Below are 144179 nucleotides of genomic sequence, written 5' to 3'. Positions count from 1 at the left end.
ATGCCCAGCTGTGGTTCCTTCACAAACAGTAAAAATAAATAAATCAATAAATAAATGAACTCCACATGCTCACCTACATCCCCAGTAGCAGCAGGATACATGGTGCTCCCGGCCTCAGGGCCGTCTTTAATATTGATTGGACCCCGGGCAAAAATTTACTTGGGCCCCCTGGATCCTGCCTTCCCACACCTTAGCAGGCAATCACGCCCTCCACCACAACACACACACAAAAAATCCACACATCTGGTAGAGTACAGTGAATGACTGTAAATACTTCCAGTTCTGAAGACTCCAGCAGCTCAGGATCAGTGCTCTGGGCTCAGGCTGGAAGTGGGAAGGAGACCAGGGCTCGGCTCACCCTAGTGTTACAGTGCACCCCAGCACCCCACAGTATGCAGTATAGCACCCTATAGTATACAGCACCACACAGTATGCAGTTTAGCACCCCACACTATACAGTACCCCACAGTATATAGTAGAGCAGTATAGCAGCCCACAGTATACAGCACCTCACGGTATACAACACCTCACTGTATACAGCACCCCAAACTATACACGATACAGCCCCCCACACTATACAGTACAGCAGTATAGCACTACCCCCCACTATACAGGCCCCCCCACACAGTATACAGGCCCCCACACAGTATACAGGCCCCCACATAGTATACAGGCCACCCCCCCCCCCCTCCCCAGTATACAGCCCACCACACAATATACAGCCCATTACACAATATATAGCCCACCACAAAATATACAGCACCCCACTATACAGTAGTTTACAGTATATTAACATAATGTCATGGAACCATGAACCAGACGTACAACAAGAGATAAGTGGAAAATAAGAAGGTTTTATTGAAGAGCAAGCCGTAGCAAAGTCCGAACGGATGGCTAAACCGAAGCAGGGTCTTGCGGAGACAGAGGTCAGGAACCAGAAGGGTAGTCAGACGAAGCCAGGAACAGGAACCAACGGGGTAGTCAGACGAAGCCGGAATCAGGAACCAACGGGGTAGTCAGACGAAGCCGGAATCAGGAACCAACGGGGTAGTCAGACGAGGCCAGGATCAGGAACCAGAAGCAGCAGCAGTCTTGGAAGCATGTGAACACAGGAGGACCAAGCAAGGAACTGAAGCCACAGACCTCCTATATATATGAGCTAGGCATCCAGCTCCTCCCAGTGGGAAGGAGGAGCCGCAGGGTGGGAGGCTACAAGAAAACCCAGAAACCAAGATGGCCGCCAGCACATGTCAAACGAAGGGAACAGCAAGGAGGTAAGACCATGACAGTACCTCCCCCTCAAGGGCCCCTCCTCCGCGGAGTAAGGAACGGTTTCTGAGGGAAGCGTGCGTGGAAGGCTCGGAGCAAGACAGGAGCATGGACATCTGCGGAGGGAACCCAGGAACGCTCCTCTGGACCATAACCACGCCAATGGACCAAAAACTGCACCCGGCCGCGGACCAGGCGTGAGTCCAGGATATTGCTCACCTCATACTCCTCACGATTGCCCACTTGGACCGGACGAGGCCGAGGAATCGAGGAAGTGAAACGATTACACACCAGTGGCTTCAACAGGGAGACATGAAACACATTGGAGATCCGCATGCCAGGAGGAAGCGCAAGGGCATAGGCTACCGGGTTTACCCTGCGAAGCACTCGGAAGGGACCAACAAAGCGAGGCGCCAGCTTGGGAGTGGGCACTCGAAGGTTGAGGTTGCGGGTGGACAACCATACGCGGTCTCCGACCTGGTAGGAAGGAGCGGGCGCTCGTCTGCGATCAGCCTGGAGTTTCTGGCGCTGCGCAGAGACCTCAAGGGACCTCTGGATCTGTACCCAAGAAGCACGTAGGACGGAAAGGTGATCCTCCACAGCCGGAATATCCTGGGGAGAGAATACCTCCGGTAACACGGCAGGTTGGAACCCATAATTGGCCATGAAGGGAGACGTCCCAGAGGAAGAGTTCACCGCCGTGTTCCTGGCAAACTCAGCCCAAGGCAGGAGGTCAACCCAATTGTCTTGGTGATCGGAGACATAGCAACGAAGGAATTGCTCCAAGGCCTGATTGGATCGTTCTGCGGCCCCATTGGACTGAGGGTGGTAGGCCGAGGAGAAAGAGAGATGAATCCCCAACTGGGAGCAAAAGGCGCGCCAGAACCTGGACACAAACTGACTCCCCCGATCCGACACAATCTCCTTGGGCAAACCGTGCAACCGGAAGACCTCCCTGGCAAAAATCGAGGCCAACTCTTGTGCAGAGGGTAACTTCTTGAAAGGAACACAGTGGCACATTTTGGAAAACCGATCCACAATCATGAGAATGACCGTATGGCCTCGGGATGCAGGGAGGTCCACAATGAAATCCATCCCCAGGTGTGACCATGGACGCTCCCCGGTGGCTATGGGTTGCAAAAGGCCCAACGGAAGGTGCCGAGGGGACTTACTCTGGGCACAAACAGAGCATGCCGCTACATATGCGGCGATGTCGGAACGTAGAGAAGGCCACCAGAACAGACGTGAAACCGCCCAGGACAGCTGATTCTTTCCAGGGTGCCCCGCGGCCTTGGAGTTATGGTAGGTTCGCAACAACCAAGTGCGCAACTCCTCAGGCACAAAACATCTGCCGTTGGGTCTCCCAGAGGGAGCACCAGATTGAGCCGCCAAAATCTGCTCACCCAGAGGAGAAGTCAGGCTGGTGCGAATAGCGGCCAGGATCTGATTCGGGGGTATGACCGTAGTCGGAATCGACTCCTCCCCGGACAGCTCGGAGTACTGCCGTGATAAGGCATCCGCTCTGATGTTCTTGGAGCCGGGTAGGTAGGAAACCACGTAATTAAAGCGTGACAAGAACAGAGCCCATCTGGCCTGACGTGGTGTCAATCTCTTGGCCTCAGAGAGGTAGGTCAGATTCTTGTGGTCCGTCAGGATGAGAACCGGAACCACCGAGCCCTCGAGCAAGTGCCTCCATTCTTTAAGGGCCTGCACGATGGCCAATAACTCCCTGTCACCAATCTGATAGTTGCACTCCGCGGAAGACAGTTTCCGGGAGTAAAACCCACAAGGAAGCAGAGGACCCTCTGGTGTTCTACGCTGAGACAGGAGGGCGCCTACTCCCGTCTCAGACGCGTCCACCTCGAGGACAAAAGGCAACCCAGGGTTGGGATGCGACAGAATCGGAGCCGACACAAAGGCGGACTTTAGAGCCTCAAAAGCTCGGATGGCCTCGAGCGGCCAGACCTGAGGATTACTGCCCTTCCTGGTCAGATCCGTGAGAGGCTTGGCTAGCATGGAAAAGTCCCTGATGAACTTCCGATAATAATTGGCGAAGCCCAAAAAGCGCTGCAGGGCACGAAGCCCACTGGGCTGGGGCCACTGTAAGACAGCCGAAACCTTCTCAGGATCCATGGAGAACCCCTCAGCGGAAATGATGTAACCTAAGAAGGTTACCTGGGATCGGTGAAATTCGCATTTCTCAAGCTTACCGAACAGCTTGTTCTCTCGTAAGCGTTGCAACACTCGTCTGACATCCAGAATGTGGGCCTCCATGGATGCAGAATATACCAAGATGTCATCCAAATAGACCACCACACACTGCTGCAACAGGTCACGGAAAACATCGTTGATGAATTCCTGGAAGACTGCGGGCGCATTGCACAACCCAAAGGGCATAACCAAGGATTCATAATGACCGGTCCTGGTGTTAAACGCGGTCTTCCACTCATCGCCCGCCTTGATCCTTACCAGGTTATATGCCGCCCTCAGGTCGAGTTTGGTAAAGACCGTGGCCCCTTTGAGGCGATCGAACAGCTCGGAAATCAAGGGTATCGGGTAAGCGTTCTTGATCGTGATGCGATTGAGACCCCTGTAATCGATGCAAGGCCTCAACTCGCCGCCCTTCTTTTTCACAAAGAAAAATCCAGCCCCTGCCGGGGACGAGGATTTGCGAATGTGTCCGCGTGAAAGCGCCTCCCTCACGTACTCCTCCATGGCCTCATTCTCCGCTACCGACAGTGGATAGACTTTGCCACGAGGAGGAACGGCACCGGATTGTAACTCTATGGCACAATCGTATGGGCGGTGCGGAGGTAGGGCAACCGCGCGCACCTTATCGAATACATCCCGGTACTCTTCGTATTCAGGAGGCAACAGAGAGTCCGAGGAAGTACACAGCAACTTGACAGGCCCATGGATGCAACTAGCCCCACACTGCGGTGACCACGAGAGGATCTCGACCGATCTCCAATCGAAAGTCGGATTATGCTTCTGGAGCCAGGGGTACCCCAAGACCACCGAGTAGTGTGGAGACGAAATAACCTGGAGACAGACCGACTCTCTGTGAACGGCACCAATGGCCATCCCCACTGGAAGGGTCTCATGAGTCACGTGTGGCGGCAGAAGGGGTCTGCCGTCTATCGCCTCAAGAGCCAGTGGGGAACCTCGAGGCTGCAGAGGAATGGAATTGGCGGCAACGAACACTCTATCAATGAACAAACCACCAGCACCAGAGTCCACCAACGCCTGGGTCGTCACCGAGCCCCCGACCCAGGAGAGGACAACAGTGATCAGTGGTTTGTCAACACGGGAAACCGGGGACGAGGAGACTCCACCCAAGATCTGCCCCCGACAGGACCTCAGGTGCGAGCGTTCTCCCGGACGGTTCGGACATGCCAACCGAAAATGCCCACCGAGACCACAGTACATGCATCGGCCCTCGCGTCTCCGGAGTACCCTCTCCCCCTCAGACAGGCGAGCAAACCCCCGCTGCATGGGTTCACCCCCAGACAAGTCATCCCCAGGAGGCGTGGGAGGAGAGGGAGGCACGGGTGGGACAGCAAACGTAGGCGCCAATCTGTTAGGAGACCTCCGCAGGCTCTCCTTAAAGGAAGGTCTCTCCCTGAGTCTGGTGTCAATCAAAATCAGGAAAGAAATAAGAGACTCGAGCTCCACTGGTAGGTCCTTAGCTGCAACCTCATCCTTCAAGGCATCCGAGAGACCATGAGAGAAAGCAGCGACCAGAGCCTCATTATTCCAGCCCACCTCTGCTGCCAGGGTACGAAACTCAATGGCGTATTCAGCTACGGATCGTGAACCCTGTCTGATGGACATAAGGAGCTTCGCAGCAGAGGCAGCACGAGCCGGCACATCGAATACCTTCCGAAGAGAAGCAACAAAACCGGAAAACTCGGCAACCACCGGATTGTTGTTCTCCCATAAAGGGCTGGCCCAGGCCAAGGCCTTGTCCGAGAGCAGCGAGATCAAGAAGCCCACCCTTGATCTCTCAGTAGGAAAGGCATGTGGCAGCAACTCGAAGTAAATGCCCACCTGGTTAAGGAAACCTCGGCACTGAGTTGGCTCTCCCCCAAAGCGCTGTGGAAGGGGGGCAGAACCGGTCATACCCTGAAACACCACAGGCGCAGCAACAGGTGTCAGGGTAGACTCTGGCGCAACAACCGGAGCGGCAGTAGGAGCGGGCCCAGGAGCGACAACCGACCCATCGGCAACGGAAGCTAAATGAGCCGTGCGTTCAAGCAGGGTTTGCAACGCCACAGCGAACCGACCCAACAGGTGATCCTGCTGATCAAGTCTGGCAACCAGCGTAGGTAGCGAGGGTGGCCCTGTACCGTCAGAATTCATGGCTTGGTCCTAATGTCATGGAACCATGAACCAGACGTACAACAAGAGATAAGTGGAAAATAAGAAGGTTTTATTGAAGAGCAAGCCGTAGCAAAGTCCGAACGGATGGCTAAACCGAAGCAGGGTCTTGCGGAGACAGAGGTCAGGAACCAGAAGGGTAGTCAGACGAAGCCAGGAACAGGAACCAACGGGGTAGTCAGACGAAGCCGGAATCAGGAACCAACGGGGTAGTCAGACGAAGCCGGAATCAGGAACCAACGGGGTAGTCAGACGAGGCCAGGATCAGGAACCAGAAGCAGCAGCAGTCTTGGAAGCATGTGAACACAGGAGGACCAAGCAAGGAACTGAAGCCACAGACCTCCTATATATATGAGCTAGGCATCCAGCTCCTCCCAGTGGGAAGGAGGAGCCGCAGGGTGGGAGGCTACAAGAAAACCCAGAAACCAAGATGGCCGCCAGCACATGTCAAACGAAGGGAACAGCAAGGAGGTAAGACCATGACACATAACAGCCCCTGTCACCTTTTTCTGATGTAATCTTTACACAAAAAAGCTCCACAGTTAACTTCTGTAGGACCTGTGATGACCTCATAGCCATGTGACCAGTAATTGCTAGGTTACTGGTCACATGGTAATGATGTCATTAAGGTCCTAAAGCAAAACTCATTAAGGTCCTAGAATTAAGATCATTAGCACAGTACGATCATGATGCCTGTGTAGCCGACAGCCTGACACCCGGGGCAGTAGCTAGCAGGGCTCAAGAGGCAGCTGCCTTGGGCCCCCCAGGAGCAACTGGGCCCAGGGCAGCTGCCCCTTTTGCCCCTTGGTAAAGACGGCCCTGCCCGGCCTGCCCGCCCCCTGCCCAGACCTGCAGTGTGGAGAGCAGACAGGGAGAGGAATGATGGACCAGGGAGCCGACAGACAGCTCTCTGCTTCATCATTACAGGCAGCTGTCTCTCTGTCCTATGGACAACTGCCAAAAAGTGGGACATACCTCCCCCATACCGTGACCACAGGACAGCCACTGAAATCTGGGACTGTCCCGCTGGATCTGGGATGGTTGGGAGTTATGCAGTAGTTAATGCCCAGATATATGCCCCCCTCACAGTAGCGATAGCCAGATATGTGCCCCTCTCACAGTAGTTATGCCCAGATATGTGCCCCCTCACAGTAGCGATAGCCAGATATGTGCCACCCTCACAGTATTTATGCCCAGATATGTGCTCTCTCACAGTAGTTTTGCCCTGATATGTGCCCCCTCACAGTAATATTCCCAGATATATTCCCCCTCACAGTAATCCCAGTTATGTATCCCCTAACAGTATTATGCCCTGGTATATGCCCCTTCACAGGAAGTAAAAAAATAAATAAAACTGTAGATACTCATCTGGCTCCTCCGATGATCTTCCCAGCAGCAGCAGGATACACGCGGAGATGCTGGTCTGTGTAGGAGGAGGAGCACAGCTGACTCCCGGCCGCCCCTGCCCCCTGCACAGACCAGCGGTGTGGAGCGCCGACAGGGGTAGGAATGATGAAGCGGGGAGCGGACGGCTTTCTGCTTTATCATTATAGGCAACTGTCTCTGCATCCTATAGAAGCAGAGACAGCTGCCTGAGAGCGGGACATACTTCCCCCCTTCCGGGACCGCCACTGAAATCCAGGACTGTCCCACCGGATGGTTGGGAGGTATGCCTTAAAATGTGCCATTTTGATGTGTCTAAGTGGATAATATACCTTTAAAAATAAAAGACGGATGTCCCCATAGATGGCAGCCTCAAATACCCCAATAACTTCTCATATCTCCCTACTTTTTAAAAGCCCAATGGGAGACAATATCAGCTGCACTAGCTATACAGAGTCCCCCTTGTGTCCCTACACAGTAATAGCGCCCCATAGGTAGTAAGAATACCTCTATTGGGGACGTTCACACACCAAGTTTATGCCGGCGGAGGTAGCGTGATGTCTGTCTCCTATTGTCTTCAATTGGAGGCAGCGCCACAGTTTTTGGGCAGACCCTTCATGATGCGGTGTGTGAAGAGACGCAGCATTAAGCCACGGCGGGTTTCCACTCATGGTTTAGTTCCATTCAAGCGACTCAGCAGCATCCAAAGTAAATAACTGCGGCATGGCGATTTTAACAACATCTGCCATGTGAACAGTCTCTTAGTGTGCCAACACTGTAAGAATTTCCCCTTAGTGCCCCTGACACACTACTTGTGCCCCTTTGTGCCTCCTCACATGCCCCCTAAGTTGCCCCTACCACAGTAAGAATGTCAACATAGTGCTCCTGACAAAGTAAGTTCCACCACTAATGTCTCCCTACACAATATAATGCCCCTAAGTGCCCTCAACAGAAGACAATGTCCCCTTAGTGCCTCCTTACATTAGTTATGCCCCCTAAGTGCTCCCACAGTAAGAATGTCCTCTTAGTGCCCAAGACACAGTATGATGACCTTTTAGTGCCTCCGCACACAATAGAATGCCTTCTTAGTGCCACCACACAGTACATATGCCCCTTATTACCTCCTCACATTAGTTATGCCCCCTAAGCACCCCCCACACAGTAAGATAGTCCCTTTAGTGCCCCAGACACAGTATGATGCTCTCTTAGTGCCTTCGCACACACTAGAATGCCCACTTAGTGCCTCCACACAGTACATATGCCCCTTTGTGCCTCCTCACATTAGTTATGCCCAGTGTGATGTCCCGGCATTTATTTCTTCCATTTAGGATAAATTGCTGTATTTGTGTTATCACATCATTACCATGTTATGTAATGCTGCCACCCTGTGGTCATTTTTGTTATGGGTTTCCTGAATGTATCATGAAAATTCCATTGCCTTTGCTCTCTGTCCACTCCTTCCTTTCGGTGACATCATATCCTGCTGTTTGTTATGGTCCTGTGTCTTTCTTTTGTGCAGCAGACTCAGAGCTGTTGAGAGCATTTTGGTTTGACCTCTAATATCCTCTATATGTCTTTGCTCAAGGTAAACTCAATAACCTACCAAAGCATCTCCATTGTATCCTCCTCACTGGAGCTTTACATGCAACTGGTATTACGACCTAGGGATATTAGTGAGTTCAGCTGTCTACCATTGCTTGTACAGAGATTACCACTCGCAACCAGTCAGAGACTTCTCTAATGTACATCTGTGGCAGAATACCCACTAAGTGCCCCCACAGTAAGAATGACTCTTCAGTGCCCCATCACAATAGTGTTGCCCCCTTAGTTCCCTCTTGGGCCCCAGTGAAGAATATGTAACATTTAACTCAATATTGCAGGGGGGCTTTTGGGCCCCTTCAGGCTCCCAGGCCCAGGTTCAGCTTCTACCTCTGCACTCCTTATAGTTTCACCCACAGATAGTCATGCTATAACACTGCCTGCCACAGTTGCCCAACGTAGGGTCACAGCCACCTCCTGCCAAATAATACCCTGAGAATGCTGCAGTCGTGGGGCGGGCAGTGTACAATTGTGAGAGGGATGCAGATACCGGGCCAGCAATCTGAAAATAAAATCTAGCCCTGTGTAAAATGCAGGTGGTGCGTGTGCCCCTTACACATTCTTTGGATGGCACGGAATAGGCAGACAGAGGAAGATTTTGCAGCACTGTGCCATACAATATTGTGAACTTCACAGGACGGCACCACAAACATCTTCACGTGACACTCAATGTGAGGGCAGGAAATTGCATTCCACCAACGTATATACGGTCTTTTATAGCACATAGATTGGAGGTTACATTTGCAAGGAAGTTCACGTGCCTTGTGGCAGTCCCATAAAGGCAAATTATTCTTCAAAGTCCTCACTCTTGAGCACTATCTCTTTAAGGCACAATCATTTAACCATATGCAGTCCATATGTCCACCATAAGTCCCAGGGGGACTTCTCCGACCCAGGGACAATGTGATATGCTCTGACCTCTTTAGATGCAGCACATGCACCAGGATGTTGGCTCCGCATTGGCCTGCCAGCACTAACCCTACTGTCTTACCTGCAGACTAGCCACAGACCTCCCAAGTGTCCCTCCTTTAGACCTAAGTCCCTCTATCCCTCTTTGTTCCTTAAAAGTCCCTATTTTTGTTCTGAGGTTAAGATTTGCATTATTACATTTACAATATTGACCCAAAAAGTTTTTGGTTCCTCTGTCTGGGGCCCGTCTAATATATTATTTCATTATTTGATGCAGTTGGGATTTTATAAATTTCAATATTCAGATTATTTTTGCAGCATTTCGTATGAGAAAACGATTGAACTGTATAGATATGCAGTAAAAAATGGATCTTTCACATAATGAACAATAAGTGTCCCTCTTTGTTTGTCCATAAAGTTGGGAGATATGTAGCCATCTACTGCAGCCTTCTCTTCTGCTGGTCATCATCTCACGTTGCTGCAGCCATCTCATGAGCAGTCATCTCTTTTGGTGGCACACCTGTGGTGAAGGGAGACTCTCTCCTCCCATGTACACTGTAGGACACCTTTGGCAACTGCGGCTGTCTTTGGGCCGGCACCACGACTGTGGTGAACGAGACTCAATGTTCACTGAACAAATAACCGAGGTTTATGTTCCACTATTGTCCGAATTAATCACTGACTGAAGGAACGTTGTACAAAGGATAAAAACAACCTTTATTTATAATTAATCAACCTTATGGATCCTACACTTAGGTAAGATAATACCTTCACTGAAACACTCCACAATTATAATATACTTCAATATGAAATAGGAGTCAATAAAGTTCCTTAATAATGAATCATTTTTTTTGGTACATCATTAGAAAATAAAAAATTGGAAAAAGTATGCAAGAAGGGAATACAATCAATACACACATGCCACTATATTGCACTTAACAAATATATAAAATTGTTATGCAGCACCCCAATTCTGCTGTGTAGTGCCAGTATATTTGTTTTTAAATATATAACCCAGGAGCATCAATAAATTCATAGCATGGCGCCTCTGCAAACTTTGGTACAGGATGTGTTAATTTCCTAATACTCCTTCCCCCAAATCAAATAATGCCTCTCAATAGTAAAATCGGTAATGTCAAAACTGACCACACCAAAAACGCAATAAAGAGAAAGGAATATGACTGACCAATACTAAGTTGGAGTAGTTGAGTAATCCGGTATTTCTATCAAAGTACCTTTGTGCAAGTGGCAGGAGCGAGGAGATCCTCTACGCGCGTTTTACATTCCTAGCTTCATCAGGAGGAGTGGCAATTTGTAAAATCACTTCCATAAGATGGAGAATGCTTCAAATTCTTGGTCACCAAGTTTCCAGGCCTGTCGGAGGCAAAATTAAAGGAAGGTGTGTTCGTCGGACCAGACATTAGAAGGCTTATGCAAACAGTAACAGACAGTCCAGCTCAACTGCTTTATTATCCTCACTTTCTCCTGAGTGCACGGATAACAAAGGTAAGACCTCCACGAATGTAGCAAAGAAAAGAGGAATCCAGCACCAAAGCGATGTTCGTGAGTTATACTTTCCTTTATTCAGCAATAAAATTCATGCAGCATCTACAACATGGTCTTGTATTCAACCAGATCTACGCGTTTCGAACAAAACTGTTCTTACTCATGACAAACAAGAGATGCCCGAACATTTGAACTTAAAGAGTGAAATGATCAGCCTCCCTTCAGGGGGAGGGGATGAAAGTTCAGGCGCAGGCTCTAATTAGGCCAATCCGGGCATCACCCGTAAAGCTAGCCTTCTAACAAACATACAAATTAGAATAGAGACAAAATACAACATTCAATAAAAACACTGTGGTTAAGTATTCAGGGCAATTGTGAGACTAGAAAAATATATACAAATCGGGCCGTATAAGAAAAATATATAGTAGCAGTTATCAGCCTTAGAAGGGCAGAAATCCAATAAGCAGTAAAAAAAAACGCACCGTCTGCACAGTGCCCTGAAAATAGCAATAACGAAAGCATATGCAAATAGGACATAAAGTGGGTTGAACGTAACCAATAATGATAAATCAGACATAACAAATCCAGAAGATCTAATAAAAGTACATCATCTCTTTTCTCAAATTGAGGCCAGCTGGATATCTGGTTTTTAATCTGAAAATCCAGAAAGCCTCTCTTTGTGATATTAAGGCTACTTTCACACTCGCGTTTAGTGCGGATCCGTCTTGTATCTGCACAGACGGATCCGCACCAATAATGCAAACGCTTGTATCCGTTAAGAATGGATCCCTTTGCATTATTCATAAAAAAAAAAGTCTAAGGCCACTTTCACACTGCCGTTTCTGGGTCCGCTTGTGAGATCCGTTTCAGGGTTCTCACAAGCGGCCCAAAACGGATCAGTTCCGCCCCAATGCATTCTGAATGGATAAGGATCTGTGCAGAATGCATCAATTTAGCTGCGTTTGGTCTCCGTTGCGTTTTTTAGACAGTCACTAAAACACAGCTTGCAGCGTTTCGGTGACTGTCTGACGATGCGGAGCCAAACGGATCCGTCCTGTTTTACAATGTAAGTCAATGGGGACGGATCCGTTTTTCACTGACACAATATGGTGCAATTGAAAACGGATCCGTCCCCCATTGACTTTGAATGTAAGTCAAGATGGATCCGTTTTGACTTAGACTTTTTTTTGAATGAATAATGCAAACGGATCCGTTATTAACGGATACAAGCGTTTGCATTATTGATGCGGATCCGTCTGTGCAGATACAAGACGTATCCGCACCAAATGCGAGTGTGAAAGTAGCCTTAGTCAAAATGGATCCGTCTTGACTTATATTGAAAGTCAATGGGGGACGGATCCGTTTTCAATTGCACCATATTGTGTCAGTGAAAAACGGATCCGTCCCCATTGACTTACATTGTAAGTCAGGATGGATCCGTTTGGCTCCGCATCGTCAGACGGTCACTAAAACGCTTCAAGCTGTGTTTTAGTGACTGTCTAAAAAAACGCAACGGAGACCAAACGCAGCCAAATTGATGCATTCTGAACGGATCCTTATCCATTCAGAATGCATTGGGGCTGAACTGATCCGTTTTGGGCCGCTTGTGAGAGCCCTGACACGGATCTCACAAGCGGACCCAGAAACGGCAGTGTGAAAGTAGCCCAATCTCTTAAAGTCACCTCCTCTTATGGGGAAAAACACCTTTTCAATTCCATATGCACGAAAAAAAATGTAAGTTCCTATTATGCTTGTTAATAAAGTGTCGGGCTGCATTGGAAATGTTGATACATGATGCACTGGTGACATAATTAAGGTGTTCCAAGATTCTAGTTTTTAGTTTTCTCATCGTGTTGCCGAAATATAGTAAATCGCATTGTGTGCATGTTATTATATAAATAACCCCTGTAGTGTTACAGTATATGTAGGTCTTGATAGGAAAACTAGTGATATGGTTGGTACCGCAAAATTGCATGTTCTACAAGGATGACTACGGCAGCGTGTGAATCCCGTGTATTTCAACCACATGTTGCGTTTGTGGCTCTTAGGAGTGGTGGTAAATGACAAAGGGGACAGCATGTTAGCCAAGGTGGGAGAGCGTCTAGAAACGACTCTATGTCCATTTCTAAGTAGATCATATAGAATATTGTCCTCATCGAGGATCCAAATACAATTAGAAATGGCCTGCTGAATCTGTCCAAATAGTTTGCTGTACGTTAGGACCAATGTGGGAAGTTCTCTAGAGACCTTTTTGTTACTGCTGTTATTGCGATTGCGATTTTTAGTATGAGCTATTTTCTCTGCCCTTGTAATCATCCATTGTGGATACCCTCTGTTTATCAAGCGCATCGAAATTATTTTAGGTCACCGTCAGTGCAATTCCTCCTAGCTCTAACACATTCTCCAACAGGAATGGCTTTAATGGTGTGAATGGGATGGTGACTGTTTCCTCTAAATATTGTGTTACCTGCACTGGATTTGCGATATGTATGTGAACGCACAATATGATTGGGGACGCCCACCAGGGTCAAATCAAGAAAATTAATGGTGTTGGCATCATATGAACCGACAAACCTCAAGTTATAAGGATTGTCTGATGAAGGAAGGTATGGCAGGTACATCACCGCTCCATATGATGAACAAATCATCGATGTACCTGCCATACCGACGGGGAAAATTTAGCCCCCATTAAAACTCCCTGTATTTGCAAAAAGAAATAAAACCATCAAAGGAAAAATAGTTATGAGTTAAAAGAAATTTTGTGAGTTCCAAAACATAACTGATACATTCCAGAGAATGCTGGCTATATTTGTGTAGATGAAACTCCAAAGCAAGAAGAGCTATTTGATGTGGAATGGATGGATAAAAGTTTGCGGTTTTAAAATTAGAAGGCTTATAGTTGATCAAGAGTTTGTCAATACCATGACGGATCCTCAAAAAGAAGGGTGGATTGCATTTAAAGAAGTCGTACAGAAATTTTTAGGCAATAACAAAGATCCTCACTACAAAAAGATCGTCAAGCTTTAGGTTGCCTGATGAGTTTGAATGCATTTCCTCCAGTCCCACCTTGACTACTTTCCTGAAAATATGGGAGCTGTGAGTGAGGAACAAGGTGAACGATTCCACCAAGACATTAAAGAGATGGAAAGGAGATACCAGGGAAAATGGAGCATTACAATGATGGCAGACATCTGTTGGATGCTTCAGAGAGACATTCAAGATGCTACTCACAAGTGTAAATGCACCAAGAGGAGCCTCACAGGGTAGAAGAATCGAGTTTAGTGTGTGTAGGTGAGCTCATTTCAGTTTAAAAAAGGATTTTCATGAAAAAAATTGTGAAAAAAAAACTTTAATTTTTTATAAGTCTATTTCCATTTATTTTGAGGTATTGCCTTATTTAACATAGTTACCTAAATTGTCAGGAAACTTGATGTCCTATGACAAAATGGAGGTCAATTCCAGATTCAGCGCACCAAAAAACATAAAGATCACGTGGAATAACCAAAATAGCTCGTGAATTTTTTGCAGACCTTTGTTATCAGTCAGCAGCAGGTTGTGGGCAGATGTTTATCAATGACCACTTGTTTTAGAACAATTAGTCTGGCGAAAATAATATCAGCTGACAAGCTCAATTTTTATGGCGCAAAAGCCGCATGCACCATTTTGAGTCAGTGGCATACATGTAGATAGTGGTGGCGAATGTATTAATTAACCACCAAACTCCTTGCCCACTGGTCAAAAGAATTGTTTTTTGTGTTGTATCCCCTGCATCTCCCAGTTTAATACAATGCCAGAACCATCTATTGTGGTTTATTCAGCCAGGTCATGGTGGTGCATGGCTGCTTCCATTTTACTCTCTTTTGTGCCGGAGCAGTACCACCCAGCAAATAGAGGGGCAACAGACTGGCAGAGACACTCATTAAAATGGTCATGGCTCTTTCCTGGCCCTCACAGTTGTTATTCACAGATGTGCCTCCTTCACAGTGGCTATGCCCAGTTGGGCCCCTTTCATAGTGGCTATGGCCAGATATGCCCCTTCACGGTAGTTTTGGTGACATATGTGCCCCTTCACAATAGTTATGGCTAAATATGTGCCCCCTCACAGTGGTTATGCCAGATATGTGCTCCCTCTCGTTGGGTATGCCAGATATGTGCCCCTACACAGTGTTTACGCCAGATATGTGCCCTCTCTCAGTGGCTATGCCAGATATGTGCCCCCTCACAGTGGTTATGCCAGATATGTGCCCCCTCACAGTGATTACACCAGATCTATGCCCCCTCCCTGTGGTTATGCCAGATATGGGCTCCCTCACAGTGGTAACACCAGATATGTGCCCCCTCAAAGAGTTTATGCCAGATATGTGCCCCCTCACAGTGGTTATGCCAGATATGTGCGTCCTCATAGTGGTTATGCCAGATACGTGCCCACTCACAATGATTACTCCAGATATATGCCCCCTCACAGTGGTTACGCCAGATATGTGCCCCCTCACAGTGGTTATGCCAGATATGTGCCCCCGCACAGATTTTATGCCAGATATGTGTCCCCTCCAAGTGGTTATACCAGATATGTGCCACCTCCAAGTGGTTATGCCAGATATGTGCCCCCTCACAGTGGTTATGCCAGATATGTGCGTCCTCATAGTGGTTATGCCAGATACGTGCCCACTCACAATGATTACTCCAGATATGTGCCCCCTCACAGTGGTTACGCCAGATATGTGCCCCCTCACAGTGGTTACGCCAGATATGTGCCTACTTCAATGGAAGCAAAAAAAAGTAAATACTCACCTAGTTCCTCCGATGCTCACAGCTCAGATGCAGACACCCCCAGCAGCAGAACAATGTACTGTCACACATCGTGCTGCTGGTCTGTGGAGGAGGAGCACAGAGGCAGATTTCCTCCACCTACACAGACCAGCAGTGCGACGTGTGAGGGCATCGTGCTGCTGCTGGAGAATGCCGGCGACTGAGCTGCATGATGAAGCGGGTGATGACAGCTCCTTGCTTCACCATTACAATCAGCTGTCTCTGCGTCCTATGGACACAAAGACAGCTGAGAGCAGGACATAACTCAGCCAGTTTGGGACCGCAGGACAGCCACTGAAATCCGGGACTGATCACTGGTGCCACATGGCTCCAATGCTGAGGTCCATCAGGTTCCACTGAAGCATTCATTCTTTGTTCTGTACTCAGTTCAATTTTTCCTGCCAGTTTCACAACATCTGCAACGGAGGTTCCAAAACTAATGTGAACACGGCCTTTACCTGCCCCCCAAATCTAGCTAACCTACATTTTTCTTCATGGTTGGCTCAGTCTGGTTTTCTGTCGACTATTCCAGTTACATTTCATCTACGTTGTTTTTACAGTAAACACTAGATTTGCACATTGCTAAGGAAATGCTTCTAGTCACAAAACCCAATAGTGGTAGAGACAGTGCAACTTGTAGATGAAAGGTGGATATTAAGTTCATGTGCCTATGAGCCTCTTCAGCCCCTCACCCGACCTGGGGTCACTATGACATAATCATGGGCGTTTCTTAAAACCTTATGCAAACTTAAGTAACAGGAAGACCCTGGAGGAAGAAGCCAGAGTTTGATAGTCATTGTGGGGGAAGGTTAATGACAATTACAGTGCATTTGGAAAGTTTTCAGACACTTTCACTTTTTTCACATTTTGTTATGTTGCTCCTTGTGCTTAAATAACATTAAATTAAAAAAAAATCAAGCTTTCCCCATATATCTACAGTCAATACTCCACAAGGAGAAAGTAAAAAGAGAATTTTAGAAAGATTTGCAAATTTATTAAAAAGAATAAACTAAAACTTCACATGGACATATGTATTTAGACCCTGAAATTGAGCTCTGGGGTCCTCCCATTTCTTCTGATCATCTTTGAGATATTTCTTTTTTTTTAAATCAAGTTATTTTTATTTAAAAAAATTCCATTCGTACGGATAGACATACATCAAATATACATTGACATAAACAAGTAAAGACCCAACTTGGGCACATTAATACATAAAGTACAAACTTAGAAGAGTATAACCCCCCCCTCCCCAACCTGCACCACACCACAATGTCATCTCATTTTTCTCCTCCACACACCTTGGGAACCAACTACCTCTGTTTCCACTATACCCCGTTCATCCGTAACATCCCATTATCTTGTTACACTTCACCATAATCTAGGCATCCACCCCCTTTGCAAGGACAGTGTGTAGTCCTGGCGTTCTCAACCATGGTCCCCATATAGACTCAAACTTCTTACTCACACCTCTTTTAAAGTATACCCCCCCTTTCATGTCTAATTATCACATTCATACGCGCAATAAATTCCTCCTTAGTTGGTACTGTAGTGCTTATCCAGTATTTGGCTATTAATTTCCTAGCTTGATACAGTGTTCTACTAATGCCAATATTGAGATCAGTTGTGAATTTGTCTTGTAACAAGCCCAATACACATATCAAAGGATCTACTGGAATTCTGATCCTGAACACTTGAAAAATAATATCGAACACTAGATTCCAAAAGGGACCTATGGCAGTGCACTTCCAAAACATGTGCATTATATGTGCCTCTGACATATCACATTTTGGGCATTTAGATGTGTCGTGTACCCCTATCTTATGTAGGAATCTAGGTGTTCTGTAAACCCCGTGTATTAAGTATAGTTGTGACAGTCTGCGTGTCTCACACAATGATAACAAGGGGCTATTAGACAGTATTTCGGACCACTGCGCATCATTCAGGGGGCCAACCTCTCGGGACCATTTTTCCCTAACAGTCAATGGAAAGTGGTCCTGATAGAATGATAGCAACAACTTGTAGAAGCCAGAGATCACTCCTTTGGTATCACCTCCTTTTCTGATCTGTTCCGCTATCATAGATGACTGTATAGTGAGATCTGTTGTCTTTCCCTGCGCTGACAAGGCGTGGCGTAATTGTAAGTACTGATAAAAGTTTGTGTTATTAAGTTGAAACTCCTTCAGTTGTTCAAAGATTTTGAAGATTTTTTTGCATACAGTTGTGACACCCAATAAATTCCTTTTTTTTCACAGCTATCAAAGCTTTCCAACCTATTCAGTTCCGGGAGACTTGAGTTGTTCCATAAGGGAGTAAGGGCACTACACCCCGAGATTTTGGTGATATCTTTAAGTTTTTTCCATGCTTTGCATAGTAGAGTAACACACGGGATAAGTTCTGGGGGACGAATAACAGAGCCAAGCTCCAGTATATACCCTGGTGGTCTCCCTCCCATCAAGTAAGACAATAGCGCACTCAAAGACCCTGAGTTACCCAGGACACTACAGGATTTGCACTGTTGAGCTTGTGCTGCTAAAAAGTATATCCATGGTTTGGGAATCGCCAGTCCACCACTATCCTTCTCCCTCTGTAAGGTCTCTAAGCAAATTCTTGGGGATTTTTTATTCCATATAAGGGCCCTGAATAACCCCTGTATTTTGTAGAAGTGTCTCATTGGTATCCAAATTGGGCTATTGTGCAAAATGTACAGAAATTGTGGCATTAGAACCATTTTAACTAAGTTAGCTCTCTCTATAACAGATAACGGCAACTTACACCAGCTATCAACCTTTTGGGCACTATTTGTCAGTGGTGGGCTCAGATTCAGGTCTACATAATCTTGTGGCCTATATGTTACCTATATTCCCAAGTATTTAAACTGTCTGACAATTGCAAAGGAGCTATTTTGATCTGGAGTGAGCTCGGCACCGGATCCATGGGGAGCATTACCGATTTGTCCCAATTAATGGTTAGGCCCGAGTAGGCACCATATTCCTCAATGAGCTGCATGACATGGGGTATTGATTGTCCAATGTTGTATAGAAAGAGCAACATATCATCGGCGTACAGTGCAACTTTTTCCTCTACTCCTCCATATGTCAAACCCGTTACTTTGGGATCTGCACGTATTAACTGCGCCAGAGGTTTTATAGCCAAGGCAAATAGCATCGGCGATAAAGGACACCCCTGACGTGTACACCTTTCTAAAGTAAACGCCTCGGATAATACCCCATATGTACGTATTCTAGCTCTCGGTCTTCTATATAATAATTTTACCCAGGATACAAATTTGGGTCCGAACCCCATACTCCCCATCACTTTCCATAAGAACTTCCACTCGACGCTGTCGAAAGCCTTCGCAGCGTCGAGTGAAAGGATTGCACGGCTACCTGCTTGTCCCCTAGACAACTGTAGATTGAGAAATAATCGTTGAATATTGATGGCAGTAGATTTGCCCGGCATAAAACCAGTCTGGTCCCTATGTATTAAGCTAAGGATTACTTTTTCCAATCTGTTGGCCAAAACTTTGGCCAGCAGCTTGACATCTGTACACAATAAGGAGATAGGTCTGTATGATCCCGGATACATAGGGTCCTTACCCGGTTTCGGTAGAACTATTATTATGGCCTCTTCCATAGACTCGGGCAAGCCGCCTAGCACATTTGCCTGATCAAAGACCTCTAAGAGTTGTGGTAACATAAAGTCTTTATATTTTTTCAGCAGTTCCCCAGGTATCTTTGAGATATTTCTACACCTTGAGTGGAGTCCACTTGTGGTAAATTCAGTTGATTAGACATGATCTGGAAAGACATACTCCTGTCTATGTAAGTCTAGGTGTGCAAACCTTGTGGCATCATACCCAAGAAGACTGGAGGCTGTAATGACTGCCAAAGGGGCCTCAACTAAGTCCTGAGTAAAGGGTCTGAATACTTATGTCAATGCAAGATTTTAGTTTTTCCTTTTCAATAAATTAGCAAAGATTTCTAACATTCTGTTTTCACTTTGTCATAATGGGGTATTGAGTGCAGAATGAATAAATTAGCAAAGATTTCTAACATTCTGTTTTCACTTTGTCATAATGGGGTATTGAGTGCAGAATGATGGGGAAAATTAGATTATTATTATTTATTTTTATTTTAGCACAAGGCCGCAACATAAAGTAAAGTCCGAAAGCACTGTATTTTAATGGGGAAGTCCAAGGTATTTTTTTTATTTCTGTAAACTGCCAGTTTCAGGTCAAAATAATAAGCAAATGTAAACTTTCCTCTCAATCCCCGACCGATCCAACACTGCCGCTCCTTCCTCTTCCCCCGGCTGCAGCCTGTGACTAATTGTTTTTTAAATGCAGTGGCGACATCCTGTAAACCACTGTAGACAATCACCGACCTTAGTGATATATGGCACAAGATTTCTGAAGCCAGAGATTGTCTGCAGTGGCGATGTCCTGTACACCGCTGTAGACAATCACCGACCTTAGTGATGTATGTGTCACCACCAGTTCTGTGAGAAGGTCTGACAGACGTCCTTCTCTACCTCTTGTATGATGTTCTTTGTTTTGGTTTCACTTTCTCATCTCCTTTCCTTCTCCCAGGTGCCACCTATTTAGACTAATCCTCTTCCTTTATATTCCCTCCCATACTGCCTCACTTTGCGGTTTATACTTCTTCCTGGATGAAGTGTTCACTGTTGGAGGCTGCTGCTGCTGCTTGTTCAGATAAGTCCTTTCATGTATTGTGTTTCCTTGCTGGCTTGATTCTAGGTGACCCTGACTCCCTCCATATGAAGTGCAGGGAGCCGGTGGTCGTGTCCCCTCACTATTATTGGGTTTTCAGGTGTCACACAGTCTTAGGTACGTGGGCATACAATCGTCTACCTTTGAGACCCTTGTATGTGCTTAGCAGTCAGGGAGAACTCTTAGGGTTTTATAGGGGTCACCTATATGCTCCTTAGTTTGGGATCAAGCCAGTCGGATGTTTATTCATAACTTCCAGCTATCTGCAACATCATCCGTGACAGTCGGGCACAAGATTACTGAAGCCAGAGATTGTCTTCAGTGGCAGATGGCTTGCTGCTGTGTAAACACACCTACTTTTTTCTGACTGAAAATTGGTCTTGGATTTTAGAGCTATTGGCAGTGACATCAGAGGCAAGTGGGATGTCAATCAGCCAGTATTCCTCATCACCTTTATGACTCCAGGCATTACATTTGCTGTTATAAAACATACAGTATCTTTACAAACAAAGAGAAAGTAACAGGGTGTAACAATGCAGATAAAACGCAAGAAAAACTGGGCATCAGCTTTTTAAAGTCCTAACAACGGCCTCTTGGAGCACAGATATCTCCAAGACTTATGGTAGAGCTGAATTGCACAACAAACGGATAGTCACAAAAACAACATATATAAAGTGCACTGACAGACACTGGCAGAAAACAAGACTCTAAAACCAGCTAACTGCTGGATGACAGGAACCGAATGCCGAGTTTCACAGAAAGAGGAGATGATGCAGCAATGGAGTGAATGACAGATGTATGGCATACAATTAGCAGACAAATGACAGTGATCAGATCAGTACTGCACTTTCCCTATCTGTACTCAACCCAATAAATCAGCATGGACAATGCAACAGCAGAGCAACAAACAAATCCCAAACACAGCAAGACACCTTAGAACTACAGATCCCAGAATACACTGAAAACACACCAGACTAGAACAAGATACAACTGTAAAACTATAGATCCCAGAATACAGAAAAAAGTAAAACCATCTGAAAGGGAAATCACTTAACAAATGTTGTTCCCATCAACAGAATGGAGCTAGAATATTAGAATATTAACAGCATATTTATATATAAATGGCTCAACAATCAGCAACTTCACCCTAAACAACCAGGCAAAACCAAAGCCAAATTTAGATGCAAGCCACTTAAATAGCTATTGGCCAAACTAAGTTCCTTACTAGGCAAATGTAAGGGTCAGCCCCTAGAATGACCGACCAAGTTACATTGAATTGCTAGTGATGTTTTACACAGACTGTGATGACTTCTTTCAGCCACAAGAGGCAGCTGTGTCTTTGAGTAAGAGAGAAATGAAGTTGTTTGTTCCAGAGGATGTAGGAGGAGTTTGAAGTTGCCGGGCTTTGTCTGGTGTGTGTCTTCTTGGCTGACGTGAGCTAAGAGTCTGGCTGCAGTTGGACAGAGCCACAGAAACTAAAAAGTGATTCTGAGAAGAGTAATATTGTCCAATTGAGAGACTTGTGATAGGACACGGGGCCTGGCTAACGTGCTATAGGTTAGCAGGACTGTGGCAGAGGACGGGGGACTCCTGGCAGATCTGACCTGAATTGGATTCCTGTACCTGCAATCTGGAGAGAGAGAAAGAGGAAAAGACAACGCGCTGGGACAAGCAGGCGACTGTATCAGGAGCCAGACAACACCTGCTTGCACGTACCTGACCAAGACAAGCAGCTGCCTTGTAGGAGAATGTGACATGACTGATCTCTGCCCAGCTACCTACAGAACTGTGAGTGTTCACCGGTGCTAACCTACCTTTCCTGTAAATTTGTGTAAACTTGTTAACATTGTTTCTGTCATTTGTCGATAGCGCCCCTGGTGCATCGGCACAAAACTGTTAAACTGATTTTCCGGACGTTATATTTTGTCATTTAATAAAGCCGGTATCTGCTTCAGCCTCCTTGTCTGCTGTACTGTATTTGAACCCTGCCCTGCGGACTCTTCCTCCACTGACCGCTACAAGTGGCGCTGTGAACAGGATACGGTCACAGAGATGGAGGTGGCTGATGGCAATGTGCATTAAGCTAATGTAAATACCTCAGGCAATGGTGGAACCCCTAGAAGGACCCTCCCTATGGGCATGCTGTTTAACTTGCTGCCCAAATTTGATGGCCAGAACATGTCACTGTCGGACAGGTTACAGAGCGCTGCTAGGATTTACAATGTCAACTTAGAACTACAAATGGAAATCTCTTTGGCTGCACTTGAGGGTGAGGAGTAACCGGCATAGGACCTGTAAACCGGATACTACGGGAACAATTCATTCTGTGGCTCTACAGCACTCCCCAGAGACAGGCCCTGCGGGAACGAGTCAGGATGGACCCTGCTCTAACCTTTTGAATGTGTGCACCGTGCGAATCTCATATCCTCTGCCTCACATCGAGGAGTCTCTGATGGCTCTAGGACAGGTGAAATACCTCTTCACCCTGGACCTAGCAAGCGGGTACTGGCAGGTACCGATGGCAGAGAAGGACAGGGCGAAGACAGCATTCATACTCCCCATGTGACTAGTTGAATTCAACAGGATGCCATTCGGGCTGTTTAATGCCCCAGGCACCTTCCAGTGGCTGATAGAGAGATGTCTGGGAGACCTGAATTTTGAAGCCACTCTAATATACCTGGACGATATCATTGTGTACTCCGCTACTTTTCAAGAACAGCTGAATCGACTAGGGCAGGTACCCAAGCAAATGCGACTCCATGGCCTGAAGGTAAAGCCAAAAATTGTCATCTCTTCAAGAGGGAGATCGAGTACTTGTGCCATACGGTATCCCAAGATGGAGTGCTGCCATCCCAAGACAAAGTGGCTGCAATACGAGAATGGCTAGTGCCCAGAACGCTGCAGGAGTTGAAAGCCTTCCTTGACTGACTGGTTACTACCGGCAGTTCATCAAAGACTACACAAAGATAGCGGGTCCGCTGAATGAGTTGTTGAGAGGAACAGCTGGGAGACTCAAGGGGCAAAGTGTTCCCTGGGGACAGAAGCAGGAGAAGGCCTTCCAGGCCCTGAAAAAAGCCCTGACATCGGCTCCCATCTTGGCTTATGCCGACTTCGACAAACTGTTCCTCTTATCTACTGATGGCAGTCTCTACGGACTCAGGGCAGTCCTGTCGCAGGTACAAGATGGACACAAAAGAGTTATCCCCTATGCCATTAGGTCCCTGAGGGATACGGAACAAAACCCCCACAACTACAGTTCCTTTCGGCTGGAACTCCTTGCCCTGGTGTGGATGGTGTGGGCCATGATTGAGAAGTTTGCGGGATATCTGACAGGGGCTAAGATCTTTGTATGGACAGACAACAACCCCCTGGCCTATTTCGACACTGCCAAGCTGGGAGCCCTGGAGCAACGTTGGGCAGCTCGCCTTGAAAAGTATGATTTCTCGATTCGCTACCGCTCCACTACAGAGAACACTAATGCCGATGGTCTGTCGAGGGTTACTTTTGAAACTCAAGTAGGAGATCTCGATGAACAAAAAGAAGAAGATGAAACTCCAGACTTCTGCAAGTTCGCACCTCCAGCAGTCGCGGCACAGACAAGTGGGGAGGCCCATGCTATTCCCAAGACATTAGAGAGAACTAATGAGGAATGGGGTCGAATACAAGATGAAGGCGTTGGACTGCGACAGATGAAAGGCTGGGTAACCCAGCGAAGGAAACCCAACAGAGAAGAAAGGACTGACCTTGATGCCAAGATGAAGTCCATTCTACATCCATTCTACATCAATGAGACAGACTGGAAGTTAACAGAGCTGTGTTGTACCACAAGTGGCAGCAGCCTGCTGATCTAGAAGCGAGGTGGCAGGTAGTAATTCCCAGAAGCGTGGCACGGGAGATAGCCAAAGAGGCCCATGAATTTGTAAATCACTTCGGGACAGTCAAGACCTACCAGTGGCTGCAATGTTATATAAACTCACTAAAAGCATGGAACAGAGGGCCCCCCTACAGGTCATACAGACCAAAGAACTTCTGGAAGTATTAATGATAGACTATCTCCTTGTGGGAAAATCAGCTAGAGGCCTACAGTACTGGCTGGTCATGATTGACCACTTCTCCAAGTTTGCAGTGGTCACACCAACTCGGGACCAGACGGCTGAGTCCGCAGCTCGGGCTGTCTGTCAAGACTTCATCCGGGTCTATGGGTGTCCGAAGCGGATTCACTCAGATCAAGGAGCGTGTTTTCAAGGAAAAGTGATGGAGAAGCTACACCGACTGTATGGCATTGAAAACTCTAGGACAACCCCATATCATCCCCAAGGGAATGGGGCCTGCGAATGCTTTAAACGGACACTACTTCAAATGCTGAGGACGCTAGAGGAAGACAAGAAGACGTACTGGCCTGACTATCTGCCTGAAGTGGTCTGGGCTTACAATATTCGGGTTAACACCACCACCAGTTACACCCCATACATGTTACTGTTCGGAAGAGAAAAACGTTGAATTGAATCTAAAACAACCAGAGGACCTAATAGAACAATCGACCACTTCATGGACGAAAGAACACCGTCCGCGGCACCAGACGATAGTAAAGACTGGTAGACCGTTTCTAACTCTGGGGAAAGTTCCCAGGCCACAGGTGATGAAGCTCCTGCCACAGAACCAGTTGCGGCTTGCAGTTAGGAGGAACCATCGACCACATTCAAATCTCCTATTGTAGTGGATAAATCCAGGTTGGCTGCTCCCAGTGGGGAGAGTCAGGTCTTAACAGATAGTCAAGACCTCCGGAGATCTAGTATGTTCCACCAAACAGGTATGCTGCCGATCAGTTCATTTGGTCCACCTGTATGTATTGCGGACAATGTTGTACTTCTGTTTAGAAGTTTTATTAACCATTCCTTTCTCATGGACTATATAGGAGGCCAAAGACAGCCACCTTTACGTGGGGAGGCATGTAAGGGTCTGCCACTAGAATGACCAAGTTACATTGAATTGCTAGTGTTAATGTTTTACACAGACTGTGATGACTTCTTTCAGCCACAAGAGGCCGCTGTGTCTTTGAGGAAGAGAGAAATTAAGTTGTTTGTTCCAGAGGATGTAGGAGGAGTTTCAAGTTCCCGGGCTTTGTCTGGTGTGTGTCTTCCTGGCTGGTGGTGAGCTGAAAGTCCGGCTGCAGTTGGACAGAGCCAGAGAGACTAAAAAGTTATTCTGAGAAGAGGATATTGTCCAATTGAGGGATTTGTGACAGGACACGTGCTATAGGTTAGTGGGACCGTAGCAGAGGACGGAGGACTCCTGGCAGAGCTGAACTGATGTGGATTCCTGTACCTGCAATCTAGAGAGAGAGAGAGAGAGGAAAAGACAACGCGCTGGGACAAGCAAGCGACTGTATCAGGAGCCAGACAACACCTGCCCCCACATACCAGACCAAGACTAACAGCTGCCTTGTAGGAGAATGTGACATGACTGATCTCTGCCCAGCTACCTACAGAACTGTGAGTGTGCACCGGTGCTAACCTGCGATAGGACATAGAGCAGGAATCTTTAGTCAGAGCATTGTAGAAACGTGCCCTGAGCAGCAGGGATCAGACAGGAAAATATCAGAGGAGAGTAGCCTGTATTTTTATGTGTTTGCTGGTTGCACATTTAGTATATTACGGATCAGTTACCCTTCCTGTAAACTTGTGTAAACTTGTTAACATTGTTCCTGTGATTTGTCGATTGCGCCCCTGGTGCATCGGCACAAAACTGTTAAACCGATTTTCCGGCCGTTATATTTTGTTATTTAATAAAGCCGGTGTCTGCTTCAGCCTCCTCGTCTGCTGTACTATATTTGCACCCTGCCCTGCAGTCTCTTCCTCTCCTGACCGCTACACAAACACGAAACAGCAGAGATACCCCTGTTGTTTGTAATACAGGGGCGTAGGTACATTTTTCTTTAACTGTTTGATGACAGCCTTTAAGATTAAACTTATTTTTAACAATGCTACAACCTCAAATAACAATGCTAAGCAGTACCCATTTACAGAGGTGCAAATACATTCGCCCGTTACAGTTTATAGGTTATTCACTAAATTCACCAAACTCTGTTCCGAAATAGTATGTGACCCTAATCCTGTTATACTCTGCTATATCAGCACCTGATTGTCACGGATGTAGTTAGCAGATAGCTGGAACATATAAATAAACGAGCGACTGGCTTGATCCCGAACTAAGGAGCTTATAGGTGAGCCCTATAAAACCCTAAGAGCTCTCCCTGACTGCTATGCACATGCAAGGGTCTGTATGGTAGGCGATTGAATGCCCGCGTACCTAATACTGTGTGACACCTGAAAACCCTATAATAGTGAGGGGACATGACCACCGTCTCCCTGCACTTAATACGGACGGAGTCAGGGTCACCTAGCATCAAACCAGCAAGGAAACACAATAAAGTAAATGACTTATCTGAGCAAACAGCAGACGCAGCCTCCAGCAGTGAACACTTCATCCAGGAAGTAGTATAAACCGCAAAGTGAGGCAGTATGGGAGGGAATATAAAGGAAGACGATTATATCTAAATAAGTGACACCTGGCAGAAGGAAAGGAGATGAGAAAGTGAAACCAAAACAAAGAACATCATACAAGAGGTAGAGAAGAACGTCTGCCAGATCTTCTCACAGAACTGGCGGTGACACTGATGCTAGGACCCGTGCAAAGACTTCATAAGTCAAAGTAACAAACTGCACCAAAGCAAAATTTAAAATGCAGTTTTTTTTGTGTGCCAGACACATGCCCCGTACAGTCTCTAAATCTCAAATGGAGCTATATTGTAACCCAGATGGCCTTAAAGAGCCCCTATCACAGATTCTAACCCTAGTGGTGCCTACCACAAATTGAGGAGGCTGAGAGGATTCATACCAATATGTGGAAAAACTTGTTCTCTAGGCCCCAGACAGATGGTCAGGGCCCCCCTTCAAGCTTGCCTGTTGCGTAAATTTGCTGGGCATCTGATGAAGGCTGATATTCTTTCTCTCCAGCAAAGTGACCCACAGTGTTTTGAATGAAGACATATCTCCCAACATTTGCATTCCCAATTGCGGGAGACTTTGATCCTTGCCCCCATTCCCTGGTCATTAATCCTCCTCTGAACACCCACTTTCATGTCCCTTAATATAACCCTGGCCAAGTTTGTGGCCCATTTTGCAGGGCAATGCCACAAAAAAAACAGGGCTATTGAAAGAATAATGTGATCCTTATCAGCCAGTCAGGACAAAAATATACACTGAGTGGGTCTGTGAAATAAAGGGCACCATGTTGGGAAACAGCTGCCATTTGTTTTAAAGGGCATCTGTCAGCAGATTTGTACCTATGATACTGGCTGACCTGTTACATGTGTGCTTGGCAGCTGAAGGCATCTGTGTTGGTCCCATGTTCATGTGTGCCCATATTGCTGAGAAAAATTGTGTTTTATTATATGCAAATGAGCCTCTAAGAGCAAAGGGGGCGTTGCCTTTACACCTGGAGGCTTTGCATGTTCTGCAACTGCTGTGACCTCTGCATTTCGATTTACAGGGCCAGGTAGTGTAAACGTGATCTGCTCCTGTCAATCTAAATGCAGAGGGTGCGGAAGTTACAGAAAATGTGGAGCCTCTAGGTGTAACGGCATGTAACAGGTCAGCCAGTGCCACAGGTACAAATCTGAGGACAGGTGCCCTTTAAAGTATTTTCATCTTGGACATTGGATGCATTTCGTTTGATATGCCCCAGTGTCTGATAGGTGCAAGTCTCACCTCTGGGACCCCAACCTATACATAGAATGGAGCCCGGAAAGTGATGTGTGCCGCACCACGCATGTGCTGCCGCCCTTCATTCAGTTCTATGGGTCTGCCGAAAATAGCGGAGCACTTGCTTGACTATTTCCGTAAGCCCCATAGAAGTGAATCGAGTGTTGGCCATGTTCCCATTCATTTCAATGGGACTTCTGAAAATAGTCGAGCACAATGCTCAGCTATTATGGGCAATCCTGTAGGAATGAATGGAGGTCGGCTGCACATGCGCGGTGCGCCATACAGCATTTTTGCAGGCTTTGTTCTAAGTATAGGATGCTGGTCCCAGAAGTGGGACCAGCACCTGTCAGACAAAAGGAAAAGGCTATTTTCCCGGATCCAGAAGATAATATTTTTTATGAAATAACATGACCAAATATAGAGTGATTACATTATAAGCCACAATTTACTTTGGAATTTCGAGAAATTATGCATTTTTTCAACAGAACTCGTTGTTATGCGGTGCAGGTCATGCTGAGTCACAAATGATCTTGTGTACCCAAGCATAGAACAAACAGTTCAGCTTTACAGGAGGGTAATGTGGCAGTACGCCAGTTTGGTGGTGGAGATTTATCATAACTGGTGTAAAGTAGAACTGGTTTAGTTGCCCATAGCAACCGATCAGATTCCACCTTTCTTTTTCAGAACTCTTTTTAAAAATTAAAGGATCAATCTGATCTGACAGTTTTCTTTTGCACCAGTGTTGATAAATCTCCCCCATTGTCTTCTCCGAAGAGAGGCACAGTTCTTTAACTGTACAACTGTCACACAAAGGTGCTTGCGTTGGGGGTCAGACCTTACAGATACCATCTTTCTGGCCCTTGAGTGGCATGCATGGCTCCACAACTCTAGGATGGTGGAAATGCAGTGTCCCACTCCGTGATAATTGTGGGGCCCTCTATAACTTTGGGCATATGCATTATACCATGTCAATGTATTTCTGTGTGAACTGTAATTCCTTGTAACAGGCTGTTTTAGGTGCGCATGTTATTACATCCATTAACCCCCAGGTGGTGCTGGCACCACACATACATATATATATATATAGGCATCAAAAGGATGAGGCAGCACTCCAGGTAAAGTGAAAAATGGTGGATCTTTTATTCCCTCTGCAGCGTTTCAACCGTCTCAATGCGGTCTTTCTCTGAGACGGTTGAAACGCTGCAGAGGGAATAAAAGATCCACCATTTTTCACTTTACCTGGAGTGCTGCCTCATCCTTTTGATGCCTATCTATTTATAGCCGCTTGAGCCCACGGCTGAGAGGACGTGCACCTATATATTTTTGTCTTGTGCTGCTGAGACCCGCATTTTGGTTTCTATATATATATATATATATATATATATATACTAGCTGAGGGACCCAGCTTTGCTCGGGTATATTTAATCTATTTAATTTAATGTTTGTGTGTGTCGTTAAAAGATAGTATTCACTATAACAGTGACATCTACAGCACCCCGCCCCCTTAACACTGCCTCCCCCCCCCCACAGTGCCCTTTCCCTTAAAATTGGACCTCTACAGCAGCCTACCCCCTTAACTTTGCAGTGACTTTCACAGCATACCACCCTCTTGACAGTGACCTCCACAGGGGCCCATCCCCTTAACAGTGGCCTTTACAGCAATCTGCCCCTTAACACTGACCTCCATAGCAGGCCATCCCCTTAACTGTTATCTCCACAGCAGTCTGCCCCAGTTTTAGGCCGGACAGTCCGGCTTTCAGACTCCCTGTCCTCCATCTGGCGTAGGGCCTAGATGGATACAAGGATGTCCTTTTGAACAGCTCACTCTCATAAAGCAGCACTGTGCTGTCTGAGTGCGAGCTGCAGGGAGAAAGTCACCCTCCCTCCCACCCCTGCAGGTGACAGAAGTTGATTTTTAACTTAATTTTTTCAATCCCTGTCGGCTAAGGAGTGGGATCAGGGGCGTGGCTTAGTGGGACCTGGGGTCGGAGTTTTAAGTTCATCTTTTGAAGGTGGACACATTCCGGCAGGGGGCGTGTCTGGGCTCCTTCCCGCAAGAGTGACGCCCCTCTAGGCACCTTACTGGCTCATTTGCATACCAAATAAACTGGATTTTCAGAGGATAAAAACATCTATTGCTGGAACAAAGGCACATCTAGAAATAAGGTACTAAGTGCTATTAGGCCATGGCTTTACTTCAATAGTGATTATCCTGGTGACAGATTTCCTTTAAAGCTCACCTACAGCAGTGAAGATAAATGGCTGGGTTGTTATGGAAACCTGGAGTAAAACTGTATGTGGAGGCTGGAGGACCTGCGAGCTTCTATTGGCTGATAAGGGTCATGTGACCAAGCTTCTATTGGCTAATGCATTTTTTGGGAATATCTCAGGAACGATACGTCCTAGAGAGCTGAGACCTGGTCTAAAACCTTCCCGGACACCTGATGTACCTGTGTGCCAAATTTTGTGATTGTAAATGCAACGGTGCAGATTCCTTTAGCGGACATACACACACACATACACTCAGCTTTATATATATATATATATATATATATATAGTGAAGCAAAGAAGGCAGCACTCCAGATGATAATGAAAAAAGTGGACGGTTTATTCACTCATCAGCTGATGAGTGAATAAACCGTCCACTTTTTTCATTATCATCTGGAGTGCTGCCTTCTTTGCTTCACTATTCATACCTGGGACCTTGGTCGCAGGTCCCTCAGGAGGATTTTTTGCACCCGCACCTTCTTGTGTGCTGCTTCTCTCTTTTCTTTATTGTATATATATATATATATATATATATATATATATATATATATATAGATAGATAGATATAAAAATATATATCTATCTGATGGTGTGCCAAGCAGGAAGGAAGTAATCGTAGAGGAAGGGAGGAAGTTAGTGGATGTGTGAGGAGCAGAACAACACAAGTCCAAGATGTAGCTGCCACTTTAGCCCCTTGGCCCTGGCCAAGCTGAGGGAGTGAGGACAAATTCCTAAAACAGCTACCTAGCGCAGACCAGAGAGCGAATGCATGGACATAGAGCAAGTCTAGTGGAGGTAGAAGCAACATTAGCTTATGGGCTCCACAAGCACCAGTGACCGGGAGAAGCCTAAAAGCGCCTGGACACAGCCGGACGACTAGGCGCTAAGTTGTCTATTGCCACATGCCTCTATGGACATTGTGGACCAGAGTTTAGGAAAGCTTCCTGTACTAATAATGGAGCAGAGGTTGTTGCCTGCCGTTAGGGAGACCGCCCTGTGGATTGCTAATTACAAGTAAGAAGTTATTATATCCAGTACCTGGCGGCTAGAGTGTGGACATAGTGTAGACAGATATAAGAAGGTATCTCTCCTACCTGTTAGAGAGGAAACTCTGCAAGCTATTTCTACCAAGCCTGTTACTAGGATTACAGCTGAGCTAATATTCGGATTATTATTTTTTCTATATAAATGAACTGTACTGACTACTCTGAGACAACTGATCAAGTAAAAGTTCTGTTGTTCACAACCATTGACTCCTCATCCTTTCTACCACCTTCCTTTGCACCTTATGGTGCTGGCATCACGAACACCAGGGACCATGTCTCCACGGCACCTTAAACCATTCTACCAGGGGCACCTCAACCACCATCTTGGGGAAGTCCCTGGACAACAGAGTGTGTCCCGAAGGAACTGGTGCTGCCCTTCCATTCGCTGCACACCGGCCCAGGGAGCTCTACAGAACTGTGAGTAAACAACTACTACCCCCATCAGCCCACCAACACTCACATATTGCCCCTGCGGCCCCGACGCTGCAGAAACTATGCAGTCAGACACAGATAGAACTTGCAAAAAGAATATTTACTAGTCTCACGTGGGGCAACAAGCTTAGCGGTTACAATAATCTTACAAGAGGCAGCAGGCTTAGTAGTTACAATGCAACGTGGACAACGAGGACAAGCTTACAGAGTCTCTTAATGAGAGCACAGTCTTAGCCAAAGGCAATGGGCGTAGCAGTGGTCATGTATCATTATCCCCTTGAAGAACAGGTGTTTTTCTGTTTTTGATTTTTGATTTTTACTCCCAGCCTTTCCAAAGCCATAACTTTTTTATTTTTCTATTCACATAGCTGTAAGAGATTGTTTTTTTGCGGGAGAAGTTGTACTTTCTAATGGCACCATTTACGGTCACATATAATATAGTGGGAAGCGGGGGGGGGGGGGGAAATTACAAATTGGGGGGAATTATAAAGAAAAGCACGATTCCGCCACAGTTTTATGGGTTTTGCTTTTGCAGCGTTTCCTGTGAGGTAAAACTGACTTGTTACTTTCATTATCTAGGTCAGGACGATTACAATGATACCAAATATGTATAGTTTTTCTTGCGTTTTAATACTGAAACAAAAAAAAACTTTAAAAAAACTACTTTTGACTTGCATCGTCATATTCTGACCAATATACCTTTTTTATTTTTGTGTGTACAGAACTGTGTGAGAGCAAATTTTTTGGCAGGAGAACTAATACTTTCCATTGATATAATTCTGGGGTACGTATGACTTTTTTTTATCACTTTTTATTCAATTTTTTGTGGGAGGAGGAGCGACAAAAAAACGTCAAATTGGTAATTTTAGCTTCTTTTTTCCATTTCACTGTTTGCCGTATGGGATAAATGTTTTTTATATTTTAATTGTGGTCGGGGCTATGTATGAAAGAACCTACCGCCCTGAAAATCCCCTAACTAAACTGGCGGCTTGAGTTGTGGCATAACCGCTACCGACGAGAGTATACCTGAAAGAGGGTATACCCTATGGGAGAGTGAAGAGAATGGGGCGGGCTGGGAGGGGAATATCGCTGCCGTCCAGTGCTACCTGAGGAGCTGTGAGATAGATATAGGCCAGGACGCCCCTCCCACAAATACAGGCCAATAAATCGGCCTTGCCACTTGTGGTCGGGGCTATGTATGAAAGAACCTACCGCCCTGAAAATCCCCTAACTAAACTGGCGGCTTGAGTTGTGGCATAACCGCTACCGACGAGAGTATACCTGAAAGAGGCCAAAAAGTCCAGCATGAAAATACACACATGTTTATTGACACATTTACAACGCCAAATTCTGAAAGGCACCTTGAATCTCACTGACAGGATTCGGCACATACCGACTGTAACATGAGGACCGCCATCGGCCCAACTTGCGGATAATGTGAGCTGGTACTTGATTCTTGGAGGCGGCAGAGGCTGCCCCTATCCTGAATGAATGTCCTGAAACCGAGAGGGGGTCTAAACCCAAATTGGCCGCTAGCAAGCGCGCGTGTGCTACGAATTGGGACGTGGACAATGCAGCTGTCCCGAAGTGTAACAGTGGGGAGTCAGCCCCGTGACTGGCTAGTGCTTCTGACAGTTCCCGTAGAACGTGGACCGGACACCATTTGTGATAGGTGGGGAAGAATCTAATGAGGGTAGGGGGACCTGACTGGGAAGTCTTGGTGACAGGTAAGGATAGGACAAAGCCCTCTGGGCTGGGAACCAACTGTCGGCGCGATAGGAAGGGGCCGTGGAGCGACAGTGACGTAAACTCACCTGGCCTCATGAAGCCGTAAAAGGCCAAATAGATGGCGGCTTTGAGCACCAAGCTTTGCAGAACCCCGAAAGGCCTGAGGTCCAACAGATCGGACATGCCCCTGAACGTGGGGCCGGACACGGGCTGTCTACGGGGGTTGACACCTGGGGTGCAATTCTGTAGACCTTTCGACGTGGCCTTGACCACGTGACTGGAGAACAACGACATTCTTTCTGGCTGTGAGCGAGACAAATGGTGCTGGACCCCGGCCAGATAAGTTTTCACGGTGCCGGGAGAAAGGTGCATGTACTCGTGACAGTACCCGATGAATGCCAATATGAAGTCTATGTGGCCCAGGTCGCCTGGGGGGTGTTCCTGTTGGAACTTGAGGTACAACCGCCAGCCAGTGTTGTACGCCCTGGTGGTGTTGGCTGAGAGCGACCTGGCAAACAGCCCCTGGGCCGTGTTCAGGTACCGGTCTAACTGAGAAAGAGTGTGGCCGGACGAGGAGACGGGGTTCTCGATGCGTCGGCTTCGGGGCAAACCTGAGAAAATAGAAAGTAATTCATCTCAGCTAAAGCGTTAACTGCTGCCACTTGCGAACCACCTATGAGGGTACCACAAAATAAGAAGTTGTGTGACAGTGACAACTGCACCAGACGTCTCATCAATGCCATGACTAGCTGAGATCTGGATTTGCCACTGTCGAGGATGGCCAAGGAGGCAGGACTAGCAGAAGCAAAGACCACGGTGCGGCCTGTCCACAGGTTACCCCAAGCGCGAGCTGGCGCTACTATGGGATACAAGTCCCTGGCCTCCGTTGTCTGAGAGGTTCCTGCGGTCTCGCATACCTCCCCCGGCCACGCCCCGTTCAGCCAATGGGAGCCAAATATGGCAGCGAATCCAGTGCTGATCCCGCTGCTGGAGAATATGACGGGGGAGTCATGCGAGACCGCCGGGACAAACATGGGTACGCCATTCCAGTGACGCAAGAAGTGGTCCCACATGCCCAAGTCTGCTTGCGCTTGACTGTCCAGGAAAACTGGGCTGTCCTGACAGGGAGCTGCTGAGAGGAGTGGTAGTAACCTACCTACAAACGACCTGCCCTGGGGAATAACGCGCATGGCAAAGTTTAACATGCCTAATAATGACTGTAGCTCAACCTTGGTGGCGACCCTCCTGGTGACAAAACTGTGAATGACTGCCTGGACCCTAGCCAATTTGTCTTCTGGCAATCTGGCTGACATGCTTTGCGTGTCCAGCACGATGCCCAGGAAAGTGATGGTGGTAGCCGGACCATCCATCTTTTTGGGGGAAACGGGGACCCCTAGTTGGGCGAAACATGCTAACAAGCTCTGAAGATCCTTGGCCGAGCCCTGTGGAGATTCGATCAACAAAAAATCGTCCAAGTAATGTATGACGTGTTCGCAACCAAACCTGTTCTCTAGAATCCAGTGCAAGGCTTTCGCCAATTGATCGAAAATCCACGGGCTGCTGCGGGATCCGAAAGTCAACTTGACCGCAAAATAGTAAAGCGAATTCCACTTGATCCCGTGCCACCGCCAAAGTTCTGGCCTGATTGGCATTAACTTGAAGGCGTCTGATATGTCTGCTTTAGACAAGATCGCCCCCGGGCCTGTGGCAAGGATGAGTGCAATGGCTTGATCGATGGAGGCGTACACCATGCTGACCTCCTCCGCTGGAATGAGTGAATTCACGCTGGGGGTGGATAACCCGTGCGGCGCTGACAAGTCGAATATCAGCCTCTCTTTGTGGCTGAACTTCCCCGTAACTACCCCTATAGGGCTGACCCTCCAGCGTTCGAATGGGGATGACAAGAAGGGGCCGATGATATACCCCTTGTCAAGCTCTGCCTGGAGAAGTCTATCTATGGACCCGGGGCTGAGGGATGCTGACTGCAAGTTCCTACACTCATGGGTGTGTTCCGGTAATGCCACCAGACCTGTATGAAAACCATGGGTGAAACCCCTGACACCAGGAAGTCGCAGAAGGAGGCGTCCTCGTGCCCCTGTAAGTATGACTCTAACAGTTCTACATTTACCACGCTCATGCAATGTTTATCGGTTTTTAATGAGCAGGCGACTTTCGGATGGGCTCGGAAACAGTTTGCGCAAATGTGCAACAACCGACACTGACTATAATTGCAAGTTGCAAAATTGTAGTTGTTGCAAATCTGCGATCTGCCCAGATACTTAATTGGTCTGCCGAGTTTATCGACCGCCGAATTCTGCTGGGTGCCAGCCGACGGACCAGGAATAGGAGGAGAAGGATTGGACCTCGGGGCACTCGCGGCATTATGACACCACTCTCCAGTATGATAGATCGACTGGCATGAAGAGCAAGCCGGTGCCTTCAGCCCCGCGAAATGCCTGCAGAATATTTCTGTGTCAATATTAGCCCAATTGGTGGTAAACTGGAATTGACTGAGCGCAGCTGCGGCTTTGGCAGAAAAGGAGCAATGGTAGTCATAGAAGCCGAAGCCTCCGTACTTGTAGCCCAACTCCGTGACCCTGAAGAGGTACAGGTGCAATTTTTCCCTCCTATCTGGTCGTACCGAACAGATGACATCTCGAAAAAGACTGAAGGCAAGCACGAACTCCGGGATTGTCAACTTCCTACTGAGCCTAAGATCCCGTCCCTTCAGTACAACAGAAACATCGCCGCACGCAATGACCCTATTGTCCGATAAGTCACGAGTGGCAATCAGGAGGGAGGCCAGGTTCACATCTCTACCATCGAGGATGTCCTTCTTGATGTTGGCCGGAATGAAATGAGCTGGAGTGACGTTGGGTACCGTGACAAAGTTACCTGAAGTACTGGCAACGGGTGCCGCCACGACTGGCAACTGAGTGGCAGGTGAGGACAAGCCAGCGACCCTGGCTTCTACTGACTCCAACCTGGATTGTACCCGGACACGGAGGAGGTAAGGCTGTTCAGCATGACATGGAGCTGGGACAGTGAGGTCTGTACTGTATCCATGGAGACCTCTTGCTGAGACGGATCTGCGGGGTTGGACACCAATAACCTATACAGCTCTGCTTTCCGGGCCCCAGCCGGGAAAGGAACGCCCCTCTTGGCTAACTCAGACATGAGTTTAGGCACAGTCCAGCTACGCAGAGAAGGAATACTGCCGGATTCCGATGCCCTAGAACCCAGATCTTCGCCAGAGGCATCCACGATGTCTGAGCCGTGAGACATGACCGGACTGTTGAAATAATCAAAAATTGACGGACTGTCACTAACACTGTTGGGAGCCAAGACAGACTAACACCCGTGCTCAGACCACCACCGCCACTGCAAATTCAGCATGCAAGAAATTGACCCTGGTGATCACCTGAGGTAAGAAAAGAGGGAGGACGTACGACAGTGGACGAAATTAGGAGCAATCAACCTTACCAAACCAGACAAGACGCTGTTATGAGAAGAATACAAAGGATCGACCGAGGAAAAACCTGTACGTATAAATGAACAAAATAAGAGATTTTTTTTTTTTTTTTACAGATACCCAGACTGGGCGGCGAGTCACGACTGCCTGTGCTGTGGTGAACGCGAGGTTGGCCGAATGGCTGACGAGCCTGTGCCAGAACTATGCAGGAAAATGGTGAATGACCGCACCTGAAGCTACCCAGCTGTGGTGGAACCACGTATGAGATGCCACGCAATGTGCCGGGTCTGGCGTGCGCCGTTATCGAGCGCTTGTCACCGGGGTGTGTGTCCCCCAAGCACTTCTTACCACCACATTGCAAGGCATGAGCCCCCCCCCCCCCCCCTCTATGTTTTTTTTTTTTTTTTTCCCTACCTAACTGACAGCACGGCGGCCCGTGCCAGACTTTACCCTTTTTTTTTTTTTTTTTTTTTTTCATTTATAGCCTCCATATACCGGGCTCATAATGTCATGAAACCGTCCCTCGGAGATGGCTTACGTGCAGGTGAAACAGTGGTGCTGTGCGGCTCCTACCAGCCCCCATGCTCCACCTGCCCTGGCTTGTCAACACTACACATCAGCGAAACAACAGGTCAAGTAACATCACAACCATGTGCTAAACTATTTGACTGCAGACAGAAGTAATAAGCATGTCAGTGCTTTGCTAGACCCATGAGCCGGCTGCCACTTACTCCCTTACCGACTACGCCTCGCTGTGGTCACTCCCTCCCCCCTCTCCCCCGTGCCGCCGATTCCTGACACTCTGAAACCCTCACCAGACCTAAAAGGAGAAAACCTGCAAGAAATCGGAGTCTCGCTGACTCCTGCAACCTGCGTGCAAGTCACGTGGGAGCGGGGCGTGCTGCCAGACTGCCGCTCCGGTGTGGGGATATCCCTCTCTTACCTTAGAGGGACCGACCCCACCGACCGGACTGATCGAGCCGATGCTGCGCTGAGGCAGCAGTCACTTACCCGCCGCACCAGGACGCAGGACCGCCGGAGGGAGCGCGAACCGGAAGTGACGTCACGTAGTCTAGGAAACGCTGAAGCTTTGCTGGAACCAGGAATATCGCTGCCGTCCAGTGCTACCTGAGGAGCTGTGAGATAGTTATAGGCCAGGACGCCCCTCCCACAAATACAGGCCAATAAATTGGCCTTGCCACTAGTACAGGCATTTTCAAACAGGGCGATGCCCTTGATGTTTATTTTAGTATATCTACGTAATAAACCTTATCTCTAAACTATTGAGAGGTCATAAACACTTATTTAAGCCACATTCTTATCAGTTAGGCCTCTTTCACACTTGCGTTGTCCGGATCCGGCGTGTACTCCACTTGCCGGAATTACACACTGGATCAGGAAAAACGCAAGTGAACTGAAAGCATTTGAAGATGGATCCGTCTTCAAAATGCGTTCAGTGTTACTATGGCAGCCAGGACGCTATTAAAGTCCTGGTTGCCATAGTAGGAGCGGGGAGCAGGGGAGCGGTATACTTACAGTCCGTGCGGCTCCCGGGGCGCTCCAGAATGACGTCAGAGCGCCCCATGCGCATGGATGACGTGCCATGCGATCACGTGATCCATGCGCTTGGGGCGCCCTGACGTCATTCTGGAGCGCCCCGGGAGCCGCACGGACGGTAAGTATGCCGCTCCCCCGCTCCCCACTACACTTTACCATGGCTGCCAGGACTTTAGCGTCCCGGCAGCCATGGTAACCATTCAGAAAAAGCTAAACGTCGGATCCGGCAATGCGCCGAAACGACGTTTAGCTTAAGGCCGGATCCGGATCAATGCCTTTCAATGGGCATTAATTCCGGATCCGGCCTTGCGGCAAGTCTTCAGGATTTTTGGCCGGAGCAAAAAGCGCAGCATGCTGCGGTATTTTCTCCGGCCAAAAAACGTTCCGGTCCGGAACTGAAGACATCCTGATGCATCCTGAACGGATTTCTCTCCATTCAGAATGCATTAGGATAAAACTGATCAGGATTCTTCCGGCATAGAGCCCCGACGACGGAACTCTATGCCGGAAGAAAAGAACGCAAATGTGAAAGAGCCCTAAGATAAAAACTGAGCTGTAATGAGTGTTTAATATGTCAGAGAGTAGATATAAGGAGCCCGTCAGCTCCTGGTCTGATGGAAAAGAGAAAATCCAGAGCATTTCAGCCCTGTACAGAAAAAAGGACGCCATATTTTTTAATAAAGATCAATAAAATAAAATAAAAATTGCTCAAAATGAGTACAATGCAATAATTTTAAAAAATGGCCCCAAAGGTGTATATAGCCTTTTAGGCCGTGTTTTTTCAAAATCTAAATTCAATGAGTTCAAAAGCAATTTTTCAGTGATAACATAAGCTGATCTCTAAACAAATTTTTGGCGGCATTCAGCTCTCTAAACCAACATTGCTTAACAAAGTAATAATCCAGCTGATATCCTAAGAGGACAGATAAATCGTCATGATTGTCATGAATGTTAGTAAAGTAAAACCTTGGAATGTCTGTAGGTCTGAACATGCGTCTACATGCTGCAGGGTTTCAGGCATGAATATTATTAAGGGGCATTTCCACCTTGAATAAAAACAATTGCAGATATGAACAAACACTCCAGTAGTCTTCATACAGGGGTGGTCTGGCCATAGACACTACAGGAAAACTTACCGGTGGGCCGTTACCCAGTGGGCCACCTGAGCCATCCTCACGGTTGGCCAGTGGCAGTTTTTGGGAATGTATTTTGTGCTGCTGTAGGTTCTGTTAGGGCGGTATAATGTGCTGCAATATGATATTGCTGACGCTGCCTACTTGGGCCTCTCTTCTGTCAATTTGGATTTGACAAAAAAATGGGGAGATTTTTATTTATTTTTTCCAGGGCCACTTTACGTTTCCAGTCCGCCCCTGCCTTCATATACACAGATACTAAAACGTCTGCTACTTATGTCTATTTTATGGGAAAGTTAGGTGGCAACCAGGAGTGGACTTGGAACTTAAAGAGGCCCTGGAAAAAATACTAAAACTGGCCCTGTTTTGTAGCCGGGTCCATAGAAGGCAAGGCCAGCAATACCATATTGTGGCACATTATACCACCCCAACCGAGCCAAATACCACAGTCCATCACAAAATACTGCCAGCAGCACAAAATACATCCCCAAAAACTTCCAATGGCTAGCAGTGAGGAGGGCTCAGGTGGCCCCCTGGACATCGGCCCACCGGGAAATTTCCCTGTAAGGTTTATGGCCAATCCATTCCTGGTGGCAACCAATATGGAGATCTCCAATCTTCTGAATGCGTAATCGCTTGTCCCTGCATCACTGCATAACTCTAGTCCCTTTAGGACTTTAGCAAAGCACAGTGACAACCCGTGAGCGAGTTATAATAGCGGCTATTGGTTCTCATCCAGTTTCCACACAAGTTGGTATAACAGAGGTTACAACATTTTGATATGCAAGGACAATTCAAGTGTTTGCTCATACCGGCAATTGTTTTTATTTGAGGTGGAAATGCTCTGTACTAATACCGTATAGCATGCAGGAACATGTTGGGATCTAAAGATATTGCAAGGATTTTCTTAATCAGCATTCATCATGAGGACATCGGCTGAAATAGCAGAACAGTATGTGTAACTCCTTTCCATATGTCTGGTTAGGAATGGATATTCGGATGTCTAGGGGGGCTGTGCCTCCTCTATGAGCCTTGGTGGAGATCTCTGGTGGACCTAGAGCATCCATGTATCATCTGGATGGCTATTCATTTTGTTGGCAGCAGATCAAGGACACGTGAAAAATTGCATCATGCAACATGCCCCAGCACCTCCAGACTGGCCTTACCCGAAGATAAGAAGATGACTCAATAACTCATACACAGAGATGATTTTGAGGGTCAATGCTCTTACACCTTTCATATTCATATTCATATGTTGTCATTTTGTTATTTCATTTTTGGTTTTCTGAAATCTTTTATTGAATTGTATTACATAAGCTAAAAATACAAAGAGGTAAATTGTAGTTTTGTGAATGACCTGTTTTACCACTGTTTATACCTCCTTGGGTGGAAGAACAGGTTTAGCAAAATTCTAACCACAGAGCATGATATTACTCAAGATCCCAAGGAACTGTCATATACTGAATTATTTCATACCTATAATTTGAGTTGTTTAGTGTACCGAGATTTGTAGAAATGAAAGGGTTATTACAGTATCTATCTTCTATCTATCTATTATCTATCTATCTATGCTATGTTATGCCTGTAGGTACCACCCACATTAGCAGAAGACTGTAAAGTCCAATTTATGTACATGTTTGCATTGTTCCTTTGCAGAAGGGCTTCGCTGCTGAGGCGATCTGTGTCAGGCAGAGGAGTCGCCTCTGGGACTGAACCCACATAACTTGGGAAATATGACCTGTGCTATTTTACTGTACTCAGATAACAAATGCAATGTATGCAGCGTCCCGCTAGTGTATGTGGGCACTGCAAAAGCTTGTTATGTCATATGCTGCATCATGCTGTATTTCATTCTTATGTGGAATCCATGTTACCAGGCTGCCAGGTGCATTTCACACATTCCACCAGTAGATGGGGGTAGCACCACAGTATATATAGCACAGTTCAGGCCTAGTCAGAGAAGTTCGAGTTAGCTGCTCAACCACGCAGCTCGTCCCGTGGTGTTTCGACGACTCGATTGACCCCGCTGAAAATGCTGATCTCTGAAGCCCTGACGGAAGAGCCGGAATTGCGCCAAAGTGAGCGAGAGGGTCTGGTTAGTAGTGCCCAGGTACGACCGGGAAGTTTAGCCCTGCCTGCTCAGAGCTACGAGGAGGACGACAAGCTAGTTTGGGAGGCTTACCAGGAATACATGGCGCGCCACTTCTTGTATTGGCCTCGTACTTCACCCCCAATTCCAGAGGAACTTTCCTCAAACCAGAATCGTGGCGCAGAAGACCAAGTGGTACCCAGCTCAGTGGAACCATCCGGAGAAGATTCAAGGAGCCTGAACCCACTTTTACAAAGGTCTGGTCCAGGGCAAGCCCAGATTGGGTTATGGGAGTGAACAGCCTTTTCGGACCATGAGAAGAAAGAAGTCTCACTGAAAGTGAACTCTAAAGACCTGTGAGTAGGCCTGTAGGCCATTCTCCAATAACTATGCCACTAGGGAGTCCTTCTTTGTTGCCCAGCATGGACTGTTGCCAGTTTCCTAAGGCACAGTGACAGTTTCCCAAGTCACTGCTCAGCCTGCTGTCCCTTTAAGGAACTTTCCAGGACCCCTTCTGGCCTGTGTTTTTCTGTCCCAGTTGTGCCTGTTTTGCGCAAATTTTTACCCTTCCTATCCCCTCTTCAGGTTGATGGGGGTTATGCAACAGGACTATCATAATGTTTAAGGACATTCTTCTGTGCTTTTTTTTTATGCAATTCCTATGTTTACAAGTCAACAGACTTTTTGCACTTTCCTTATTGTGCTGCACTAAAAAGTTTTATATTCTAAAGATTTGGTTGGACTTTGCCATGGACTTTATATTATGTTTGTGAGATCAACGCCCATTTGTGTCACCGGCAAGTTCAGAGGATACGCTGCATTTATGATGCTTTCATAATGTGTATTTACATAATGTGTATTTCTATTAGGTGTGTTTTCATACTGTTTGTTGTATCTATATCAGTCTGCCCTGCCTGCATGCTTTCCTCTTTATATCTTTCAGGAGACTTGGTAAAGAATGTGTCGAGGCCGACACATGTTAAACAAGGGTGTATGCAGCGTCCCACTAGTGTACGTGGGCACTGCAAAAGCTTGTTATGTCATATGCTGTATCATGCTGTATTTCATTCATATGTGGTATCTATGTTACCAGGCTGTCAGGTGCATTTCACACATTCCACCACTAGATGGGGGTAGCAGCACAGTATATATAGCACAGTTCAGGCCTAGTCAGGGTAGTTGGAGTTAGGTTTTGGAGATAGAAGAAGATGGAATGAGGAGCAGGGGGGGAGGAGAGGTCCCCTCTCCTCTCAGCTAAATCTTGGGCTCCATGGTCCAGAGGAGCCAATTTACATCTCAGTGTCAAGCCAGGAAAATAGTCAAAGGTGAAGTCTGTATTCTACTGTCTACTCCTCCGGAGTGTCAAGTGGATTTTGCTAAGTTTATTTTGGAAAGACAAAGGAAGGACACTAGCCATTATTCTAGGCTCTAGGCGCCTTTGTATGAAGGTGAAGGACTTATTAGCTTCCAGCAGCCCCACCGTTATTTTAAGGACAGATCAGATATCTGTTGCATCACTTGTATGTGGAAGATAAAGACTTGAACTGCCTCAACTGAGACTGAAGCAAGGCAAAGAGCTGAATATATTATGAGTACACAACTACCTGCAATAGCCTGAGACATAACCACATGTACAGCCTGTCACTGGGATTCATCACATCCAACCTGCATGTTCATAAGAGACTGTTTTATAACTGGATGTAAACTGTTGTCAAGATCCTGGTTACAGTAAAGTTCTTAGTTGGATTCAACCCTGCCTCATTCTTCTAACTCCATACTACAACCACTCTCATCATTTTGCACCACTAAGGTGCTGGCGTCACAACATTACCTAAATCAGGGGCCCAGTCGCACAAGCACTCAGAAACCCAATCACCATCAAGGGCACCTCGATCACCACCTGGCCGATGTCCCCTGTAACTGGGTGTGCCCTGGAGAATCCAGTGCTGTTCTCCTCTTCACTGCACTGCTGGCCCAGGGAGACATCTGCTAAACCGTGAGCAACCGAGGAACTGTTGTAACCTTCGGCCCACCGTGAACCTCACTCTGTTCTCCCCTGTGGATCGGCACATAGATGCATTGACATCTTGTTCTGTTTCAGTCTCTGAATGAAGATCCTGGACACTGCAGTTTTATGGACTAACCTCAGCTGTCTATGGAAATACAGTCAAACCTATGGATAAAAGTGTTATCTGCATAAAAAGAAATAAAGGTAACGGCAGGGAAGGTATATTAGTATATATATATATATATATATATATATATATACACAGTGGATATAAAAAGTCTACACACCCCTGTTAAAATGGCAGGTTTATGTGATGTAAAAAAAATGAGACAAAGATAAATAATTTCAGAACTTTTTCCACCTTTAATGTGACCTATAAACTGTACAACTCAATTGAAAAACAAACTGAAATATTTTAGGTGGAACTACAATAATGTGGTTGCATAAGTGTGCACGCCTTCTTATAACTGGAGATGTAGCTGTGTTCAGAATTAAGCAATCACATTCAAAATCCTGTTAAATAGGAGTCAGCATACACCTGCCATCATTATTTTTTCACCCTCAATTGACCACCTACTAAGCATTCTGTTTTAAAGAATGCTATTATTTTCCCTTATAATCATGTTATAAGGGAAAATAATAACATCTACACAACACCGAACCCAAACCTGAACTTCTGTGAAGAAGTTCGGGTCTGGGTACCACAGTCAGTTTTTTATCACGCGCGTGTCAAAAGTGACTGCAATTGGGTACCTACTCGCGCAGGTTTGCCGCAACGCATCCGGACCTTATCCAGACACGCTCGTGTGAACTCAGCCTAAAGCAGCTGACCGCTGCAGCTATGAAGACAAACCCTGGCTAGAAGGAATGGAGCGGCAGCGCTGGAACGGATGCGGTTCTGAGCGTCAGTATAATTGTGTCTATTAATATTTAAATAAATAAATAACTCTGAAAACTAAAAGCAGACAGAAACAGAAGTAGGGTGAAATTACTTTAATCCATCATCCAATCATCCAGAAAGCCCAATAATCTGACACTTGTCTCCAGCACAGAACCATAATATAATGGCTTCACAACCTCAGAAGAACGAGCAGAGAGAACGCATTCGGAAATTGCTTTTGATAAAACACACTTTCATAGTACAGATTTAAAGTGCCTCTGTCACCAGGATCAACCCTATACAACCAGGCATATATCACGGTAGGGTTGATGAAGCTGATTAAAAGGATATCTCTCTTTTCTCTGTAGGAACATGCGTTCTTGAATAATTTGAACTTGTATTAATACGCAAACGAGCTATTGATATACCAGGAGGTGGTCTTATGCAGTTTGAGCGTGCGATGCCCCTGGTGCTCCATACTGACGCCCCTTTCCTTCAAAACACGCCCCTCCTCCCCCTAGATTGACAGCCCTAGACCAGAGGCGCATGCGTGATAGTACTACTGAACATTGCGATATCATCGGTGTGCCATAGCAACATCATGTTCTGCGATCCTAATGCATGATGTTGCTATTGTACTTTGGTAAAGTATGCTTAAGGCTCCCTATTATTATTGGTGGCAGTGGAGGATCAGGAGGCAGGGTGGAGAGTGAGGCGAGAATACTCGCCCTTCGATTCTCCCTGCAGCCAAGGTAATTTCTACGCAACCCCAGGGCTGGCGTACTTTTCTGTCTCTGCGTTGAGTGGTGAGTTGCGCCACAATATGCCAACTTTAATGGAGATCAGCACTAAAATTCAGCTTGCTTGTGCCACATTTTTATGTGCATACTATTTAGACCAGTTTTAGTAAATTTGAACCCGTCTTACAAGAAAACCACTGAAGGTCAGACTTAAACCAAGAAAGACAAACCAGATTTATTAAAGGGGTTATCCAATATCATAAACAGCCCCCCCCATGTGCCGGGACCCTCAGAGGTAATATACTTATGCCTCTGCTCGCGCCGCTCCTTGTCCCCGCACCGTCGCTGCTGCTTCTCCCTGTACACAGATGAAAACATCCGGTGTTGGGGATGTGGGGGGAGCAGCTAATGGCAGGTGGGGACAGGGACGAGCCTCCCTAGCGTCACCCGCGATGCTAGGGAGGCTTATCCCCGTCTGCCATTGGCTGCTCCCCCCAACATTACATGTTTTCATCCGTGTATATGGAGAACCAGCAGAGACCAGGAGTGCAGCAGGGAGCGGGGTAAGTATATTCCCTCTGAGGGGCCCAGCACATGGGGGGGGGGGGCGGTTTATGATATTGGATAACCCCTTTAATGGATAATAAATGAGTCGCAAATTGAAGATAGACTTTGAAAATACTCCTGTTTTGTTTTCTTTTTATTCCAAAAGCTTAGTAGATGTGCCCGTCTGACTGGTCTGTGCAAGCTGTGATGTCCTGTGCATTCTGACACATTTCTGACATACCCAGCAGTAGCTTTTTGGTAATCGGTGCTTTTTTCGGTAATACTGCACCATTTCTGTGAGATCAAACCAGATGAGCCCTCGCTCCCCATGAGCATCAGTATGCCTTTGGCATCCATGACACTGACGCTGTTTCACCCAGAGGCACAGCTGTAGGAGAAGAAGGGGTAGCTGCTGCTTTGGGGCCCAAACTCAGAAGGGGTCCACCCAGGAGGAGCATTAAAAGATGTTACTGTCAATAGTATTATACAATGACATTATATACAGTGACATGACATACAGTATATATGTGTAGAAAATGGACGGAGTGGCTGCCGGGCCTCGCTTAAGAGAGCAATCTTGACTAGCCACAGGAGTGAGGGTTGCATGGGAGAAGGGGGTTGCGAAGAACTTGCTGGGGTGAGGGGCCCCATCAAAAGTTTTCTAGTTCCTAGTTACTCCACTGGTTTCACCAGTCATCCTTCCACGTACCACTTTTGGGAGATACACACCACAAGACTTGCATCTTGGAGATGCTCAAATCCAGCCATCTAGACATCACAATTTGGCCCTTGTCCAAATCACTCACTGCCTATTTTTCCTGCTTCTAACATCAACTTGAAGACCTGGTTGTTCACCTGCTGCTGAATATTTCCCATCCCTGACACGGGCCACTGTAATGAGATAAAGTTATTCACTTCACCCGTCACCTGTGCTTGCAGTAATGTGTCCAGTTACCGCATGGCAAAATCACATGCTTTTGTAGTGTGGTTTATGGCCACAAAAGCTGCATTACAAAACCATGCCAAGTGCAATGACGGCACTGATCTGCGTATATGCATGCAGTTATTGCAGGGGATTTCAACTTACCCAATATACATACAGTCATGTGAAAAAATTAGGACACCCTTTGAAAGCATGTGGTTTTTTGTAACATTTTTAATAAAAGGTTATTTCATCTCCGTTTCAACAATACAGAGAGATTAAAGTAATCCAACTAAACAAAGAAAACTGAAGAAAAGTCTTTTCAAGATCTTCTGTAAATGTCATTCTACAAAAATGCCTATTCTAACTGAGGAAAAAGATAGGACACCCTCACATGTATTCCCTCTTAAATTGGCTCAGATCTCACACAGGTATATCACACCAGGTGCACATAATTAGTAGATCGTTACTCTGCATGTTGAATGAGGCTTGCCCTATTTAAACCTCAGACATTTAGTTTGGTGTGCTCCTGACTGTTGAAGTGAGAGTGAGCACCATGGTGAGAGCAAAAGAGCTGTCAGAGGACTTCAGAAAAAAGATTGTAGCAGCCTATGAGTCTGGGAAGGGATTTAAAAAGATCTCAAAAGATTTTGAAATCAGCCATTCCACTGTCCGGAAGATAGTCTACAAGTGGAGGGCTTTCAAAACAACTGCCAACATGCCCAGGACTGGTCGCCCCAGCAAGTTCACCCCAAGAGCAGACCGCAAGATGCTAAAAGAGGTCTCCAAAAACCCTAAAGTGTCATCTCGAGAACTACAGCAGGCTCTGGCTACTGTTGATGTAGAAGTACATGCCTCTACAATAAGAAAGAGACTGTACAAGTTTAACTTGCATGGGAGGTGTGCAAGGAGGAAACCTTTGCTTTCCAAGAGAAACATCGAGGCCAGACTGACATTTGCCAGAGATAAAGTTGACAAAGACCAGGACTTCTGGAATAATGTTCTTTGGACAGATGAGTCCAAAATTGAATTATTTGGACACAACAGCAGAGGACATGTTTGGCGTAAACCAAACACAGCATTCCAAGAAAAGAACCTCATACCAACTGTGAAGCATGGAGGTGGAAGTGTCATGGTTTGGGGCTGCTTTGCTGCAGCAGGACCTGGTCAGCTCACCATCATAGAATCCACGATGAATTCTACTGTGTATCAGAAGGTGCTTGAAGAACATGTGAGACCATCAGTTAGAAAATTAAAGCTGAAGCGGAACTGGACCATGCAACATGACAATGACCCAAAACATACTAGTAAATCAACCAAAGATTGGCTGAAAAAGAAGAAATGGAGAGTCCTGGAATGGCCAAGTCAAAGTCCAGATTTGAATCCCATTGAGATGCTGTGGGGTGACTTGAAAAGGGCTGTACGTGCAAGAAACCCCTCAAACATCTCACAGCTGAAAAAGTTCTGCATTGAGGAGTGGGGTAAAATTTCCTCAGACCGATGTCGAAGACTGGTAGATGGCTACAAGAACCGTCTCACTGCAGTTATTTCAGCCAAAGGAGGTAACACTCGCTATTAGGGGCAAGGGTGTCCTATCTTTTTCCTCAGTTAGAATAGGCATTTTTGTAGAATGACATTTACAGAAGATCTTGAAAAGACTTTTCTTCAGTTTTCTTTGTTTAGTTGGATTACTTTAATCTCTCTGTATTGTTGAAACGGAGATGAAATAACCTTTTATTAAAAATGTTACAAAAAACCACATGCTTTCAAAGGGTGTCCTAATTTTTTCACATGACTGTATACAGTATGAGAAAATATATTGTCTTCCGAAGAGGCTCAGGTGATATGGGATTTTTTTTAAAGTTTCCTTTGTATTTTTCTTTACTATTGGTTCTCCCTATTATTTTAGTCTGCAATAGGAATGCATCATTTTACATCATCAGTCTCTGGGGTGGATGGGGTGTAATGAAGTCTCTCAATGTTTTGGCTTGAAAGGCATCTCTTCCTTTTAAGCAGATACCATAAAGATATGGTGATCAGCATTGTTGATAACACAGCAATTGGTATAATGAAGTGTTTTCTTGCTACAAAGAAAAAACAGGATTGTTGAATAAATAAAAAAATATAATAATAATACAAACTAATTGCGTGAGTTTCATCCCACACTCTAAAGACATACTGATAGGGAACATAGAGTGTGAGCCCCATTGGGGACAGCGTGATGCTAATGGCTGTAAAGTACTGCTGAATACAGTAGTGCTATATAAGTGCACATATAAATTAATAATGCAAAGCAGGAAGGTACTGTGTCAGGATTCTGCTGTTCTTCTATTAACTGACCACTAGTGGCTGCTGTTTCACCCACTGAAGAATTTGTGTTGCACTTTCACTCATTACCACTAGAGGCTGCAGTTGTGCTCTTAGACCTGCCCGTTGGCCCCTCACACGGTCAGTATTTGGTCAGGTTTTTTTTTATCAGTATTTCATTAGTATTTGTAAGTCAAAATCAGGAGTGGGTACAAATCCCCCCAAAACACACACAAAAATTTACTAAATTGTTCTATTATAATATTTGTTTGTAGGTTCCACTCTTGGTTTGGGCTTATAAACACTACCAAATATTAACCATGTGAACAGGGCATTACCAAGATAGTCAATGTTGTGTCTTAAGGAAGCCATCTTGCTTCCTGTTTGTTTGTACTTTAGATCTCGTAAAAATTCAAAGATTGCATGAATATTGTGTTGACCTCTGATGTCTAGCTCCAGTGTCATGCCCTCTATAACAAAGATGAAACCGGTCCTCCATTATGGTGTTGGGTTTCACCACCAGTACAGAAGGGATTGGTGTTGGTTTACTCTTCAGCCCTTCTTGGAACAATAACCATGTTTGTACACATCCTTAAACCTGGGATGGAGCTATAGGGGGTCCAGAGATAGCAGTAGCACCCGGGTCCTGGTGTCTGAGAGGGATCAGAGACCCTCCGCCACATAACAAAACACCAGGAGTATAGTAAATGGCCCATGGTAGGTGGGGGCCTTGTTACGGTTTTTGGTTGGCGCACAGGAGTGTTTAAATCATGGCTACCATCAGTGGTTCCTCTTCGTAGGCAGCAATGTAAATGTAGACTCACCTGTGTAGATACCCGTGGCAAAAATGGAAACCGAATAACCTGGGGAATACACAGAAATATATTTAAAAACGCGTAGAACATAATCATTGTATGCAATAAAACTATTTATAGCCGGGTTTTCTAATCGATGGCCTATTCTGAACTTTGCGTATCCATTCCTGAAGTTTTACAAGATCTCTGCTTGCGGTCACTCTCTGGAAAGCATCCTTGTTTACTTCTTATTCTGCTAGAAGTTATGAGTGAATTGCTAGCAATTGCAGTGAAGGTCCAGATGGGTGTAACTAGCTGGGGGGGGGGTGTCCCTGCATTAACTGACATTATCCAATCAGTTTTGCAAATGTCAGTTTGTGCCCTCCACCAATGATGGCCAATTTACCGCGTTCGCCCGCAAACACATGCGGGCTGCCATCTTAACTCACAAGTCCGGCGAGGAACAGATAAGCCTTTTACCTGTGCCTGTGCCGCGAGCCGGTCTGAAACAAATTCGGTCAGCGGGAGCAGGCAGTTCTGAGAAAAGCCACCGGGGGCCTTCATCGGGCTGTTCTTGGAACTGCCTGCTCATGTTGACTGCATTTGTTTCAGACGGCTCGCAGCACAAGCACAGGTAAGGGCTTATCTGTGCATCACCGGACAGGTGAGTTAAGATGGCAGCCCGCATGTGTTCGCGGGCGAACACGGCGAACTGGCCATCACTGCCCTCCACCTCTAAGGCTAGGTCTACACGACGACATGACAGATAGGGCACAACTACACTGCAACATTTTGTCGCCCGACATTATTTATAATGATAGTCTATGGTGTCGCACTGCGACATTTCAAATGTTGCAGTGCGACACCATAGACTATCATAAATATTGTCGTGCGACAAATGTCGTCGTGTAGACCTAGCCTAAACTTGTAACAACCAGATGTATGTCTATTATAGACTGCTATCAATTCACTCATACGGTATCTTCCAGCAGGAATAATAAAGGATCAATACAACACAGTCATTAGAGTTGATGCTACTAAGGGCGAAAGTAAGGGCGAAAGTAAGCGCAAAAAAATATACTAAGGGCGAAAGTGAGGGCGTAAGTGAGGGCGAAAGTAATGGCGAAAGTAAGGGCGAAAAAACATACTAAGGGTGAAAGTAAGGGTGAAAGAAAGATACTAAGAGCAAAAGTAAGGGCGAAAAAAACAAAGTAAGGGCGAAAAAAACAAAGTAAGGGCGAAAGTGAGGGCAAAAAAACTATCTAAGGGCGAAAGTAAGGGCGAAAAAACCAAACTAAGGGCGAAAGTGAGGGCAAAAAACAAACTAAGTGCGAAAGTAAGGGCGAAAGTGAGGGCAAAAAAACTATCTGTTACAAAACTGTTAGTTACACTGTTACAAAACTGTTAATTACACTGTGTGCGGTCGGTCAGGACTTCAGGGACCCGTAACTCCCGAACCCTTGGACCGACGGAGCCGGATTTTGGATATGTTGTTCCCCTACACCAGGACTGTCTGAGGATACCGAATGTAAAGATGTACCCCCTGGTTTTGGGGTACATCCAGAACTTGGGTAACATTGTGTGTGGGTTGATTATGTTAAAGGCTTATCTGAGGGGAGGAGACGTGGGGGCTGTCCCAGACATGTAATTGTGTATTGTGGTAATCATGTAAATGTAGCCCTTCCCAGGGCAGGATGGCATAAAAGGAGGCCCCGGGTCAATAAACATCAGTCTTGCTTAACCTTCAAATCGCAGCCTCGACTCGTTTGTGGAGGGGGGAAGGATTATCCTAGCTGAAAGATCATTACCGGGATTGTTCTACATTTACAGGATCCTTCTGGATATCGCGACAAAGCGGCTCCTCTCTCTCTCCCTAAACAGAGATCCAGACTATCCAAGCGGTCCAGCTCCCAGCTAGCCGGGGAGTAACCGTAACATTTGGATGGCAGCGGTGGGATTGTCCTGGATTTCCTAGGAGAGGTACTGAACGGATGGAGAGCGCTTACGAAAAATTGAAACGTGCGACCCTGAAGGATTTACTCGAAAGCAGAGGGGGGAACGCCAGCAACCGTCCGAGAAGGGAACTGATCGCAGAACTAACCGAACTGGATCAGGGCTTCACGATGGCAGAAACCCCGACCACGAGTAGTGACGAAAAGACCAGGATTGTTCGGGAGAGGCTCTCTCTATACGGGCCGAACCCACCTACGGAACTGGTACAGCAGTTGATGGCAGAAGCGGACGAGGATATACGGGAGGCTCGAGCCCACGAACTCAGCCTAGTGACCGCACACCGCAATGCCGAAGCACCTCAGGTAATCGTTCCTGTCGGAAACGCCGGGAGGCCAAAGATACCCTATGCGGCTTTTAGACCCTTCCTAGAAAGCGAGACAGGAATCGATGAATATTTGGCGGACTTCGAGAGGCAATGTGCCCTGCACCAGATTCCCAACAGAGAGTGGCCCACGATATTGTCTGGAAAACTATCCGGGCGAGCTCTGGAAGCATTTCGGACTCTGGGCACTGAGGAAGTGACACAGTATGCGCTGGTCAAAGAGACACTGTTGCGGCGGTACGCTGTAACTCCTGACACGTATCGCCGACAATTTCGTAGCACGAGAAAGAAGCCTAACGACACACATATGGAATGGGCGCACCGAATGCGGAGAGCGGCAAATCACTGGATGAGCGGAAGTAAAGCTGTGACTGGTGAGGAAATTTTACAATTATTTCTCTTAGAACATTTTTATAACGGCATGGAGCAGCAGGGGAAGGAATGGCTGCGAGACAGACGACCCTCTACCTTAGAAGAAGCAGCCAAATTGGCCGATGAACATTACGACTCCCGTCTACACGAACCCACGAACTACCGAGCCCCAGCACGGGTCGAACACAAAGATGTTTACCGCACGCCACCACGTACTGAATTCCGAGCCTCGGTGCCCGCGGGCCCCGCACGTTACTCAGGACCACCGAATAACAACTCTGATCGTCCCAGACCGACCTGCTACCGATGCAATCAACCAGGCCACCGCATGGCTAGCTGCCCCCTTAATGCACACCAGACCCCCCGGAATTATAATTACCCCCCTGGGTCATCTCGTCCTGCCCGGGCGCTCTGTGTTAACCAAGAAGCCCCTATGGAGGAATATTTGGGACCACTTCACGAAGCAGATCCGGTATATGCTGCTTCGGATAACCGCCAGCACCATCGGCAGAAGGTATGGCTCGAGGGGCGATCTACCGAGGGGTTAAGAGACACGGGGGCTACCATTACACTAGTCCAGAGCCATTTGGTGCCGGAGCACAAGCGATCAGGGCAGACTGTGGCCGTTAGAGTGGCGGGAGGGGATGTGTACAAAATTCCGACCGCTAAAGTACATCTTGATTGGGGAGTGGGAAAGGGGTCCGTAAACGTGGGCATAATGGATAATTTACCTGCCGAAGTACTACTGGGCAACGATTTGGGCCCCATGACTTCTGCCTATGCTCCAGTGTACAACAACGAGGCAAACCCAGTGACTACCAGAGCCCAAGCCCGAACGGAGCAAGAACTATCACCGGTGCGGGAGACACAGGTAAGACCTACCCCGACCTCGACTGACCCGTTAGGTCCCATACTCTGGGACACCCCAGATGCTTTCGAGACAGAGTCTAAGACTGACCCGACATTACAAAAGTACCGGGAACGAGCAGAGACCGGAGGGAGCGGGTCAGATAACGAAACCTTTGTATGGGAAAAGGGAAAGCTGTATTGCTTGACGGAGAAAAGGGAGCAGCAGAGGCGACAGCTGGTAGTGCCCCACAAATACCGTCGAGAAATACTCAAGATAGGACATGACATTCCCTTGGCAGGCCACCTAGCTGTAACCCGCACACTACACCGCATTACTCACACATTCTTTTGGCCAGGGGTACACGCTGATGTTAGGACTTATTGTAAGACCTGCGATGTGTGCCAACGAGTAGGGAGGAGAGGCGATCACCCTAAAGCTCATTTAGTAAATATGCCCATTGTGGAGGAACCCTTCAGCAGGGTTGCTATTGACCTAGTGGGACCGCTGGCTACCCCTAGTCCCTCCGGTAAGCGCTACATTCTTACCGTAGTGGACTACGCTACCAGGTACCCGGAAGCTGTCGCCCTATCCAACATCCAAGCGGATACGGTAGCGAATGCGCTGTGCAGGTGTTTTCCCGGGTAGGATTTCCGAAAGAAATCCTGTCCGACCGAGGCACCCAATTTACGGCCGAATTGACTCAGCAACTCTGGCAGGTTTGCAAAATTAAGTCCCTCCTGAGCTCTCCATACCACCCCCAGACAAACGGACTTTGTGAGAGGTTCAACGGGACCCTCAAACAAATGCTCAAAACATTTACTCAGGAATACCGAGACTGGGAGCGTTTTCTGCCACACCTCCTATTTGCTTATCGGGAGGTGCCCCAGGAAACGACCGGGTTTTCGCCCTTCGAGTTGCTCTACGGAAGAAAAGTACGGGGACCCCTAAACCTGATCCGGGAGCACTGGGAGGGAGAGATGGAGACTGACGGTGTCCCCATTGTGCCGTACGTGCTGGAACTCAGGGACCGAATGGAGCAATTAGCTAAATCAGTGCAGGCTAACCTCCAGTCGGCCCAGAGAAGACAGAAGGTGTGGTACGATCGGGGGGCCCGAAAGAGAATCTTTACCCTAGGACAAAAGGTGTTAGTGCTTAAGCCAGTTAAGACAGACAAATTACAGGCGTCCTGGCAGGGCCCCTATCAGATAGTGGAGAAAAGGGGAGACACCACCTACGTAATAGCTAGCTGCCATGACAGCAATCTTAGAAAGACATTCCATGTGAACATGCTCAAGGAATATCTTGAGCGGCCGGAGAACGTGACGGCCATATGCTGTCCCCCTCAGGAAGACCCCGACAGTCTACCCATTCCAGATCTGTTAGAAAAAAGTCCCCACGCAGATATAGTAGTTCAGGTCAAGATAGGGGACCGACTTAGCCCCACTGAAAGGGAGCAGCTTAACCAACTCCTGCAGTCCAAAAGCCCCACTTTCTCCCAGAAGCCAGGGTACACTACCTTAACCACCCACCAGGTAGATACCCCGGGACAAGCTCCTTTACGCCAGGCTTCTTACCGAATCCCCGAGGCAGTTAGGGCAGAGATAAAGAAGGAGATCGATGAGATGCTCCAACTCAAGGTAATTGAGCCCTCCGATAGTCCCTGGGCTTCTCCAGTGGTCCTGGTGCCCAAGAAAGATGGTACAACCCGGTTTTGCGTAGACTATCGGAGGCTCAATGAAAAGACAGTGACGGACGCTTACCCTATGCCCAGGGTAGACGAGCTACTCGATCGTATAGCCAGGGGAAATTATCTGACCACCATCGACCTCTGCAAGGGTTACTGGCAGATTCCCCTGGCCCAGGAGGCTGTCCCCAAGTCAGCATTCGTCACCCCGTTCGGCTTATATCATTTTAAGGTAATGCCGTTTGGGATGAAGAATGCCCCAGCTACATTCCAGCGCTTGGTTGATAGGCTCCTGGATGGCTTCCAGAGTTTTGCTTGCGCATACCTGGACGACATAGCGATCCACAGTGAGTCCTGGGGGGACCACTTAGCTCACGTAGGAATGGTTCTGGATCAGATCCGGACTGCGGGCCTGACTCTGAAGCCAGAAAAATGCCACTTTGGGATGGCCGAGGTACAGTACCTGGGTCACCGGGTGGGGTGTGGGAAACAGCGACCAGAGCCGGCCAAGATAGAAGCTGTTGCCAATTGGCCCACCCCCACCACTAAGACTCAGGTCCTAGCATTCCTGGGCACAGCAGGGTACTACAGACGGTTTGTACCAGACTACAGCACACTTGCCAAACCCCTGACTGACCTGACCAAGAAAAACTTACCTCGACAGGTCCTGTGGTCTCCCCACTGTGAAACGGCTTTCCAAGCTCTCAAACTTGCTCTTGTCAATGCTCCCGTCTTGGCGGCCCCAGCCCTTAACAAACGTTTTATCGTCCATACAGACGCTTCCATGTTCGGGCTGGGAGCTGTCCTCAGCCAAGTAGGTGAAGACGGAGGGGAGCACCCAGTTGTCTACATCAGCCGTAAGCTCCTGCCACGCGAAGTCAGCTATGCAGCGGTAGAAAAAGAGTGTTTGGCTTTGGTGTGGGCACTAAAGAAATTGACTCCCTATTTGTATGGACAAGAGTTCACTCTGGTTACTGACCATAACCCGTTGGTGTGGCTAAACCGGGTCTCGGGGGATAACGGCAGACTTTTACGTTGGAGTCTGTCATTACAACCCTTCAACTTCACCATTACCTACAGACCTGGGAAACAGAATGGCAACGCTGACGGGTTGTCCAGACAAACAGACCTCAGCCCAGCATAACCCGCGGTCTGGACAGCCTTAGTCTGCCCCGAAAAGGGGTCAGACAGTGTCTGCCAGAGTGTTCCACAAAAAGGGAGCACTGTTACAAAACTGTTAGTTACACTGTTACAAAACTGTTAATTACACTGTGTGCGGTCGGTCAGGACTTCAGGGACCCGTAACTCCCGAACCCTTGGACCGACGGAGCCGGATTTTGGATATGTTGTTCCCCTACACCAGGACTGTCTGAGGATACCGAATGTAAAGATGTACCCCCTGGTTTTGGGGTACATCCATGTGGCGGAACCCGCCTCGCCACTGGGCATTGGAGAGGACTGGCTACCCGCCTCCTACCTGCTGACTATGGCCCCTGGTGATTTGGTACGTTTGAATGCAATTTTTGGGCATGTGCTATTTTATATTGCTGCTACTGGCCCTTTAATGGCCATCCGTGGACATGTCTGACTTTTAGGAGCAATGCCCCTTTAAGACTGTGTAGCAGATTGCATTCAGGCTGTCTTAAATACTATGCATGTTATTATGTGTTCGGTTACATTGTATATGTGTATGCCAGGGTTCAAGTTAGTCCATTACGTTTGATAATTGTATTTTGTGGATTGCGTCTGAGACAATGCTATTGTGTTGGTTAATTACATCTCAGACAATGCTCATTGTGTTTTGTTTATTGCGTTACAGACAGAGGGGAGGGGATTTTGTGTACAATTGCTGGGAAGGTTTAAATACTGTAGATACATATGATTGGCTGTTTTGCAGAGCCTGTGGGTGGTACCTTGTTGGATGATATGTATAAATCAATGCTTGTGTTAAAATAAAGGGAGTTCCTGTTTTAAACCTCAAGGTGAAGTGTCGTCTCATCCTTGGGGGGAGGATTTATTGCATGCTGTCCCAGTTTGACTGCTAGGAGTGAAAACCTATTTGTGTGGTTCCTATTCAACTGCCTACAGCATTCATTGCTGGGAGAGGATTTATATGCTGGTTCGGTGATTGTGGTGTCTGCCAGAGTGCTTGGAAGCCTCAGGAAAACGCTAGGCGCATCCGTAAACGGAGGTACTCAGTCGGGGTGCCAGGCGATCCGTTACATTGGTGGCAAGCAGTGGGATGGCGTCCTGGTGTGAGAGGAACAACACCCTGGAGACACAGGAATTATTATGGAGCGGCATAGAACCAGCGAGTCCCTGGACGACGCTCGAGGTAGAAAAGGAATGTAACCGGAGGTTACAGAACCTCTTGGCACCACTAGTCAAGCCAATAGGAGAGGCAACCAGGTTGGACTGCAGAGAGAGCGCCCGACAAGAGATGTGGGAAGAAACCCTAGAAGGTGTCCAGCGTTGGCGAGGTGAGCGTCTTCCCAGCAAGGAGCAGCGGTTACAAGCCAGAGTGGCCCTACGGATACCTTTGCTGGGAGAACAGGCCCAGGAGGAATTGGTGAGGCAACTTAATTCACTGGCATGGAGGGAACTGGGTCTCGATGATGCATACCAAGCGCTACGTTGGTACGCGGTTCAGCGGGTTCCCGGAATGGCCAAATTTGACAAACCCGAGGGCATGGATTATAATGGCCCTGGCTTATTATGGGGGGCCTTTGCAGAACCGGAATTTGGGAGTGCGGCAGAGTCACGGCTTTGGGACATTTGTGACTACAGAGAGGCCGTGCTGGATCTCCCTATGGCCGAAGACCTAAGGCCAGACCTGATTGAACTGGCTGTCCAGGAATGGGAACTGGAGCAGGATTACCAGCACCTGTTCAGCTCCAGTCAGTCACCCTATACCCAGCAAGTACCACCAGAGCAATGGGAGATCGAACGGAATTATGCGGACTTATATAATCAAGTGACACCGCCTGTCTCTAACCTGATGGGGCTTATGGACTGTACACCATTGGGAGCGGTGAGTTTCGTTCCCCCTCCCCAACAACTAAGTCCGTCATCAGGAGACCTGCATTCGGTACCTCCTACTCCCCAACCAGCCCCAGAAATGAGGGACCTTATCGACTGGTCCTGGGAAGACCCACAGATGGCAGGTGGAGATGGGACCGAGATCTCTCTACCGGCCCTACAGAGATACTGGGCAGCCGGCCCAGATCTCCAACTCCAGCAGCAGTACCAGGAGGAGGAGGTAAGCAACCCCTCCCCTCCACAGCCAACTCCAAATCAGGTACTGGGGTCAGTAGAGGAGTCGTTAGCCCCCTCTGGCCCCCTCCCAGCAGAAGAGCTGGCATCTGGGCAGAGCGCCGCTGGCCTCTGCCCTACTTGTCCCCTTACTACCCAGCAGGACTGTACTCCAGTCCCTCCAGCAGAAGAGCTGGCATCAGGGCAGAGAGCCGCTAGCCTCTGCTCCACCGACCCCCTTGTTACAGGGCTGGCTTGTACCCCCCTCGCCCCAGCAGAATTGCTGGCATCAGTGCAGAACACCGCTGGCCGCTGTTCCCCAAGTAGCCCCAGCGGTTTGCCTAGCACACCAAGGGGAGACAGCAAGCCCCACAACAGTGCAGATGGGACCGTAGTCTCTGTACCTGCACCACTGGAGATATGGACAGTCTGTCCTGGTCCACAACAACAGGACAATGTATTGGAAGGAGAGGCAGTCTGTTTTCCCCTACAACAAGGGAGGGTGTCGCAGAGAGAGGAGCCGGTTATCCCTTCCCCCCAGCAACAGCTTTGTTCAACCAGGGGAGAGGGCACCCTGGTTACCTTCCCCCCAAGTCATGGATCTACAACTGGGCACAAGTGGCAGGGGGCCATAGGGACAACTACACCCTTGGAGAAAGGCCGGCTGACTATCAGAGCCCCAGACCGCCTGGAGGTCTGGAGTCTGGATAGTCTCAATGGGAAAGGGGAGAAATGTGGCGGAACCCGCCTCGCCACTGGGCATTGGAGAGGACTGGCTACCCGCCTCCTACCTGCTGACTATGGCCCCTGGTGATTTGGTACGTTTGAATGCAATTTTTGGGCATGTGCTATTTTATATTGCTGCTACTGGCCCTTTAATGGCCATCCGTGGACATGTCTGACTTTTAGGAGCAATGCCCCTTTAAGACTGTGTAGCAGATTGCATTCAGGCTGTCTTAAATACTATGCATGTTATTATGTGTTCGGTTACATTGTATATGTGTATGCCAGGGTTCAAGTTAGTCCATTACGTTTGATAATTGTATTTTGTGGATTGCGTCTGAGACAATGCTATTGTGTTGGTTAATTACATCTCAGACAATGCTCATTGTGTTTTGTTTATTGCGTTACAGACAGAGGGGAGGGGATTTTGTGTACAATTGCTGGGAAGGTTTAAATACTGTAGATACATATGATTGGCTGTTTTGCAGAGCCTGTGGGTGGTACCTTGTTGGATGATATGTATAAATCAATGCTTGTGTTAAAATAAAGGGAGTTCCTGTTTTAAACCTCAAGGTGAAGTGTCGTCTCATCCTTGGGGGGAGGATTTATTGCATGCTGTCCCAGTTTGACTGCTAGGAGTGAAAACCTATTTGTGTGGTTCCTATTCAACTGCCTACAGCATTCATTGCTGGGAGAGGATTTATATGCTGGTTCGGTGATTGTGGTGTCTGCCAGAGTGCTTGGAAGCCTCAGGAAAACGCTAGGCGCATCCGTAAACGGAGGTACTCAGTCGGGGTGCCAGGCGATCCGTTACAATCCAGAACTTGGGTAACATTGTGTGTGGGTTGATTATGTTAAAGGCTTATCTGAGGGGAGGAGACGTGGGGGCTGTCCCAGACATGTAATTGTGTATTGTGGTAATCATGTAAATGTAGCCCTTCCCAGGGCAGGATGACATAAAAGGAGGCCCCGGGTCAATAAACATCAGTCTTGCTTAACCTTCAAATCGCAGCCTCGACTCGTTTGTGGAGGGGGGAAGGATTATCCTAGCTGAAAGATCATTACCGGGATTGTTCTACATTTACAGGATCCTTCTGGATATCGTGACAAAGCGGCTCCTCTCTCTCTCCCTAAACAGAGATCCAGACTATCCAAGCGGTCCAGCTCCCAGCTAGCCGGGGAGTAACCGTAACACTATCTAAGGGCGAAACTGAGGGCGAAAGTGAGGGTGAAAAAACAAAGGGCGAAAGTGAGGGCGATAAAACAAACTAAGGGCGAAAGTGAGGGCATAAAAACAAAGTAAGGGCGGAAGTGAGGGCAAAGTGAGGGCAAAAAAACTAACTAAGGGCGAAAGTGAGGGCAAAAGTGAGAGCGTAAAAACAAAATAAGGGCGAAAGTGAGGGCGAAAGTGAGGGCAAAAAAACAAAGTAAGGGTGAAAGTGAGGGCAAAGTGAGGGCAAAGTGAGGGCAAAAAAACAAACTAAGGGCAATAGTGAGGGCAAAAAAACAAAGTAAGGGCGAAAGTAAGGGCAAAGTGAGGGCGTAAAAACAAAGTAAGGGCAAAAGTGAGGGCAAAAGAACAAACTAAGGGCAAAAGTGAGGGCAAAAAAACAAACTTAGGGCAAAGTGAGGGCAAAAGTGAGGGCAAAAAAACAAAGTAAGGGCGAAAGTGAGGGCAAAGTGAGGGCGTAAAAACAAAGTAAGGGCAAAAGTGAGGGCAAAAAACAAACTAAGGGCAAAAGTGAGGGCAAAAGAACAAACTTAGGGCAAAAGTGAGGGCCAAAAAACTAAGTAAGGGCAAAAGTGAGGGCAAAAAAACTAAATAAGGGCAAAAAACAAACTAAGGGCAAAAGTGAGGGCAAAAGAACAAACTTAGGGCAAAAGTGAGGGCCAAAAAACTAAGTAAGGGCAAAAGTGAGGGCAAAAAAAACTAAATAAGGGCAAAAAACAAACTAAGGGCAAAAGTGAGGGCAAAAGAACAAACAGGGCAAAAGTGAGGGCCAAAAAACTAAGTAAGGGCAAAAGTGAGGGCAAAAAAACTAAATAAGGGCAAAAAACAAACTAAGGGCAAAAGTGAGGGCAAAAGAACAAACTAAGGGCAAAAGTGAGGGCAAAAAAAACTAAGGGCAAAAAGAACAAACTAAGGGCAAAAGTGAGGGCAAAAGTGAGGGCAAAAAAACAAAAGTGAGGGCAAAAGAACAAACTAAGGGCAAAAGTGAGGGCAAAAGTGAGGGCAAAAGAACAAACTAAGGGCGAAAGTGAGGGCAAAAAAACAAACTAAGGGCGAAAGTGAGGGGGAAAAATAACAAACTAAGGGCAAAAGTGAGGGCAAAAAAACAAACTAAGGGCGAAAGTGAGGGGGAAAAATAACAAACTAAGGGCAAAGTGAGGGGGAAAAATAACAAACTAAGGGCAAAGTGAGGGCAAAAAAACAAACTAAGGGCGAAAGTGAGGGCGTAAAAACAAAGTAAGGAAGAAAAATAGGGCAAAAGTGAGGGCGTAAAAACAAAGTGAAGGCAAACAAAAAAAAACTAAGGGCAAAAGTGAGGGCAAAAAACAAACTAAGGGCAAAAGTGAGGGCAAAGTGAGGGCGAAAGTGAGGGCAAAAGTGAGGGCAAAAAAACAAACTAAGGGCAAAAGTGAGGGCAAAAAAACAATCTAAGGGCGAAAGTGAGGGCAAAAAAACAAACTAAGGGCGAAAGTGAGGGCAAAAGAACAAACTAAGGGCGAAAGTGAGAGCAAAAAAACAAACTAAGGGCGAAAGTGAGGGGAAAAAAACAAACTAAGGGCAAAAGTGAGGGGAAAAAAACAAACTAAGGCCAAAAGTGAGGGGAAAAAAACTATCTAAGGGCGAAAGTGAGGGCAAAGTGAGGGCAAAAAACAAACTGAGGGCAAAAGAAGAATCTAAGGGCGAAAGTGAGGGAAAAAAACAAACTAAGGGCGAAAGTGAGGTCAAAAGTGAGGGCAAAAAAAAACACTAAGGGTGAAAGTGAGGGCAAAAGAACAAACTAAGGGCAAAAGAACAAACTAAGGGTGAAAGTGAGCGCAAAAGTGAGGGCAAAAAAAACAAACTAAGGGCGAAAGTGAGGGCTAAAGAACAAACTAAGGGCGAAAGTGAGGGCAAAAAGAACAAACTAAGGGTGAAAGTGAGGGCAAAAAAAACAAGCTAAGGGCGAAAGTGAGGGCAAAAGAACAAACTAAGGGCAAAAGAACAAACTAAGGGTGAAAGTGAGCGCAAAAGTGAGGGCAAAAAAAACAAACTAAGGGCGAAAGTGAGGGCAAAAAAAAAAAAACTAAGGGTGAAAGTGAGGGCAAAAGAACAAACTAAGGGCAAAAGAACAAACTAAGGGTGAAAGTGAGCGCAAAAGTGAGGGCAAAAAAAACAAACTAAGGGCGAAAGTGAGGGCTTAAGAACAAACTAAGGGCGAAAGTGAGGGCAAAAAGAACAAACTAAGGGTGAAAGTGAGGGCAAAAGAACAAACTAAGGGCAAAAGAACAAACTAAGGGTGAAATTGAGCGCAAAAGTGAGGGCAAAAAAAACAAACTAAGGGCGAAATTGAGGGCTAAAGAACAAACTAAGGGCGAAAGTGAGGGCAAAAAGAACAAACTAAGGGTGAAAGTGAGGGCAAAAAAAACAAACTAAGGGCGAAAGTGAGGGTAAAAGTGAGGGCAAAAAAACAAATTAAGGGCAAAAGTGAGGGCAAAAAAACAAACTAAGGGCAAAAGTGAGGGCAAAAGTGAGGGCAAAAAATAAACTAAGGGCAAAAGTGAGGGCAAAAAATAAACTAAGGCCAAAAGTGAGGGCAAAAAAACAAACTAAGGGCGAAAGTGAGGGCTAAAGAACAAACTAAGGGCGAAAGTGAGGGCAAAAAGAACAAACTAAGGGTGAAAGTGAGGGCAAAAAAAAACAAACTAAGGGTGAAAGTGAGGGCTAAAGAACAAACTAAGGGCGAAAGTGAGGGCAAAAAGAACAAACTAAGGGTGAAAGTGAGGGCAAAAAAAAACAAACTAAGGGTGAAAGTGAGGGCAAAAGAACAAACTAAGGGCAAAAGAACAAACTAAGGGTGAAAGTGAGCGCAAAAGTGAGGGCAAAAAAAACAAACTAAGGGCGAAATTGAGGGCTAAAGAACAAACTAAGGGCGAAAGTGAGGGCAAAAAGAACAAACTAAGGGTGAAAGTGAGGGCAAAAAAACCAAACTAAGGGCGAAGGTGAGGGTAAAAGTGAGGGCAAAAAAACAAATTAAGGGCAAAAGTGAGGGCAAAAAACAAACTAAGGGCAAAAGTGAGGGCAAAAGTGAAGGCAAAAAATAAACTAAGGGCAAAAGTGAGGGCAAAAAATAAACTAAGGGCAAAAGTGAGGGCAAAAAAACAAACTAAGGGCGAAAGTGAGGGCGAAAAAACAAAGGGCGAAAGTGAGGGCGAAAATAAGGGCGAAAAACAAACTAAGGGCAAAAGTGAGGGCAAAAGTGAGGGCAAAAGTGAGGGCAAAAGTGAGGGCAAAAGCAAGGGCAAAAGCAAGGGCGAAAGTGAGGGCGAAAGTGAGGGCGAAAGTAAGGGCTAAAAAACAAACTAAGGGCGAAAGTGAGGGCGAAAGTAAGGGCAGGCCAGCACCTCCAAGGCATAAAAGGCTAGCTCTGGCCACGTGGACAATTTAGAGACCCCAGAAGTTGAATGTGGCCGAACCATCAGTCAGTACGTGGATGGGTGTGCACACGTACTGTTCCACCATGTTAGTGAAATGTTGCCTCCTGCTAACACGTTGCGTATCAGGTGATGGTGCAGTTAGCTGTGGTGTGTTGACAAAACTTTTCCACATCTCTGCCATGCTAACCCTGCCCTCAGAGGAGCTGGCCGTGACACAGCTGCCTTGGCGACCTCTTGCTCCTCCTCTGCCTTGGCCTTGGGCTACCACTTGTTCCCCTGTGACATTTGGGAATGCTCTCAGTAGCGAGTCTACCAACGTGCGCTTGTACTCGCGCATCTTCCTATCACGCTCCAGTGCAGGAAGTAAGGTGGGCACATTGTCTTTGTAGCGTGGATCCAGCAGGGTGGCAACCCAGTAGTCCGCACACGTTAAAATGTGGGCAACTCTGCTGTCGTTGCGCAGGCACTGTAGCATGTAGTCGCTCATGAGTGCCAGGCTCCCCTGGGGTAAGGACAAGCTGTCCTCTGTGGAAGGCGTATCGTTTTTCCACACGCTTCTTGCGACCCTGTTGACTATTTTGAATGAAACGCTTGATTGTTCGATGATCACGCTTCAGAAGCTTTGCAATTTTAAGAGTGCTGCATCCCTCTGCAAGATATCTCACTATTTTTGACTTTTCTGAGCCTGTCAAGTCCTTCTTTTGACCCATTTTGCCAAAGGAAAGGAAGTTGCCTAATAATTATGCACACCTGATATAGGGTGTTGATGTCATTAGACCACACCCCTTCTCATTACAGAGATGCACATCACCTAATATGCTTAATTGGTAGTAGGCTTTCGAGCCTATACAGCTTGGAGTAAGACAACATGCATAAAGAGGATGATGTGGTCAAAATACTCATTTGCCTAATAATTCTGCACGTAGTGTATACCTTGAATACTACAGTCCAATATAGTATATCTTCCATGTACTTTATCATTTAGCTATAACAGCCTGCCTACATTCAGTGCGCTGTCTGTGCTGTTCATGGTGCACCCTGCGCTAATGATTGTCAGGAGAAGTCTAAGTCATATTGGTACAACATAGCTGTTTTCCAGGGTGTGGGTGCCCACAGAGAGGGCTCTGAGTGCCGCCTCTGGCACCCGTGCCATAGGTTCTCCATCACTGGGCTAGGTGGATGCCCTTGGGAAACCCTTTTGGCCTCAGTTTGTTTTTTTGCCCTCACTTTGCCCTCACTTTTGCCCTCACTTTTGCCCACAGTTTGTTATTTTGCCCTCACTTTTGCCCTCAGTTTTTACGCCCTCACTTTGCCCTCACTTTTGCCCTTAGTTTGTTTTTTGCCCTTACTTTTGCCCTCACTTTTGCCCTCAGTTTGTTTTTTTGCCCTCACTTTGCCCTCACTTTTGCCCTTAGTTTGTTTTTTTACTCTCACTTTGCCCTCACTTTTCCCTCACTTTGCCCTCACTTTTCCCTCACTTTTGCCCTCACTTTTCCCTCATTTTTGCCCTTAGTTTGTTTTTTTGCCCTCACTTTTGCCCTCAGTTTTTACGCCCTCACTTTGCCCTCACTTTTGCCCTTAGTTTGTTTTGTTGCCCTTACTTTTGCCCTCACTTTTGCCCTTAGTTTGTTTTTTTGCTCTCACTTTTGCCCTCACTTTTGCCCTCATTTTTGCCCTCACTCTTGCCCTCACCTTTGCCCTCTATTTTGCCCTCACTTTTGCCCTCACTTTTGCCCTCAGTTTGTTTTTTTGCCCTCACTTTTGCCCTTACTTTGCCCTCACTTTGCCCTCACTTTTGCACTCAGTTTGTTTTTTAGCCCTCACTTTGTTTTTTTGCCCTCACTTTTGCCCTCAGTTTTTAGGCCCTCACTTTGCCCTCACTTTTGCCCTTAGTTTGTTTTGTTGCCCTTACTTTTGTTTTTTTGCCCTCATTTTTGCCCTTAGTTTGTTTTTTTGCCCTCACTTTTGCCCTCACTCTTGCCCTCACCTTTGCCCTCCATTTTGCCCTTAGTTTGTTTTTTTGCCCTCACTTTTGCCCTCACTTTTGCCCTTACTTTGCCCTCACTTTTGCCCTCAGTTTGTTTTTTAGCCCTCACTTTGCCCTTACTTTTGCCCTTACTTTTGCCCTTAGTTTGTTTTTTGCCCTCTCTTTTGCCCTCACTTTTGCCCTTAGTTTGTTTTTTTGCCCTCACTTTTGCCCTCAGTTTGTTTTTTAGCCCTCACTTTGCCCTCAGTTTGTTTTTTTGCCCTCACTTTGCCCTCAGTTTGTTTTTTAGCCCTGACTTTGCCCTCACTTTTGCCCTCACTTTTCCCCATAGTTTGTTTTTTTGCCCTCACTTTGCCCTCACTTTTGCCCTCAGTTTGTTTTTTAGCCCTCACTTTGCCCTCACTTTTGCCCTCAGTTTGTTTTTTTTAGCCATTACTTTTGCCCTCACTTTTGCCCTTACTTTTGCCCTCAGTTTGTTTTTTAGCCCTCACTTTGCCCTCACTTTGCCCTTAGTTTATTTTTTTGCCCTCACTTTTGCCCTTAGTTTGTTTTTTGCCCTCACTTTGCCCTCATTTTTGCCCCTTAGTTTGTTTTTTGCCCTCAGTTTGTTTTTCTTGCCCTCACTTTGCCCTTAGTTTGTTTTTTTGCCCTCAGTTAGTTTTTTGCCCTCACTTTGCCCTTAGTTTGTTTTTTTGGCCTCACTTTGCCCTTAGTTTGTTTTTTGCTCTCAGTTTGTTTTTTGCTCTCAGTTTGTTTTTTGCCCTCAGTTTGTTTTTTTTGCCCTCACTTTTGCCCTCAGTTTGTTTTTTAGCCCTCACTTTTGCCCTCAGTTTGTTTTTTTAGCCCTCACTTTGCCCTTAGTTTGTTTTTTGCCCTTAGTTTGTTTTTTGCCCTCAGTTTGTTTTTCTTGCCCTCGCTTTGCCCTCAGTTTGTTTTTTTGCCCTCACTTTTGCCCTTAGTTTGTTTTTTGCCCTCACTTTGCCCTCAGTTTGTTTTTTTTGCCCTCACTTTGCCCTTAGTTTGTTTTTTAGCCCTCACTTTGCCCTTAGTTTGTTTTTTGCCCTTAGTTTGTTTTTTGCCCTCAGTTTGTTTTTTGCCCTCACTTTTGCCCTTAGTTTGTTTTTTGCCCTCACTTTGCCCTCACTTTTGCCCTCAGTTTGGTTTTTTTGCCCTCTCTTTTGCCCTCAGTTTGTTTTTTAGCCCTGACTTTGCCCTCACTTTTGCCCTCACTTTTCCCCATAGTTTGTTTTTTTGCCCTCACTTTGCCCTCACTTTTGCCCTTAGTTTGTTTTTTGCCCTTAGTTTGTTTTTTGCCCTCAGTTTGTTTTTTGCCCTCAGTTTGTTTTTTTGCCCTCACTTTTGCCCTTAGTTTGTTTTTTGCCCTCACTTTGCCCTCACTTTTGCCCTCAGTTTGTTTTTTTGCCCTCACTTTTGCCCTCACTTTGCCCTCATTTTTGCCCTTAGTTTGTTTTTCTTGCCCTCACTTTTGCCCTCAGTTTGTTTTTTTGCCCTCGCTTTTGCCCTTAGTTTGTTTTTTGCCCTCACTTTTGCCCTCAGTTTGTTTTCTAGCCCTCACTTTGCCCTCACTTTTGCCCTCAGTTTGTTTTTTAGCCCTCACTTTTGCCCTTACTTTTGCCCTCAGTTTGTTTTTTGCCCTCACTTTGCCCTCAGTTTGTTTTTTTAGCCCTCACTTTGCTTTCACTTTTGCCCTCACTTTTGCCCTCAGTTTATTTTTTTAGCCCTTACTTTGCCCTCACTTTTGCCCTCACTTTTGCCATCAGTTTGTTTTTTAGCCCTCACTTTGCCCTTACTTTTGCCCTCAGTTTGTTTTTTCGCCCTCACTTTTGCCCTCACTTTGATTTTTTTGCCCTCACTTTTGCCCTCAGTTTGTTTTTTTCCCTCACTTTAGCCCTTAGTTTGTTTTTTTCCCTCACTTTTCCCTTCACTTTTGCCCTTAGTTTGTTTTTTTGCCCTCACTTTTGCCCTCACTTTGCCCTCATTTTTGCCCTTAGTTTGTTTTTCTTGCCCTCACTTTTGCCCTCACTTTAGCCCTCACTTTTGCCCTTAGTTTGTTTTTGCCCTTAGTTTGTTTTTTGCCCTCACTTTTGCCCTCAGTTTGTTTTTTTGCCCTCACTTTTGCCCTCAGTTTGTTTTTTTGCCCTCACTTTGCCCTCACTTTAGCCCTCAGTTTGTTTTTTTTGCCCTCAGTTTGTTTTTTTTGCCCTCACTTTGCCCTTAGTTTGTTTTTTGCCCTCACTTTGCCCTTAGTTTGTTTTTTGCCCTCACTTTGCCCTTAGTTTGTTTTTTGCCCTCACTTTGCCCTCAGTTTGTTTTTTTGCCCTCAGTTTGTTTTTTTGCCCTCACTTTTCCCTCACTTTTGCCCTCAGTTTATTTTTTAGCCCTTACTTTTGCCCTTACTTTTGCCCTTACTTTTGCCCTCAGTTTGTTTTTTTAGCCCTTACTTTGCCCTCACTTTTGCCCTCAGTTTGTTTTTTTTAGCCCTTACTTTGCCCTCACTTTTGCCCTCACTTTTGCCCTCAGTTTGCCCTCAGTTTGTTTTTTTTGCCCTCACTTTGCCCTTAGTGTTTTTTTGCCCTTACTTTTGCCCTTAGTTTGTTTTTTTTTCCCCTCACTTTTGCCCTCAGTTTGTTTTTTTGCCCTCTCTTTTGCCCTCAGTTTGTTTTTTAGCCCTGACTTTGCCCTCACTTTTGCCCTCACTTTTCCCCTTAGTTTGTTTTTTGCCCTCACTTTGCCCTCACTTTTGCCCTCAGTTTGTTTTTTAGCCCTCACTTTGCCCTCACTTTTGCCCTTACTTTTGCCCTCAGTTTGTTTTTTTAGCCATTACTTTTGCCCTCACTTTTGCCCTTACTTTTGTCCTCAGTTTGTTTTTTTAGCCCTCACTTTGCCCTCACTTTTGCCCTCAGTTTGTTTTTTTGCCCTCTCTTTTGCCCTCAGTTTGATTTTTTGCCCTCTCTTTTGCCCTCAGTTTGTTTTTTTGCCCTCACTTTTGCCCTTAGTTTGTTTTTTGCCCTCACTTTGCCCTCACTTTTGCCCTCAGTTTGTTTTTTTGCCCTCTCTTTTGCCCTCAGTTTGTTTTTTTGCCCTCTCTTTTGCCCTCAGTTTGTTTTTTTTGCCCTCACTTTTGCCCTTAGTTTGTTTTTTGCCCTCACTTTTGCCCTCAGTTTGTTTTTTTTGCCCTCTCTTTTGCCCTCAGTTTGATTTTTTGCCCTCTCTTTTGCCCTCAGTTTGTTTTTTTTGCCCTCACTTTGCCCTCACTTTTGCCCTCAGTTTGCCCTCAGTTTGTTTTTTTGCCCTCACTTTGCCCTTAGTGTTTTTTTTGCCCTTACTTTTGCCCTCAGTTTGTTTTTTTAGCCATTACTTTTGCCCTCACTTTTGCCCTTACTTTTGCCCTCAGTTTGTTTTTTAGCCCTCACTTTGCCCTCACTTTTGCCCTTACTTTTGCCCTCAGTTTGTTTTTTTAGCCATTACTTTTGCCCTCACTTTTGCCCTTACTTTTGTCCTCAGTTTGTTTTTTAGCCCTCACTTTGCCCTCACTTTTGCCATCAGTTTGTTTTTTAGCCCTCACTTTTGCCCTCAGTTTGTTTTTTTGCCCTCACTTTTGCCCTCACTTTTGCCCTTAGTTTGTTTATTGCCCTCACTTTGCCCTCACTTTTGCCCTCAGTTTGTTTTTTTGCCCTCTCTTTTGCCCTCAGTTTTATTTTTTGCCCTCTCTTTTGCCCTCAGTTTGTTTTTTAGCCCTGACTTTGCCCTCACTTTTGCCCTCACTTTTCCCCATAGTTTGTTTTTTTGCCCTCACTTTGCCCTCACTTTTGCCCTCAGTTTGTTTTTTTGCCCTCTCTTTTGCCCTCAGTTTGTTTTTTTGCCTCTCTTTTGCCCTCAGTTTGTTTTTTTGCCCTCTCTTTTGCCCTCAGTTTGTTTTTTAGCCCTGACTTTGCCCTCACTTTTCCCCATAGTTTGTTTTTTGCCCTCACTTTGCCCTCACTTTTGCCCTCAGTTTGTTTTTTAGCCCTCACTTTTGCCCTTACTTTTGCCCTCAGTTTGTTTTTTTAGCCATTACTTTTGCCCTCACTTTTGCCCTTACTTTTGTCCTCAGTTTGTTTTTTTGCCCTCACTTTTGCCATCAGTTTGTTTTTTAGCCCTCACTTTTGCCCTCACTTTTGCCCTCAGTTTGTTTTTTTGCCCTCACTTTTGCCCTTAGTTTGTTTTTTGCCCTCACTTTGCCCTCACTTTTGCCCTCAGTTTGTTTTTTTGCCCTCTCTTTTGCCCTCAGTTTGTTTTTTTGCCCTCTCTTTTGCCCTCAGTTTGTTTTTTAGCCCTGACTTTGCCCTCACTTTTGCCCTCACTTTTCCCCATAGTTTGTTTTTTTGCCCTCACTTTGCCCTCACTTTTGCCCTCAGTTTGTTTTTTTGCCCTCTCTTTTGCCCTCAGTTTGTTTTTTAGCCCTCACTTTGTCCTCACTTTTGCCATCAGTTTGTTTTTTAGCCCTCACTTTTGCCCTCACCTTTGCCCTCAGTTTGTTTTTTTGCCCTCACTTTTGCCCTCACCTTTGCCCTCAGTTTGTTTTTTTGCCCTCACTTTTGCCCTTAGTTTGTTTTTTGCCCTTACTTTGCCCTCACTTTTGCCCTCAGTTTGTTTTTTTGCCCTCTCTTTTGCCCTCAGTTTGTTTTTTTTGCCCTCTCTTTTGCCCTCAGTTTGTTTTTTAGCCCTCACTCTGTCCTCACTTTTGCCATCAGTTTGTTTTTTAGCCCTCACTTTTGCCCTCACCTTTGCCCTCAGTTTGTTTTTTTGCCCTCACTTTTGCCCTTAGTTTGTTTTTTTGCCCTTACTTTGCCCTCACTTTTGCCCTCAGTTTGTTTTTTTGCCCTCTCTTTTGCCCTCAGTTTGTTTTTTTGCCCTCTCTTTTGCCCTCAGTTTGTTTTTTAGCCCTGACTTTGCCCTCACTTTTGCCCTCACTTTTCCCATAGTTTGTTTTTTTCCCTCACTTTGCCCTCACTTTTGCCCTCAGTTTGTTTTTTAGCCCTCACTTTGCCCTCACTTTTGCCCTTACTTTTGCCCTCAGTTTGTTTTTTTAGCCATTACTTTTGCCCTCACTTTTGCCCTTACTTTTGTCCTCAGTTTGTTTTTTAGCCCTCACTTTGCCCTCACTTTTGCCATCAGTTTGTTTTTTTAGCCCTCACTTTTGCCCTCAGTTTGTTTTTGCCCTCACTTTTCCCCATAGTTTGTTTTTTTGCCCTCACTTTGCCCTCACTTTTGCCCTCAGTTTGTTTTTTTGCCCTCTCTTTTGCCCTCAGTTTGTTTTTTGCCCTCTCTTTAGCCCTCAGTTTGTTTTTTAGCCCTGACTTTGCCCTCACTTTTGCCCTCACTTTTCCCCATAGTTTGTTTTTTTTGCCCTCACTTTTGCCCTTAGTTTGTTTTTTGCCCTCACTTTGCCCTCACTTTTGCCCTCAGTTTGTTTTTTTGCCCTCTTTTGCCCTCAGTTTGATTTTTTGCCCTCTCTTTTGCCCTCAGTTTGTTTTTTAGCCCTGACTTTGCCCTCACTTTTGCCCTCACTTTTCCCCATAGTTTGTTTTTTTGCCCTCACTTTGCCCTCACTTTTGCCCTCAGTTTGTTTTTTAGCCCTGACTTTGCCCTCACTTTTCCCCATAGTTTGTTTTTTGCCCTCACTTTGCCCTCAGTTTGTTTTTTAGCCCTCACTTTTGCCCTTACTTTTGCCCTCAGTTAGTTTTTTTTAGCCCTTACTTTGCCCTCACTTTTGCCCTTACTTTTGCCCTCAGTTTGTTTTTTAGCCCTCACTTTTGCCCTTACTTTTGCCCTCAGTTTATTTTGTTAGCCCTTACTTTGCCCTCACTTTTGCCCTCACTTTTCCCCATAGTTTGTTTTTTTGCCCTCACTTTGCCCTTAGTTTTTTGCCCTCACTTTGCCCTTATTTTGTTTTTTTGCCCTCACTTTTGCCCTTAGTTTGTTTTTTTTCCCTCACTTTTGCCCTCAGTTTGTTTTTTGCCCTCACTTTTGCCCTCAGTTAGTTTTTTTGCCCTCAGTTTGCCCTCACTTTTGCCCTCAGTTTGTTTTTTTGCCCTCACTTTTGCCCTCACTTTTGCCCTTAGTTTGTTTATTGCCCTCACTTTGCCCTCACTTTTGCCCTCAGTTTGTTTTTTTGCCCTCTCTTTTGCCCTCAGTTTTATTTTTTGCCCTCTCTTTTGCCCTCAGTTTGTTTTTTAGCCCTGACTTTGCCCTCACTTTTGCCCTCACTTTTCCCCATAGTTTGTTTTTTTGCCCTCACTTTGCCCTCACTTTTGCCCTCAGTTTGTTTTTTTTGCCCTCTCTTTTGCCCTCAGTTTGTTTTTTTGCCTCTCTTTTGCCCTCAGTTTGTTTTTTTGCCCTCTCTTTTGCCCTCAGTTTGTTTTTTTGCCCTGATTTTGCCCTCACTTTTCCCCATAGTTTGTTTTTTTGCCCTCACTTTGCCCTCACTTTTGCCCTCAGTTTGTTTTTTAGCCCTCACTTTTGCCCTTACTTTTGCCCTCAGTTTGTTTTTTTAGCCATTACTTTTGCCCTCACTTTTGCCCTTACTTTTGTCCTCAGTTTGTTTTTTTGCCCTCACTTTTGCCATCAGTTTGTTTTTTAGCCCTCACTTTTGCCCTCACTTTTGCCCTCAGTTTGTTTTTTTTGCCCTCACTTTTGCCCTTAGTTTGTTTTTTGCCCTCACTTTGCCCTCACTTTTGCCCTCAGTTTGTTTTTTTGCCCTCTCTTTTGCCCTCAGTTTGTTTTTTTGCCCTCTCTTTTGCCCTCAGTTTGTTTTTTAGCCCTGACTTTGCCCTCACTTTTGCCCTCACTTTTCCCCATAGTTTGTTTTTTTGCCCTCACTTTGCCCTCACTTTTGCCCTCAGTTTGTTTTTTTTGCCCTCTCTTTTGCCCTCAGTTTGTTTTTTAGCCCTCACTTTGTCCTCACTTTTGCCATCAGTTTGTTTTTTAGCCCTCACTTTTGCCCTCACCTTTGCCCTCAGTTTGTTTTTTTGCCCTCACTTTTGCCCTCACCTTTGCCCTCAGTTTGTTTTTTTTGCCCTCACTTTTGCCCTTAGTTTGTTTTTTGCCCTTACTTTGCCCTCACTTTTGCCCTCAGTTTGTTTTTTTGCCCTCTCTTTTGCCCTCAGTTTGTTTTTTTGCCCTCTCTTTTGCCCTCAGTTTGTTTTTTAGCCCTCACTCTGTCCTCACTTTTGCCATCAGTTTGTTTTTTAGCCCTCACTTTTGCCCTCACCTTTGCCCTCAGTTTGTTTTTTTGCCCTCACTTTTGCCCTTAGTTTGTTTTTTTGCCCTTACTTTGCCCTCACTTTTGCCCTCAGTTTGTTTTTTTTGCCCTCTCTTTTGCCCTCAGTTTGTTTTTTTGCCCTCTCTTTTGCCCTCAGTTTGTTTTTTAGCCCTGACTTTGCCCTCACTTTTGCCCTCACTTTTCCCCATAGTTTGTTTTTTTCCCTCACTTTGCCCTCACTTTTGCCCTCAGTTTGTTTTTTAGCCCTCACTTTGCCCTCACTTTTGCCCTTACTTTTGCCCTCAGTTTGTTTTTTTAGCCATTACTTTTGCCCTCACTTTTGCCCTTACTTTTGTCCTCAGTTTGTTTTTTAGCCCTCACTTTGCCCTCACTTTTGCCATCAGTTTGTTTTTTAGCCCTCACTTTTGCCCTCAGTTTGTTTTTTGCCCTCACTTTTCCCCATAGTTTGTTTTTTTGCCCTCACTTTGCCCTCACTTTTGCCCTCAGTTTGTTTTTTTGCCCTCTCTTTTTGCCCTCAGTTTGTTTTTTTGCCCTCTCTTTAGCCCTCAGTTTGTTTTTTAGCCCTGACTTTGCCCTCACTTTTGCCCTCACTTTTCCCCATAGTTTGTTTTTTTGCCCTCACTTTTGCCCTTAGTTTGTTTTTTGCCCTCACTTTGCCCTCACTTTTGCCCTCAGTTTGTTTTTTTGCCCTCTTTTGCCCTCAGTTTGATTTTTTGCCCTCTCTTTTGCCCTCAGTTTGTTTTTTAGCCCTGACTTTGCCCTCACTTTTGCCCTCACTTTTCCCCATAGTTTGTTTTTTTGCCCTCACTTTGCCCTCACTTTTGCCCTCAGTTTGTTTTTTAGCCCTGACTTTGCCCTCACTTTTCCCCATAGTTTGTTTTTTTGCCCTCACTTTGCCCTCAGTTTGTTTTTTAGCCCTCACTTTTGCCCTTACTTTTGCCCTCAGTTAGTTTTTTTTAGCCCTTACTTTGCCCTCACTTTTGCCCTTACTTTTGCCCTCAGTTTGTTTTTTAGCCCTCACTTTTGCCCTTACTTTTGCCCTCAGTTTATTTTGTTAGCCCTTACTTTGCCCTCACTTTTGCCCTCACTTTTCCCCATAGTTTGTTTTTTTGCCCTCACTTTGCCCTTAGTTTTTTGCCCTCACTTTGCCCTTATTTTGTTTTTTTGCCCTCACTTTTGCCCTTAGTTTGTTTTTTTCCCTCACTTTTGCCCTCAGTTTGTTTTTTGCCCTCACTTTTGCCCTCAGTTAGTTTTTTTGCCCTCAGTTTGCCCTCACTTTTGCCCTCAGTTTGTTTTTTTGCCCTCACTTTTGCCCTTAGTTTGTTTTTTTGCCCTCACTTTGCCCTCACTTTTGCCCTCAGTTTGTTTTTTTGCCCTCACTTTTGCCCTCAGTTTGTTTTTTTGCCCTCACTTTGCCCTCACTTTTGCCCTCAGTTTGTTTTTTGCCCTCACTTTTGCCCTCAGTTTGTTTTTTTGCCCTCACTTTGCCCTCACTTTGTTTTTTTTGCCCTCAGTTTGCCCTCACTTTGCCCTCACTTTCGCCGTTAGTTTGTTCTTTTGCCCTCACTTTCGCCCTTAATTTGTTTTTTGGCCCTCACTTTGCCCTCACTTTTGTCCTTAGTTTTTTTGCCCTCACTTTGCCCTCACTTTTGCCCTCACTTTGCCCTCCCTTTCGCCCTCACTTTAGCCCTTACTTTATTTTTACGCCCTCACTTTGCCCTCACTTTTGCCCTTAGTTTGTTTTTTTGCCCTCACTTTTGCCCTTAGTTTGTTTTTTTGCCCTCACTTTCGCCCTTAGTTTGTTTTTTTGCCCTCACTTTCGCCCTTAGTTTGTTTTTTTGCCCTCACTTTTGCCCTTAGTTTGTTTTTTTGCCCTCACTTTCGCCCTTAGTTTGTTTTTTTGCCCTCACTTTTGCCCTTAGTTTGTTTTTTCGCCCTCACTTTCGCCCTTAGATAGTTTTTTCGCCCTCACTTTCGCCCTTAGATAGTTTTTTCGCCCTCACTTTCGCCCTTAGTTTGTTTTTTCGCCCTCACTTTCGCCTTTACTTTGTTTTTTTTGCCCTCACTTTCGCCCTTAGATAGTTTTTTCACCATCACTTTCGCCCTTAGTTAGTTTTTTCGCCCTCACTTTTGCCCTCACTTTTGCCCTTAGTATGTTTTTCGCCCTCACTTTTGCTGTTTTCTTCCTTTCGCCCTTCCTTTCGCTCTTAGTATCTTTCTTTTGCCCTTACTTTTGCCTTTACTTTCGCCTTTAGTATCTTTCTTTCGCTCTTAGTATCTTTTTTCGCCCTCAGTATCTTTTTTTGCCCTTTCTTTCGCCCTTAGTATGTTTTTTCGCCCTTCAATTCGCCCTTAGTATCTTTTTTCACCATTAGTATCACCCTCACTTTCTTTTCGCCCGTACTATCTTTTTTCGCCCTTACTTTCGCCCTCAGTATCCTTTTGTGGCCCTTACTTTCGCCCCTTACTTTCGCCCTCAGTGTTTTTTTGCCCTTACTTTCGCAAACGGCGAACTGAATGGGGTCCAGCACGACTCATAAGTTGGTGCAACTCTAAAATTGCCAAAAAGCCAGCACTTGTTGCAATTCTGTTGTTTGGCGCCTATTTCAATAGTTTTACTTGGAATTGCTTTCAACACTTTTTATGCCCAATCAGGTTTGTTGGAAGTATTTGTCCCCTTTATTAGATCAGTACTTTTTTTTTAAACACTGGGGTTGATGTGTGGTTATTATCGTACCTGTCGTTGGAAGGCATAGCGCCCCCTGCAGTTCTGTATCACAGTCTTCAGCTCTCCAGTACCCACTAGTGTCAGTGTAAACACAATTTCCATCGGATGGCGACTCTTCATCCGCCCATGATGTGAACTGAGACGTAGCGCCATCTATCCGCTTAAAATCGTCATTACTCTGTTGATAAAACAGATTTCACTTTACTCCTGAGCTGCATAAATAGGAAAAGTATAATGATACCTCTAATCTGTGTTTAGAAGACCACCATAAAGGATTCAAGCTGCCTGACCCCTGTCCATATGCCCTATTGGATCCTATAGATATCTTGAAGGGGGGGGGGGGCCTTAAAATTCACTTGGAAGAAACACCTGAGAATAAAATGCAATGTAGAATTCCTTTAGAAATAATGAGACACGGATTTACCAATCCATAGGCCATGTAAACCTACTTTAAAGGGGTATTCAGGTTATATTAAGTTATCCCCTATAGGTGAGGGCCCTACTGCTGGCACCAATCACAAGAACGGGGTCTGGTGCCCCGTGAATCCCCACGAAATGAACAGAGAGGCCAGTTGGGCATACCTGAGTGGCTGCTCTGTTCACTGACAGATGATGTCAGGGAAGAGAAGGATTGGACATGTCTAGTATACTTTTTAGCTTGGATTTGGCATAGTCTGTTGTGTCAAATTTAAGAAATTATTGCACAGTAATAATAATTTTGATGCCAGCGCAATGTAGTTGCACCCATTTCCTTGCAAGTAGGATTGCAGGCTTCTCAACTTTTTTAAAAGACCCAGATAATAAAAGTAACATGGTAACCACATAAACTTATGTGCAACAAATCTGAACATGATGCTGCAAGGTCAGAGGTCAAAATGTCACAAAATGTTGCACAATAGGTCACGTGTGACATTTTGACTGTGCATCTGGTTTCATAAATGTCCCCACAAAATATTTTCACCCGATCCTTTTGTTCTCTCGGGAGATAAGCTGCTGCCAGCAGAAGTGTCTGCCTGTGGATTTCTCCTCTCTCCCCAATGACCACACATGCATGCCTGGCCGAACCGAATGTGTATGTCGGTGCCTGGAGAGAGCGCTGGTGCTTGGACAATTGCTCAGCCGACAGCTATTGAATGTGTATGGCTGGCTTTATATTAGCAGAGCAGTAGAGGCTGACAGTAGGAAGTAGTGTAGTTCTGCACAAGCTTTAGGTTGCCCGCACACAGTGTGGATTCGGTACGTTTTTTTTTCTACGCAGATCTTGTGCATGAGATCCACCAAATCCCATTTACACTTGGCTTTTATTCTTAGGTGTGGAAATTGATCTGCTGCGTGGATTTTGAAATCTGCAACATGTCCATTATTGCGTTCACTTTTTTCAACAGAAGGGTGAGATCTGTTGAAAATCTGCATAAAAACGTCACAAAACATACAAAAGACAATAAATAGTGTGGATTTATGTGTGTTATTGTGCAGATTTTCTGCTCATAAGGCCCCATGCACACGGCCGTGTTTCACAGCCGTGTGCGGGCCGTGGAACCGCGGCCTGGATCCCTCCTGAGAGCAGGAGCGCACGGCGTCACTGGTTGCAATGACGCCGTGCGCTCCCTGCTGCCGCCGCAATACAGTAATACACTGGTATGATCTATACCAGTGTATTACTGTACTGTGCCGGCAGCAGGGAGCGCACGGCGTCATAGCAACCAGTGACGCCGTGCGCTCCAGCTCACAGGAGGGATCCAGGCCGCGGTTCCACGGCCTGCACACGGCTGTGAAACACGGCCGTGTGCATGGGGCCTAATTCTGCATCTTGTGCAGGTCCCTTACATGCCATTCAGAGTCTGTGGACAGCCGGGTGACAATGTGCACAGCAATAGTGATGAGCGGCAGGGGCTATATTCGAATTCACAATATTTGCCGAATATTTTGTAGAATATTCATCATATTCGCAAATATTCAAAAAAAAACGAGTGAGTTATGAACAGTGCCCTCTATTGGTTGCATAGTCTTATGACCAGACAATTCGCTGTTGTGAGATTGTGAAAATTGAGATCCGATGGTATAATCTAACCCCGAGGCGTTCCCATGGTGACGGGGACGCTCCATGCGCATGGCAACGGGCGCTGACTGGAGCGGGCTGAAATCCCGGACAGATAAGAACTGTTCTTTTGGGAATCAGACACCCTAAGCAGGGAGTATTCATGTGTACTGTTCACTTCAGATGGATGATGAAAAATGCCGAATATTCAAAAAAACTAATATATAGCACTATATTCAATATACTGCTATATATTTATTTTTTAGGATATTCGTCATTTTTTTCCATCTGAAGGCATGATTCTTCCCTGCTTAAGTTGCTTGTGGCCCAACGTCTCATGACGAATATTCAAAAAATAAATATATAGGGCTATATTCGAAATATTCGCGAATTCTCGAAGTACCAATATTGACAATTAAAATTCGTAATTTGAATATTTGCTCTAAACACTACACAGCAATGACAGCTACACACAATGTAAAGTAGACTTCTCTGATTATACTTGCAGCGAACAGACATCGATGTGCACTTTTACTTACATCAGCGCTGAGGGATCCAATCCAATGAGGATATCCCAAGCGATGGACAAGGATGGTCACAAAGGCTTGGTGATACTGGTCAGTAATGCTAGCTAAGTTACCCCCATATTCTTGGCACTCAGCGGAGGCATCGTACCAGGACATATTGCCAGATATTATTCTGTACGTTTTATCTCCGTACTCCATGGTCTCTGATACTGGGAACATATCAGAGCTGCTAATAGCAAGGTCCGAAATGTCTGCAGGAGAAAGAAGAAAGGAACTCATTTAAGTCCATCCCTTGTCATTTTGTACATCACCCTATTGTTTCCCTTAGCCCTCTTTCACACGTTTTTTTCACCCCCGTTTATGGGCCGTTTTTTCGTTCCGTATACGGAACCATTCATTTCAATGGTTCCGCAAAAAAAACTTAATGTATTCCGTATGCATTCCGTTTCCGTTCCGTGGCTCCATTAAAGTCAATGGGTCTACAAAAAAAAAAAAACGGAACACATACGGAAATGCATCCGTATGTCTTTCGTATCCGTTCTGTTTTTGCGGAACCATCTATTGAAAATTGAATGCCCAGTCCAATTTTTTCTATGTAATTACTGTATACTGTATATGCCATACGGAAAAACGGAACAGAAATGGAAATAAAAAAACGCAACAACGGATCCGTGAAAAACGGACCGCAAAACACTGAAAAAGCCATACGGTTGTGTAAAAGAGGCCTTATAAAGAGAATTATAATATTATAGAAAGTATATCAGATGAGGCTGAATTTGCACCAGCTGTGAGATAAACCTATATGGCGACATTTATTAAAACTAGCGTTTCACTCACCAGGGAATCTGTTACCATGAACCTCTGCACAAAACCAGCCGACATGGTAGATGTGCACTTGTCAGCTGATTCTACTGCTGTTAGTCCCATCTCAATCAGTGACCGCAATGTGGAGAAATTAGCTTTTTAATAATATACAAATTAGCCCAACGTGGGCATTGCCATTGCAACCTTGTTGCACCCAGAGGCTCCGCTCACTCTCTCGCCATGCCACCACCACTTTGTGACGTATTGTGGCCGCGGCGGTCACAGTTCAACACACTTGCAAAGTGTGTTGAACTTGGGAGCAAAGGGGTTAATAAACGTACCCCTCAGTATCTATCATTGGAAAATCTCTGTGTCTAGCTTCCCCCTAGACTTTTAGCCCATCAGGATATCTTTCCTCAAGCAGATTATAAATCCAGCTGTATACAGGGAGTCGTTGGCAGACATATACGATGCCTTCATAACAGATGAGGGCTCGGCTGCTGGGACCTCAACAATTCTCAGAATAAGGGCTCATTCACACGAACGCCTGCTGCCCGTTGCCATATTGCGGCCCGCATTTGAGGATCCGCATTTGAGGATCCGCAATACATCGTTCACTTTAATGGGTCCGCAAATCCGAGGATGTGTAGCAGAAGAACGGAACACTACGGAAGCACTACGGAGTTTTTCCTGGGGTTCCATTCCGTGCCTCCGCACCGCAAAAAGAGCATGCTCTACCTTTTTGTTCCATTTATATGGATCCCCGACACATGGCACTTTAGGGTAGATGGTATTTTGGCCATAATCATATGGTCCGTATGCACATGTTCTTCATTTCGGCTGTGGTCTGTGTGGGCGGGCTAGAGCAACCATTTGATTATGGATGTGCTCTGCCCCGCCCCCACTCACATACGGCTGATCTGATGCACTATATTGTGTTTATTCACCTATTATTTGTATATGTTGTCATTTGTCGATTTCAGGCTTAGTTCGATTTGTGCGGGACTCAATATGGATGCGTCCAGTGTTCTCTCTGGCACCCTGTCACAGTCATTCTTATGACTGTGACACTTCCTGTTCTCGTACCCACGCACCACCGGTTGCGGGTCACCTGCGTTCCACAGGGCCGCGGACTGCGCATGCGCTGCACGGCGCCATTTGGATGCGCTCCGTTACGTCATATTTTCGCGCGATGACGTGGATGCGCCGAGAGATGGCGTCTTGCATCATGGAGCCTTCCGCGCCTGGACATGTGGACCGCAGGTGTACCATATAGAGGTAATTTCCTTCCACCCACCCACTCCTCCTTATATATACCCTGTCTATACACCATTCATTACCTCCTGACGAAGCCGTAGGGCGAAACGCGCGTCGAGGTTGTGCGCCCAGGGTCCATACGCCCACTCACTACCATGTCTTCAGGTACGTTCTGAGCCGGTATTTCCTCTTCCACATTGTTGCTAGGGACCCCTGCACGCATCTATAGTGAGTCCCTATAGTGAGTTACATATCCATGGTGTATATTGCCTTCATTGTCACTCTTACTTGAGTATGATTGCTCCCATGATCTGTTTTCATGGTTCCAGTACTATGTGTAGATTTACTGTGCTCTTCCCTGTACCTAGTATGGTCATCTGCATGATTCATACATAGTAATTGTGTGGAGATATTATATTTGGCCATCCAGGTTAGTTTTGAACATATATTTGCATTTATTCATTGTACCTGTTCGTGTGCTATTACTTATAGACACCAAGGTGTGCTGTGGTGCCTGTGACCCTGCGCTTCTCCGTATTCTTGCAATTCTGTAGTAGCTCCATCCTTTGTATTTTATCAATAAATTTATACCTTTTTATACCATTCTCCACTTGTTCGTTTTGGTTTACCTTAGATGTTATACAAGTGGTAATTGTAGCTGTCTAGTTGACAGGTGGCCTTCTGTAGGTTAACACTACCTTTTTGTGGAACAGACGGATTGCGGACCCATTTAAGTGAATGGGTCCACGATCCCCATGCGGCTGCGCCACGGTCGGTGCCTGTGCATTGCGGACCGCAATTTGCAGTCCACAGCACGCGCACGGGCTTCACACGGTCGTGTCAACAAGCCCTAAAGACTCAGTCACTGAATTTTCCTGCACACTGATATTCACAGCCACCTCTTCCCTTAGTTTTAGGACTCGTGCACATGAATGTAATTTCTTTCCGTGTCCGTTCCGTTGTTTTTTTTTTTTTTTTTTTTTGCAGACCGTATACGGAAGCATTGATTTCAATGAGTCTGCAAAAAATGGAAGTTACTCCGTGTGCATTCCGTTTACGGATTTTCATTCTGCAAAAAGATAGAACATGTCCTATTATTGTCCACATTACGGACCAGCTGTTCCGTTCCACAAAATACGAAATGTACACAGACGTCATCCGTGTTTTTTTTTGCGGATCAGTTTTTTGACAACCGCAAATACATATGGTCGTGGGCATGAGCCCTTAGGGGACAGTTGAGATCCTGGATACTGGAAACGGTACCGATCAGAATATTATGGCAAAATTGTATTCAGTTTCCTTTGTTTTATATCTTCTATCCTCAGAAATCATTATAGTATAATAACAATGTACAAATTATTCTTCACATAGCCTTCGCAGCACAGCCATATGTACTGGTCTGTCGCTATAAATCCCTCATTACTCCTCATTATTGATTACTCGCGGTATATTACCCAGTTCGTTCTCGCAGATAAATCCATAGCCTTTAGGGCTGCACTTTTCAAGATACCATTTTCCAGTTGGGTGAACGTTCTGATTTGCTGATATCAGAGCACATAGCCGGTCTTGGTCATTTACATCCTTCTATAAAGAAAAATATGCACAATTTGCCAAGTAATCGGCTACATAATGACAAAAACAAATGAACATAGAATCTTATGCCGAAAAAAATAAAAAGGCGACATATTCTAAGATAAGTACATAGTGCAAACTGAAGCAATGAATAACATTGAGTCTACTGGTCATAAAAGGGTTGTTCACCTTCAGGGGGTCTTTTGGCAAACTGCCCCCCCCCCCCTCCTCCCTCCTTGACGTGGCTGTAACTACAGAAGGAACCATAATTACCCATTTCCCACCCCTCGGTACCAGCTCGTTTGCTTTGCTACTGCAGCGTGTGAGCTCTCCCACTGTCAGCATCAGGTTTGACGCTGCAGCAGCCAATGACTGGCCACAGTCGTGACCTGCCCTCCTTGTACTATGTCAATTGCACACATCCTTTCTAACGTATTCTATCAGCATCTAGCCACTATCACAACTGATACTATTTAGTGTTGTAATCGCGCTTTTATCCTCTTTGTTAACTTTTGTTGTTTTTGGTTTCCTAATTCCAGTTTCACACTTGCATTGTGGCTTTCCGGTTTTCAGATGAACTCAAAACCGGGCCAAAATGGATCAGTTTTTATCCCTATTCATTGTCAATGGGGACCAAACTGATCAGGATGCATTCCATTCTGTTGCGTTTTTTGACCAGACACAAAACCACTGAAAACTGCGGTTTTGCTTCTGGTCTGCGGAACGGAACAAACCGTATCCCGGCACGAAAATCAATGGTGCTGAATCCATTTTTTTTCCTACCGGATCCAGTTTAGGTTTAATACAACCAGATCAGGCCGAAACAGATGCATCTGGATGTATTAAATGGCGAGAATCCGTTTAATGCCGGTTTGGAGATCCTCTGCGGGATGTCAAAACTAGAAAGCCACGATGCAAGTGTGAAACAGGCCTAACTTATTGTTACATGTAGCGATCTAGTGATTCATTAACTTACTGTGTTTATAAACATTGCTTTCCTCTCTATAGATGCAGCCGAGCAAAACATGATAGCGAACGTGTTTATGTAAACAGTGACATGAAAATAATTAATTGACCTTTTTAAATGAATTTCAATGGCTTTTGTTACGAGATAACACTGTGACGTGTTATCAGTCAGGTTTAGCTCGGTTACATCTGTACTTCACAATACAGTCGTCCTGCTTTATCTGATGAGTTCTGTAACCTGGTGCATGTTTCACGTAATATCTGATGTCGTGTGTTTCATAGATACTCTCTTTTGGCATGTTATAAATTGAGAGTATCTTGTGTAGATCGCCTGAGAAAGTCACCGATATGGTGCCATAATAAAGCGGATTTAATCTATGATCCTTTTTTGACTTGAATACTCCCTGCAACCACCTCCGCTCCAGAATTTGTCTGCCTCTGCAGCTGTATAGTGGGTCCTGCTACCAGTGCTCCTGAAAACAACGTACCAACACTACAACTAGCTCATGTGAGCATCGGCACACCTTGTTTTATATCCTGGTAATCTTGTGCCATGGAGCCCCCCTCTGTGTGTTCTGTATCTTTCTATGTCTGCTATTCTTCATGTCATGGTCAGTATTACACATTAGAGTTTTTATTAGGGTTATATTTAAGGATAGTGAGGGTCGATGTTAAAGGGGTATTCCCATCATAGCATATGCCCCCATTGCCTGATAGGTGCGGGTCCCACCACTGGGACCCGCACCTATATCGAGAACGGAGCGGGGAGCGCTGTGGCTGGAGGATCCTAGACTTCCCGAGGTCCGTCCACAACCAAGCGCTAATCCCCGCCTCTCCCATAGAAGTGAATGGGAGCGTACTGCGCATGTGCGGCCCATGCTCCCATTCATTTCTATGAGGCCGACGGAAATAGCCGAGGCTATTTTCGGTGGCCCCATAGAAATGAATGGAGGGCGGCTGCGCATGCGCAGTGCACCCTCCTTCACCTTCGCGGCTCCGTTCTCGATTATAGGTGCGGGTCCCAGCGGGGACCCGCACCTATAAGACAATGGGGGCATATACTAGCGATATTCCCCCATTGTCTGCGATGGGAAAACCCCTTTAAGGTCTTTTTAAGCAATTGTAGGGAAGCAAGCATTCCTTCCTAACAATCGCTTGTTCGTCAGTGAAGGAAACACATTTACATGCAGCAATCTCTTCCACAGTATGGGCAGGAGTGATCGCCAATGCCATAGTTCTTCACCATATTGAATCACTGTTTGCCGACAACAGAGTGCGGTTTGATCTGCTGCCTGCAAATGATGATTTAGGTGTCTGCACGGACTATCCTATTACCTAATGAACGAGCGTTTTGCTCACATGGCCAAGGTGCAGCTCAGTCCCATTCAAGTGAAGGCAATACCAAGCACTATACATCGTACAGCGATGTGCTTGATAAGCTGCGACTAGTTCTCATGGGATCGATGCGGCATCCTCCAACAGCTGATCCCTGGGTGTTCCAGGAGTTGGACCCCATTGATGACCTATTCTTTTTAAGAAATTTCAAACGTAAAACATGAATAGAAATGCTAAAACCACAAGAGAGATTTAGTAGCAAGTTAAATTGTGTAAGTCTAGAATAGGTAGGCGTCACAAGCACGTTGTCAGTCAGTATGGATATTACACTTACATGGTGATATTGAGCTGGAGTCCAATTATTATATGTTTTTGCGGTGCCGTTTTCCCATAAATCATAGTCAGTTTTGCCGACTCCGATCCAGAAGCCGCTCTTCTCTCCAAACAGCTGCATAACTATAACAGCTGAAGCAAAGGAAAGGTAATTTCCAGCACAGATGATATGAAGGTTTGTTACTAGAATAACCCCACAATCCCCCGCTAAATGATAAAATATACAAAATGTATAACTTTACCCAAAATTTCTCATGCTATGGGGAAAAAAATATATACAAATTAGTATGGGAACACTGAACCTTTACAACATGATTTGCAATATTCGGACCCGTTGTTGTGGGACCATATTAGTGGGTGTCCATGTTGCCCACTATTGCACCCATTTGCCTTCTATACGGCCGCTGACATTATTATATGTGGTCCAGTAATATGTATAGGGGGGGGGGGGGGGGGTTATAAATCCCCCAAGCATTTTACCTTATGGAAACCTGTGCTGGTGAAGGTACTGTAGGTAGCTGCTAGTAGAAAACGTCTTGTAGGATGCCATAAGGCAGGCATGCTCAACCTGCGGCCCTCCAGCTGTTGTAAAACTACAACTCCCACCATGCCCTGCTGTAGGCTGATAGATGTAGGTTGTCCGGGAATGATGGGAGTTGTAGTTTTGCAACAGCTGGAGGGCCGCAAGTTGAGCATGCCTGCATTAAGGCAATACACTTGAACCTGTCATTGTTATCTGTAGCCTGGAAAACCCCTTTAAATGTGAATATTTTCAGTTTGTCTATAGAAAATCTTTTTATTAATTCTAGCCAAGGATGCAAAAATGTGTAGAGGTGATTATAGAAGTTAAACCAAATTTGTCAAAAAGACGCGCACGGCCACATGTTTGGCATTGTGCATAGTTTAATCAATGTCACGTGTTTTCAGACTCCTCGTAGCCACAACGCCTTTGTCTAGACTCTTGTCAAAACTTTCAATGTAGGTGAATATATAATACATTGTACTCCAGTTACTGTATATGTGATGATATACTCCTTTACATCTATATGGCTTTTTGGTTATTTTATGGCTAGCTATTTTCTAGAAACCTTTATCTGCATTGTATTACCTTGTTCTATCCCGTTTGTAATTGTGGCCAGACCTCCGCCATGTTCCCTACAGTAGTTAGAAGCCGAATACCAGTCCATCTTTCCATCTTTGTAGACAAAAAAGCACTGTAAAAAATAATGATATATTGGAGAATTAGTATCCGTATACTCATGAAGTACCAAGACCCTGTTCACACCAAGCTCAGGTGGGAAAATCTCTTGTATGTGGGACTTATAACTGAGAACATTTGCAGCTGTGTGCTATATAGATGTATTTGTCTTCCAAATGCTCCCATTGCAATAATGTATACGGCATATATGCTTTCCAATATAGTTCGGGGGAAAAAAATCTATTCTAGGACATAATGCCAGGTCTCTCTTTTGGCATAAGTCCAGTGCAGAGACATCTGGCCTCCATGTCAGGAGGTTTTCTTGGCATATACACTGGGTGTTCACTGTTCAGACTAAAGTGTGTGGAACATTGTAATGGAAATAGGAATTATCTATATAACGGACAGGGGAAACTGCTGGTATACCCTGAGGCCCACGGCCGGATGTATGGGCAACAGCAACGAGTGCTCGGTGCAGTCCATGCTGAAGAGGTCGATCCCTTCCTTCAGTAGGAAAGTTCTCTATGATATTCAAGCCTTTCTGGCTTTCTGGACAAGCATTTCTGCTGAAATACTCTGTGCTCATGTAGCCTCTCACTTCAATAGTTACGATAGTGTCCCAGTCACATACGCCTCTCTGTCTTCCTAAACATTTATCACATTTGCTGCAGAGTCAGACTGGGGTACTTTGGGCCCACCAGAGAATTATTATTGGGACCCAACCCCCATATCATGAAAAGTCTAATAGGCTTTGTTCAGAGAAATAGACCCTAGTGGAAATTTATTGTCTCCAAATTATTATTTTTTTCTCTCTCGACTTTTGGGGCCCATTATGGTATCTGAGCTTGAGCCCATAATGGGCTTGAGAGGATCTACTGGTACTCTGGTGGGCTAGTCCAACGCTGCATTACTGGATGCCATTGCTAGGCTTTCATTCACGTAAAACGCATAGATTCAGTTATCTGCTCTAGAATAGCTTGTTAGCGCCTATCGCCCAAACCCAGGGGCATTTACACCACCAGTCCACCCTTAAAGGAGTATTCCCATCACAGTCAATGGGGGCATATTGCTAGGATAGGCTCCCATTGTCTCATAGGGGCGGGTCCCACATCTGGGACCCCCACAGGCTCCGAGAACGGAGTGGGAAGAGTGTTGGCTGGAGGACCCTAGATTTCCCGGGGTCTGGCCATTGCCAAGCGCTCTCCCCATACAAGAGAATGGGAGCGCACCGCGGCTATTTTTGGCGACCCCATAGAAATGAATGAAGGGCGGCTGTGCATGCACAGTGCACCCTCCACCACCTTTCCCTCTCCGTTATCGGTATAGGTACCTCTGGGACCTGCACCTGTCAGACAATGGGGGTATATCCTAGCAATATTCCCCCATTGATGGAACACCCCTGAGTGCATGGTTCGCTGCCACAAAATCAACAAGCTCATCTCGTGAAATACTCTGTGCTGCTTGGAGGACCCTGTTTCTTTCATAATCTTGTAAATGCCCCTGACCCTTCCCATATCAGGAGGAAAATTTCCTAAAACCAATCCTAGCAACCTCGCAATGAAATCTGCATGCTATATGGGGTGCACTACTACACCCAGGCTGCCCACAATTTTTAAAAGATTACAACCTTGTTCCCATAGTACAGCCAGTCCTCTGGACAGATCTCGTACTCTTGGTCATGATCATTATCCACTGGGGTGTAGTGCTTTTCCATTTTGAATATTAGGTTTGTTTTACATATGGCTGAATTCGGGGAGAGGCAATCCGAGAAACTCCACAGCCCTATGAAACACGACACAACATAGGGACATTACGGATACAAAATAATTACTGATAAAAATAAAATTACCATTTTAATGACACTGCATGGTGGGAGTACAGTTGTGCCTTATATTACAGTGTAAGACCTCATGCTTATGGCTGTAGCACAGATCCATTATGTACAGGTTCATGATATGGTGCCCATTGCATGCTATGCGTCCATCCTGTATCTCCATGTGCCTCTGATTTTATTTGATTCACTTTTTCTCTGAGACTAATGACAGCAAGTTAAAAGGTGACAGCTACCATAAATATCAGTTATAGCTTCATGTTGGGTAATATAGTCTTTGAAAGCACATACAGTAGGGGGGGGGGGGGCAGAGCCTGTCCGTGCTGGATGGTGGAAGCTCGTGAGTAGCGCTCCCGCCACCAAGCCTCTATATAGCGCTATCTAAGCACACTAACCTACCGGGATGGTTAAAATACAACCTAAAAACTCCCTGGGTAGTACAGCGGCATCTTCAGGCGATCCCTCGCTCCAGATAGACATGGAGAAATACATCTGCAGACAGCCGCAGAAGCAGGCCTCGCGCGCTCCTAAAATGGCGCCTCAGCCAAAAGAATCAGAGCATCATCTCCCCGAAAAACAAGCCTCAGACCTCAGTGCAACTGAGGAAACCTCCTCCACAGATCAAGAGGTGAGTGAACCCACCACACTTACCAGATTCTATCTGGATGAGGCTCTTCAGAGGGCTTCGGCCCCGTCATCAAAACGGAGGTCCGCCATATTGAGGAGAGAGTGGAGTCCCTGGAACACAACTAGGACGCCATACTCTCATTCAACTCCGCCGTCAGAACCACCTCAGACACTCACTGTACGGCGATTAACAATTCCCTACTGCTCTTCGAAGACCAGGAGAATAGGAGCCGTAGGAAGGATATCAGAATCGGGAATCTTCCTGAGGCAACAGAAAAAGAGGACCTATTTGCGCTCATGAAGGAGCTGTTTGCGTTGTTACTGGGCTCAGGTCGGCATTACGCCCCAAACCTCTCCCTTCTGGTAACCCCAGGGACATAATCTGTGGCTTGCTAAGCTTCCGTGATACTGAAGCTATCCTACAAAAATCCAGAACCATAGGTGATATTAAGCTTCTGGGATCTAAAATATAGATTTATCAGGACCTTGCATCTTCTACCCTCCAGAAAAGGAGGATTTTGAAACCTCTCACAGATCTCCTGCGCTCCTCTAGGATCATGTACCGTTGGTTGTTCCCCTTCGGTCTACTTATCTCATCTGGAAACAGACATTTCACCATTTGTTCCCCTAAGGACTTGCGACATATATGGGAACCTCTGAATCTGGAGCCTATGGAACTGTCCTCCTGGATGCCTGTTCCTCTGGATGAAGACTTGCCTCCATTACAAGTACCTCCCGCATGGTCCACTGTGAGGAGGCAGAAGAACAGAAGACGCATCCTCTTTCTCTTTCCCTGATAGAGGTTACTGTATTGTTACTATAACATGCAAAGTCTCCTATGTGGCAGGATTGCTTCCCCCCCCCCCTTCCCTTTCACCTCCTCATCTATTCCCAATCCTTTACTTTTTCTCCTGCAAAAGTGGGAGGATTAAGATCTTAGGTGACTATCAATGTTCATATGTCCTCAGCTGGGTTAGTCCATTAACTCCATCATACGCCCAGTGGGCTTTCTTAATGGAGGTTTGGGCAGATCAGGCTATACATGTTAGTGTACTCCCCTATTCAGTTATCTCTCTACGCAGTTAAACTGCATACCTACGGAGCCTTCTGGTTGAATATGCTCCTTTTAGTTACAGTTTGGTTTCTACTGTTGGATCATAGAGCATACGGTATACAGCCTTTCTCGTCTTTCATAAATTTATGATGGCTGCTTTAAAATTGAATGTAGCTACCTTTAATGTGAATGGGTGCAATAGTCCTATAAAGAGAAGTCGCATTTTTCGAGAACAGGTAAAACACAAATGGCAAGAGACGCATTTTAGAAAGGGCCATATCCCAAATCTTGCTCGCTCTTCATTTCAGACATGGAATCATTCCTGTTACGATCTGCCCTCTTCTAGGGGAGTTAGTATTGGTGTACATAAGAGTGTCCCCTTTTGCACCGTGGTGGAGGTTGCGGACTCAGATGGGAGATATCTGCTTTTAAAGGGTAAGTTGGGCGGTGTGGAGATCACCTTATGCAATCTATACACCCCTAACTGTAACACTTCCAAATGGTTAAGCAAGATACTACATAAAATATCTATATTTGCCTCTGGTTTACGGATTATAGGAGGCGATTTTAATCTGGTCCTCAACCCTCTTCTGGATTCGTCCACTCGCAGGTCCGTGATCTCTTATAAGGCGCTGAAGGGAATACAAAGCAGAATTCAAGGTATGGGTCTATGCGATGTTTGGAGGGCCTTACATGTAGATAGAAGGGATTATTCCTTTTACTCTCACCCGCATAAATCCTATCAGCGTCTTGATTATTTGCTCATATCTGATAGACTGTTGACACATGTACAAAATGCGGAAGTCCATGGTATTACAGTATCAGATCATGCCCCTGTATCCCTCTCCCTAGCTGTTCTGGATGTTTCCGGTAGGGAATGGATCTGGAAACTTAATCCCACAATCCTAGATACTCAATCAAATACAGACACTTTAAATAACAGATTGATAGATTACTTTACGCTTAATACTGTATCCGACGCTTCCCCGGCTTCTATTTGGGAAGCTCATAAATCAGTCATACGGGGTGAATTCATAGCTTCAGGTTCCCACTTAAAGAAAAGGCGAGAAGCACGCCTATCTTCTTTATTGTCCCAAATAGCCAAATTAGAACAGGCCCATAAAAGATTCCTAGCAGTCAAGGAATTAGATGCTCTGCTAGTTCTCAGAGCGGATCTGAAAGCTTTATTAAATATAAAAGCAGCTAAAGCTTATGCAAAGGTCAGACATAAACAATATTCTCATGATGGGCATAAAGGGAACAGGATGATGTCTGCTCTTGTTAAAAAAAACTAAATGAACAGTCCTATATATCAAAAATGTGGAATAACAAAGGTGAATTAGTGGCTGACGCTCATAACATAGCCAAGATTTTCAACTCATATTACGCTTCTTTATATTGCATCCGTGCAGATGAGCCCCCAGTAACCATACAGGACAGACTTGACCTCACCAAAAAGTTTTTGCTGACTCTTAATTTACCCTAGTTATCACAAGAGGATAAGGAATCCCTAATCTCTCCTATCACCCTTCAGGAAGTACAAAACAATACTTAACCCCTTCGGGAAAAAGTCCTGGTCCTGATGGTCTACCGATCATGTACTACAATTTTTTTTTCCAGTGTTAGGCCCACATCTGATGTCCTATTTTAACTCTCTACTAGAAGGGTCTCTGTCACGGCTGTGGATGGGGGAAACCCTCAGCCGTGCGAGGCCAGGTGGTGAAGTGGCTACTCGGCCATGAGAACAGGATAGGGAGCAGGTCACCTCCTACAGCGTCCCTATCCTGACCCTAACTCCTAACTTGCATGGGCCGACCTTTGAGGTAGGAGGACCCATGCGCAGGAACCTCGGAGCCCTATCTTACCCTCCGCAGATCCCTGCGCTAGGAGCTGGGTAAGACGACCTACTCCTCCTTGACACGGAGGAGCAGGAGTCTAAATGGCCAAGCTGTTGGGAAGAGGGGAACAGAAACAACAATACGGAAATGGCAGGCGAACAACAAGTTCACCAACCTGCCACAGCCTTGCTGACTGGATCCCTACACAAACAGGGATCCAGAACCGTATGCTGCACAGAAACATATAAAGGTCCCAACAGAAACAACTTGCTACAACACACACAGAAAGACATAGGCATACAACTATACATTTTGACCATAACATAGACCTATGACCACAGTGGTGGCTCTCACAGGCAGAATGGGAAACACAGGAGGCTGCTCCAGCTAGCAGGGCTGCAGCAACCTACTGGGCCCTGGCAACGCCCCAGACTATATAGGCCAAGAAGCCACACCCACCGTCGGACACACCCAGTGACATCACACACACACACTGGGAAGGGAGTTAACCCTACAAACACCACAGAAGGGAAACTCACATAAAAGGGAAAGTGTCCAACAGAACACACTGTGGCTGTTACCGCTGGCAGCGACATGGGTGGGAGCCGTCCAGGGAGTCAGCCCGAGGGCCGGGACAGTGCCACCACATGTACACAACAACCAAACGTTGCCACGGGCAACCACAGTGCGGGGAATGATGTCCATGCGCACACAAACATAAAACACAGTGCACACCAGACATACAAACGTGCATACACACACAACTCCCCGGGAACCGCACACAAAGCTGATGTCCGCGGCAACCGCACTGAGGCCAACTACATTATGCCTCAGCTGCGGTTGACACAACAACCAAAACCGCGGGCAACTGTATGCGGCTCCCAAGGAGTCACGACCATAAGCGTGGCCGTGACAGTCTCCTCCTGCTAAACAAGCATTGGAGGCACATATCGTGGTCCTTCCAAAACCAAATAAAGACCCTGAACTTCCTTACAACTACAGACCTATCTCCCTCTTGAACACAGACACTAAGTTATGGGCCAAATTATTGGCACACAGAATTGCTCCCTTCCTACACAACCTTGTATCTCCAGAACAGTCGGGATTTGTTGGGGGATGAGAATGCAGGGACAGCACTTTCAGAATACAGATGTTAATCCAACATACTCTAGCAGCCTCACTCTATTGGGTACTGATGCAGAAAAGGCATTTGATAGAGTAGACTGGAGGTTTAAGGAGACTACCCTATACAAGTTTGGCTTCCATCCAAGATTTGTTGGGGCAGTGCTGTCCCTGTACTCTACCCCTCATGCAAGGGTGTGGGTCAATGGAATCCTTTCCCCACATTTTAACATTACAAACAGCACTCGCCAGGGTTGCCCATTGTCCCCAACCATCTTTATACTTTGCCTTGAAACTCTTATTCAGGCCATTAGGCAAAATGAAAACCTCAAAGGGGTTAAGATTGGTTCTACGCAGCATTCAGTGGCAGCATTTGCTGACGACATGTTGCTGATCCTGTCTGATCCAGAAAAGGCCTTCCCTGAGATTTTAAAGTTGCTGGATGTTTTTGGTCACTTATCTAATTTTAAAATGAACCTCCCCAAGTGTTCGGCCATGGGTATTAATGTGCCTAGAAGCACCATTTCCACACGAAACATTTCCCTTTTGTATGGGTCTCTTCTCATATTAAATATCTTGGTGTTAATATTACAAGTGATCCCAGTCAACTATTTCACCTAAACTACCCTGCCCTATTATCCGATATTCGTTCTCAGCTATCAGGTCTGAAGATTCTTTATCTTTCATGGATAGGTAGGAAAAACTTGTTAAAGACTTATGTTCTTCCCAACCAACTTTACCTCTTGCAAACCTTGCCAATCTCCCTTCCCAAATCATATTTGTTGCAAATACGCAGACTTTTCTCATCATTTATTTGGAAACCAACTAAGCCACGAGTGTCGTACAATCTCCTATTCCAACCAATCTCCAGAGGAGGTTTTGGTTTGCCAGACGTACAACTATACTACCTAGACAACTTGTTGAGGCTACACTCTGAAATACTAAACCCCTTCTCTCCTAAACTAGGTTGTCTTATTTGGCCCGTCCGAAATGGTTAGATTACGGACAGTACCATCTTCTGCAGACTCTCTTAGTTGTCGTTCAAATTCCACATATTTAGGAGTTCGTAAGGTCTGGAACACTGTTTCTCCCCTCTTAGAACTTCCACGGTGCCCATCTCCCTTCATGCCTATGAGACTGGTCCATTTATTATATACGTGAGGATTATATAGACAATCTCAACTTGTGGGCAGCGTTTGGAAATTTGCCAATGGGTGATGTGTTGAAAGGCAACGTCATACCTAGTTTTCAGAGTTTATTGGAATCGCACAATGTCAGCAAATGGTCACACATGCATTACTAACACTTCAGCTTAATGTGTAAGGAGTACTTAGATAAAGCGCGTAAAGATTACATTCCCTCATGGTACGATAAAATTGTACAATCTCCTAGGCCTAGACGTAAATTACTTTCTTATACAACAAACTACTAGAGACTGAGATGGTCGAGAAACCACTTTTCATCCAACAGTGGGAGTTTGAGCTTGAAGTTAACTTCTCAGAGTCTGAAGTAACTAGGATACTTAGTCACTCACATGGCTTTTTCTCGTTGCATAACAACACAGGAAAATGCCCTAAGTGGTACTGAACCCCTGACATATTGCACAAAATGTTTCCCTCAGTGTCGGAGAATTGTTGGAGGTGTCACGCATCACTGGGTACAACACTACATATATGGTGGTCATGCCCTGGGATTCGTCCGTTTTGGGATGAAGTGGCCAATGAGATTAAAAAGATTTGCCCAGCTGGTACATGACTCTCACCCAAAGCCGTTCTTCTGAATTTGCCTGACCTGCATTGTCCCCTCAACAAACACTCCTTACTCTCCTCTAATAGCTGCAGCAAAATTGCTGATCCCTCTAAACTGGCTTTCCGAACAGGCCCCTACTATATTGAGGTGGAGGGAAAAGGTTCAGGAAATCTGCAGATTAGAGGAGCTTTTCAGTTGGGAATCCCTCGCCCATGACAAATAGTTACTAAATTGGGCACCATGGTTACAGAGGGATCAGAGGTTACCCATAGGCCCAGACCTGCACATCGCTACGTCGGTTTAATTGCGCCTGATCTGCCCATTTACATTCACATTTATAGCTATGCAGCTCCGATTTGTTGCTTGTAAAGTTACTCACTCATATTGGCTTTTTAGCTCCTTCATTCTCTTAGTGCTGATAATTGACCGTTTGTATGAGTTATCTGAAGATATGTGATATTTAGAGTTGAGCGAACACCTGGATGTTCGGGTTCGAGAAGTTCGGCCGAACATCCCGGAAATGTTCGGGTTCGGGATCCGAACCCGATCCGAACTTCGTCCCGAACCCGAACCCCATTGAAGTCAATGGGGACCCGAACTTTTCGGCACTAAAAAGGCTGTAAAACAGCCCAGGAAAGAGCTAGAGGGCTGCAAAAGGCAGCAACATGTAGGTAAATCCCCTGCAAACAAATGTGGATAGGGAAATGAATTAAAATAAAAATTAAATAAATAAAAATTAACCAAAATCAATTGGAGAGAGGTTCCATAGCAGAGAATCTGGCTTCCCGTCACCCACCACTGGAACAGTCCATTCTCAGATATTTAGGCCCCGGCACCCAGGCAGAGGAGAGAGGTCCCGTAACAGAGAATCTGTCTTCATGTCAGCAGAGAATTAGTCTGCATGTCATAGCAGAGAATGAGGCTTCACGTCAGCCACCACTGCAACAGTCCATTGGCATATATTTAGGCCCAGCACACACACAGGCAGAGGAGAGAGGTCCCGTAACAGAGAATCTGGCTTCATGTCAGCAGAGAATCAGTCTGCATGTCATAGCAGAGAATGAGGCTTCACGTCAGCCACCACTGCAACAGTCCATTGGCATATATTTAGGCCCAGCACACAGGCAGAGGAGAGAGGTCCCGTAACAGAGAATCTGGCTTCATGTCAGCAGAGAATCAGTCTGCATGTCATAGCAGAGAATCAGGCTTCACGTCACCCACCACTGCAACAGTCCATTGTCATAAATTTAGGCCTAGCACTAGTGTTGAGCGGCATGTCCCATATTCGAATTCGCGAAATTTTGTGAATATTCGAAAGAATATTCGTAAAATATTCGCGATTATTCAAATTCGTTATTATTTCGCATATGCGATAATTCGAATTTTCGCATCGCATAATACATATGCTATGCAAAATTCACATGTGCGCTAATGAAATCGCCTTACGAAGATTCGCAACTCAATTCAATCACTAATGTATGAATGCAATGCCCTTTGCCTCTGTTCTGGGACAAGTGTAGATATTCGCATGTGCGCTAATAAAATCGCCTTACGAAGATTCGCACCTCAATCACTTTCTAGGGAATGTGAGACTTTTGGGAATCAATCGAGATACAGTGGGGGGTGATGACAGTAGTTGACAGAGTACAGATCAATGTAATCTGTAAGGTGGAAAGTAAAATAAAAAATACGAATATTCGTAAATCGAATTTTACGAAGTTCTACGTATTCGCGAATATGGTGCTATACTATATGAATGCACAGGCCTTTGCCTCTCTGTTCTGGGGACAAGTGTAGATATTTGCATTTGCGTTAATAAAATCGCCTTACGAAGATTCGCAGCTCAATTCAATCACTAATGTATGAATGCAAAGCCCTTTGCCTCTGTTCTGGGACAAGTGTAGATATTCGCATGTGCGCTAATAAAATCGCCTTACGAAGATTCGCAACTCAATTCACTAATGTATGAATGCAAAGCCCTTTGCCTCTGTTCTGGGACGTGCCGATATTCGCATGTGCGCTAATAAAATCGCCTTACGAAGATTCGCGCCTCAATCACTTTCTAGGCAATGTGAGTAAGATCTGAGCTGTTGGACCTTTGGGAAACAATCAATTATATGTGTACTGTAATTTTGTGGGGGGGGGGGGAAACAAAAAACGAATATTCGTTTTTACGAATATATAGCACTATATTCGAAATATTCGCGAAATCGCGAAGTTGCGATATTCGCGAAAAAAATTGGCTTTTCGAATATTCGCGCTCAACACTACCCAGCACCCAGGCAGAGGAGAGAGGTCCCGTAACAGAGAATCTGTCTTCATGTCAGCAGAGAATTAGTCTGCATGTCATAGCAGAGAATGAGGCTTCACGTCAGCCACCACTGCAACAGTCCATTGGCATATATTTAGGCCCAGCACCCAGGCAGAGGAGGGAGGTCCCGTAACAGAGAATCTGTCTTCATGTCAGCAGAGAATCAGTCTGCATGTCATAGCAGAGAATCAGGCTTCACGTCAGCCACCACTGCAACAGTCCATTGGCATATATTTAGGCCCAGCACCCAGGCAGAGGAGGGAGGTCCCGTAACAGAGAATCTGTCTTCATGTCAGCAGAGAATTAGTCTGCATGTCATAGCAGAGAATGAGGCTTCACGTCAGCCACCACTGCAACAGTCCATTGGCATATATTTAGGCCCAGCACACACACAGGCAGAGGAGAGAGGTCCCGTAACAGAGAATCTGGCTTCATGTCAGCAGAGAATCAGTCTGCATGTCATAGCAGAGAATGAGGCTTCACGTCAGCCACCACTGCAACAGTCCATTGGCATATATTTAGGCCCAGCACACACACAGGCAGAGGAGAGAGGTCCCGTAACAGAGAATCTGGCTTCATGTCAGCAGAGAATCAGTCTGCATGTCATAGCAGAGAATCAGGCTTCACGTCAGCCACCACTGTAACAGTCCATTGTCATATATTTAGGCCCAGGCACCCAGGCAGAGGAGAGAGGTCCCGTAACAGACAATCTGGCTTCATGTCAGCAGAGAATCAGTCTTCATATCATAGCAGAGAATCAGGCTTCACGTCAGCCACCAATGCAACAGTCCATTGTCAGATATTTAGGCCCAGCACCCAGGCAGAGGAGAGAGGTCCCGTAACAGACAATCAGGCTTCACGTCAGCCACCACTGCAACAGTCCATTGGCATATATTTAGGCCCAGCACACACACAGGCAGAGGAGAGAGGTCCCGTAACAGAGAATCTGTCTTCATGTCAGCAGAGAATTAGTCTGCATGTCATAGCAGAGAATGAGGCTTCACGTCAGCCACCACTGCAACAGTCCATTGGCATATATTTAGGCCCAGCACCCAGGCAGAGGAGGGAGGTCCCGTAACAGAGAATCTGTCTTCATGTCAGCAGAGAATTAGTCTGCATGTCATAGCAGAGAATGAGGCTTCACGTCACCCACCACTGCAACAGTCCATTGGCATATATTTAGGCCTAGCACACAGGCAGAGGAGAGAGGTCCCGTAACAGACAATCTGGCTTCATGTCAGCAGAGAATCAGTCTGCATGTCATAGCAGAGAATGAGGCTTCACGTCACCCACCACTGCAACAGTCCATTGGCATATATTTAGGCCTAGCACACAGGCAGAGCAGAGAGGTCCCGTAACAGACAATCTGGCTTCATGACAGCAGAGAATCAGTCTGCATGTCATAGCAGAGAATGAGGCTTCACGTCACCCACCACTGCAACAGTCCATTGGCATATATTTAGGCCTAGCACACAGGCAGAGCAGAGAGGTCCCGTAACAGACAATCTGGCTTCATGACAGCAGAGAATCAGTCTGCATGTCATAGCAGAGAATGAGGCTTCACGTCACCCACCACTGCAACAGTCCATTGGCATATATTTAGGCCTAGCACACAGGCAGAGCAGAGAGGTCCCGTAACAGACAATCTGGCTTCATGTCAGCAGAGAATCAGTCTGCATGTCATAGCAGAGAATCAGGCTTCACGTCAGCCACCACTGCAACAGTCCATTGTCATAAATTTAGGCCCAGCACCCAGGCAGAGGAGAGAGGTCCCGTAACAGACAATCTGGCTTCATGTCAGCAGAGAATTAGTCTGCATGTCATAGCAGAGAATCAGGCTTCATGTCAGCCACCACTGCAACAGTCCATTGGCATATATTTAGGCCTAGCACACAGGCAGAGGAGAGGTTCATTCAACTTTGGGTAGCCTCGCAATATAATGGTAAAATGAAAATAAAAATAGGATTGAATGAGGAAGTGCCCTGGAGTCCAATAATATATGGTTATGGGGAGGTAGTTAATGTCTAATCTGGACAAGGGACGGACAGGTCCTGTGGGATCCATGCCTGGTTCATTTTTAAGAACGTCAGCTGGTCCACATTGGCTGTAGACAGGCGGCTGCGTTTGTCTGTAATGACGCCCCCTGCCGTGCTGAATACACGTTCAGACAAAACGCTGGCTGCCGGGCAGGCCAGCACCTCCAAGGCATAAAAGGCTAGCTCTGGCCACGTGGACAATTTAGAGACCCAGAAGTTGAATGGGGCCGAACCATCAGTCAGTACGTGGAGGGGTGTGCACACGTACTGTTCCACCATGTTAGTGAAATGTTGCCTCCTGCTAACACGTTGCGTATCAGGTGGTGGTGCAGTTAGCTGTGGCGTGTTGACAAAAGTTTTCCACATCTCTGCCATGCTAACCCTGCCCTCAGAGGAGCTGGCCGTGACACAGCTGCCTTGGCGACCTCTTGCTCCTCCTCTGCCTTGGCCTTGGGCTTCCACTTGTTCCCCTGTGACATTTGGGAATGCTCTCAGTAGCGCGTCTACCAACGTGCGCTTGTACTCGCGCATCTTCCTATCACGCTCCAGTGCAGGAAGTAAGGTGGGCACATTGTCTTTGTAGCGTGGATCCAGCAGGGTGGCAACCCAGTAGTCCGCACAGGTTAAAATGTGGGCAACTCTGCTGTCGTTGCGCAGGCACTGCAGCATGTAGTCGCTCATGTGTGCCAGGCTGCCCAGGGATAAGGACAAGCTGTCCTCTGTGGGAGGCGTATCGTCATCGTCCTGCCTTTCCCCCCAGCCACGCACCAGTGATGGACCCGAGCTGCGTTGGGTGCCACCCCGCTGTGACCATGCTTCATCCTCATCCTCCTCCACCTCCTCCTCATCCTCGTCCTCCTCGTCCTCCAGTAGTGGGCCCTGGCTGGCCACATTTGTACCTGGCCTCTGCTGTTGCCAAAAACCTCCCTCTGAGTCACTTCGAAGAGACTGGCCTGAAAGTGCTAAAAATGACCCCTCTTCCTCCTCCTCCTCCTCCTCCTCCTGGGCCACCTCCTCTTCCATCATCGCCCTAAGTGTTTTCTCAAGGAGACATAGAAGTGGTATTGTAACGCTGATAACGGTGTCATCGCCACTGGCCATGTTGGTGGAGTACTCGAAACAGCGCAACAGGGCACACAGGTCTCGCATGGAGGCCCAGTCATTGGTGGTGAAGTGGTGCTGTTCTGTAGTGCGACTGACCCGTGCGTGCTGCAGCTGAAACTCCACTATGGCCTGCTGCTGCTCGCACAGTCTGTCCAGCATGTGCAAGGTGGAGTTCCACCTGGTGGGCACGTCGCATATGAGGCGGTGAGCGGGAAGGCCGAAGTTACGCTGTAGCGCAGACAGGCGAGCAGCAGCAGGATGTGAACGCCGGAAGCGCGAACAGACGGCCCGCACTTTATGCAGCAGCTCTGACATGTCGGGGTAGTTGTGAATGAACTTCTGCACCACCAAATTCAGCACATGCGCCAAGCAAGGGATGTGCGTCAAATTGGCTAGTCCCAGAGCTGCAACGAGATTTCGCCCATTATCACACACCACCAGGCCGGGCTTGAGGCTCACCGGCAGCAACCACTCGTCGGTCTGTTGTTCAATACCCCGCCACAACTCCTGTGCGGTGTGGGGCCTGTCCCCCAAACATATGAGTTTCAGAATGGCCTGCTGACGTTTACCCCGGGCTGTGCTGAAGTTGGTGGTGAAGGTGTGTGGCTGACTGGATGAGCAGGTGGAAGAAGAGGAGGAGGAAGCCGAGAAGGAGGAGGTGGCAACAGGAGGCAAAGAATGTTGCCCTGCGATCCTTGGCGGCGGCAGGACGTGCGCCAAACAGCTCTCCGCCTGGGGCCCAGCTGCCACTACATTTACCCAGTGTGCAGTTAGGGAGATATAGCGTCCCTGGCCGTGCTTACTGGTCCACGTATCTGTGGTTAGGTGGACCTTGCTACAGATGGCGTTGCGCAGTGCACACTTGATTTTATCGGATACTTGGTTGTGCAGGGAAGGCACGGCTCTCTTGGAGAAGTAGTGCCGGCTGGGAACAACATACTGTGGGACAGCAAGCGACATGAGCTGTTTGAAGCTGTCTGTGTCCACCAGCCTAAATGACAGCATTTCATAGGCCAGTAGTTTAGAAATGCTGGCATTCAGGGCCAGGGATCGAGGGTGGCTAGGTGGGAATTTACGCTTTCTATCAAATGTTTGTGAGATGGAGAGCTGAACGCTGGCGTGTGACATGGTTGAGACGCTTGGTGACGGAGGTGGTGGTGGTGGTGTTGGTGGTACATCCCCTGTTTGCTGGGCGGCAGGTGCCAACGTTCCTCCAGAGGCGGAGGAAGAGGCCGAGGCGGCAGCAGCAGAATAGGCCGAGGCGGCAGCAGCAGAAGAGGTAGCAGGGGGAGCCTGAGTGACTTCCTTGGTTTTAAGGAGTTTACTCCACTGCAGTTCATGCTTTGCATGCAGGTGCCTGGTCATGCAGGTTGTGCTCAGGTTCAGAACGTTAATGCCTCGCTTCAGGCTCTGATGGCACAGCGTGCAAACCACTCGGGTCTTGTCGTCAGCACATTGTTTGAAGAAGTGCCATGCCAGGGAACTCCTTGAAGCTGCCTTTGGGGTGCTCGGTCCCAGATGGCGGCGGTCAGTAGCAGGCGGAGTCTCTTGGCGGCGGGTGTTCTGCTTTTGCCCACTGCTCCCTCTTTTGCTACGCTGTTGGCTCGGTCTCACCACTGCCTCTTCCTCCGAACTGTGAAAGTCAGTGGCACGACCTTCATTCCATGTGGGGTCTAGGACCTCATCGTCCCCTGCATCGTCTTCCACCCAGTCTTGATCCCTGACCTCCTGTTCAGTCTGCACACTGCAGAAAGACGCAGCAGTTGGCACCTGTGTTTCGTCATCATCAGAGACATGCTGAGGTGGTATTCCCATGTCCTCATCATCAGGAAACATAAGTGGTTGTGCGTCAGTGCATTCTATGTCTTTCACCGCTGGGGAAGGGCTAGGTGGATGCCCTTGGGAAACCCTGCCAGCGGAGTCTTCAAACAGCATAAGAGACTGCTGCATAACTTGAGGCTGAGACAGTTTCCCTGGTATGCATGGGGGTGATGTGACAGACTGATGGGGTTGGTTTTCAGGCGCCATCTGTGCGCTTTCTGCAGAAGACTGGGTGGGAGATAATGTGAACGTGCTGGATCCACTGTCGGCCACCCAATTGACTAATGCCTGTACCTGCTCAGGCCTTACCATCCTTAGAACGGCATTGGGCCCCACCATATATCGCTGTAAATTCTGGCGGCTACTGGGACCTGAGGTAGTTGGTACACTAGGACGTGTGGATGTGGCAGAACGGCCACGTCCTCTCCCAGCACCAGAGGGTCCACTAACACCACCACGACCATGTCCACGTCCGCGTCCCTTACTAGATGTTTTTCTCATTGTTATGGTTCACCACAACAACAAATATATTATTTGGCCCAATGTATTGTATTCAAAATCAGCGGGATATAAATTTGAGGCCTAGTATTTAGGCGCTGGGTGACCGGTATGGATTTAGTGACAGAATTAGACTTGGAAATGCACAGAAGCGTGTGTGTGAAGTTATTCTGAATGACCCTATGTGCACCTTCAATATTATATACCCTTTTAGGGATAGATTTCAAATAGCTCTGATATAGCAGAAACCACTAAATTATGAAATTGCTAAATTGGGAATTGTACTTCAACCCAGAACAAAAAATGTGCTTTGACGGACACTAAATATCTTGCCCAGCAACAACAGTACAGCGGTGGGTAACGAGAGATTTAGAGGGATTTAAATTTGAGGCCTAGTATTTAGGCGCTGGGTCACCGGTATGGATTTAGTGACAGAATTAGACTTGGAAATGCACAGAAGCGTGTGTGTGAAGTTATTCTGAATGACCCTATGTGCACCTTCAATATTATATACCCTTTTAGGGATAGATTTCAAATAGCTCTGATATAGCAGAAACCACTAAATTATGAAATTGCTAAATTGGGAATTGTACTTCAACCCAGAACAAAAAATGTGCTTTGACGGACACTAAATATCTTGCCCAGCAACAACAGTACACCGGTGGGTAACGAGAGATTTAGAGGGAATTAAATTTGAGGCCTAGTATTTAGGCGCTGGGTCACCGGTATGGATTTAGTGACAGAATTAGACTTGGAAATACACAGTAGCGGGTGTGTGTGAAGTTATTCTGAATGACCCTATGTGCACCTTCAATATTATATACCCTTTTAGGGATAGATTTCAAATAGCTCTGATATAGCAGAAACCACTAAATTATGAAATTGCTAAATTGGGAATTGTACTTCAACCCAGAACAAAAAATGTGCTTTGACGGACACTAAATATCTTGCCCAGCAACAACAGTACAGCGGTGGGTAACGAGAGATTTAGAGGGATTTAAATTTGAGGCCTAGTATTTAGGCGCTGGGTCACCGGTATGGATTTAGTGACAGAATTAGACTTGGAAATGCACAGAAGCGTGTGTGTGAAGTTATTCTGAATGACCCTATGTGCACCTTCAATATTATATACCCTTTTAGGGATAGATTTCAAATAGCTCTGATATAGCAGAAACCACTAAATTATGAAATTGCTAAATTGGGAATTGTACTTCAACCCAGAACAAAAAATGTGCTTTGACGGACACTAAATATCTTGCCCAGCAACAACAGTACAGCGGTGGGTAACGAGAGATTTAGAGGGATTTAAATTTGAGGCCTAGTATTTAGGCGCTGGGTCACCGGTATGGATTTAGTGACAGAATTAGACTTGGAAATGCACAGAAGCGTGTGTGTGAAGTTATTCTGAATGACCCTATGTGCACCTTCAATATTATATACCCTTTTAGGGATAGATTTCAAATAGCTCTGATATAGCAGAAACCACTAAATTATGAAATTGCTAAATTGGGAATTGTACTTCAACCCAGAACAAAAAATGTGCTTTGACGGACACTAAATATCTTGCCCAGCAACAACAGTACAACGGTGGGTAACGAGAGATTTAGAGGGAATTAAATTTGAGGCCTAGTATTTAGGCGCTGGGTCACCGGTATGGATTTAGTGACAGAATTAGACTTGGAAATACACAGTAGCGGGTGTGTGTGAAGTTATTCTGAATGACCCTATGTGCACCTTCAATATTATATACCCTTTTTGGGATAGATTTCAAATAGCTCTGATATAGCAGGAACCACTAAATTATGAAATTGCTAAATTGGGAATTGTACTTCAACCCAGAACAAAAAATGTGCTTTGACGGGCACTAAATAACTTTCCCAGCTACAACAGGACAACGGTAACGAGAGATTTAGAGGGATTTAAATTTGAGGCCTAGTATTTAGGCGCTGGGTGACAGGTATGGGTTTAGTGACAGAATTAGACTTGGAAATACACAGTAGCGGGTGTGTGTGAAGTTATTCTGAATGACCCTATGTGCACCTTCAATATTATATACCCTTTTTGGGATAGATTTCAAATAGCTCTGATATAGCAGAAACCACTAAATTATGAAATTGCTAAATTGGGAATTGTACTTCAACCCAGAACAAAAAATGTGCTTTGACGGACACTAAATATCTTGCCCAGCAACAACAGTACAGCGGTGGGTAACGAGAGATTTAGAGGGAATTAAATTTGAGGCCTAGTATTTAGGCGCTGGGTCACCGGTATGGATTTAGTGACAGAATTAGACTTGGAAATACACAGTAGCGGGTGTGTGTGAAGTTACTCTGAATGACCCTATGTGCACCTTCAATATTATATACCCTTTTTGGGATAGATTTCAAAGAGCTCTGATATAGCAGGAACCACTAAATTATGAAATTGCTAAATTGAGAATTGTATTTCAACCCAGAACAAGAAATGTGCTTGAACGGACACTAAATAACTCGCCCAGCTACAGCACTAGGGACAGATTTAGCTGGATATAAATTTGAGGCCTAGTATTTAGGCGCTGGGTGACCGGTATGGATTTAGTGACAGAATTAGACTGGGATATGGCCAAAAAATGAACAGACTATTGCTGGTTAAATGCACTTGGTGTGACAGCTTCACCCTGATGTAGGCTTTAGCCAAATAACAACCACACCATTGAGGGTTAAATGCACTTGGTGACAGGCGCAGCTTGCCCCTGATTTTGTATATGGCCAAAAAATGAACAGACTATTGCTGGTTAAATGCACTTGGTGTGACAGCTTCACCCTGATGTAGGCTTTAGCCAAATAACAACCACACCATTGAGGGTTAAATGCACTTGGTGACAGGCGCAGCTTGCCCCTGATTTTGTATATGGCCAAAAAATGAACAGACTATTGCTGGTTAAATGCACTTGGTGTGACAGCTTCACCCTGATGTAGGCTTTAGCCAAAAAACAACCACACCATTGAGGGTTAAATGCACTTGGTGACAGGCGCAGCTTGCCCCTGATTTTGTATATGGCCAAAAAATGAACAGACTATTGCTGGTTAAATGCACTTGGTGTGACAGCTTCACCCTGATGTAGGCTTTAGCCAAAAAACAACCACACCATTGAGGGTTAAATGCACTTGGTCGCAGCTTGTGCTGGCGCACCACAAGACACAAAATGGCCGCCGATCACCCCAGAAAAATGAGACTGACAAACGGTCTGTGCAGCCTAAAAACAGTGAGCAATTGAGGATCAGCAGCTCAATGATCCACAGCTGCAGATCGATCAGTTAATCAAGTCCTTTGGAGGAGTTAATCTGCCTAATCTCGCCCTACTGTCGCAGCCGCAACCTCTCCCTACGCTAATCAGAGCAGAGTGACGGGCGGCGCTATGTGACTCCAGCTTAAATAGAGGCTGGGTCACATGGTGCTCTGGCCAATCACAGCCATGCCAATAGTAGGCATGGCTGTGATGGCCTCTTGGGGCAAGTAGTATGACGCTTGTTGATTGGCTGCTTTGCAGCCTTTCAAAAAGCGCCAAGAAAGCGTCACAAAAGCGCCAAGAAAGCGACGAACACCGAACCCGAACCCGGACTTTTACGAAAATGTCCGGGTTCGGGTCCGTGTCACGGACACCCCAAAATTCGGTACGAACCCGAACTATACAGTTCGAGTTCGCTCATCCCTAGTGATATTATATTTTATCTTTATATACCAATGTAAAACGCTCTTATGATCTTTGGGCATGTTGCCCCTTTATCTGTGATTATGTTTCATTAACATTTCTGTGCAGCAATAAACAGAAATTTGAAAGAAAGCACATACAGTCCAGTAGCTCCGTCCACAGTGTAGTGAATGGCGCTCATCACCAAAGTGCTATAGTAATGGGCTCCATCCACTGGACAAAGCTTTTGTAGTTCCAGTGACAACATTTGGGTGTCAGAGCTACACCCAAACAGCTGATCAGCAGGATACAGGGTGTCTGGCCCCTGCCGATTGGCTAGTGATGGCCTATCTTGAGGATAGGCCATCAGAAAGTAAAATACGGGAAACCCCTTTAATCCCATGCCATACATGTAAGCAAATCCAATTTAAAGCCCAGTGCTAGGTTAAAGGAATTGTGGGTGGTATGAACAAATAAATACACAATACAACTAACTTTGGACATGGAAAATGATGTAACCTGTACAAACCTGTGTCCGATTCTATGTAGGCGCACTGCCGTGCTCCCGCTGTTGTACTGCTGTTGACATCTCTCTGTGCATCTGTTTTCCAGTTACTGTATGTGACAAATGATCCGTCACCCCATCTGCAGCCAAACAGAACTTATGATACTACTGCACATAACTCGTTCAAGATTTCTTAATTTTTGGATTTGTAGAAGACTGTACAAACTGGATGAGGTTTACTTAGCCACATATGCCAGAATTCTGGCTTAAAGGGGTTGTTTAGCCTTAAAGCCCTTGGTCCTAATCTGAGTCCCTCAAGAAAATAAAGACACTTCGTGCCTGTCCGCAGTCCTGCCCCTGCCGTGTTCCCAGCCGCTTTGGCCCCCGCAGGACCATGAAGTGTCTTGGTCCCATGACCACTGCAGCCAATCACAGGCCTCAGCATTCATATTGCCTTGAACTATACATCACTGCCCCTGGATGGTGTGGTTTTAGTTAAAGGGTACAGGTTAGGACCATGGGGGTTGTCTGCTCCAAAGTCAGATAATTTGCACCAAAATATTGGCGGGCCTGCTTTGCACCACATTTATTAATTTGTTTTAGCCCCTTTTTGGGCCTTCCTCAACTAGGTGGTGTGGCTTGTTAGGGAAGGGGCTGGGACTGAAGCACAAATGTGTCAAAATTTTGGTGCAAGCATTCGCCATAAAGTAATTGGCGGTGTAAAGTTAGCAAAAGGTGCATTAAGATGGACCAAATTTATCATCCAGCATCAGCCACTTTAATAAATTAAGCACATGTTTTAGACTGCATAGTCTCACTTTAAGCTGCCTAAATGTTAGGATTAGTAAATCTGCCGAACTGCATCAGTTCTCAGACATTTCCATATTGGTATAAATAATCTAGACAGCAGTCTACAAGATTGTAAATTGGCTCTCTTCAAAGAGGAAGAAAACTACCTCATACCAGCCAAACCAGGGACTTCTCCAAAAGGAAGAAACAGATGCGTGTCTCTTAATTTTGGAAGGGTCTCTGTTTTGCCCGGTATGTAGTAGTTTTGGAGGAGAGCTAATTTACATACATTTTCCCATGGAGCATTGCTTGAAACAATTCTCCATACACTGCTGGATCTCTTCAATGAGGACAAATACCATCCACCCTGAGCAAGTGGGAGCAATACCTCCTCGTAGGTTTGTGTGCATGTCTTTTACCATTTCTAGTCTTTTCAACCTTTGAATTGGTAAATCATATGCAGTCAATGCAGGGTAAGAGGACTCTGTTAATGTATTAAAGGGGTTGTCCCATTACAAACACATGGATGTGTCTGATTGCTGGGGTCTGACCACTGAGGTCCCAGACATTCTCAAAAACAAGGGCTTCATGCTTTGGCATGGCCACACGTTCAGATTTCCTGGAATCCAAAACCAGGAGTGAATTCAAAAAAGTGGAGAAGTCATACCTGTCCTTTTATACTTTCTCTGCTTTTATGATCCAGCCCTGATTTTTGGCTTCCAAAATTGCATCACAAAACCTGACCATGTGCTGCTCCTCCTTTCAAGTCTATGGGGTTGCAAGTCACAGATGAATAAAAGCTCTCTGGTAGTCCAATGGACTTGAAAAAAGCAGTCGTGCGTGTGCGGGACCACTGCTCCACATTTTTAAGATTGGCAGGGGCCCTAGCAATCAGACTCCCGCCAATCAGACACTTATCCTATGAGTGGGGGATTAGTGTTTGTAATGGGACAACCTCTTTAAGAATAGCTGTGGTGCAATTGCATAAGAAACCATGACTGTTGTCACTATTATGGGGGCGCTTGGGCATCTGAAAAAGGGCATGGAACAAAAAATAAATAAAAAGGTAATTCATCTCATTCAGGCTTCACAAAAAATCAGCAAATGGTTCTCAAACAGATTATAGAGAACAATTAGATGCTGATATACTGTGTGTGTGTGTGTATATATATATATATATATATATATATACACACACACACACACGCTAGCACGCAAATGTTTAGGCACCTCAGGTCAAAATTACTGTTACTGTGAACAGTTAAGTAAGTCGAAGATAAAATGATCTACAAATGGCATAAAGTTAAAGATGACACATTCTCTTTGTATTTTACACAAAAACAATGTTTTATTTTCATTTTTTACATTTTCAAATTAACAAAAACTGAAAAGGGCCCGAACCAAACGATTTTGGGCTCACTGCAGGGTTAGTACCTAATAGCACCCCCTTTTGGCAAGTATCACCGCTTTTAAATGTTTTTTGCAGCCAGCGAAGAGTCTTTCAGTTCTTGTTTGCGAGTTTTTCATCCATTCTTCCTTGCCATAGTCTTCCAGTTGTGTGAGATTCCTGGGCCGTCTTGCACACACTGCTCTTTTACGCTGGGTTCACACCTGAGCGTTTTACAGCGCGTTCCTACGCGCTGTAAAACGCACAACAGGCAAGAACCAATGATTCCCTATGGGAAGGGTTCACACCTGGGCGTTTTACAGCGCGTACGATCGCGCTGTAAAACGCCCGACGCTCAAACAAGTACAGGAGCTTTTTTTGGCGCGTTTGACGCGCGTTTGGGCCATAGACTCTTTGGACAACACTGCTGTCAATCACCCAAACGCGCGTCAAACGCGCGTTCACTATTAAAAAAAAACGCGCATAAAACGCGCGACAAAAGCGCGCATAGAAACGCGCGTTTGAGAAACGCCTAGGTGTGAACCCAGCGTTAAGGTGATAGATTTTCAATGATGTTCAGATCAGGGGACTGTGAGGACCATGTATAAAACTTCAAATAGCTTTTTTTTTTTTTTTTATTGTGGATTTTGGGGTGTGTTTAGGATTATTTATTATCCCTTTTGTAGAAGCCATCCATCCGCTTTTCCACTTCAGGTTTTTTACAGTTGGTGTTTGTTATATTTGCTTCCAGAATTTGCTGGAATTTCATTCAGTCCATTTTTCCTTTTCCCAGTGATATGTTCCCCGTGCCATTGGCTGCAACACAAACTGAAAGCACAATAGATCCATCCCCATACTTATTGGTTGGAGAGGTTTTCTTTTCATGAAATTCTGTGCCTTTTTTCTCTCCAAACATACCTTTTATTCATTGTGGCCAAAGAGTTTTTATATTAACCTAATCGGTCCACGGGACTTTATCAGGACTGTTTACATGTTCTTTTGTAAACTTCTGATACTGAACTTTGCAGTGAGGATGCAGGAGAGGGGTTTTCTTCTGATGCTCTTCCAGAAAGGTCATATTTGTGCGGGTGTCTCTGAACATTAAAACAAAATACTACAAATCCAGATTCTTCTAAGGCTTCTTTCACACGAGCGTGGCGGATTGGCTCTGGATTCCTTCTGGGTGCTTTCAATAAAACTCGCACCATTTTGCAAGCAAGTTCAGTCAGTTTTGTCTGCGAGTGCGTTCAGGTGTTCAGTTTTTTTCCGCGCGGGTGCAATGCGTTTTTCACACACGTGATAAAAAACTAAAGGTTTACAAATACAAAACGTTTTTTCACTGAAGCCCCATTCACTTCTATGGGGCCGGGGCTGCGTGAAAAAAACGCAGAATATAGAACATGCTGCGTTTTTAACATAACGCAGAACTGATGCATGGAAAAAAAATGCTCATGTACACAGACCCATTGAAATGAATAGGTCAGTATTCCGTGCAGGTGCTATGCGTTAACGTCACACATTGCACCCACGCAGAAAACTTCCTCGTGTGAAAGGGGCCTAAATCTTCCTGAAGGTCTCTTGCAGTGAAGCGGGAGTTCAGATTTTGCTTTACCAATCCTTTGAGCAGCTGTCTGAAATTTTTCTTGGTCTTCCAGACCTTCTCTTGATCTTCAGTGTTCCTGTTATCTGCCATTTCTTAATTACATTTTAAACTGAGGAAATGGCAACCTGAAAACACTTTGCTATCTTCTTATAGTCTTCTCCTGCTTTGTGTGCCTCAACCATTTTCATTTTCAGAGTGTGCAGCTGCTTAAAAGAACCCATGGCTGCTGTTCTCTGAGACAGAGTTAAGCCTAATTCACACAAACAATACAGATTGGTCCAGGGTGAGGTCAGTGAAACTCGCACTATTTTGCAAGCAAGTTCGGTCAGTTTTGTCTGCAACTGGATGCAATACGTATTTCACTGAAGACCCATTCACTTCTATAGGGCCAGGTCTGCGTGAAAAATTCACAGAATATAAAACGTGCTGCGATCCTCACGCAATGCAAAATTGATGAAATGAATGAGTCAGAATTCAGTGCGGGTGCCTATGCGTTCACTTCACGCATCGCACCTGCGTGTTAAATTTGCTCCTGTAAAAGGGACCTTGGGCCTTATTCACGCATCAGTGTTTTGGTCAGTGATTGTGAGCCAAAGTCAGGATTGGAGCCTCCACAAGGTATAAGGGAAAGATCTGCACCTGGTCTGTGTTTATAGAACCACACCTGGTTTTGGCTCTTGATCACTGATGGAAATTTCTGACCAAAACACTGACGTGTGAATAAAGCTACTTTGACACTAGCGTTCGGGGCTCCGCTTGTGAGTTCCGTTTGAAGGCTCTCACAAGCGGCCCTGAACGGATCCGTCAAGCCCTAATGCATTCTGAGTGGATGCGGATCCGCTCAGAATGCATCAGTATGGCTCCGCTTGGCTTCCGCTCCGCTCAGCAGGCGGAAACCCGAATGCTGCTTGCAGCATTCGGGTGTCCACCTGGCCGTGCGGAGGCAAACGGATCCGTCCAGAGTTACAATGGAAGTCAATGGGGACGGATCCGTTTGAAGGTGACACAATATGGTGCAATTTTCAAACGCATCTGCCACCAATTTACACTTAGACTTTTTTCTGAAATATAATGCAAACGGTTCTGTAATGAACGGATACCATTGTTTGCATTATAGGAGCGGATCCGTCTGTACAGACACTAGACGGATCCGCTCCGAACTCAAGTGTGAAAGTAGCCTAAGACATTAGAGGAGTCTGGTTATTTATAAGCTTTGAAATTTGCATCTCCTGGCCTTTTTTAACGATGATTATGAACAAGACTTAACCCTAACAGGCTATTTAAGGTCTGAGACCTCGGTCAAAGTTATGAGAGCTCAAATCTCCTAGGGTTCCCATACTTTTGCAAAGTACTCCTTTCCTTTTTAAACTCTAAAATTTTACAGAACCAAAATAATACACTGATATTGCTTAAAATGTAAAAAATTGTGTTTTATCTTTTAAACGGTGTATTACATGGGCAGATTTTCTGCCCGATGATCGCTAACGATTGTTAACTGGCAATGTAATACTGCCACTGAAATATTGTATTGTCCTATCTCAATCTGACGCTGGCAAACCATTGTACAGCATGGGGACAAGTGATGGCATGTTAATCGCTCCTTTCCACTTTGCTGAGGAGATCGCTGCATGTAATAGCAGCAGTCTCCTCCGCTAACAAGCAGACAATTGCTGGGAAGGAATGCTTCCCTCCTGACAATCATCTGTCTGAAAGGGGCACCCTTAAAGGGGTTCTCCGGGAATTAAGAAAATGAAAATACTTTAATATTATTTTATTATAAATATATTCCCAAATATCTTTCATTAGTTATAATGGCTCGTTTTGTCCGGGGAGCAATTGTTAGGAGAAATAAAATAGCTGTCGTCCTATTAGTGCACACAAAACCTGTCCTAATTACACAGGAGGACAAGTTAAAGAGCTGCGCCATCTTCCTCCCCTACTTGTCAGGGATTATGATCCTGAATACAGTTTAATATGATCTTCAGATGAATCTCTGTAGGAATGGTGTTCATGAGGAGACATGAAGTACAGAGAGGAGGTGGGGATGTAGATAATGAGCAGCAGCACTTGTATGCAGTCTCCATTACCACAGTCTGTCCTGTATGTGCTCTCAGTACTTCATGTCTCCTCATGAACTCCATTCCTACAGAGATTCAGCTGAAGATCTTATCATCTGTATTTAGGATCATAATCGCTGACAAACAGAGCAGAGAGGAGGATGAGGAAGCTCTTTACCTCAGTGTTTTAAAGTAACTTGTCCTGCTGTGTGATTGGGACAGGTTTTGTGTGTACTGATAGGACGGCGGCCATTTTATTGCTCCTAATTGCTCCCCAGACGAAATGAACCATTATAGCTAATGAAATGTATTTGGGAATATATTTATACGATAGTAGTAATTATTTTCATTTTCTTAATTCCCAGAGAAGCCCTTTAACTTCATGCTTTTTGGAGATCATTTCGCCTTCAACTTGCTCAACTGCTCACTGGATTTTGACAAGGGGTACCAAAATTTTGCATGCCACTCTGTGTGTGTAAAATATATATATATATATAGAATTTTTTTTATTTTTTATCATTAGATACCTTTGGAGTCCATCATTTTCATTTTCCAGTCCAATCCACCATTTCTGTTTCTCTTTAGATATCTGTAATGCACAGTATAGTCATGCTTACTATATATTTGTCTCGTGGTCTCAAAATCGTTTTTGTAGTTGATGGTCCATGTTTTATCTCCTGACTTTGTAGGGGAAAATTATGTACAGATCACAGGGTCCATAGCCAATGATAAGTTTGAGATTTCAAGGTCCCCCATTATTTCTTTCATTTTCCTATGTTTTTATACTAAGATATAATCTTTCAATGACCATTTAAAAAAAAAAAAAAAAAAAAAAAATACAAAGAAGTTAAAACTAAAGTTCCAAAAATAAATGAAGGGGTTGTCCGGTTTAGTCACATACCCTTCAAGCAGATGTGACTGCTGAGGCCAGTGACTGTGATTCTATTTAGTCTCTGGGAGATCCTAGCAACACTTATTTAATTTTCCCTGCTGCATTTCCCTTTGCTATAGGGCAAATTAATTATTACACAGTCTCCATTTAAATCAGTGGGCAGTGAATGTAATGCACAAGTCTGTTGGGTCCTCCAGAGCAAGAGGAGATCTCTGCAGCTGCTCTCAACTGTGGCTACTAAATGTGACCTTTGAAATTAGGAGCCCCATTTAGCTTAGAATTTCCTAATGGGGAATTTTAAAATTGTTTTTCTAGACAATTCCATCCACTTTATTATTATTATTATATTTTATTTTACTTAATCTTATTTGTATAACATCCTATTACCTTTTTTATTCTCCGATGTATGAAAGCTTGCTCCTCCTCAGTAAGTATGGAGGTTATTCCACTTTGCATCATGTCACAGATAAACCTCGCTACATCAAAATGAGCATTTATATCATAGAAGCAATAATTATGTCCATGATGGAAAACCCATGGAATATCTAATACAAAGAGGGGGAAAAAAGCTATTTGATACATTTTGTATTATAATGTAACTATCAATTCAGTAAATAAAGAGCAATACAGTAAGAAAAATAATTAAGGTATGTGCATTTGCGTTTAATAAGGCTAATCCTGTAGATACCCGACAGTTTCAAAGCGGATCATTCCTTTTTTCTTTTTTTGGGCTATATGGATGTCAAATCTGTATAAACTTATAGTACTGATTTTCCATTGACAACAATGGCAAGTGCTTTTTATAAATGCATTCCATGCAGATTTCAGTGCAGAATATGCAACAAAATCTGTAAAAAAAATAAAATAATAATAAAAAGAAATTTGTTTGCACATACTTTTACATTACTAAATTTAGAACTAAGAATATACACACAGTGTAAAGTATATACATTGATTGATTGCAGGGAAACCAATTACATCTAATAGCTGACACCCAGTTGTCAGCTTCATTTTGGGGGACCCTTTTAACAAAATGTACTGTCCAAAGAGGACAATTCCTTTAAAGGGGAGCACTTAAGATGCATCAGGTATGCACTAGATATCTGGAAACTAGCAAGCACAGAAATGCAGTAGAATATAAATAGTATTTTGCCAACCAGACCTTGAATATGCCAATCCGGGGTCTTGGGGATCACTCCTGAGAAAAGTAAATGTTATATTATGATTTATTTTGTGTGTACATGAAGTGAAACACCAAAACAAAACTTGCTGCGATGGTGTCATCACTGCCACTTCACCCTTTTTATACCAAGAGGAGGATAGGGATGGACAACGAAGGATTTGGCTACACGGCGATATGCGTCACAGAAAGGTCGCACGACACAAAATACGTGCAACTTCCTGTCGTGCAACTATTTTAGAAATGTGATTTGGCTGTGAAAACACAGCTGCTCACAGGCGAGCTGTATGTCGTGCACGATTTCCTTTAAAGTTAATGGAGGAAAATCTGACCCAACTGGATTGTTTGTGAAGTTGCAGCATGTTGCTACACCAATGCCAATCATTATGTGAAATGTCTACAGACTTTGTAGCTGCACGACACATGTCGCCAGGGGTGGACTGGAAACTTAGTGGCCCTGGAAAAAATAAAAATAAATAAGTGGCCCTATTTTGTTGGCAGGTCCAAATTAACAGAAGGCGGGGCAACACAAGTAGGTGGGGTCACCAGTACCATAGTGCAAAATACCATCCCAGCAGAACCAAATAACACAGTGTAGCACAATATTCTGCCACAAATGCTGGCCCTCTGTGGTGGCCATCAATAGTTACCATCTTCTGTCCTCCTCCTCCTCCCAAAAAAAAATATATCAAGCAGTGGGCCGGGTACGTGAGTACCTGATTCTCACAGCGTTAATTACTGTTGAGAGCTTATTATGTACCCGGTCAGCAGCCGATAGGAGGACTTGAGTGGCCTCCTGGGGCATCAGCCCATTGGGAAATTTACTGTAGGGTCTATGGCCTAATCCGCCCCTGCATGTCGCTGTGTAGCCCTATCCTAAAAGTATGTTTGATATATGGTTCATATCAGCAGTGGCAAGGGCGAATGTACTGATGGACTCCACCCAGTGTCAGACTAGGATGCCTAGGGCCCACCAGTAAAATGTATGTTGGGCGCCCACTGTATAGATACATTAAAATATTTCCTGCTCAAACAGCAGCAAGATGCTACCAGGTGATTGAATATGGGGGTCCCTGCAGTAACTTTGAGAAGGTAGGTCCTGGGGAAGGAGGATACTGACTAGCGTTTCTCTATACCTAGAAGTCATCTCAGCTCTGATCGTGTCTATAATAATAAACTGGGGAGTTTCTTTAATAATCTATCAATTTTTTTCTATGAACATAGGCTGGTTGAGGTGCTGTACATTGTATGTATGTAGTGCAGTAAGTGTACTATGTCATGTGCTACTTGTGCAGGGGGTGGGAGACTAGCGGCCCACCTTGCTCAGGGGCCCACTGGGGGATTCACCTGACTCCACCCAAAGCTTCTTTGTGGAGGTTTTATTCCCAAGCAATTCCCAATGCTTTGCATTTCTTTTCACGCAAACACCACAGAGACCAATTAAATTTTGCAATGAAAATGGTAAGAAGTAAAATTAATACTAATAATATAGTGAAATATACGTTATACTGAAATATATTTTATATTTATGACATTTTATATTATTTTGAAATATATTATTAAATGGGTATATCACCTTTTGGAATTTTGCAGATCCACTCTTCTTGTGTGTTGCAATTTAATGGCATTAACTGCTTATCCGCCCCGTATGCCGCACAGCACATTGAGACATCACTGGGATATGCATCATGCCAAAATGATGACACAACCTGCAACAAGTGAATTCATGTGCATTAAAGGCAATCTCGGGGCTATTAATATTGATGACCTATCCTCAGGATAGGTAATCGATATCAGATCGGCAGGGGGTCCAACACCTGGCACCCTCGCCAATCAGCTGTATGAAAAGAAGGCACGCTGTGTGCACGTGCTGTCTCCTGTCTCTCTTCCTGCTATGTCCATGGCAAACAGCAAGAGAGACAGGAGACAGCATGCACGCGCGGAGCGTGCTTTCTCTTCATACAGCTGATCGGCGAGGGTGCCAGGTGTTGCACCCCTGTCAATCTGATATTTATGACCTAACCTGAGGATAAATCATCAATGGTAAAAGCATAGAAAATGTATTTAATTCATTAGAGAACAATAATCATTTCACTAAATTAAGAAGATAAAGATGCCGTCACGGGAATAAAGATAGAGCGGAGGTGCACCCCCTGAGCTGCCACCCGGTCCCCTGTCCCTGCCTACTTGCACCACCCGCCCTAAGTGACGGAGCGCAACTGGGAAACAGTCCCTAACCTACTAAGTGCAAGCAGAGAGAAAGAGACAGCAGGGAAGCGGACAGCCACTGAGAAGTAACACTAAGCAGACAAGAGGTAGAACAAAACGGAAGGCGAGGCGGGTCAACTAGCCGAGGTCAGTCCAGGAGGTCACGTCAGAACAAGGGAAGAGGCAAAGACAAATCCGTAAGCAAGCCAAGGTCAAAATCGTCAAGGTACAGGGAGCATGCAGAAGAGGTGTCGAGAGGCGGACCGAGGGTCAATTCCAGAGGTCGCTTAATAACCATAAAGTACACAGCCTATAGGACGAAAATCACAGGCAACCTGTAGCCAGCAGGCTGCCTGTATTTATAGTGGGGAGTGAGGGTCATGTGACGTGGCCAGCGTCACAAGACCGACAGACAGACAAGTCGAGCACCGAGTGATCAGCTCAGCGCTCAAGGCAGACCTAGGAGTAGGGAGCCTTTCAGCTAGCAAGGCCGCCCTGGGAACGAGGCCAAACACAGATCCTCGCTCCTGAAGCTAAGCAGCAGGTCTGCGGCTGTTGGGAGACCGAGTGCGCCTTTTGCTCCCCATTACAGATGCATCAAACTACTGAAAGGGGTTTTCCCACAAAAAATATTCTACATTTTTCAAACCAGCAACCTGGATCTCAATACTTTTGTGATTGCATTTAATTAAAAATTGTGTTTAGTCACTGAGCTATTCAATAAATGGTAACTGTATAGCTCCACCTGCTGTTAGTTCTTTTCCTTATTTCTCTGTTCCTCTCGCTGAGGTGGCTGCACACGCTCAGTTTAGTAGCTGTGGCAGTTACAGGGAAAGAGCTACAGCAGGAAGGACATGCCCCCTGAGCTGCCAGTTAGAAATAAATCTAGCAGAACAACGAATGTAGAGATCTCTGGATCCATGTGAGGTACTAGGTTACCTCACATGGAGGTTAGAAAAAGACTATATAAGGTCTGATTTTCATTTTTTTTATATTAGTAATGGCACAACCATTTTAATCGCTTTGTGGACATATTGCCCCTTTAACGCATTTATCTACATCAGGGATACCCAACCTGCAGCCCTCCATATGCTGCAAAACTACAACTCCCAGCATGCCTGGACAGCCAGTTCTAGAACTTGATGACCTTAACATCTGGGTTATACTGTATCTCAATAGAGTTGTTTTATGCGTACACAGTGGTCCCTCAAGTTACAATATTAATTGGTTCCAGAATGACCATTGTATGTTGAGTAATTGGTTCCAAACCCCCAAAATGTCATTCAAGATGAGAGAAAGTGAAGATTTAAGAAAAATAATCAGATAACTAAGAGAGATAAAGCAAGTCCTTAAATATAACAGTCAGAAATAGCTGCTAACTAGTAACTAATATCGCTATTTTACCAGAGAAGTGGCCTGGATTGGGTGGCTCTGAGTCTGAGACATTGTATGTTGAGTCTGGTTTCAACTTGCGATGGGTCAGAAAAGACCATTGTATGTTGAAAATTGTATCCTGAGGCCATTGTATCCTGAGGGATCACTGTACAATTTTCAAATGACCCAACCACTCACAATGTAGTCAACCAGGTTTCTGTGGGAGATCCGGTATTTTGATGGCAAGAACAGCATTGTAGACTGTTTTTGCTGAGAAAATACTGTTATCCCAAAGGAATGGAGCCCATCAATAGTCCAAGGGACATTTCTCGGAGCTAGCTTTTAAAATTAAACACCATTCAACACCATCAATCTTGAAGGAAAACTCTTGTTCCCCACGTTTAATCTGGCCTCAGTTGGACGCTGTAGTTTTACACTGTTTAACTGAACCCCTCACTTACTGGGGACTTATCTGACCATTCCCAAGAATTTTTAGAAGATGGATTCCGCTTATTGAACCCAATCCAAAACTTTCGTTTTCCATCTCTGCAAAAAACAAAACAAAAACAGAGCTATGATTATGGGTATGTAAGGGGGGTGGGTTACTTTCATTGTCCCCATGTTGTTGCCCCATTAGTGTTTTCCTACTTGTACTGCACGTCTGTTTTACAGTTTGCCACTTTAATTGGCGATGGCCAGTGGTGCAATGTACTTGGTTGTGCCATCAAGTCCTGTGCTAGTCACCAGGTGGTATTGTTTCCTGGTGGACAGCTTGTAGAGGAGGAGTCCAGTGTGAACACTGGTCCAGGCAGGGTTCATAACTAATGTAGGGAGCAAAACGGGGATGGATGAGAACATTGTGCTATGGTGTATAGCAGGGATGGCCAACCTGCGGCTCTCCAGATGATAGTTTTACAACAGCTGGAGAGCCGCAGGTTGACCAGCCCTGGTGTATAGGATGGGATCATTAGGGCATATTAAGAGGAGGAAGTTGGTTGGAGGGCAACAGTGACTACGTGCAGTGCCAAAGGGATCTTCGGCAGGCCCGAGTACAGCCCCTGTGACATGGTGGAAGAGTATTGGAGACATTGGGAGCAAGGCTGTCAAAGTACCAGCCCAGAGTCTGACTGGAAGGGGCATGTTGCAGGCTTAAAACCAAGGGTAGCCGGGTGCCTGTAAAATACAGCAATGTAGCAGCCATGAAGTCTTACAAACACTAAGGTCAATTACTTTGCAAAATTAATGGTGCAACCCAGCGTTTGGCATATAGGAGTGGGCTAGGCTGTGGTAAAGAGTAATGAAAGGGACCCATTTCAACACAATAGGATGGGCAATCATTGTGGTGCAGGCTGACTTGATGGGGACAAAATAATGGGTCCCAAAGATCCATAGAAGACAGCCCCATTTGTAGACAATTTTGCACCAATTGTTACTAGGTTTCCTATGAGTTCTGCTGTGTGCACAATGACACCAACTTAGATTATGGTGCCATTAAATGTGGTCATACCGATGTTCCATAAAGGAGGGTGGATCCTTGAAATCATTTCCTTTGGTGACTCTAACAAATAAACCTGCACTCAGGACCATCTCAGGTTCTTCAGAAACATCTCCACTTAGTATACAGCCTACAGTAATATATACTTTTGATAAAGTTACCCATTAAACATGCTGCTTATGAGTTCTTCTACAAACTGTTCTTCCTCTAAATTTGATAAGCTGACAAGATGAGCTCCAAAATCTTGGCATGTGTCTTCAGCTTCCTGCCAGGTTCTTTTCCTCATCAGTTTCTCATGATGAAACACCTGGTATAAAAAAGAATGAGAGACCTCTTCTAAGACTTTGTAAGGCCAAGATCACAATTGAGATTTGTATCTAGACCTGCACCAGATTTATCACAGGGGCTCAGGCAGGATGATAAATGCGGTGCAGGAATAGACACTTTTTTCTCTGACTCTATACCAACTATTCTTTGACTTAAGGCCTCTTTCACACGACCGTATGGCTTTTTCAGTGTTTTGCGGTCAGTTTTTCTGTATGTATCCATTTTTTTTGCGGACTCATTGACTTGAATGGAGCCACGGAACGTGATTTGAGGGCAATAATAGGACATGTTCTATCTCTCAACGGAATGGAAATACGGATACGGAATGCATATGGTGTACATTCCATTTTTGTTGCGGAACCATTGAAATGAATGGTTCCCTATACGGAACGCAAAAAGCGGCCCCTAAACGGGAAAAAAAACCGGTCGTGTGAAAGAGGCCTTAGGCCTTCAATGGGACCGCAAAAGATGCGGACAGCACTCTGTGTGCTGTCCACATCCGTTGCTCCGTTCCGTTGCCCTGCTAAAAAAAAATATAACATGTCCTATTCTTGTCCGTGCTTTGCGGACAAGAGTAGGCATTTATATTGAAGGCTGTCCGTGCCGTTCCGCAAATTGCGGAATGCGCATGGACGCCATCCCTGTTTGGCAGATCCGCGATTTTGCGGACCGCAAAACACACCATGGTAGTGTGCATGAGGCTTTACTTTGAGACCTAATTTTACCCCTTTCCAGTAAAGCCATGTTCCTTCTCAGTAGGCCCCACACCTTTGCGAGTAAGTTGGAAAAAGTTGTGAAAACCTTGTGTTACCTTATAGCAGTGATGAAGGTGTGGCTCTGTGTCCCAAGATGGCGCACAGGTTTGGTCCATAAACCCTTCATGCAGGTTTAATTCTCTTTCTACGTTTGCTGTCAGAGGCAATTTGCACAGGGATTTTGCAGAAAATCTTTCACAGTCCTTTACCTTCCAATGTCCCATACTGGATCCACTACTCAGGACAACGCAACCTCCGTTATGACCTAAATCAATACAGTAAGATCAATAATACAGTACATATTATGAAAACTCACGATTTTTAGATACCCAAGAAGGCTTATTGCACTGCAGAGGTGAACTTAATGGGAAATCATACATGCACTAATACTATAATAACAGAAACCTAGTAGAATAAAAAGGGTTTTCCAGGATTTTTTTTTAAGTGACAAGCTATCCAAAGGATAGTCTTACCAAGAAGTACACAACGTTACAAAGTTTTAGCAGGTCTGATTTATTGAATTGTTTTTTAAAGGAAACCGTATTAAGGTGTAGTGTACTAATATGTTTCTAGTTGTGCAATCCAGGGGCGTAGCTAAAGGCTCTTGGGCCTTGGTGCAAAAGTTCATGGGCCCGCTTCCCTCAGTGCTCTGTGGCATGGTGTAGCGGAGCACTCAGCCTTCATGCTGCCTGAGGCAAAAATTTAAATTTCACTCCCGCCATACCAAATTCTTGACCTAACCCCTTCTCTCCAGCCAGAGGTGTAAGGCTACTTGCACACTAGCGGCAGGACGGATCCGACAGGCTGTTCACCCTGTCTGATCTGTCCTGCCGCTATTTCACCGTGCCGCCGGACCGCCACTTCGTCCCCATTGACTATAATGAGGACGGGGCGGAGCTACCGCGCAGCACGGCATTTCGCGGCGAAAGGCCGCCGGACTCAAAGTACTGCATGTCCGACTTTTTAGTCCAGCGGCCTCTCACCGCGAACTGCCATGCTGCGCCGGAGCTCCGCCTCCGCTAGTGTGAAAATAGCCTAACTTGAATATTCTGGGCCCCAGCGCAAAATCTATGACCGAGCCATCCCAGCGTGCACGTTATATAATACTGGTATCTTCGTATACCGCACAAGGATCTTTGGGGCCCCTCAGGCTCCTGAGCCCGGTAGCGACTGCTACCTCTGCACTCCCTGTAGCTACTCACCTGGTGCAATCACAGTCCCCAATCCATCTTTCTAGAAAATTTAAAGGGGTTTTCCAGGAGTACAATGTTGATGGCCTGTTCTCAGTATAGGTCATGAATATCAGAATAGTGGTGGTCTGACTCCAGGCCCTTCTGCCAATCAACTGTTTGAAAGGTGGCTTCTTCAAACAGCTGATCGGTGGGTGTGCCAGGAGTCAGACCCCCGCTGATCTGATATTCATGACCTATACTGAGAACAGGTCATCAATATTGTACTCCTGGAAAACCCCTTTAAAGACCATTTTGTTTTTAGTTCCAATAATACTTTATGGGCCACTTAATTTCATAACATATATACTTTTTTTTATGATGCAGAGCTACAAATCCTCTGCCTACACATTAATGACATTCTGGTGCTTAAAGAGGACATGACTCCTGACATGCCTGGTTTAATAGCTTCAATAACAATTCTGGAGCATCTATTCTTATGACTATGTTGTGCCATTCCTTTTATTATTTCTACTAGATGTTGTGAATGCATTTCTAGCAGTCTGCAGTAAGGGTAAAGAGGGGCGGTAACCAGTTAGGGGGTGTGTCCCTGCACAGACTCACTCTATCCAATCAGTGCTGCCATTTTCAGACTATGCAGGGACACGCCCCCAACTGGTTACCGCCCCTCTGTACCCTTACTTAAGACTGTTAGCAATTAATTCATAACTTCTAGTAGAAATAATAAAGGAATGGCACAACACAGAGTCATAAGAATAGATGCTCCAGAATTGTTATTACATGGGGAATGTATGAAGCTATTAAAACAGGCATGTCAGGAGTGGTGAAAGGTCCTCTTTAATGCATGCTATAAATATATATTTATTTTTCTGGATACTGCACTTTTTCATATCAATTGCTTGCAGATTTCAATATCTCCAAGAACTGATGGAAGAAAATGTTTGAGAAAATGATATATTTTCCTATACAATGAATAGTTATAATAGCAGACCAAGACCTGGGGAGTAAGTTTGTAAACGGACTGCAAAATGTCTAGCTTCCAAAAGAACATTTACAGATGATGTCACATCTCCTATACAGTAAATCGTTTTAGCGCCTATGTACGCCCCTGCGGGTTGCACTTACTTGGCTCCTGGGTGTCCCAGTGTGTGAAGCCGACATCCCCGTCCTCTTTACCATTTACTAACCAGCTGTACTCTCCTGTCTTGTTAATGTCTTGAAGTGCAATCCAAAAGTAAGAATCTCCAGGTATCAACTTATTGGATATCAGGCTGTTAATGAAAGCCTGTTCAAACCTAAGGTAAAGCCATAGCGAACAGATGGATGTTACTATCTGGTGCGCTTATAATCCGTGTTATATTGCTACTGCTGTATACTCTGAGCTTAGTCATAGTTTTATCTTTCGTTAGGGTAATGCTGAGTCTGACCATACATTTGAGGTACCTACCTCTCCTGACACACCTATACACCTGCATCCCCAGCTTGGATGATCATGCATGTATTCAAAATGATGGGGAGAGGGGAGAAAGCAGTGGTTGATCTCCGCCAACAACAAAATGATCAGGCATGTTGAAATCTAACAGCCTGATCCTTAAGGCTCCTTTCACACGGGCCAATTTTCCCACGCGGGTGCAATGCGTGAGGTGAACGCATTGCACCCGCACTGAATCTGGACCCATAAATTTCTATAGGGCTGTGCACACGAGCGGTGATTTTGACGCATCACTTGTGCGTTGCGTGAAAATCGCAGCTATTTTATGCGTTTTTCACGCAACGCAGGCCCTATAGAAGTGAATGGCGCTGCGTGAAAATCGCAAGCATCGGCAAGCAAGTGCGGATGCAGTGCGATTTTTCACGCACGGTTGCTAGGAGTCGATCGAGATGGCGACCCGATCATTATTATTTAACATGGTTATAAGGGAAAATAATAGCATTCTTAATACAGACTGCATAGTACAATAGGGCTGGAGGGGTTAAAAAAAAATAAAAAATTATTTAACTCCCCTTAATCCACTTGTTCGCGCAGCCGGCATCTCTTCTGTCTTTGTCTGTGAGGAAAAGGACCTGTGGTGACTTCAATGCGCTCATCACATGGTCCATCACACAAGTGGATTAAGGTGAGTTAAATTTATTTTATTTTTTTAACCCCTCCAGCCCTATTGTACTATGCATTCTGTTTTAAGAATGCTATTATTTTCCCTTATAACCAAGTTATAAGGGAAAATAATACAATCTACACAACACCTAACCCAAACCCGAACTTCTGTGAAGAAGTTCAGGTTTGGGTACCAAACGTGCCGATTTTTCTCACGCGCGTGCAAAACACATTAAAATGTTTTGCACTCGCGTGGAAAAATCACACATTTTCCCAGGATAAGATGTGGGACGCACCCACATCTTATCCCGCCCAAAAACATGACGCCCGTGTGAAAGAGGCCTAAAGGGGTTCTGCAGTTTGTTTAAACTGATGATCTATCCTCTGACCAGCACTTGAACAGAGCTTAGCCACGCCCAGGCCAGTTGATACTAGTCGTGACGTTACTGGGCCTGCGCTAAATAGTGAGAAGGCCTCGGCGCTACTGGAGCGCTGCTGCCTTCTCAAACAGCTGATCGGCAGGGGTCCCGGGTGTCGGACCACCGCCGATCATATGCTGATGATCTATCCAGAGGATAGATAATCGGTTTAAACAAACTGCAGAACCCCTTTAAAGAAGAACTCCCGCATAAAATGTTATTCTCTGACCTGCTAGAAAAGTACATGATGCAATCTTATTGTAATTTTATTTACCAGTGTCTGTATTTGTGAGCTATCCCCTCTGTTCTGATCCTCAGCTGTCATGTGACCACCAATCAGACTTTCCAGATAGTGCTCTTTCACACCTGCGTTCTTTTCTTCCGGAAGAATCCTGATCAGTTTTATCCTAATGCATTCTGAATGGAGTGAAATCCGTTCAGGATGCATCAGGATGTCTTCAGTTCCGGAACGGAACGTTTTTTGGCGGGAGAAAATACCGCAGCATGATGCGCTTTTTGCTCCGGCCAAAAATCCTGAAGACTTGCCGCAAGGCCGGATCCGGAATTAATGCCTATTGAAAGGCATTGATCCGGATCCGGCCTTAAGCTAAACGTCGTTTCGGCGCATTGCCGGATCCGACGTTTTAGCTTTTTCTGAATGGTTACCATGGCTGCCAAGACGCTAAAGTCCTGGCAGCCATGGTAAAGTGTAGTGGGGAGCGGGGGAGCAGCATACTTACCGTCCATGCAGCTCCCGGGGCGCTCCAGAGTGACGTCAGGGCGCCCCACGCACATGGATGACGTGATCGCATGGCACGTCATCCATGCGCATGGGGCGCTCTGACGTCACTCTGGAGCGCCCCGGGAGCCGCACGGACTGTAAGTATACCGCTCCCCCGCTCCCTGCTCCTACTATGGCAACCAGGACTTTAATAGCGTCCTGGATGCCATAGTAACACTGAAAGCATTTTGAAGACGGATCCGTCTTCAAATGCTTTCAGTACACTTGCGTTTTTCCGGATCCGGCGTGTAATTCCGGCAAGTGGAGTACACGCCGGATCCGGACAATGCAAGTGTGAAAGAGGCCTAACACAGCATCTTCTGTGTAGACAGGAAGTCTGTTTTTCTATGTATTCCTATGGGAGCCTCAAGGTCAGTCTTGTGGAATAAATAGAGAAGTAACCGACTTCCTGTCCTGTGTCAGTTGGAGATCAGAGAGTTGGTCACATGACACAGTTGAGGACCAGAAGGGAGGTTATAACTCGCAAATACAGTCACCGGTAAAAAGATTACATTCGCCAGAGATTATATCATGTACCTCTCTAGCAGATCAGAGAATAAATTTTTTTGCATCTGGAGGTCCTGCCAAAATCTGTGTGTCAGCATTTATCTAATGTTTCTGCCCAGGTTAATATTGTGGATGACCCATGCAGGGACAAAGCAAGGGTTTCTTCCACTAGGATGGAGATGCATGCATTTTTCTAGTTCAGTGGCCCAATCATGAGTCTGCCCCAGCCCTGCCGCTGTTGGGGGCTGCCCATCCTTCTCCTCCATTCAAAGGGAGTCTGATATAAAAAATTCCCTCCAATTATTATTAAACTTTTTATTTTTTTTTCTGGTGCTAATGGTATCTTCTCCATACCCAGCACCCACAGCAAGTGACAGCTCCTTGCTGCACTTCTCATATTATAAATACTGACAAGAAGAAATGTAGTTTACCTATTAAGATTTAAAAAGATGGAGATGGGCCCTTTGGGTTCCATAGTAGATGCCTGCTACCCTGAGCATGGGGTAAATGTAGAACATACCTGTTAGATATAGTTGCTGGGTGGCATCTCGAATCCTCTACAGCTTGCATGAAAGTCTTATCTCGTAAGTCAGTCCCATAACAGTAAGCAGCGTGCCTAACCCAGCCCTGTAATAATAATAATAATAATGTAAAAACATGGGCTCGTTCAATTTCAGTGGGGCTGAGCAGCAATGTCTCCAGTGTCAGGTTGGAAATGGGATAGTGCAGGTATTAAAAAAAAAAAAAAAAAACTATTGGGGCCCTCCTGTTCTACAAGTGGTTGAAGCCCCAGCTGAATAATCAGTAAGTTGTTATTTTTATTTCTTTATGCATTTATTTTGCAAATTTTAAGTGTCCTTAGGGGACTTTAACCCTTTCTACCCCGGGCCAGTTTTCACCTTCCTGCCCAGGCCATTTTTTGCAAATCCGACATGTCCCTTTATGTGGTAATAACTTTGCAACACTTTTATTTATCCAAGCCATTCTGAGACTGTTTTCTCGTGACAAATTGTACTTTATGATGGTCAGAAATTTGAATCAATATATCTCACCTTTATTTATGAAAAAATACAACATTTGCCAAAAATTTAGAAAAATTTGCAATTTTTAAAATTTCTATTTCTCTGCTTTTAAAACAGAAAGTGATACCTCATAAAATATGTATTACTTAACATTCCCCATATGTCTACTTTATGTTGGCATCATTTTGTAAATGTTATTTTATTTTTTTAGGACTTTAGAAAAAATGTAACGGACCGTTTCAGCAGACAAGGGGTTAAGATCCGTTTAGGCGATATGCCCCTTTCTGAGAGACAGGCACAGCTACTGCAGAACACCAACCTCCCGAACTGGATACAAAATAGCACTCCAAACTGGAACCTCGCGAATAGCTGCCGGCAGACGAACAGGAAAAGCATACAATCGGCTTACACTCCTGGCAATCAGTCTCCAACAGCATACAGGGAATCCCCCCAATAACGAGACAAGGCTCCGTGTTGAGGGTCAAGCAGTGCTCTGACTGTACTTCAGATACAGCCTCTTTTATTCATAAGAAACAAACATAGTACTGCCCACAGGGTTTTGAAATCCAACCAATCAATACCTTACAACACACACAATGCAAGTACAGCAACCAATCGTTCCCGCCCCCTAGAGGACCAGAAGGGAGACTGCGACACAGAACAGATACAACACATCCCCACAATGCATCATGGTTTCCTCCTCTCTGTCCCAGAGACAACCGAAGGCAATCCAATTATCTCTCAGGACAAAGGGAGATCACCAATACACATGTGGAGACAACAGGACAGGCATCACCATTTAAACACACAATGGGACAATGGGACAATAGAACCACACCCAGCATATTCCTCCCAAGCTGACAAGTTACACTTATTATAAATTGTTACAACTTTGTGAGGTTACATTGTCCATACATATAACTTACATCAATTTAAACAGTATAACTTGGGGGACAAACCTATCCAAAATTCACTTGAATAGGTTCAGGGGTTCAAAAGTTAGCATGGGCCATAATCCTGAGGCAAGAGGCTTTTAAACAGCCCCCTCCAAAACACCGTGGCGAGGTTGGTTTCGCCACAGAAGGCTTAGAAGTTTAGAAGCAATTCTTTAACTTTTTAAGAACATTTTCAAAACCACTTTTTAAGGGCCAGTTCAGGTCTGAAGTCACTTTGTGGGGCTTACTAGTGGAAACCCCCCATAAATGACCCCAATGTAGAAACTACACCCTTTTAAGCTACTCAAAACTGATTTTACATACTTTGTTAACCCTTTAGGTGTTCCACAAGAATTAAAGGAAAATTGAGATGAAATTTAAAAATGTCACTTTTTGGGCAGATTTTCCATTTCAATCCAATTTTTTCTTTAACACATCAAGGGTTAACAGCCAAACAAAACTCAATATTTATTACCCTGATTCTGCGGTTTACAGAAATGACCCACATGTGGTCGTAAACTGCTGTACGGGCACACGGCAGGGTGCAGCAGAAAAGGAGCGCCATATGGTTTTTGGAAGGCAGATTTTGCTGGACTGGTTTTTAGATGCCATGTCCCATTTGAAGCCTCCCTGATGCACCCTTACAGTAGAAACTTCCAAAAAGGGGCCCCAATGTTTGAAACTAGGGGATAAGGTGCCAGTTTTATTGGTACTATTTTGGGGTACATATGATTTTTAATTGCTCTATATTATATTTTTTTGTGAGGCAAGGTAACCAAAAAATGGCTGTTTTGGCACAGTTTTTTTTTTTTACAACATTCATCTGACAGGGTAGATCATGTGCTATTTTTATAGACCAGGTTGTTACTAACGCAATGATATCAAATATGTCTACTTTCTTTGTTTGTTTCAGTTTTACATAATAAAGCATTTTTGAAAAAAATATTATGTTTTTGTGTCTCCATTTTCTTAACGCCATATTTTTTTTAATTTTTCTGCTGATCGTCTTGTGCAGGGGCTCGTTTTTTGCAGGAAGAGTTGATGTTTTTATTGGTACAATTTTTGGGTACATATGATTTTTTAATCATTCATTATTACACTTTATGGGGCAAGGTGACCAAAAAATTGGTAATTTTGGCACAGTTTTTTATTTATTTATTTATTTATTTTTCCAGGGGTTACGGACACGGCAATACCTAATATGTATACTTTTTTTCAAGTCGCCGCATTCTGACCCTCATAACTTTTTTTAATTGTGTCTACGAAGATATGTGATGACTCATTTTTTGCAGGACGATCTGCAATTTTTTCTAATGCCATCTAATACACATGGAGTGTGTGTGACTTTTTGATCACCTTTTAATCAATTTTAGGGGGACGTAAAGTGAAGAAAAAATAGCGATTTAGCCATTTAATTTTTTTTTCCTGTTACGCCATTCACCGTATGAGAAGTATTATTTTTTTTATATATATATTTTATTAGTACGGGCGTTAGCATGTGGTGATGCCCATTTTGTTGTATTTTTTAATTGTTTATTTATTTTGATTTTGGGGAAAGGGGGGCAATTAATTTTTATATATTACTTTTTTTTTGTTAGATCCCCAATTGGACCCCAACTTGCAATCATTAGTTTGCAATGTGTATAGAATAATGGAATTTGCTCCATTTATTCTATACAAAAATCACTATATTAGATTTCAGTGCTGCCACCTGCTGGCCTGAACTGTAATATACGAGTAATGAGCCTGGAAGCCTAGTACAGGCTCAAGCTCATTACTATGTATGAACGCCTTCCCTGATCTCTACCCAGGGGAGGCGTTCATTACACCGAAGCGCGCACTTCTGGGTGTTAATCCTATGAGACGCCGTGTTCACATTTGACCATATGAGGGGTTAAATGTACACGCTCAGCATTACCGCCGATCGTGGATGTGAGCTGTATGAAACAGGCGGCACCCAGAGGCTATGGTGCTTGCTTTGCAGAGACTGTCCTGTACCATATAATATCAGATTTTATTTCTTTACATCAATCATGGTGTACCTCTTTAACTACTTGGAGCTTTGAGTGGTTTCAACTCTGCAGAATAATAATATTTAATTGCTTTAAGTTTGACTAAAATCCTGGAAGTTGTATGGCTACGTCTCCCAGAAGACATAAATTTTTTTCTTTATTTTTTCTTCTCTCTCACAAACTTCTAATCAGATCGGCACACTCCCTATTTAGGAAGAAGTTTCATCAGATGATTATTTATTTTTTCTCTGGCGCCATAAATAGATGCTGGAACAACACAGCTCCACCCATGGTGTAGTGGACATAGCTGGTTACTACAACTCTACTCACATTCACATCATTGGGATCAGCATTGCACAACATCTAGAGCCCTCTGCAACCTTCTCACAAACATAGGACTTTGGAGGGCAAATGAAAACATAATTACACCAGTGGCGTACCTACAGTACCATAGAGGCAGAACACACAAATGCTATGAAGCCTGTGGTGAGAACTTAGAAGGATCCCATTGCTGAACTTGTTCTCCTGCTTCTCAATAGAACCATTGAATTTCTCCACCACCACCACTAGGGGGAGCTCACTGCACACAGATTTCCACAGTTTGCCCTGAGTTCCTTAGTAGTGCTATAGATCCATAAGCTCTGAGTTCCCCCTTATGGTGGCTGCATGAGATGTGGAGCTGTATGGGGATGGATTTATCAATTAATGCAGAAGTATTTAAGAGCGCCTCCTCCATCTAATATCCAGAAATCCAAATGTGTTGATGATATTGGGGGTCGTAAGGAAGAAAGGGGGGTATATCATGGAGCCCTATGATTGCTGTGTACAAACCTGGTATACACATAACTTACATAATTATGCCAAATATAGTTTAGCGTACTTGGGGCTTATTCACGCGAACGTAGGTGTTCCGTTCCATGCACCGGGGCCGCAATTTGCGGTCCCCAATGGCCGAAGAACGTTTGTGAGGCCTCCGGGACAGATCCAGAACCATTCAACTTGTATGAGTCCGCATCCCTGTGTTCCGCAAAAAGATAGGACATGTTCTATCTTTTTACGGAACAGAATTACGGAATCCCACAGAAGCACTCCGTAGTGCTTCCGTGGGGTTCCGTTCCGTGCTCCCATTCTGCACCGATCCGCATTTGTGGACCCATTCAAGTCAATGGGTCTGCATCCGTGATGCGGAATGCACACAGAACGGTGCCCGTGTATTGCGGACCCCCATATGCATTCGTGTGCGTATAAGCCCTTATGCATACATTTCCCCTTTACCAGGGAGCCTTCCCTCAGGGATAGGTCTCTGTCTAAGGGTCCATTCACACATCTGTGTGTGTTTTGCGGATCCGCAGATCCTGCACATCGCCAGCACTAATAGAATATGCCTACTCTTGTAGGGCATGTTCTATTTTTTGGGGGAACGGAAATGCAGACCCGTATAAATAAATGGGTCCGCAATTCCGTTCCGCAAAATGCGGAACGGAATTGCGGATGTGTGAATGGAGCCTAAAACAAGATGCAACACGGTGCCGCCAAAAATTTGCCAGAATTTGGCTGCAAAATATACTAAATTCAGGCACATCCCCAATAGTAAATGAGGATAGTGCCTGGCTGCATCAGCGGTCACCTATCGTAAAAAAATGAAGGAGCATCGCAGAGGATGGTGCCGTTTTTTTTTAAACCATTTTAGAGCTTGCTGGAGATTTTGAATTGCCGACCCCTTGGATTGAACCTTTTCTTGCATATTGACTGTATCTCCTGGCTTACCTCTGCACACTTATCATCGTCGTTATCATCCACCGTCTCGGATAGACCGGGTTTCTTACAAACGGATGAGAGTTTTCTTCTGCAAGGTCTCACTTTCCAATTTCCGTCCTAAATCAGAATAGAAGAATTAGGGAGGGCTCCACTCATTAATAATAGCATTTTTAGTGGCGGTTTTTGCACCTACATTTTTTATGTGTTTTTTGCAGTTACAATAACACCATCTCCAGAGGTTAGCTGAAGGTCTACGGGAAAAATATGAAATGCAGGACACATTGGGGGGTCATTAAAAAACAGATATTCCCCCTTTCTGTGCCGTATATCTGGCACAGATTGTCACATGCCTTGTTTCGGCAAAATCTGCGACTTTTTCCTCGCTCACACCAGCTCAAAAAAAAAGGGGACGTGGTGTGGGCACCTGGTTTAGGTGTAGAAAATGGTCGATGTAAGAAGGCTAGGAAGCTGTCTTAAATTTAGAATCCGGGGAGGATATGCCAAAGTTTTATAGAGGCCGGCACCTCTACATCGTCAATCCACCGCAAGCGCAGGGGCTTATTAAGAATGGCGTCTGAAACTCTGTTCTTGATAAATGTGTCCCATGAGGGTTATTTTGCTCTGCTATTTTTTGGTCTCTGGCGTTAAAAATGCATTGAAATTTTGTGTTTTTCTGGCGTTTAATATGTTCTCTATGGGGGGGGGGGTGGAGTCATTAAAAATGTGGTTCACACAAAGCCATAAAAACCGCATGAGGTGCGGAAAAATCATGAGCATAAATAACGGGGCAAATTGTGCGCGCGCAACCTGAAGGTGATATGAAAACTTCTCTATCAGAATTCATGCAAGGAACAATGGATTTTGGGGACGCACACTTCCCCCTTTTTCAGGTTATCAATGCATCAATAAACTGAAGAAGGGAAAGTTTGTATCCTCCGAAATGTGTTGTTCCTTACATGATTTCCAATAAAGAAGTCTCCATATCACCTTTGCAGTGGTCTCTTGTGCGGCTGCGCCGTGCAGTAACTCTACAGTACAGATCTTTCTCCTGAGAGGTTTGGGCACGTCTTCTGAGGGCACCTCTACTGCGGCTGCATATCCAGCGACCTTACCACGTGCCTACAATTGTGCCCATCAGTAGCACAACTTCATGAGGTGAGCCTCCTATTGGGGGTTTTTGTTTAGGATTAAAGGGATTTTGATACTGATGACCTGTCCTCAGGATCTGATTGGTGGGGATCGGACCCCCAGGACGCCCGCCGATCAGCTGTTTGAGGATGCGCCAGCGCTCCAGTGAGTGCTGCGGCCTTCTCCCTGCTCACCACGCTCAGCGACGTACATTGTATACCGGCTGTGCTTGATATCGCTCTCAGCCCCATTGCAGATCGCTACCGCAGTCATTCTTCTCCCCTTCAGTTCCAATGATTATCGCCTGATTACTGAAAGATGCAAATCAGCCGACAACTGAGCGTTTGCTCATGATCAGCGACGCGATTATATCGGCCAGTAACCTGGAATGGTCATTCTTATCAGCCTGAAAATTGTCCAGTTTAATAGGCCACTGTAGTCCAGCTTGCTGACATAAAAAGGTAACATTTCTGTTTTGGACCCTATGGGTGAGTTCACACAATGCATGCATATGGCAGTTGCAAAATCGCGTTTTCTTTAAACCTCATTCACTCACAGTGTAAAACAATCTGCAGCATGCCCACCCTATATATTGTAGATCTGCAACCGATTTTTGCTACAAATACTGTTCATCGCATCGCAGTGAAATCGGTGGCCATATCTGCACAAAAATTCGGAATGAAACCCATATGTAAGACGCACAGGTTTTCATATTTTTGTGTCCCATATTGTTTCTTGTCCAGCTTTGCATAGTCTGTGGGGCAGACCGAAGGGTTTATGTTCTTATCGTGACCCTCCCCCTCCTCACTAATAAAACTAACAACGGCATACAGCAAAGCTCTTGGGACTCGGGAATGGAATTTGACCCTTTTGCAATCAAAATATGGCACAGATGTTCATTTCACGGAGTATCAGGAGAGGACAACTGATAGAAAAGCTTTTTGTTGTATCAAGGATCCCCCCGCCGTATTTCCAGCATGTCCGAGGGGACCTGAAGAGGCATTGTCAGTACAGGGCAGCCCCTTGGACAGGGGCTACTGCAGCGGCCCAGGAGGAGTGTCGGATGGGAGTGGTAGTGCCTCTGGCTGCAAGAGGTATCCTTATAAATCACAGTGACAATCCTCCCACCGATGCTCCCTAGGAGGGCAGCGACAAGAGGGTTCACCCTTTTTTCCCTCGGGGCACACGCTGATGTTGGGTCTCCTGCCGGATGGTAGTTGGGTGCCCTTGGTGTCATTAGTTTGAAACGGGTGCAAGGCAGGAGTCGGTAACCCAGCAAGTTGTAAAGAATTAGACAAGACTCTCTTTACTAAGGTGCAGAATGGGAGTTGTAGTACATCCAACAGTATCAAAACACAGTTCCAAACCACAGTGCAAATATTCCCCGACAGCAATGTATAGATATGAGTAATAATGGGGGTTATAGTACTCTTTCTCTATAATCCAAAGTCACTCTCTGCAGAATCTAAGGCTGACAATAAGGTTCTTGCAAAACTTTTCTCTAATTCCCAGGCTGAGGGCTATAGGATCAAGGTACAGTTGGCCAGGACCGTGTCTAAGTGTGTCTTAGCAATGTCCCTCTCACTGCAGTAAAGTCTCCATCAGCCTTAGGGCTCATGCACACGACCGTTGTCCGGGCGCGACCGTATTGTGTCCCACAAACAGCGGGTCTGCAATATGCGGGCACCGGCTGTGTGCTTACACTATTACGGAAGCGGACCCACTGATTTGAATGGGTCCATAATCCAGAAGGTGCCGTGCGAAACTGAGGCACGGAAGCACTATGGAGTGCCTTGGTGGGGTTTCTCTCCATGCCTCCGCACCGCAAAAAATGGAACATGTACTATTTTTATTTTTGGATGTGGCTTTCTTGATGCAAATATCTCAGTGATAGTGGTTCTCTGGGACTCAGGCCTAGTCTTCTGAGTATTGAGCACATGTAGGCAGGGGTGGGATTCACATTTTTAACAGGTTCCCTACTCAATGGTGGACACACTGCGTCATGACACATGTTTACATATACATACACTGTATATATGCAACACACATACACATATATACGCCATATACAGGCACACATACATAAATGCACTATATATACGTACACTACACACACATACCACCCAACTAATGAGCTAAACTATCAATGGTGCGCAAAGCAATGGAAGTGAACATGTCCAGCTGCCCTGCTGCCGCCAGAGCTTTGGATCGGGACTCAGCCGGTAACACGGTTCTCCGATCCAGTTGTAATTTTAACAACTGGATCTGGAGAACTGGAAGGAACTGGCTGTATCCCATGCCTGCATGTAGATCCTCTGTCCTCCTTCGCTAAGACGAAACTCGCACTAAGGCCTCATGCACACTACCGCAATTTGGGGAACGGCACGGACAGCCATTAATATAACTGCCCATTCTTGTCCACAAAACGCGGACAAGAATAGGACAGGTTATATTTTTTTTGCGGACCACTGAACGGAGCAAAAGATGCGGACAGCACACGGAGTGCTGTCCGCATCTTTTGCGGACCCATTGAAGTGAATGGGTCCGCATCCAAGCCGCAAATACTGCTGCTCGGATGCGGACCCAAACAACGGCCGTGTGCATGAGGCCTAAAGTAGAGATGGACCCAAGTCCATCTCTTAGCTTCCTAACAAGGGCTGAGTTAGGATTGTTAACCCTGACTAATCCGTACACAACTATATGTGTAATACAATACATCAGAACATCAAATAACAAAAAGCTATTTTACAGGTACCCTATTCTGGGGTACTGCACCATGTGGCAACAAGACAGTCAGGGCAGGAAGACCACATTACAGCCATCTCAAAAAGTTCAGCCCAGTTGCTTTACAGAAAGTATCTAATTGATTTATATAGTAGAGTGTTATAGCATGCTGTGTGCAGTGGTCCCCATGCAGAGGGAGGAGGAGTTGTCTTTTACTTAAAGGGGTTATCCAATTTCTGAAATATACTTACCGCGCACCCGGCGCCTCTCCTGGTACCCACACCGCCGCTGCTGCTTCTCCCTGTACATGGATGAAAACATCCGGTGGGCCATTTCAGAAATTGGATAACCCCTTTAAAGTGGCCATATACATTAGTCCGAAGTTAATCAAAACAGATGATTTCAACCAAAACAAACACCGATGACGGACTGTTATTGTCTGAAAAGAATTCGGCCATGTTTTAAGATTTTTGCCCAATAGTCGGACGAAAGATCTTTTAATTTTCGTGAATCAAATCTTTATTTGAAAAAACATTCCCAAAAAGATCTTTGGTCCATCCCCTGGTTTCATTGAATGTGCGTGGGCAGATTGAACAACCGTAATAGCCAACATGGACTAAAACCTGCGAAACAAACGTTCACCAGATGATTGTTTAACTGCTGTTCAATCATCAACCAAATTATATCTAATGTGTATGACCACCTTGATTCTCAATGGTTTAATCGTGTTATCTGCCCTTTATCTTTACAATACAAGTGTTACCTATCATTGTAATCCTTCACTCCCCAATCCACTTCCCTCTGCCCCCAGAATACACAGCACAAAGCATAAAGTGTTGGCTAATTGTGATCACTCGGTGAACCCGGAGTAAGGCCCAAAGCACATGAACGTATTTTTTTAGTCCATCTCTGATCTGTATTTTTTGCGGATTGGATGCAGGCCGATTTTATTTCAAAGGGGGCAGGAAAAAATGTGTGCTTTCCGCATCCGTATATGTCCGTTCCGCCATCCCGCAAAAAAAGATAGAACGTGTCCTATAGGCATAGGGTGGGACATGCGGAACAGGAAAATGCAGGATGCACACAACCGGTATCAGTGTTTCTACATAACAGATACGTTCATGTGCAGGAGGCATAAAAGGTACTAAATCAAATAAGATACGGAAAATGAGCAGCTACAGCAAAAAAGTCAAGCACTTGTGTAGAATACACTAAAACAGAAAACCTTACAGCATTGTGTACCGACACGCAGAGGTCACTGTCCTCCAGGGTGATTTTGGGTTCATGCCTCTGCCAGCTGGTGAAGGTCACGGCTGAGCCATCCGACCACTGAAACTCAGCAGGATCGCTGTGACTAGAGCTCATTCCAATCCAGGCTTCACTGGTGTTTTCTGTAATAACGAGAGAGATTCAGAACGATGCCTGACTATGCTCCTAAGGGTCCATTCACACGTCCGCAAAATGGGTCAGCAACCGTTACAGACCCATTCATTTTCATGAAATGTGCTGTCCGAAACCGCACTTCCGCATCCGTGCTTCCGTTTCCGCCAAAAAATTGAATATGTCCTAATTGCGGACAAGATTAGGCATTTTCTATTACAGTGCCGGAGATGTGCGGTCCGCAAATTGCGGAATGCACCTTGCCAGTGTCCATGTTTTGCGGATCCACAGAACACTTATGGACGTGTGAATGGACCCTAATTCATCATCAAATCCACTGACCCTGCACATCCATTGACAACTTACACCCCATTTACATGCAGCAGAAAAAAATGCACAGAATATTGCATTTCTTGTGGATTTTAAAATCTGCAGCATGCTCAGGATTTGGGTTGATTCAGCACGGAAATGCAGAGTGTGACAATGGGGCTGAATCTGATCCACTAGGGCCATCAGCGGCAAAAGTCTTAGGGCTCATGCACACGACCGTATTTTCTTGTTAATTTTTATTTTATTTTTTGTGCAGCCCGTGTGCTTTCACTTTAAATGGGCCCACAAAAAAACAAAACGGAAATGACTCGGTGTGCATTCAGTTTTCGTATATGTTTGCAAGTCCGTCCTGCCAAAAAATAGAACATGCCCTATTCTTGTCTGTTTTGCGGACAAGGACACAGGCATTGTTACAATGGATCTGCAAAAAAACTGGTGCAATATGGACGTCATCAGTTTTTTTTAGGGGGTGGTTCCGTGTTTTGCAGACCGCAAAATGCATACGGTCGTGTGCATGAGCCCTTTATGTCAGCCTCTGCTTTCTGCTGCATTTTCTTTAAAAATAAAAATACCTGTCAGGTTTGTCTTCCGTGTGTTTCTATCGGCTTCCAGGTCTGTGCTTCTGTGCCGCAAAAAGATAGGACATGTGCCATCTTTAGCCATATCTTGCAGATTGCCAACCCATTGAAGTGAATGGGTCCACACTGCAAAGCGGAGTTCACACGCCCGGTGCCCGTGTTTTGCTGACCAGCAACATGGGCACAGTGGCACCACGGCCGTGTGAATGTACCCTAAAAAAATCATTTTCTTACAGATAGAGCAAAAAAAAGAGTGGTTAGGAATGTATGGATTTGTACGCACAGCTGTATCCATAGTGCACAGATCCTGTATACGGCCATCATGGATTACAAGGTGTGTGAATATATAGTCTGTTCAGAAGCTCCATCAGATGCCTCATGCAGTATCTGATCAAGATGATGCTCATAGGGGAAACTTAATCCCACCCACCTCCTCCTTACATGGAACTATACAGACCACAACATAGTGCACTTTTGGGATCTTACTGCTGGAACCCCCAGATGCCTAAGGACGCGTCAGTTTTAATCCAGTTTGCAAATTGGAAATTATTTGGATTTATGTATTCTGTGATGTAAAGGCAAACAACATCCGTAATTTAAAATGGTATTTATGATTGTTGGGAAGTAGGAGACACAGCCGGCACACTGATAATGTCCAGTTGTTGAGGGAACCGCACATTGGTCACTTGTTATAAGTAATAGGAGTTTCTAAGGACATGATTAGGGTTCTGTGCAGGTTTGGTGGTACCATTGACGTCTCTCACTGGCACTTTATACTTTGTACATTAGATGCAGAGAAGATGAAATGAAAGTGACCCTTTGAATTTGACAGGCTGTGTAGAGGTCCAGGGCCATATTTTCCACTAGGCACTGTAGGGCCAGTGCCTCGGGCGGCATCTTTCCAGGGAGTGGCTCCAAACTCCCTCCCTTGCCTCCCGCGGTACTTGCCTATACATTTGGTTTCTTTTTGAGGAGGGAAGCAGGGTAAGACTGTCTCTGGTTTGGGACTAGAGAGCAATGTGTGTCACAGAGTAGAAGGGCTGTACGCAATCTGTGAGGTCACTCTGTAAACTGCCTTGGGATGGATTTGTACACAGCGCTGCGGACTATGTCAGTGGTATATACATAAAGGATAAGAAATAAGAGAAGAACTGCTCACCGTCATCAAGGAGATGAACTAGAAATTCCACATCTGCCAGTGAGTTGGCGCTCATTAATTCCCCTCCATCACTGTGACAGGCAGCAGATGCCTCGGACCAGCCCAACTCTTCCTTCTGGAGTCTACAACAACGCCGGTTGTAAGGGATCCAATCGGACGCGCACTGCGTTGGGTAGTACCTCCAGTGCTCTGTTATACAAGCCATGAAATGCAGAGGGAACATCGAAAAATTTCTGATTATTACTCCTGCATTATTATCTTACATCATATATACCGATTGGCCTGCCCATCAAGCTGGGGGTACTATCTCTTCTTGGGGAGAGAGCGCCTTAATCGGGGTGAGGAGACTTATAGGCCATACATGCTCCTCTGGAATTCTGGTAAGAGAGCGATGTGAAGTGAAAGACATGGATTATCTGGTGACTGTTGACTCTGAGATATATTAGACAGCAAGTGAGTAGACAGCACAGTCGAGATGTTTTCCAGATTTGGATATTGATGACCTATCCCCAGAGCAGGTTATGAATATCAGATCAATAGGGTCCGACACACAGAACCCCCCACTAATCAGCTGTTTTGGGCCGCCACCAGTACCAGAAACCATATAGTGGACAGAACTTGGAAGCACGAGGTTGTGTTGGGTACTGCAGCTCAGCTCCTCTTCAGGTGGATGGAAACAGAGCTACAGGACGCCAGCGATGGAAATTACACGATGTACAGAGCCCTCCATCCACTGTATAGTTACTGGTGCGGTGGGGGTGCCAGGAGTTGGACAGATTGGGTAAGCGTAGGGATCTGAGTGACAAGTGATGGATAGACAATTCTGGAGTCAGGGCACCCTTAAAACTGCAATTTTTGTGGGGTGTAACCAGCCCAACTATACCTAAGTGTAACCCATATGGAGGAGTAAGGGTTGACCAGGTTGTTGGTGCCTAGAAGCCAGCACCTACATCATTTGCTCAGCCAGGCCAGCAGCACCCATTACTCTCCACTCTGCTTGCCATGGGATCACTTTTGTGGGTCAGGCTAAGACTCGGTACTCACCGTAGAGTTCACGTTGTCTTGGGGTGAGGTACTTTTTACAAGCATAAGGAAGTTTGGATTCACATTCAGTGCTGTGCCACTTGTGTTCTCCTCCTGCAGAATACGTTCCACAGTGTTTCCTCTCATGGACCCAAGGGGAGGAATCTGCACCATAAGTATTCTGGTATTAACCATTAATATACATATTATATATTTAATTACACCTGACAGTGATGATGCCTGGGAGGGAGTGACTAAGGCTACTTTCACACCTGCGTTCGGTGTCGATCCTTCTTGTATCTGCACAGACTGATCCGCACCGATAATACAAACGCTTTTATCCGTTTAGAACGGAACCGTTTGCATTATTCATTAAAAAAAAAAGTCTAAGTCAAAACGGATCCATCCTGACTTACATTGAAAGTCAATGGGGGATCCGTTTTCAATTGCACCAATTGCAAGCAGCTTTTTGGTGTCCGCCTCCAGAGCCGGAATGAAAGCTCAACAGAGCCAAACTGGTGCATTGTGAACGGATCCTTATCCATTCAGAATGCATTGGGGCTGAACTGATCTGTTTTGGGCCGCTTGTGAGAAGCCCTGACACGGATCTCACAAGCGGACCCAGAAACGCCAGTGTGAAAGTAGCCTAAGGCGGTAGGGTGGAGGTGAGGGCTAGGCCCTGGTGCTCCGACCACCTCATTAGCATTAGACTAAGAGAAGGCAGATGGGATTGCTGCAGTAGAGGGGTCCTTGCACTCAGCATGAATAACCCTACCAGGCAGTATACCTGCTTAACTAGGGTTGATCATGACACATGTTCTTTAAAGGGCATCTGTCAGCAGTTTTGTACGTATGCTACTGGCTGACCTGTTACATGTGCGCTTGGCAGCTGAAGACATCTGTCTTGGTCCCATGTTCATATGTGTCCACAATGCTGATAAACATGATGTTTTAATATATGCAAAAGAGAATATAGGAGCAACGGAGGCGTTGCTGTTACTCCTAGAGGCTCTGTTCTCTCTGCAACTGCTGAGTCCTCTGCACTTTGACAGGGCCAGGTGTGATCACGTTTTCACTGTCTGGTACTGTCAAAGTGCAGAGGGCTCGGCAGATGCAGAGAGAGCAGAGCCTCTAGGTGTAATGGTAACGCCCCCATTGCTCCTAGAGGCTCATTTGCATATTTTAAAACATCATATTTCTCAGCAATGCGGACACATATAAACATGGGACCAACACAGATGTCTTCAGCTGCCAAGTGCACATGTAACAGGTCAGCCAGTGTCATAGGTACAAATCTGCTGACAGATGCCCTTTGACAGAAGAATATTTTGCAGCATGCCTCTTTATTATTCTCAATGCCACAACCATTCTATACATGATTTATCCTATACATGAGCCATACTTGTTTTCCAGTTGACAAACGCCAAGGCCGCTCCATCTGACCACTGCCATCCAAATAACCCATCCAGTTGATTAAGGCCAATCCATACCATGGTGTCCACATTCTTCAACTTCTCTGCATTGACCAAGGGGAACAAACAGGCATCGGCTGATTTTGGAATATTCCAGAAAATATTTCAGTTTCTAGTTTTTATTTGTCTGGTTAGCTCTGCTTGCTGGATGTGAACCCATTCTATTATATCTGTTAACTCCAATAAGGCATACAGAATGAGTTTTGCAATTTTCCAGCAGTCACCACTAGATGGAGCTAGGTGCAAAGATTTCAATGTTAACTGCATAAATTCCTATGAACTGAGCTCCCCCTGGGGGTAGCATCAGGCAGCTAGTTTTAGGCTAGTTTCACACTAGCAGCACGGACCTCCGGCAGGCTGTTCTGGCGGGCAAACAGCCTGTTGGATTCGTCCTGCCGCTAGTGCATGCATGCCCCCGGACTACCGCTCCGGCCTCATTGACTATAATGGGGGCGGGGCTGAGTTCCGGCAGCAGCATGGCAGCTCACGCCGAGTACATGTCGTACTTTTATAGTTTCCCAGAAAATTGCTCTGTAAAAGGAAAGCTCTATAACAAAGTAACCTACCTGCCCCCCGAAACCCTCATCAGGCATATATAAATCTCATAGGACCCCATTGCAAAACTTAGGGTGCTTTGTACACTTGGCGGCACATACTTTTATTTCGGTGGCCTCTCAGCGTACACTGCCGTGCTGCCGCCGGAACTCCCCCCCCCCCCCTCATTATAGTCGAAGAGGCCGGAGCGGTAGTCCGGGGGCACGCGTTCACTAGTGGCAGGACGAATCCGACAGGCTGTTTACCCGCCGGAACAGCCTGCCGGAGGTTTGTGCCGCTAGTGTGAATGTCCCCTAACTAAGTTTTGCTATGGGGTCCTATGAGATTTATATATGACTTTTTTGCCTGATGAGGGTTTCGGGGGGCAGGTAGGGCTCTTTGTTATGAAGCTTTCCTTTTACAGAGCAATTTTCTGGGAAACTATTTTTCTAAATACTTTTATGTGATCTAGAGAATTTTCCGTGTAATGCGATAGTAAAATTTGTAAATAAATACTGCATTAAAGGAAAGAGAAGAAATTACACTGATCATTAGACGGTCAGGCATTTACCGGAAATATGATTCTGTTCTGCCAGATTCATGATACTTAGCAGATCACCCCCTTGAGCTTGACAAGACTCACGAGCTGCCTTCCACGAGAGAGCAGATTGTAAGTGGAACTGGTAGCAGAAATGTGTGACATTGTTTTCCTCCCATAAAAGATCACAGCTCTCACCTAGGAGTGAAATAAATAAATTGGGCTTTATTAACGTTTTTGATATAAAAAAAATCTAAAGAATATGTAAGAACCATAATCATTTGGGGATCCATTGTAACAATGCCTGTCCTTGTCGGCAAAAAGGACAAGAATAGGACGTATTCTATTTTTTGCGGAACGGACATATGGACAAACAGAAACGGAATGCACATGGAGTCATTTACGTTTTTTGCGGACCCATTGAAATTAATGTTTTTGCATACAGACCTGTAAAAAATTGGAAAGGAAACAGAAAAAAAGAAGTTTGTGTGCATGAGCCCTAATACTGTTGTCTTCTTGGTCTTGTCTGGGTATAACTGCTACTCCTGGTATTAGTCATATCGTATATCCGCTCCCTTGTAAAACCCAATAGGGCAAACAAAAAGTTGTCTTCATTGCCCATTGACAGCAGAGTTTTAATTTTTTCAATAAGAAATGAAACCTATGCTGTTGCTATGGGCATACCGTCTGCCCCAATCATTGGAAATTGTGGCATTATACTTAAAATGGACCTGTTGCCCCTCCTGACATATCTGGTTTAGTAACTACTTGCATTCCCCATGTAATAACAATTCTGGAGCGCCTGTTCTTATGACTCTGTTATGCCTTCCTTCTTTTATTCATTCTAGAATTTAAGTGAATTGCCAACAGTTTGCAATTAAGGTCCAGATGGGTGTTACCAGTTGGGGGTGGCAGCACTGATTGGATTGTGTCATAAATGATGTCATCATAATTTGACAACAAATTTAGTTGATGACCACATGATACATGTAATGCACGAGTTTGCCAATATAATGTAACACAAATAACTGAGTTCTAGTCTGTACGAGCGATTAGTGATGTGCGCACAGTGTTTGCAAACTGCACATTATTTAGTATATGGTAGTATCATGTGGACTGTATATGCCAGAATAATTTTGGTAATATATGGCTGTATTATATGGGATTATATGGCAGTATTGCAAAGTTGTGTCCCATTATTATGACCACCAGCTAATATCCAGAGTAACCACCGTGTGCAGCACGGACAGCAGCTAGGCGGGCTGGGAGTGACATATATATTATAAGGTCCTGGTAGGTTGTCACAGGTATCTGGAGCCATGCTGCCTGCAGTGCCACAGCTGCTGGAGGGGCGTGAGGAGGGTCCATAGAGTGAACATGACCATCGAGGGGGTCACACAGATGCTCAACTGGGTTCAGGTCTGGGGTATTAGGGGGCCAGGGTAGCACTTGGAAGTTCAATAAAAGCTGTTATGTTTTTTGGAAGCTGTACTTTTCTTTTCCTGACGTGGACCCCAGTGCTGACCATAATACCAATAATTGTTTACTATGCTTATCTTAATGTTAGTATAATAAACCAGTTATTAAGTTAGTTTCCATATAGTAGCAATGCCTTTAAGTCATGTAGTTCAGTATAGGTTACACTCACGGATCTCCCTGGGGTGTTGTGCAGAAGTGCACCAGGGGGGCACCAGGATCCCACACAGTAATCCAGCGATGCAGAGCAATAGGGCAGACATGACGCTGCTGCTAGCGATTGCGTTCCTAACCCAGAGTTGCAAACTTGGAAACACACATGCAACATGACCCAAAATAATAGATCCAGCTGCTTTCCCACCGACATTCGGGGGAGGTGAGGTATGCTGGAGGATGTGGGCTGACTGATAGGATAGGAGGAGCTGTGATTTAGACTCGTTCATATACTGGCTGAACTATGGTCTCCTTTTCTGCCATAATGCTTCCAATTCTCTTGGTTGTATCTGTTTCAAGGAAAGCTGGGTGGCAATCAATACTGATTGCATTAAGCCTCATTCACACGTCGGTGTTTCACGGACGTGTGCTGCATGTGTTCTCCACGGACAGCACACGTCCCTATTCATTTTAATGTGTGTATTCACACATCGGTGTTTTAGCACTGTCCGTGGGTCCGTTTTTTCAGCACTTATGCATGCTCTATTTTGTCCGCGTTCACGGATCCA

General features: G+C 45.5%; 1 protein-coding gene across 2 annotated transcripts; it reads right to left on the bottom strand.

Annotated features, from left to right (window-relative positions):
- Positions 1-48949: 48949 nt before the first annotated feature.
- Positions 48950-143810, bottom strand: PLA2R1 (phospholipase A2 receptor 1). Of its 2 annotated transcripts, none has more exons than XM_044304937.1 (25): positions 143630-143810; positions 142015-142179; positions 140840-140953; positions 139459-139602; positions 138415-138603; positions 136198-136358; positions 131125-131232; positions 125909-126015; positions 122712-122881; positions 120453-120661; positions 119476-119621; positions 118281-118365; positions 115814-115946; positions 114220-114255; positions 113445-113602; positions 112693-112754; positions 106354-106469; positions 87791-87945; positions 86074-86179; positions 84967-85097; positions 82214-82343; positions 78711-78949; positions 76143-76311; positions 50304-50342; positions 48950-49256 (listed from the first exon to the last, which is right to left on the bottom strand). In XM_044304937.1, exons 1-25 carry the CDS (start codon positions 143718-143720, stop codon positions 49099-49101), a joined length of 3321 nt encoding a protein of 1106 aa, XP_044160872.1. In that variant the 5' UTR covers positions 143721-143810; the 3' UTR covers positions 48950-49098. The 2 variants fall into 2 exon arrangements, with proteins under 2 accessions (XP_044160872.1, XP_044160873.1); XM_044304938.1 differs by having other exon boundaries at positions 106354-106439.
- Between the last annotated feature and the right edge of the window lie 369 nt (positions 143811-144179).

Source organism: Bufo gargarizans, chromosome 8 (genome assembly GCF_014858855.1).
Source record: "Bufo gargarizans isolate SCDJY-AF-19 chromosome 8, ASM1485885v1, whole genome shotgun sequence".
Taxonomy (NCBI): domain Eukaryota; kingdom Metazoa; phylum Chordata; class Amphibia; order Anura; family Bufonidae; genus Bufo; species Bufo gargarizans.
Note: the sequence above shows the minus strand (reverse complement) of the source record. Positions and strands in the feature narration are given on the sequence as shown.

What these genes read in the sequence shown, in the direction of transcription:
- PLA2R1 (XM_044304937.1), bottom strand. Translation starts at nt 143,720, where the DNA reads ATGTCTGCCCTATTGCTCTGCATCGCTGGATTACTGTGTGGGATCCTG. An exon ending in GCGTGTCGGTACACAATGCT is followed by an intron (nt 131,233 to 136,197) that starts GTAAGGTTTTCT and finishes ATTCTGATTTAG; the next exon opens with GACGGAAATTGGAAAGTGAG. An exon ending in TATCTGCGAGAACGAACTGG is followed by an intron (nt 78,950 to 82,213) that starts GTAATATACCGC and finishes TTTCTCCTGCAG; the next exon opens with ACATTTCGGACCTTGCTATT.